General features: G+C 41.1%; 9 protein-coding genes and 2 long non-coding RNA genes across 28 annotated transcripts in view; 5 read left to right on the forward strand and 6 right to left on the reverse strand.

The window, feature by feature from the left end:
* Window positions 1-12,375: 12,375 nt before the first annotated feature.
* LOC143519475 (uncharacterized) lies at window positions 12,376-20,128 on the reverse strand. The gene is made up of 2 exons (XM_077012934.1): window positions 19,682-20,128; window positions 12,376-12,832 (listed from the first exon to the last, which is right to left on the reverse strand). The coding sequence occupies exons 1-2, from the start codon at window positions 20,048-20,050 to the stop codon at window positions 12,680-12,682; spliced, it is 522 nt and encodes a 173-aa protein (XP_076869049.1). The 5' UTR covers window positions 20,051-20,128; the 3' UTR covers window positions 12,376-12,679.
* A 16,893-nt stretch (window positions 20,129-37,021) lies between these two features.
* LOC143519478 (uncharacterized) lies at window positions 37,022-41,590 on the forward strand. The gene is made up of 2 exons (XR_013132440.1): window positions 37,022-37,158; window positions 38,742-41,590. It is a non-coding gene; the product is annotated as an uncharacterized LOC143519478 (long non-coding RNA).
* LOC143519477 (uncharacterized) lies at window positions 41,091-51,627 on the reverse strand. Of its 2 annotated transcripts, XR_013132439.1 has the most exons (9): window positions 51,396-51,627; window positions 43,959-44,008; window positions 43,582-43,617; window positions 43,444-43,467; window positions 43,252-43,326; window positions 43,072-43,108; window positions 42,936-42,970; window positions 41,968-42,019; window positions 41,091-41,740 (listed from the first exon to the last, which is right to left on the reverse strand). It is a non-coding gene; the product is annotated as an uncharacterized LOC143519477 (long non-coding RNA). The 2 variants fall into 2 exon arrangements; XR_013132437.1 differs by lacking the exon at window positions 41,968-42,019 and having other exon boundaries at window positions 51,396-51,610.
* Window positions 51,628-57,689: 6,062 nt separating this feature from the next.
* On the reverse strand, window positions 57,690-61,143 carry LOC143519476 (uncharacterized). Its single transcript, XM_077012935.1, has 6 exons — window positions 60,811-61,143; window positions 60,518-60,672; window positions 59,745-59,917; window positions 59,457-59,601; window positions 59,131-59,253; window positions 57,690-58,880 (listed from the first exon to the last, which is right to left on the reverse strand). The coding sequence occupies exons 2-6, from the start codon at window positions 60,588-60,590 to the stop codon at window positions 58,825-58,827; spliced, it is 570 nt and encodes a 189-aa protein (XP_076869050.1). The 5' UTR covers window positions 60,591-60,672; window positions 60,811-61,143; the 3' UTR covers window positions 57,690-58,824.
* Window positions 61,144-61,524: 381 nt separating this feature from the next.
* Window positions 61,525-81,350, reverse strand: hpn (hepsin). Of its 3 annotated transcripts, XM_077012938.1 has the most exons (14): window positions 81,211-81,336; window positions 80,969-81,075; window positions 80,671-80,786; window positions 69,364-69,465; window positions 68,891-68,932; window positions 68,615-68,744; window positions 68,196-68,312; window positions 68,016-68,056; window positions 67,742-67,907; window positions 67,108-67,304; window positions 65,739-65,834; window positions 65,024-65,166; window positions 64,700-64,864; window positions 61,525-63,442 (listed from the first exon to the last, which is right to left on the reverse strand). In XM_077012938.1, exons 3-14 carry the CDS (start codon window positions 80,687-80,689, stop codon window positions 63,389-63,391), a joined length of 1,272 nt encoding a protein of 423 aa, XP_076869053.1. In that variant the 5' UTR covers window positions 80,690-80,786; window positions 80,969-81,075; window positions 81,211-81,336; the 3' UTR covers window positions 61,525-63,388. The 3 variants fall into 3 exon arrangements, with proteins under 3 accessions (XP_076869053.1, XP_076869052.1, XP_076869054.1); XM_077012937.1 differs by lacking the exon at window positions 80,969-81,075 and having other exon boundaries at window positions 81,211-81,350; XM_077012939.1 differs by lacking the exons at window positions 80,671-80,786; window positions 80,969-81,075; window positions 81,211-81,336 and adding an exon at window positions 71,012-71,036.
* LOC143519483 (V-set and immunoglobulin domain-containing protein 1) lies at window positions 79,314-89,520 on the forward strand. 3 transcript variants are annotated; one of them, XM_077012941.1, is made up of 6 exons: window positions 79,314-79,565; window positions 81,991-82,078; window positions 82,522-82,902; window positions 87,713-87,982; window positions 88,093-88,177; window positions 88,275-89,520. In XM_077012941.1, exons 2-6 carry the CDS (start codon window positions 82,024-82,026, stop codon window positions 88,327-88,329), a joined length of 846 nt encoding a protein of 281 aa, XP_076869056.1. In that variant the 5' UTR covers window positions 79,314-79,565; window positions 81,991-82,023; the 3' UTR covers window positions 88,330-89,520. The 3 variants fall into 3 exon arrangements, with proteins under 3 accessions (XP_076869056.1, XP_076869057.1, XP_076869059.1); XM_077012942.1 differs by having other exon boundaries at window positions 82,015-82,078; XM_077012944.1 differs by lacking the exon at window positions 79,314-79,565 and adding an exon at window positions 81,298-81,432 and having other exon boundaries at window positions 82,015-82,078.
* Window positions 89,521-89,654: 134 nt separating this feature from the next.
* Window positions 89,655-97,632, reverse strand: LOC143519479 (B-cell receptor CD22). Its single transcript, XM_077012936.1, has 12 exons — window positions 97,277-97,632; window positions 97,074-97,138; window positions 96,490-96,846; window positions 95,999-96,256; window positions 95,495-95,764; window positions 93,953-94,222; window positions 93,260-93,529; window positions 92,228-92,309; window positions 92,096-92,144; window positions 91,898-91,987; window positions 90,987-91,120; window positions 89,655-90,759 (listed from the first exon to the last, which is right to left on the reverse strand). The coding sequence occupies exons 2-12, from the start codon at window positions 97,120-97,122 to the stop codon at window positions 90,660-90,662; spliced, it is 1,929 nt and encodes a 642-aa protein (XP_076869051.1). The 5' UTR covers window positions 97,123-97,138; window positions 97,277-97,632; the 3' UTR covers window positions 89,655-90,659.
* A 2,460-nt stretch (window positions 97,633-100,092) lies between these two features.
* Window positions 100,093-105,077, forward strand: dnase2 (deoxyribonuclease II, lysosomal). Its single transcript, XM_077012940.1, has 7 exons — window positions 100,093-100,246; window positions 100,486-100,593; window positions 100,914-101,073; window positions 101,547-101,637; window positions 102,055-102,219; window positions 103,013-103,240; window positions 103,574-105,077. The coding sequence occupies exons 2-7, from the start codon at window positions 100,499-100,501 to the stop codon at window positions 103,957-103,959; spliced, it is 1,125 nt and encodes a 374-aa protein (XP_076869055.1). The 5' UTR covers window positions 100,093-100,246; window positions 100,486-100,498; the 3' UTR covers window positions 103,960-105,077.
* A 1,235-nt stretch (window positions 105,078-106,312) lies between these two features.
* Window positions 106,313-120,729, reverse strand: rgl2 (ral guanine nucleotide dissociation stimulator-like 2). 3 transcript variants are annotated; one of them, XM_077012945.1, is made up of 20 exons: window positions 120,520-120,729; window positions 119,451-119,620; window positions 114,986-115,033; window positions 114,806-114,886; window positions 114,148-114,314; window positions 113,500-113,553; window positions 112,504-112,697; window positions 112,129-112,244; window positions 111,822-112,037; window positions 111,611-111,714; window positions 111,163-111,247; window positions 110,429-110,485; window positions 110,247-110,333; window positions 110,113-110,145; window positions 109,892-110,013; window positions 109,710-109,799; window positions 109,058-109,151; window positions 108,466-108,693; window positions 107,919-108,033; window positions 106,313-107,661 (listed from the first exon to the last, which is right to left on the reverse strand). In XM_077012945.1, the coding sequence occupies exons 2-20, from the start codon at window positions 119,607-119,609 to the stop codon at window positions 107,480-107,482; spliced, it is 2,232 nt and encodes a 743-aa protein (XP_076869060.1). In that variant the 5' UTR covers window positions 119,610-119,620; window positions 120,520-120,729; the 3' UTR covers window positions 106,313-107,479. The 3 variants fall into 3 exon arrangements, with proteins under 3 accessions (XP_076869060.1, XP_076869062.1, XP_076869061.1); XM_077012947.1 differs by lacking the exons at window positions 119,451-119,620; window positions 120,520-120,729 and adding an exon at window positions 117,844-117,960; XM_077012946.1 differs by lacking the exons at window positions 119,451-119,620; window positions 120,520-120,729 and adding an exon at window positions 116,104-116,629.
* Window positions 120,730-122,999: 2,270 nt separating this feature from the next.
* On the forward strand, window positions 123,000-132,933 carry phf1 (PHD finger protein 1). 2 transcript variants are annotated; one of them, XM_077012948.1, is made up of 15 exons: window positions 123,000-123,395; window positions 123,929-124,058; window positions 124,142-124,223; window positions 124,985-125,071; window positions 125,816-125,910; window positions 126,359-126,507; window positions 126,977-127,072; window positions 127,155-127,223; window positions 127,358-127,481; window positions 127,737-127,804; window positions 128,075-128,206; window positions 128,766-128,844; window positions 130,208-130,323; window positions 131,910-131,993; window positions 132,319-132,933. In XM_077012948.1, exons 2-15 carry the CDS (start codon window positions 123,981-123,983, stop codon window positions 132,575-132,577), a joined length of 1,518 nt encoding a protein of 505 aa, XP_076869063.1. In that variant the 5' UTR covers window positions 123,000-123,395; window positions 123,929-123,980; the 3' UTR covers window positions 132,578-132,933. The 2 variants fall into 2 exon arrangements, with proteins under 2 accessions (XP_076869063.1, XP_076869064.1); XM_077012949.1 differs by having other exon boundaries at window positions 123,980-124,058.
* A 5,238-nt stretch (window positions 132,934-138,171) lies between these two features.
* Window positions 138,172-143,020, forward strand: part of syngap1b (synaptic Ras GTPase activating protein 1b) — a 96,163-nt gene continuing 91,314 nt past the window's right edge. For 9 of the 10 annotated variants that reach the window (XM_077012953.1, XM_077012951.1, XM_077012954.1 and 6 more), the window contains exon 1: window positions 138,687-138,979. In XM_077012953.1, coding sequence (XP_076869068.1) covers window positions 138,958-138,979 — 22 coding nt within the window. In that variant the 5' untranslated portion in view covers window positions 138,687-138,957. Of the gene's footprint in view, window positions 138,561-138,686; window positions 138,980-143,020 lie in introns of those variants that run through there. The other variant, XM_077012950.1, reaches the window with a different exon arrangement.

Consider the following 143,020-nt stretch of genomic DNA (forward strand, 5'->3'; position numbering starts at 1 on the left):
CACGGGCCCGCTCAGCCTTGTTGAAGGCCTCCTCCGCCTATAGCCGCAGCGCCAACAAGCACCGTCTCCCTGCGCTGTCCTTCCGTCCTGGTCAGCGTGTGTGGTTGGCGGCTGGAAACTTAGCGGTTCGGGGTGGTACTAAGAAACTGGCTCCTCGCTTCCTGGGTCCATTCAAGATAGACCGTCGCATCAACCCGGTTACCTACCGTCTGGTTCTCCCTCCGTCCATGCGTGTCCACCCGGTGTTTCACGTGTCCCACCTCCGGCCGTACTTGTGTGGTTCTTCTCCCGCCCCGGCTCCTCCTGCGCCGCGTATGGTTGGTGGGGGTCCGGTTTATACTGTGCGGCGTCTTTTGGACGTCCGTCGGGTTAGGGGGCGGGACCAGTTTCTGGTGGATTGGGAGGGTTATGGGCCTGAAGAGCGGTCTTGGGTCCCCAGGGCGTGCATCCTGGATCGTTCCCTGATCACCTCTTTTTATCGCGACAGGGCTGTGGCCCTGGGCCCGCGGGGACTCGGGCCCAGAGGGGGGGGGGTTCTGTCAGGGTTCGACCCAGGCACGTGCCTCCTGCTGCCACTAGGCGGAGCCCGCGAACTGGAACCAGGGGCAATCAAGCCCGATAGGTTGCACCTGTTCAGCAGCCTATTTAAGACAAGCGACTTCAGCAACTCATTGCTGAAGTTGTTTGTTGTTCCGTACACACACAGCCCAAGCCAGTTTTATCTCGTCTCTGGACTTCTCCTCGTTTCTCTAGTTCTCCTGTTTCTACCCTGAGCTTTCTCAGGTTGTTTTTTGTTTCCTTCCGTCTTTTCCCTCTTTTGTTCTTAGTTGGTTTGTTCTCCAGTGTTCTGGTTAACAGACTGACAGGTAACCAGGTAGAAGCTATAGGTCTTGTTACCATAGCTTCCTCTTTTGTTTCTTATTTTTTCCCTTCCCCTCTGACACGTCGAGTTTGTCTCCGTGTACTTTTCGTTTTTTCCCATTTTTCTTTTGTGGACGCGTTGTATTTCTTTCCGCGTGTTTTTTGTTTGTTTTACTTACCTGGTCTTTACACACGTCGAGCTTCTCCGTGTTGTCTTTCTGTTGTTTCCCTCTGGGGTTTTTGTTTTCATTTTTTCCCGCATTCGCGGAGGTTTCATTTGGCTGTTTTTTGCCGTTTGTTTTATCGGGTCGCGTTTGAGTCCTCACCACGTTTAAACCAACGCGTCACCGCCGAGATCGGCGGCGAGGCGTAACAGAAAGTGCCAATATATGTACATTAAAACGCCAACAAGCTTATTATGCAGCACTTATGTTGCTCTTCTGCTGTTACCAAACACGGTACCATCTCTTTTAATGAGATAAAAAGCAAATTCTTTGGAATAATTTCGAGTATATGTGTATTTGTATAAATATGTAAACTAAGCTGAAGGTGCTGGAAAATACTGAAAATGGACCTTCAAAGTGCTGTATAAGTGCATGAATTCCACCTTGTAACTTCGCACGCACAAAAATCGAGAGGTGCACACACTGTTGCCAACTCCTCAGTAAGGAAAGTCGCTATTGGTTGTCCTAAAAGTCGCTAGAAGTCGCTAAATGATGTTATCACCTAATTTGCATAATACATGTTTTTGAAGCTGTAAAGGAATAACGTTAGGAGAGAAGAAAATGAGTAAAAAACACCCTAAATATGTTAACACTACAAATGAACAACATCTGTTGCCTTTGAAATAGGCAGTCACTTCTCAAAAGAACTACATGACTTTAATGCTTTGTATAAATAGTCTTTACGTAAATTACATAAATTGTTTTTTTGCTGTGTTGTTAAATGTTAGTATATGAGTAGCAGTTAGCAGGAACTAGTTGGCATAGAAATCAACCTTACAATTCAGGCAGTATGCCCATGCATTATCTCCAATACATTGCTTCAGCCAGCCTTTAAATTCAGGATTTGATTCCCTCTTTCCTGTATTTTTGAGAATAGAGTTTAGAGTGAGACATGATGAGCAACAGGGGCGAGGCTAGGGTATTTTTAGTGGTGCTAGAGCACCACCGTGAAGTTGCTTAGCACCCCCTGGCTCAACACATTTTTAAAATATTATATTATGCAAAAAACTTGCTCTGCACCCGCGCAATACTTTGGTATTGTACCTCTGTGAGCACTGGGGGCTGGGCACCCCTAAAGACCAGATCCTAAAATCGCCCCTGATGAGCAAGTTAGCTAGATGTTAAGCTTTCACAGAGATGCACTGTGGACGAGTCGAGTGACCGGCTACGTGGTGAATGAGGTGAAGAATGACTGAGACTGTGTGAGTTAAATGCAGTGATTTCTTTTCGTGTCTCACTGAAGACTAAAGCATTTATATTTACATCCCCCGTCAGCGGCAACTTTGGGCATGCGCAGTTCATTTGCAGTGTGGACGTGGAGCGGTGAGGGTCTGATCTGAGTGTGAGACTGCACTGAGTGTTGTGGGGCTCACGGCAGCGCCCACCGGGGCTCACGGCCCACAGGACAGCAATTAAAGAGCGTGTTTGTTCAGAGTCGCCAAAAGTCTCCAATAACACCACAAAAAGTCGCTAGATTTGTCGCTAGTCGCTTTTTACTACAAAAAGTCACTAGAGGGTCTGAAAAGTCGCTAAATATAGTGACAGTAGCCGGGTTTCCATCCAAACCTTTCAAAAAAATAATGCACAATTTCCAAGTTTTGGCAGAGAAAAATGCGAATTAAGCCTTGTTTCCATTCATTACATATGCGAATAAACTTTAGATCACGTGAGAGGACGCCAAACAATAGTGGTTTTACGTCCATCTGGCAGTAAAACGCATTTTTGCACGTTGAGGTATTGAAACATTTTTTTCTTTTTCTTTTCTATACATGGAGAAGTTAAATTCAAATTTTGCTCTCTTTGTATGCATTTGCCATCTTTACATCGCGATCATGTTTGCTCTTCGGCATGATACGTCATCGTTTATGCGAAAAACCCTTTTCCATCCAGTTTTTCCGAATTTTGGCGATGCGATAGTCTAACTTTTCCACCTCCTCCTAGCGTAAAAATCTTTTTGCGATATTTGGGGCTTTTTTCAAATTTTGGACTTTTTCCATCCAGCTTTTTTCATGCGCATTTTCAAAATGCGCAAAAACTCGGTGGATGGAAAACCCTCTAAAGTCGCTAAGTTGGCAACACTGGGTGCACGACCTCGCGACGCGACCGCGCGCGTAGCCAACGTGCATGGGCGGAGCCACCGCGATTCTCGGTGGACTCTTGCGGCAGTCACGACGTGTCAAGTGAACCTAGATTACGAAGCTCAAGTGTTGGGTGAAGGCAGCAGCTGAGTAAACGAGACGCGACCGGAGCATGCGCAGTTTTCTCATAAGACAGCCTGATCGCTTGACCCGGTGACAGCTCCAGCTAACATGTTTATAAATGTAACGAGTAACTATACAGCACGTAAAAAATGTATCGGAGTAAAAGTATTAAACTGATGGAAAATATGTAGTGAAGTAAAAGTGGAAGTAGGAGGAAAAAATTTAACTCCAGTAAAGTACAGATACAGCATTTTAGTACTTAAGTACAGTAGCGAAGTAGTTCTACTTCGTTACTATACAACTCTGCCAGAGACAGCCACTATCAATCTCTCCTCCATTTTGCAATCGGAACAAATAATCAGTAGGAACCAAAGTCAGAGGTGCGGTTTTGGAGGAGGGTGCAAACATACTTTCTGATTGGTAGTCGCCGCCGCGCGTCACTGCTCATTTGCATAAAGTTGAGCCGAGCTCAACTTGTTCGCGTCGCTCGATTCGCTCAATTCGCGTCGCGTCGCTCACGGTCGCGTCCGTCGCTCACTCTCATTGAAAATGAATGACTTCCGGTCGCCGTGTCGCTCTCGTCGCTTTCGGTGTGAACGCACAGGGTTTTCTTCAGCTCGTGAACTGGTTTCGTAATGTACACGGTGCATTTGATAAAATAGAGCTGAAAAAAGCTCTACTCCGTTTTTTTTTACCGTCTGCTTTTGCTTATTTTGTATGATAAAAAGTAAGTTGGAAAATTTTGCTCGCATTGGGCCTCATTTATTAAGCTAAATGCTAACAAATTTGTTCGCAAGTAGTTCGTAAAAGTGTTTACACAAACAATGTGGTATTCATTAAAGTTTTTTAGAGTTTATTTTGCTCGGAAAAAATATTGCATTCTACGACATCCCATGAGCATGTGCATATTTTACGTAAAAGAACATTTTGTTTTTGTTCTGTTTTAAGGCTTTTATACATTGAATTACTACTATTTTAATAAGACAAACAAGGTAAAAATGTAAACAATATCAAATGCACACGATTCATATTTAATATTTAGATTATTATAAAAAATTATTTTTTTCAGATTTTTTTACTTACTACAGCATTAGTCTAACACAAATATCCATGCATTAGGTTAATGCAATTAGAGACATAATTTTAATTAATAATGTGTTTCTATAAAAGGAAGTACCCCATGGAATTTGATCCTTTAATGGCAATGGCTGAACTGTCGCTACAATGAAGTACATTCCCGTATCTGCAGTGTGATAGAGCATACTAATGGTGTACTAAAAGGTCACGGGATGTCGACACAGCCGGAGGCACCCTGCTTTACCATCCCAAGAAAGTCTGCCATATAATACTAGCCTGTTGCATTTAACACAATCTAGCCATGAAGCATGGTGTTCCTCTACCTGAAGCAGTGGTACCCCATGAACGTATGCCATCACTGGTTCTAAACGAAGCCCCCAGTATTTATGCAGTCAACGCACGTCAGCACCTTATCATGCGTCTGTAAATTTGGCATGTATAACTCAAATTCAGTCTTTTTTTGTTTGTTTGTTCCAGTTTTAGTTTATTTTTCCCCACATTTTGCAATGACTGAATTGCTGTAAACTCGAACTTATACTTCATACAACCGTTATGCGGCGCTCGACTGATGATACACTATTAACTAGATCTCTGATTTCTTTCCAAATCCTGGCCTTTTCAGGTGCTGTGACTCCGGTACTTACACTACTAAATAAAAATTTCTGGTTAGTGTGCACTTGAGTTAAGATTACTTCTACCTCGGATAAATTCCTTTTCTTCTGGCGTTTCCCTGTCATTTTGGCATTTCTGGCAGGTGTGTGTTGCCTTTTATGGTCTTTTGGGGGTGTCACTTTATGCAAATCAGATGTTGTGAACGCGCTTGTGAATACGCAGGTGATTGATATTTATCAACGTACGCACATGAATCCGAAGAAAATTGGCGTTTCCGACATGTTTGTAAATTAGGCAAAAATATTTTGTTCGGTTTAATTTACGAAAACATTTAAGCACACCTTTACTAAAACATTGATAAATGAGGCCCATTGAATGTAGTGTTTTTGAGAAGAATATAGTGAACAAGGCTGACATATTATTTCCATTTGCCATCACTGGATGTTTGCATGAATCACCAAGTGCACACAAATCTTACTTTTGTTATCAAAAACATTGAGGCGAACGTGGCGAACGTAAGTTGTCGAAGGGGGGTGGCGATGGGGGGTCCAACTCCTCCCACCGTCGTGTTTTCATTGGTCTGAAGTAATTGCACTACGCAGAGTTGTATCAGATCAGCCATTCAAATCACTGTTGTCGTTCTAAATTGCTATTCTTATTTACTCACATGCCGTTCATTTGTGAACAATCACGAATGTGAAAGTAGGTTAATGATAAACCAATGTTCATCTCGCTAATGCTAGTAACTAGTTTCCTTTGGTGATTATACTAAATCTGACTATTTCTGTTTGCACGAACAACCACTGTTAAGTTTATCTAATCTAGGTGTCTAAGTAAGTGACGGTAAAAACTGATGTTAGAAGACGAGCGGTTAGCTAAACAGAATACAGATGTATTAAAAACTTATGTATGTTGTGTTCTTCATATTGGACATAAACTGTTAAATTAATTCGTGTTTGCTGTAGTTACTTAAAATTTGTAATGGTTGTGCTGTTCGGTACCACATGGAATACGTTGAGGGGGGTTATTCAGTAGTGCGTGCATGTAACGGCCATGATCCTCATTAACCAGTTCACTGAAAAACTTCACAACTAATATAATGATATTTATATTTTTCCATCCATCTATAGATGCATATCACGGTTTTGAAAAAAGGACAGACGCTTTCAGTTGTGCAGTGCTCTACATGTTGTAGTAAATACCACTGTCCATTCTGCACACCTGAAGTGTACCGTCCTAATGAAAAAAGTATTTATTAAAGGTAAAAAAAATATGAAATAGTACATATTTAAGAAATGTACTGTACTTTATTATGTTGGCAATCACAGATTATTATTCCTGTCCACTTTTACGTTTTCTTGTAAACTTAAAAAACGTGTATTGTGTTATTTAAATAACATTCAAAGAACATTTTGATCTTTAAACGGTAAAAGGGTGAATTTATTGGATTTCTATTTCCTGGTCGGAAAACATAAGCGATACGTAGGAAGAGTTGGATTAGATGCAGCTCCGCCCCCTGGACCGACCAAAAGAAACTATGGACGGTGGGAGGAGTTGGATCTAGATCCAGCTCCACCCCCTGGACTTTTGATTCTGCAGCGACAGGTACTTTGAGAGAAATCGGATGTGTGGTGTGAGAGCGTGTGTAAACGGTCAAATGCGTGAGAGTTGGCAACCCTCATTATATCTTCCTGTTTGATTTGTCCCACGAGGGACAAATCAAGAGAGACGCCAGTTGCACACTGACACTACTGAGGGTCTAACTCATCATGTGATCCCTCCGCCACACGGTTCACACTACAGAGGGTCTAACTCATCATGTGATCCCTCCGCCACACGGTTCACACTACTGAGGGTCTAACTCATCATGTGATCCCTCCGCCACACGGTTCACACTACTGAGGGTCTAACTCATCATGTGATCCCTCCGCCACACGGTTGACTTAAAAAAAAAAGTCAGCATTGCCGTAAAGATGGAAAAGTCTAAGCCAGGGTCTAAACAAACTACGAAACGTAAAGGTGGCGCTGAAAAGCTGAGAGAGAAAAAAAGAAAAGCTGCAGAGGTTACTCACTGAGTGAACAATGTAGGTTTCAGTAGCTTTCCAGTTGTTTTTCCTCTTTATTTTGTCAGGATCAAGTTGTTAAGTTTGTTGGTTATTTTGTTATGTCATTTTGTTATGTTATGTATTTATTTTGATACCTTACCCAAATGCTTTTGACTGTTCTTGCTCACCATTAAGGTTAAAAATTTTACTGACATCTGCCTGTAAGATCCTGCAATTATCTGTGAGCAAACTGCAGACACTGCACCCATATGCCCTCCTTCACCCCTCCCTCCCCTGGGTAGATCTGATAACAAACTGACTCATCTTCTACCTGTGTAAGAACCTCTTGTACATAGGGAACCAGCAATCATTTGCACAATTAAGTGTGTGTGTGTATTACACTACTGCACAAAAATTTAGGATCACTTGCAAATTTCACAAACAATTTTGTCTATTTCACAATTAATTGAGTGTATCAAATGATTTTTAAAGAATAAAAATGTTTGTATTAAAGCCTGTTTTTGTATAGAGGCTTATTTAGCATCCAATTATCAGCAATTCTCAGTCCTCTGACTAAATCTCCTGATATGGCCGCCAATCCAAGTTAAGGATAATATTGGGCGAATTGGTTGTTAGGACACCCTTGCTCAATTGTGATTCACAGCTGAAAAACATTATACTAACAAGTGAGCATAAAAGGGAGCACAACATTCTAGGTTAGTTTAGAATCTGAAGCATCAGCAGTTGATGGCTTGCTTACATGCTCAAAATGGCCAGAAAGAAACAACTTTCTTTAGCAGGGATCCCACAGGTCCTTGAAATCCTTGAAAGTTTGTGAATCTGAAAAAATAAGTTCAAGGCCCTGGAAAGATTTTGATGCATAAAATACAGCTGTCTCTTGTTATATTTTAGGGGGTTTGAAATTTCACATGGATGAAGACCGCGGTCAAGGGCACAGTTGGTAGGAAGTCAATATTTACAAAAGATTGCTATGAAAAAAAGATTGTCAAGATGTTTTAAATTTCTCATCCTTTGTTGAAAAATATGATCTGATATGATAGTTGTTATAAATATTTCAAGAAAGTCTGCAAAGTGATTCCTTTAGCATTGATTGAATTAATCAAAAATGTCATTTTATATTCAGAGTTAACTGTTTCGTTAAAAGTGAATGTTAAAAGTGAATGACTGTAACTTGGTTGACTTCAAGTGTAACAAGATTATCACTAATGGTATCAGACAAACGATATAATAGAGATTCTTTCAAGAAACATCCTAATAAAAATTACAAATGGCTTGTCAAATGGCCCATATATTCTAAAGTAAAAGAGACTCATTTCAAAATAATAAATAAGATATATCCTGTAGCCATGTTTCTTGAAAGAAGATTTAAACTTGATGTGGATTCATGTACCTTTTGTACAGAAGATGAATTCCAGGACCATTTGTTTTTTCATGTCAATATTCACAAAGTTTTTGCATGGACACTAGAAACTGCACTAATGTCAAGCTTAACATTCTTTCTTTTGATATTGATAACATTTTATTTTATGAAGAAAACTTAAGTTCGGATTTCTCTGATGCCATAAATGTAGTCGTACTTTTAGCAAAATATCACATTCACTACAGTAAGTGGAGTGCTTAAAAGCCTTCTTTTCTCTTTATGAATGAATTAAATTCACATTATTCTTCATTAAGTAGATAAAAAAAACTTGAAAAATGCTAGAATCATCTCACACCGGATTTCTCTAGAAATCTATAGTTCTAATGTCATTATATGGCTTTGCTGCTCTGTTTTATGTATGTACTGTATGTGTATATGCATATGTGTATTATTGTTATTATTATTTGTCTACTGTCAACGTGTCATTATTTTGCCAGCACAAGTTCATTTAAAATTACATTGATTCTACAGGGCCTATACTGACTTTTACTTTGCAAAAGTTTGGTCATTCTCCTGTAGAGAAATGTTTGTTTGGTCAGCACTGAAAGCTAGTGTTTCCTGTATGTAGTTAACGTATGTGTAGCCACTTTATGTGAATGTCACCTTCTCACAGGTCCACTGCTAAATTGCCAGTCATGTTGAGTGTGAGTGAAGTTTTCATAGAATCAGCGCTTAGTGTCATGCACAGAAAAGTTCAGGATGCATGGCTTGAAATGACATTCAGTCTTTTGAATTTGTATTGTATTAACATCGTTTTTTGATAACATATTCAGGGGTAACAGTGGGTAAATGGTGCCAGGTGCAGTCCTCGAATTTGAGGAAGTTGGTCCTGGAAAGTCATCTAATGGTCTTTGAATTTGATGTTAACCAAGGTGTGGGAACCCTGCTTTAGAGACCCGTCAGTCCATTGTTGTGTTAAGGAAGGAATACTCAAATGACAGCTACACTGAAGGGAACCTGTCAAACACCAGAATCAGCATCAATGGTCAAAAGACGATTTCAGGATGATGAAGTTCATGGCAGAATTGGCAAGAAAAAGCCGTACCTCATACTGGCCAACAAAAAGAAAAGACTGTGATGGGCCAAAGAGAAAAGACATTGAACACTGGAAGACTGGAAGAAGGTGTTGTGGACAGATGAAGTTGAAGTAACCAGAAAGACAGGGCTCCAACTGTGGAAAAGCACCGCATTTATTGACACAAAGCTTGTTTGCAAAATCGAGTGACAACAGGCACGGGTTTGTATGCAGAACAACAATGTGTCCAAGGTCAGGCCGGGAGAGCAGAGTCCAGTAGGTACAAGAGGGCAAGACTGGGGGCGGGAGATCAAACGGGCAGGTAGAACGCTCAGTATGCTGCATGAGTAGGCAATACTTCACAACCAGGAAGTGAAATGTTGGCATATAAATTGCAGAAAGGGAGTGGCAAACGAGAGATGGGTGCAGCTACTTAGTAAGACGGAGGGGCCGGGTGCTTTTCCTGACAGACTGTAATGGAGTGGCCTGCACAGTCTCCGGATCTGAACCCTATTGAGCTGTTGTGGGAGCAGCTTGACCGTAAGGTATGGAGGAAGACCGCATCAGGCCAATCCATGTTGTGAGACATGCTACGGGAAGCATGGGGTGAAATCACATCAGATTACCTCGAAACGTTGACAGCTAGAATACCTACAGTCTGCCAGGCTGTAATTGCTGCTAAAGGTGGCTTCTTTGATGAAGGCAAGATTTCACTGTGATCCTTAACTTTTGAGCTTTGAGTGTTAGCGTGTGTGTGTGTGATATATTCACTGCTCAAAAAAATAAAGGGAACACTCAAATAACACATCCTAGATCTGAATGAATGAAATATTCTCATTGAATACTTTGTTCTGTACAAAGTTGAATGTGCTGACAACAAAATCACACAAAAATCATCAATGGAAATCAGATTTATTAACCAATGGAGGCCTGGATTTGGAGCCACACAAAATTAAAGTGGAAAAAACACACTACAGGCTGATCCAACTTTGATGTAATGTCCTTAAAACAAGTCAAAATGAGGATCAGTATTGTGTGTGTGGCCTCCACGTGCCTGTATGACCTCCCTACAACACCTGGGCATGCTCCTGATGAGGTGGTGGATGGTCTCCTGAGGGATCTGCTCCCAGACCTGGACTAAAGCATCCGCCAACTCCTGGACAGTCTGTGGTGCAACGTGACATTGGTGGATGGAGCGAGACATGATGTCCCAGATGTGCTCAATCGGATTCAGGTCTGGGGAACGGGCGGGCCAGTCCATAGCTTCAATGCCTTCATCTTGCAGGAACTGCTGACACACTCCAGCCACATGAGGTCTAGCATTGTCCTGCATTAGGAGGAACCCAGGGCCAACCGCACCAGCATATGGTCTCACAAGGGGTCTGAGGATCTCATCTCGGTACCTAATGGCAGTCAGGCTACCTCTGGTGAGCACATGGAGGGCTGTGCGGCCCTCCAAAGAAATGCCACCCCACACCATTACTGACCCACTGCCAAACCGGTCATGCTGAAGGATGTTGCAGGCAGCAGATCGCTCTCCACAGTGTCTCCAGACTCTGTCACGTCTGTCACATGTGCTCAGTGTGAACCTGCTTTCATCTGTGAAGAGCACAAGGCGCCAGTGGCGAATTTGCCAATCCTGGAGTTCTCTGGCAAACGCCAAGCGTCCTGCACGGTGTTGGGCTGTGAGCACAACCCCCATCTGTGGACGTCGGGCCCTCATACCATCCTCATGGAGTTGGTTTCTAACCGTTTGTGCAGACACATGCACATTTGTGGCCTGCTGGAGGTCATTTTGCAGGGCTCTGGCAATGCTCCTCCTGTTCCTTCTTGCACAAAGGCGGAGGTAGCGGTCCTGGTGTACTGGTCTGTCTCCTGGTAGTGCCTCCAGCCTCTGGACACTACGCTGACAGACACAGCAAACCTTCTTGCCACAGCTCGTATTGATGTGCCATCCTGGATGAGCTGCACTACGTGAGCCACTTGTGTGGGTTGTAGAGTCCGTCTCATACTACCACGAGTGTGAAAGGACCACCAACATTCAAAAGTGACCAAAACATCAGCCAGAAAGCATAGGTACTGAGAAGTGGTCTGTGGTCCCCACCTGCAGAACCACTCCTTTATAGGGGGGGTCTTGCTAATTGCCTCTCATTTCTACCTGTTTTCTATTCCATGTGCACAACAGCAGGCGAAATTGATTCACAATCAGTGTTGCTTCCTAACTGAACAGGTTGGTTTCACAGAAGTGTGGTTAACTTGGAATTATATTGTGTTGTTTAAGTGTTCCCTTTATTTTTTTGAGCAGTGTGTATATATATATATATATATATATATATATATATATATATATATATATATATATATATATATATATATATATATATATATATATATATATATATATATATATATTCTTTTTTGTCTCGGGTGGCATGGTGGTGTGGTGGTTAGCACTGTCGCCTCACAGCAAGGCAGTCTGGGTTTGATTCTCGGTCTGGGCTGCTTTGTGTGGTTTGCATGTTCTCCCTGTGCTTGTGTGGGTTTTCTTTGTTTCCTCCAACGGTTCAAAAACATGCATGTTAGGTTGATTGATCACTGTAAATTGCCCGTAGGTGTGAGTGTGTGTTGGCCATGTGGTGGACTGGCGACCTGCCCATGGTGTATCCTGCCTTCACCTGAAGACGCTGGGATTGGCACCAGCCCCCCTTTGACCCTGACTAGTGGGACTAAGCGATAAAGATGATAGACAGATGGATGTCTCTTCTGGAGTCATCAAAAACAGATTTGATATCATAAATAGTAAATATCAAACAAAATACAGTCATAATTCTATGGGCCCTAATGTTGTGGGCAGTATGAACAATAAACCAAGATAGAAAGAGTCAAACCAGACAAGGAGTGCCTTTGATTTCACCTGTTTGGTTCGTTTTTTATTATATATGTTTTTATGTTACATGGTAATGCATTTTATCTTGTACAATTCAAACACTGGACAGTAACAGTTTAAATGTCTAAATACTCAGCAAATATAAACAATGTATGGTAGGTGAGTTATGTTTTTATTTCAAAAGGCAGATTATAAAAGTTATGTATATTGTGTGTGCCTAATATAATAACCAAATTCATATAAAAGAATACAGGCATTTTATGTTCTTTGGACAGAGCCGTCTTTAGCGAAGCAGATGGTAATTATGCAGAGTGGCTTAGCGAGCACTGAGGACTGTTGTGGCGACAACCACAACATATATAATGATGATCGCAATTCCAATGCCCAGAGCGGTGTGGTTGAGGATGCGAGCGAGACGGGAGCTCCTCTCTGCCTGACCTCTATTTCCCGACATGTTGGCCTCTCGAGTCTGAAAGGAAAGCCAGACATGCCAAACATCAAACTCACTATCATGTTTTGTGACTTCCTTCATGATTACAGTGATGTTAATGTGATATATTTACTTACATGTTTATAAATATTAAGAATAATTTACTATAAAGTTGTTCTTAATTATGAAGTTATTCAAAAATTTTAACAGTGTTAGTAATAGCACACATAACACTGTTAGGTAAGGCAAAGTTCACCAAATGTCTGAACACATACAGAGACATCAAAATGAGTGCCACAGGGTAGAATTTCTGATACTACATATTTTGCAGGTGTCAAAATGATTCAATGTTGTCCAATAGGCAAATGCTGTGCTTGGAATAAATGTCACGAGCACCACCATTACGATTTAATGTTTTACTATTAATAGTACCTGTTTGGTTTCACTTCAGCATAAACCAAACCAATATAACACAGCTGGTAACAGCATAACACAGCCTGTGCAGCTTCCTGTCATGTAGCATTTAATTTCCTATGAAGTAACATCCCGAATTAATTGGTACATATAAAATACTGAATGAAGTCAGCTAAAATGGGCCATCAGATAAAATTTGTCAGATAAGGTTGGAACGTCATAGCTCTTAAAATGGTAATATAAATATAATATAAAAACGTTACATTGCCAGCTGCATTCTCAGGATGAGAACTGATAAGATATTTTAGTGAGACATTATTGTTAGTAGTGTGGATAAAACTATATTACATGTGCATTTAAACCACATAAAGGCTCACAAAAACCCTGATAGTAAATGATTTAAAAAAAGAGATAGAAGTACTTGTTTACCGTACTGGTTTTAAATTGAAATATGAGGTGAATAAAGAAAGAAAGACAAAGAAAGAAGAAAGTTTGCCAAACCATGACCTAGTTTGATTTATCTAGTGGGAACAGCACAGGTATGCAGAAACTGTGGTCTGACATGATGTAGAGGAACATGCAGATGTGTTTTGTCTGGTGGGAACAGCACAGATAGCATAAACTGTGCTATGATATGATGTGAAGGACCTAGCAGATATTTAGATCTGTTCTGTTTATTGTTTTCCCCAGAAATGTTTTAGTGATACAGATCATAAAATGTATCACAAAAAAAAATACATATATAGGAAAAATCGAATATATGAAATATAAACCCATAAACCTATTTAAATTATACTAAAATCTACCTCTCGTTTGCACCGATGGTTAGCACCTGTGGTTTTGCGACAGGCAGGTTCAAACATGTTCTGGAAAACCACAGTAAAAGTCAAGCAGTTCTCATAAAGTGTTACGATTATTTTTAAACACACTGGTACTTCCTGAGGATTGGTTGACTGTACCAGAGCTAAACCCCAAGAGTTGCCAGGCAACATCATAGCACAGAAATTGATATATATTATCATTACCTGTTTATCATCTTTCATCATCTTTCACTATCTATTATAGTGTGATCTAACGGACACTACTGTCTTTGTGCTCATTGTAAAGCTAGTAAAGGCTGGTCATGGCTATTGGAGTACGAGTTCACACAATTACTTCCAAGAGCTGTAAACAGTAAAATTATTTATATAACAAATATTTAGAATTACAACATGTAAGGCAGCCGGATAGGCAAGTTCCCACTTTACCAGGCACTGGTGCATTCTGATAAATAGCCAATGTTTAGTATATGTATGTATTGTTCTCAGCCCATGTAATTACTGTTGCAAAGCAGTTTCAAACATGTCAGTCACAAAGGTGATTTAGCAAAAATGTAACAGCCAAAGAGGATTATGTAGTACTTACGGGCAAGGAATAAGGCAATAAGTGCCATCAGTGGCTGTAGTTAACACTTACTTTAAGAAAAAGGAAGAGCACAGGGTAACGTATAAGAGTGGGGGAAGATGCACACAGGTTGACTATATCCTCTGTAGGAGATGAAACCTGAAAGAGGTTAGTGATTGCAAGGTGTTACCAGGGGAGAGTGTAGTTTTGGAGGTGAAGAAGAGGAAGAGAGTGAGAGAGGAACCTAAGATCAGGTGGTGGAAGTTAAAGGATGAGGACTGTGGTGTAAAATTCAGGGATGAGGTGAGGCAGGTACTGGGTAATGGTGGTGGTGTTCTGGATACCTGGGATGAAACTTCAAATGCAGTGAGGGATGTGGCTAGGAAGGTACTTGGTGTGACCTCAGGACAGAGGAAGATAGACATGGAGTCGTGGTGGTGGAATGAGGAAGTTCAGGTAAGTTTGAGAGGAAAGCGGTTGGCTAAAAAGAATTGGGATTTTCAGCGAGATGAAGAAAGTAGACAGAGGTACAAGGAGATGTGTGGTAAGGCAAAGAGAGCAGTGGCAGAAGCTAAAGAGAAGGCATATAGCAAGCTGTATGAGAAGTTGGACACTAAGGAAGGGGAAAAGGATCTGTACAGATTGGCCAGACAGAGAAACCGTGATGGGCAGGATGTGCAGCAGGTTAGGATGATAAAGGATAAAGATGGAAATGTGTTGTCTGGTGAGGAGAGTGTCTTGAGAAGGTGGAAGGAGTATTTTGAGGAGCTGATGAATCAAGAGAATGAAAGGGAAAGAAGGTTAGAAGAGGTAGAGGTTGTGAATCAGGAAGTGCCCCAGGTGAGCAAGGAGAAAGTAAGGGCTGCAATTCAGAGAATTCGGGATGATATTCCAGTGGAGGTATGGAAATGTTTGGAGGAGACAGCAGTGGAGTTTTTGACTGGGTTATTTAACAGAATCTAGGAAGGTCAGAAGATGCCTGAGGAGTGGAGACGAAGCATAATGGTGCTGATTTTCAAGAATAAGGGCGACGGTCAGAGCTGTTGTAATTACAGCGGAATAAAGTTGATCAGTCACAGCCTGAAAATCTAGGAAAGAGTAGTGGAAGTTGGGCTTAGAGGAGAAGTAGAGATCTGTGAGCAGCAGTATGGCTTCATGCCAACTAAGTGCACCACAGATGCTATGTTTGCTTTGAGAGTGTTAATGGAGAATTATAGGGAAGGACAGAAGGAGTTACAGTACATTGTGTGTTTGTTGACTTAGGGAAAGCTTATGATAGAGTACCGAGACAAGAGCTGTGGTATTGTATGAGGAAGTCAGGAGTGTGACAGCAGTGAGATGTGCGGTAGGAATGACAGACCGGTTTAAAGTGGGGGTAGGACTACATCAGGGATCAGCCCAGAGTCCCTTCCTGTTCGCAATTGTCATGGACAGACTGACGGACGAAGTTGGGCAGGAGTCCCCTTGGACTATGATGTTTGCTGATGACATTGTGATCTGTAGTGAGAGTAGGGAGCAGGTGGAGGTGAGCTTGGAAAGATGGAGTTGTGCTTTGGAGAGCAGGGGAATGAAAGTGAGCAGGAGTAAAACAGAGTACATGTGTGTGAATGAGAGGGCAGATGGTGGACAGGTCCAGTTACAAGGAGTTGATTTGGTGAAGGTTGACGAGTTTACCTACTTAGGGTCGAGGGTACAGAGTAATGGAGGAAGTGAAAGAGAGGTAAAGAAGAGAGTGCAGGCAGGGTGGTGTGGATGGCATAAAGTGTCTGTGGTGATCTGTGATAGAAGGGTGTCGGCTAGAATGAAAGGAAAGATCTATAGGACAGTAGTGAGACCTGCTATGTTGTATGGACTGGAGACAGTGGCACTGACAAAGAAACAGGTGAGGGAGTTGGAGGTGTCTGAGATGAAGATGTTGAGAATCTCATTTGGAGTGACAAGGATGGATAGGATCAGAAATGAGTTTACTAGAGGATCAGCATATGTAGCATGTTTTGGAGATAAAGTTAGAGAAGTGAGATTGAGATGGTTTGGACATGTATGTTAAAAAGAAGAAAAACCGGGACAGGCACGTGAAAACCGGGACAGGTGGCAACACTAACACACACACACGCGCACACACACACACACACACACACACACACACACACACAAACACAAATGTAAGATATATTTTCCCACATTCATAATTTTCCATTAGCTCTCCATTTGCCTCATGCATTACCAGAAAATCCGATATGTCTAGTAGGCCTCAGTAATCACTGCAACAATCAAATATTGCATTACAGTCACACCAAATATGAGAACACTAGTATTGTTTTCCTGAGAATTCCCCCAATCATTGTACTGTGGGTCCTGTTCCGCTGCGCGAGAATACCATTTCAACAACTCCGCTAAAATGTTCCAGTGATGTCTCCATAGCTTTTGACTGTGAAATAGTTCTAGCCGCAGATGTTCTGTGGGTTGTTTTGAGTGGTTGAGTGGTGGTGATTTCCAGTGCAGCCAGAACGCACATGACTCCCATTAAATGGACACAGGAAAGTTTAATACAGCAAACGTAACAGCTTGACCCTACTGCCCTGAACAGAGTAACACCTGCCAGCCAGACGTGGGTTAATATTAATTTTAGTGTAATTAAATATTTTCATTTCCTAATTTAATGAAGCTAACCAAGCTGATTTTACAAGAACTAAACAAACAAAATATGTCCTGGTAAAATTAAATTACTGATGCCCAGCTGAATGAGTCATTGACTAATAGGCTTGTGTTGACTAGATATGCTGTGGAAACAACATACTCTGTATTTTGCCTATAATTGTCTCATTCCATAATAAATGTTCATTGGGCTGAACAATGGCTTGAATATGTTTAAATGTTCTACTGCAGTTTTCATGTCTTAGACAGAAGTTACCAAATAAGTATATATTAATATATTAATATGTGTCTCAATTGCTAGTGAGTTGTCTACATAGGCAAGCTTTTGAGTCAATATAAGCACATACCTGAAATAAAGGTTTACCATTTCTTAAACACCTTAATATGCTTAAGAAGTCTTAATTTCGCATTTTCACGTAAGTGTACATGTACTGTAATTAAAGATGAGTCCATTTGTGACTTTAGAACATTACGTCTGTCTTGGGAAAACACAAAGTTTCAACACAACATTCTACCTTTTCAATGTGGTTGCTCAAATGTGCGTAACATGGTCTCTTCATCTGATGTAACATCTGTCACTTCCTCAAGTCACACCAAGCTTCAGCTTAGTTTCTCAGGTCCACAAATATTTGCTGAATACCATGTGACTCTATTCATTGTAATGTTCTTTGTGTGGTTTAAACTAAACTTCAAGTATTTTAAATGGGTAGGGTGGAGCTTGGTTAGATGACCAGTCCCTAGAGCAATATTGTATTACAAATGACATCCATTAGTCAACCATATAAATCAGGGGTACTCAACTGGCGGACCGCGGTCCGGATCCGGACCCGAACGCAGTCCTGTCCGGACCCAATCTCATTCCTGATTAACTGGATACGGACCAAAACAAAACCGTAGCATTTATTTCAGGGCTATTGAAAAAACACTCCGTCACGAGTGTTACGTTCGCCACCCCCCCCCCCCCCCCCCCACCCCCCCGCTCAACAACTTACGTTCGCCAACCCCCGCCCGCACCGGACCTCAGGTCACAGGTATCTGCCAAAATTGGACCGGGGACAAATTTAGTTGAGTACGCCTGGTATAAATGCAACTCTGACTCCAACCTTCAGTTATATATGCGTTTTGCCAACAAGGATGATGTCCGCATCATTTATGGTAAATGGGCTGGGAACTGGAAAATTTGTCAGATGAACATGACGTAATAGCATTCATATATTATTTTCATTAAACATGTCATTATCATGGAACTCAAAGTTCATAACAATTGCAAATGAATCAGTACAGAACTAATTACATAATCCCCTATTAAGCCTGCAGCAAAGGTCTGAATACATATGCTGAGAGCATACGTTATAATAAAGATCAAGATTATTGTAATCTTGATTAATAAAGATGAAAGATTATTGGCTTTAGTCAGTATTCCTCAATTCTGTGAAATATGCAAACTGTTCCGAGTTCTCATTTTATAAGAGGAAGGCAATTTTATTTTTGTTTTAAGAGAATGTTTGTAATGTAAATGTAATGTAAATACATTTAAATCGATTTAAAGTTATGATGTCGATGGTCCCTTGCTGTTGCAATTTCAGAATTAAAATGGCTTCTACTATGAGATAAAAGAGCAACAACACAATAATGTACATCCACTTTCTCAAGACAATGTCAACCTTTATAAAGTGCCTTCATAAAATGTAATTTAAACAGATAACGTGATGAGAAATCACTTTAAATTAAGAAAAGTATGTGAAGAAAGTAATTTAAAGAACACAGTGTACACATAGCTTGTCAAACAATCTTTACACAAAATAGCCAGCCACTCAGAAGCAACAGAGTTTGGCCCCTCATTTACAATACAGCCTACACTGCACCGAGTTGATATTCTCATATTTCATGAAGACAAAAACTTGGCCAGATATGGACCGGAATCTACCATAAAGGTCATGAGATTGTACAAAACACCAGTATGACACAAACTAACCCACTATCCTAAACTAACCTAGAGTGTTACATCCTGATTGCAAACTACCATTTTTGGCACTGCCCAAAAGACTGAGGAGCACCTTCTCATCTCCTGCCTCACCCATGAACTTGAGGTTCAGCACCCACCAACATGATACCACTGACAATCGTTATATGTAAAGATATTACACTATTAGACACTATTAGACACTAGGAATTTAGTCATTATGTATATTCATCATACTGGATAAATAATACTGGATTTGATCAAAAGATATGCAAACTTATTTGCAAAACAAATATTTGTGATACTCTGTCCCGGAAAGTCAAGCCTAATAAATGTCACTAATTATATTACAGAATACAGTTATCAGAAGAAATTATCACTACTTAACATTTTACAGCTGAAGGTTTTCAGCTATTTATAATGAAATAATCCTCCAAATCACCACAGCTAACAAATTCATAGTACATACTTACATTTATAGAGTAGATGAGAGCAGCAATGCCAAGTGGTAGGCAGCAGCACAACAGCGTGAAGATCGAATAACCCAGGTAATCAGGCAACGGCTGACCCAGTGGGGCAGGTGTCACATACACAGTAGGCTGGGCAACGACAACAGGCTGGCCGGCATACATCCCCTGATATGGTCCCTGGAGAGGCTGACCATACGGAGCTCCATAAGGCTGACCGGGGGGGTAGCCAGACTGGTTGGGGTAACCTCCTTGAGGTACGGAGAATTCAGCACCATAGTTGTTCTGATATGCAGGAGGTTGATTATCCATGCCTGATTTCTCCTCAGGATTCCATCCAGTAAGAGGGGCGCTTGGTGGACTTTTGGGGTCCATTCTGAAGTTTTAGATTTAGGTAAAATATTGGCTAGTCTGTGGACTGCACTTCTGGGTTTAAATGCTACTTGTCAGCAGCTGTGTACACTTTTGATTCACATGAACCTTCCCACTGATTATATACATGCTCTTCATTGGTCTGATCCCAAGCTGAGGGGTGGAGCCAGAGCTACAGTCTATTATTTCTCAGGTCATTCAATACCTCTTCTCACAAGTATTTACATGGACAGAGAGACAAATAAGATGATCTATGTTTACATTGCAAGATAGGTTTATATGTATTTCTAAACTGTGTGCATAAAATTTTTAAATTTTGTAAAACAAAATTGAAAGGAAAGGAATTTGCTCCAATATGAAAAATGAAAATATTTTGATGTATACCGTTCAAATAAATAAACCATAACATGTTATTTGGTGTGTTTTTTCTTAATAATTAGTACTTGAGTGATATCAAAGTCACATGCATAATTTTTTTCCACCCGTGTTTGAAGATGGTAAAATTTAGAGAGGAAATGAATCAGCAGCGACCTCTAGGGGTCACATTTGTAACTCAAGCCTAAGTAAAATAAGTAAATTTTGGGCATACCAACCAGAGTTAAAGAAAATGTAAATACTATTCTGTTTAAATATAATCTCAATAGAAACAAAATGTCCATGCAAATTATTCAGTACTTTCCTGTGATATATCTAGAAGATCTCAGGTTTGAAGTCACTTCTCTGTTTTGGACTTTTTTTTTCAGCATGATGATTTTAAAGGAGGACACATGGAATGCCAATGGCTGCTCCCCAGCAAGCTGACGTGGAGGGTAACTTAGTTTATGTGTAAGGTCCTGTATACCCACTCAGCCATCTCAAGTCTTAACCCACACCTTTTCTCCAATTTTTTAACACAGGATCCCCCACTCTGTAGTTTCGCTTTGCAGGCAACAGTTTATGAGAGCAAAATGCTACTGGGGCACTAGCTGGGCCACCCAGTGGAGGATTGGTTCCCTTTTGAGTCTTGGTCCTACCGAGGTTTCATCATATTCCACACCTAGAGGGTTTTTCCTTGCTACTGTTGGCCCTGGCTTGCTCATTAGGTACCTGGACCCATGCACTTGTAAAGCTGCAATTGGGTCTGCCCTCTTCTCAAAGATGGAAAGAGGAAGAGGAGCATTATCTGCCATCTTCCCAAACACAGAAAGAGGAAGAGGAGCATTATCTGGCATCTTTCCAATCCCAGAAAGAGGAAGAGGAGCATTATCTGGCATCTTTCCAATCCCAGAAAGAGGAAGAGGAGCATTATCTGGCATCTTTCCAATCCCAGAAAGAGGAAGAGGAGCATTATCTGGCATCTTCCCAAACACAGAAAGAGGAAGAGGAGCATTATCTGGCATCTTCCCAAACACAGAAAGAGGAAGAGGAGCATTATCTGGCATCTTTCCAATCCCAGAAAGAGGAAGAGGAGCATTATCTGGCATCTTCCCAAACACAGAAAGAGGAAGAGGAGCATTATCTGGCATCTTCCCAAATACAGAAAGAGGAAGAGGAGCATTATCTGGCATCTTCCCAAACACAGAAAGAGGAAGAGGAGCATTATCTGGCATCTTCCCAAACACAGAAAGAGGAAGAGGAGCATTATCTGGCATCTTCCCAAACCCAGAAAGAGGAAGAGGAGCATTATCTGGCATCTTCCCAAACAAAGAAAGAGGAAGAGGAGCGCTCTCTGTCCTCTTCTCAATAACTAAAAGGCCAGCCACTGGTGTTGTGGCTGTTATATATTTTTGTCACAATACAAAAGTAGCAGGAGGTGAGGATGGTAATGGCACATCTTTCATATCCATGTTGTCTGACCAAAACCAGAGCACAACTCAAAAGGCTCGATAGCCCTACAGTGAGAAATCGAGGCGTAAAGTGCTCAAAGTAATCATACCCAGATGCAAATAAAGAGGAATACTCAGAGGAGTAAACAGTCCTTAGCTCATCATGGCTCTTTAAGTTCAGCCCTGAGAAATGCATAGCACTGGATGATGGGACCTGCAGGTATTTATAGGGAGGAGTAAATGAGAGACAGGTGTGAGTGCAGATGAGAGGGTGTGTCAGTAGGTGGGGGACTGTCAGCGGGGGTGTGTCCTTGTGCAGGTATGTCTGGGCCTGGGTGTCTCCCCTGAGGACTCCTACTGTGACACTTGTCCTGGTTCTGTTGTCTAGTTCCTGTTTTATTTTGTAATAATCCACTTGTATTGTTTCATGTTTACTTCCTGTCTTTGTCTTTTTATTGCTCGTTTTTGATTGCTCACACCTGTTGTTTTGTGGGGGTGGTGTCAAATTATTATATGTTTATACGTTTCCTCTCTGCTGCACCTAAAGCGATCGATCACCAGTGGGTGGCGCCAGAGCGAACTAGTAACTCATTGAATCATAGATATAGATCGGAGATAAATAAACTAGATTTTTTTCAGTGTGAGAAATCGGATGTATGGCGTGTGAAGACAGTCAAATGCGTGTGTCTCACGCTCATTGCATGAAAGTTGGCAACCCTGCGTCTTTCTTTAGTTGTCACGTATTCCTTCCTAACTATATTACCCCTTTAATAATTAATGTAATCCCTCTTAGTCTCCTATGTTGTAGTGTTGTGTTATTTCCTTTTAAATAAATATTCATCATCTCTGACAATCGTTACAGTAGTAATATAAAAACTATTTTTGTTCATAAAGTTATTTTTGACCCATGTTGTGCATTAGAAGGGGTGTGCATATGTAGTCCATCAAAGTTAAACCTGTGCACATAGAGGGTGGTGCAGCTTATCAGGTGTGTATGCAACTGAATTCACGCAGGAGGAAAGTTCAATAATGGTTTGGGAGGGATACAGTCCCGAGGAGCACAGCTGAGTGCCGGCATCCTAAATCCTGGATCCTGACCTCATCACCTCCTTTCACCACGTCCATCCTAACCTACCGGCACCTCCCAGACGAGGGAGGTCTCGCTCCAGGCAGTTGGTGGGACCCTTGGGGCGGGGGGTTCTGTCACAGTGCTCTGGCCCCACCCACATAGAGGCAGGCCCGCATACACACAACCACTCACTCAGTCCCAATCACATATTTATTGATTATCATGTTCACCTGTTCCCACTCCTCTGTTTACTATTCATGCCTGGAGATCCCTCTCTTCTATGCTACACATTGCCAAGTCAACAAGCACCATGGAGGTGCTTCCTGTGTGCTTAACGCATTGCCTTCAAGAGGGACATTCCTGCATTTAATTTGCACCTATTTGTGAGCCTGCGCATTGCTCTCTATCGAGCTGCTATGACAGCCCTTTCTTTTGCATTTGTCTGTCTTTAATGGATTATAGTGACTATAGCTGAACCGCTTGCCTTCTGTGCCCTTGATGCCAACGTCACACTTATCTTTTGATGAGGATCAGTATTGTGCTGCATAATTTATTTATATGGTGGATCATGAAATTTTTAATGTTGGATTAATGAGTATCGGCATATCTGAAAATAAAAATCTTATGGTTTAAAAATTTATCGGGTAGGACACAATGTGTGCAGATGGAGGGCTATATTGTAGCGACTACTACTCCTCGCAATGAATTCCCTAACAGACAGGCACTTGGCCACTCAGGGAGTTTTAGCCCTTTAAGTGACACTGGGGGAGCGGGATTTCTGGATTAAGCAGTTTCTGCCTCGGTTCCCAAACCCGCTTCAGTGGTGACCCTGACGTGATTCGGATGATTCCGAAGTATTTGCGTCATGTCGGCGAACGCAGTAGCGCTTAAATTACCGGAGTTTTGGGAGCAGCATGCTGCCGTTTGGTTTGCTCAAGCCGAGGCTCAGTTCGCCATCCGGAAAATCACGGAGGACGACACGATGTATTAGGATGTCGTCGCAGCCCTGAACAACGGCACCGCCTCCAGAGTGGTGAGTTTTCTTCAAGACCCTCCGGAGGACGATAAGTATGTAGCCCTTAAGTCGCTGCACCTACAACTCCTCGGAGTCTGAGCGTGCCCACAGGCTTCTTTCGCTGTCTGGTTTGGGCGATTCCAAACCTTCGGAGCTGATCACATGCTGTCCCTACTGGGTGACCACCCGCCGTGTTTTCTGTTCAGGGAGATTTTCCTTCAGCAGTTACCCAGCGAAGTTCGCGCAACCTATCGTGCATTAGCTAGGGAGGCCGACAAGATTTTCTTGGCCAAGCAGTGTTTTGCAACCACGCATGTCTGTACACCTCTGCTCACCTCTGGCGCTGCCGTCTGCTCGTCCATGCCTCCGCCCTCCCCGGCTCTATGTTTTTATCACGCGCGTTTCGGAGCCAAGGCCAGGAGCTGCCGCCCGCCATTCGGTTTCAGGAAGCCGGGAAAAGTGAGGGCCGACACCTGCTAGCGGCTACAGGCGTTCCTGTTCCTGACGGACGCGGTCTCGGGACGTTGTTTCCTCTGCGACACAGGAGCTCAGTTGAGCGTTTTGCCCGCCTCCGAGATGGACATGAAGTCAGGCCACGCTGGCACCACCCTTGAGGCCGCCCACAGGAGCTCTATTCCCATGTATGGGCGACAGTCGGTGCCACTGTGCTTCGGTGGGCAGCTGTTTACATGGCCTTTTGTGCTGGCGAAGGTTTCCACTCCCCTCTTAGGTGCCGATTTCCTGTGTGCCAACAGTCTGCTGGTTGATATTAGGAACAGACGCCTCGTGAATCCAGAGACTTTCAGCTCCCTCCCATGCTCGCTCAGTCGTTTAGGCTCCTCCAACCTGTCGGGTGCGTTCTCTGTCTCGGGCGATTTGTCACGTCTCCTCGCAGAGTTTCCTGGTCTGACGGAACCCACGTTTTCTTCGGACAGCTGCAGGCATGGGGTTGAGCATCACATTGTGACCTCGGGCCCACCTGTTCACGCTCGCGCTAGACGTTTGGACCCCGCCAAGCTCGCAATAGCAAGAGCTGAGTTTGGGACGATGGAGCGCCTGGGTGTTGTGCGTAGATCTGACAGTCCCTGGACCTCGCCGCTGCACATTGTCGAGAAACCAGGCGGCGGCTGGCGCCCTCGCGGTGACTATCGCCGGCTCAACGACGCCACCACTCCTGATCGCTATCCTGTTCCTCATGTGCAAGATTTTTCTACCTGTCTGGCCGGAAAAGTAATATTTTTAAAAGTGGACTAAGTCCGTGGCTACCACCAGGTCCCCGTGCATCCCGCGGACATTCCGAAGACGGCAGTGATCACTCCTTTCGGCCTGTTCGAGTTCCTCCGCATGCCTTTTGGCCTCAAAAATGCTGCCCAGACATTCCAGCGTCTCATGGACAGTGTCCTGCGTGATTTGCCTTTCCTTTTTGTCTACCTGGATGACATTTTGGTGGCCAGCGCCTCAAGGTCGGCGCACCTGCGGCACCTCAGGCTCCTGTTCGAGCGTCTCAGCCAGCACGGCCTGATCATCAACCCGTCGAAGTGCCAGTTTGGACTTCGCCTTATCGATTTTCTTGGCCACCGCATCTTGTTCCACTCCCTACTAAGGTGGAAGCTATCCAGCATTTCGCCCGTCCGCTTACAGTTAAGGCCCTGCAGGAGTTCCTGGGAATGGTGAACTTCTATCACCGTTTCATCCCACGAGCAGCCGGCCTCATGCACCCTCTCTACATAGCCCTCAAAGGCAAGGCCGCCAAGCACATGGTGGATTGGACTAGTGAGCGGCTCCTGGCTTTTGACGCAGCTAAGCCAACGCAGCTGACGTTGGCGGATGCCACTTTGTTGGCGCACCCCTCTCCTGATGCGCCCATCGCCATCACCATAGATGCGTCGGATTACGCTGTGGGTGCGGTGCATGAGCAGTGGGTCGATGGGGCTTGGCAGCCCTTGGCATTCTTCAGTCGCCAGCTCCGCCCCGCCGAGTGCAGGTACAGCACGTTTGACCGTGAGCTACTCGCCCTGTACCTGGCTGTACGGCATTTTCGTTTTCTTCTAGAAGGCCGCCCGTTTACTGCGTTCGTGGACCACAAGCCATTGGCATTCGCGATGGCTAAGGTTTCTGAACCGTGGTCTGCTTGTCAGCAGCGTCAGCTGGCCTTCATCTCAGAGTTCACCACGAACATCCAGCACGTTGCAGGGAAAGACAACTCGGTGGCCAACTGCCTCCCACGTGGGGTCGTCTGCGCCATGCACCTTGGCATCGACTACTCCCGTATGGCAGCAGACCAGGAGTCGGACCCGGAGGTCCAGGCCTACAGGACGGCAATCACCGGCCTGCAGTTGTCGAACGTTCCATTCAGTGATGCAGGTGTGACGCTCCTCTGTGACGTGTCCATGGGCCGGCCTAGGCCTATCGTCCCTGCCCGCTGGCGCAAGCTGGTTTTTGATTCCATACACAGTCTCTCACACCCTGGCAGGAGGGCGTCGCAGAAGCTAGTGGCGGACAAGTTTGTCTGGCATGGCCTCAGGAAGGATGCTCGCGATTGGGTTCGAGCTTGTGTAGCCTGTCAGCGGAGCGGCGTTTTGACCACGTGCATGTGGATTTAGTGGGGCCGCTGCCATCATCCCGTGGTTTCTCTCACCTCCTCACTGTCGTCGACAGAACCATGAGGTGGCCGGAGGCCATACCGTTGTCCTCCACTGGCCCGGACGTTTATTGGCGTGTGGGTGGCACGATTTGGCGTCCCGTCGGATATGTCCCCGGACCGCGGGCCTCAGTTCACTTCTGCCCTCTGGAACGGCATGCTACGGGCCTCGGAGTACACTTGCACCGCACGACAGCCTACTACCCACAGGCCAACGGGCTTTGTGAGCGTTTCCATTGATCTATGAAAGTTGCACTCCGGGCCAGCCTCCGGGATGGCGACTGGGTCGATAGGCTCCCCTGGGTCATGCTGGGCCTCAGGTCGTCCCCCAAAGAGGATCTCCAGGTTTCCTCGGCCGAACTCGTCTATGGCCAGCCCTTGCGGGTCCCCGGAGATTTTCTCCCTTGTCCTACTGCTCCGTGGTCTGCCACCAGCGGCAGGCCCTTTGTGAGTTCCAGGTGCTTTTGTCCCCGTGCCCACCTCTCAGCATGGCCTACAGCGGTCCCGTTTTCCACTTTCTTTGCGTGCTGCTAAGTTTGTGTTCATACGGCATGATCCGCACCGCAGTCCCCTCCGTCCGGTCTACGACGGCCCTTTCCGAGTGCTGGAGCCGGGGGACAAGTTCTTCAAGGTGGACATTGGGGGCGTCCCTGAGAGTGTTTCGGTGGATCGTCTGAAGCCGGCCCACTTGGACTTGGATGGTGCTGTGGTGACGGCATGGCCAGCGAGCCGTGGGCGGGCCCCGGTCGTTGATCCTGCCCGCCCTGCTGGTCAACCGGCCTGTGCAACTGCCCCGCCGGCGGGCGGTGTGAGCCGGTCTGGGCGGATGATTCGTCCCCCTCGCCGGTTGGACATGTCTGTTTTTGTGAATTCTGGGGGGGCGTGTGTAGCGACTACTACTCCTCGCAGCGAATTCCCTAACAGACAGGCACTTGGCCACTCAGGGAGTTTTAGCCCTTTAAGTGACACTGGGGGAGCGGCGCCTGTGCGCGCCAGGGGAGGGGGAGAAAACAGTGCTATTGTTTGAGTTGCGTGGTAAATAAAGTTTTCCCTCCTCTGGATTTCTGGATTAAGCAGTTTCTGCCTCGGTTCCCGAACTCGCTTCAATATATCATCACCATTAGAATTAGTAAAGGGAGTGCCCCAAGGATTAATCCTGGGTCCTGTGGAGGAAATTGTTTACAATTATTGTGGAGGAAATTCTGTGTATGAAATCATGTGCTTGTGTGTATGTGTGTATTATGAACTGTTAGAGGAACTGTTAGAGGAAAGTAGTAAACACTATGTTATCTGCCTTGACCTGCTGACAAATCAGCTGTTTCTATGAGCTGCTGCTTATGCTAAAACAGGAAAACTACTGTCAGGGGAGAATGCACATGTAAAGCAAAGACTGCCTACTGTGCATTCTTCCTTGTTTCTCAGTGTGAGGGGAAACTGCTCTCTCTCTTCAGAGTTTCTGTTCTAGACTGAACTCTCATACTTTATTTGATCTATTATAAAATTTCTCTTTTAACCACGTCTGAGTCCTCATATATTTCAGAAATTTCCACGACAACCCCTATTGTTTACTATTTATGTAATCTATGTGATAAAGTGGAAAATGGGAATTTCATTTTTATGCTGATGATACTGTTATTTATTGTATGGCCTCAAATTCAAATCAGGTTATGGCTTATTTACAACAGACATTTGAAATCATGAATCATGCAACAGAGGCTTATAAATGTAAAATTGGTTTTAAATATAGATAAAACAAAAATAAAAACGTCAGCAGCGGCAGTATTCCATGTTGTCCTGCTGTTGTTTTCATTGTGTCCGTCCCTCAGGTGGGTGTGGCCCATTAGGGAACCCGACATCTGAGGGTCGTTTGTCTGTCTATATATGTTGTGTCTTTGTACCAGTTGGTTATTGTATCCTTCACTTGGATTATGTCATGGATTTTGCATTGGTGCACTATTCGCTAATCCTCCATTTTCCCTGAGACTGACAAGATCACTTCCTTCTTTTTTGCCCTCCCTAGCACATGACATTTATGAAGAAAAAAAAAAGATATTAAATCCTCCATCAGTTACTACATTGGGAGTGTGTGTGGTTGAATTAATACCCTTATACAAATATCTGGGCTTAATATTGAACAGTTCATTAACTTTTAAAATAAATATAACTCAACTTCTATCTCAAGAAGCTAAAGATTAAATTAGGCTTATTAAAAGTATATACATTTATTTAGTATGACACATTTTTTCTTTTTCTGTCTTCTGTACCTCTAAAACACAAGCATACAACAGAACTCTGATACAGTATGAAGAAACAAAGGTCAAAAGTATAAATTGTACCAGGACTAGATATACTTGTCACCTTGCAGCCCCTGACCCCTCCCTTTTGGGCGTGTGTTTACGTTGTCTACGTCTAGTCGCCTGCGTCTGTGGATCTTCGTGGGTGTGGTTGTGTCTGAGTGTTCATCGGTCTCACCTGTGGCTCGTCTCGTGAACACTTGGGGCTTATGTGGTTTGTCTATTTAATCTCCCAACGGAGACTCCTCGCCCCTGAGAGTAGGCTTCATGGAGCTCTGTATAATGGAGAAGACCCCCGAGAGCAAGTTCGAGGGGGAGGAGTTAGAGGAGGAAAAAGAAAGCCCTCCTCCTTCCATGTACTCGTCCCCCACCGAATATTACGGTGAGGGCGAGGAGGAAGAGGAAAGCCCTCCTCCATCCCTGTACTTGGCTCCTACTGAGCTAGATGGAGAGGATGCGACCCCTCCCCATCTGAGTGCTCTGTTCCTGAGTTGAGACCCCAGTAGAACCAATGATCTGGCGCTCGGGCGGCGAAGCAGAGGAGATGGAGGTGGAGACTACCACTCAGGAGGCCAGATCAGGGGAGCGATCACCAGGGGGATGTGGAGTTTCCCGGTGGGGTTCTCGGAGAGGGGAGAGTGAGCGTCAGCAGGCCTATCCTGTGGCACGCCCCTCGGGGGCTGCCAGAGAGACTGGTGGCATGCCCAGCGAGAGGGCTGCAAGGGCGTCCACCAGCCGCGCCGCACCCAGCGGAGGGTTTGCGGTAAGGGCGGGAGGAGGACCGCCTATGACAGCGCCTGCAGCTCCGGGAGGGTTTTCCCCTCTGACAGCCCTCCTACAGGCGTGGAGCCTTGCTCCGTTTGTGTGTGTATCTGTTCCAGTGTTTGTGTCAATCCCTGTGTTTCTCCCGAATCCCCTTTTCCCTTTCATGCCTCTGTTTATTAATGTTCCTGTTTGTGTTTTTGTAAACGTTCCATTGTGTTTGTCTAACGTGTTTTCCCCGATCTTCCCAGGGAGGGTGTTCTAAGCTGTTCGTGGCGGATTCCCCACCGAGGGCGGTCATCTCCCAGTCGCAGGACTGAGGGCTCCGGATCCGCCCATCGGTGTGGGTTCGGGGCATTCAGTTCTGTTGGGACCCCGGGACGGGTAGTGCCCTTGGTGGGGAGGTCTGTCACGTTGCAGCCCCTGACCCCTCTCTTTTTGGCGTGTATTTACGTTGTCTATGTCTAGTCGTCCGCGTCTGTGGATCTCCGTGGATGTGGTTGTGTCTGAGTGTGTTCATCGGTCTCAACTGTGGCTCGTCTCGTCATCACTCAGGGCTTATGCGGTTTGTCTATTTAATGTGTGTTCGCACAGTGTCCCGTGCTCGTCTTTGTCAGAGTCATTTAAGTGTGTTAATGTTGAGGTTTCACATGCGCTGTCCACATGCAGATGAAATGCATTGCTCCTTATGAGTACTCGATCATAGGCCTGAAATGGAAAGGTCTAGGTCAATTTATTTAATAGTGAGCCAAAATGTAGAAAATCTGATCTTTTCGCAAATATGAAAAATGTTTCACAAGTCCAATTGCCCATGAAAAGCATTGCTCCTCGTATGTACTTGATACCTGTGTGTTAATAGGTTCACATGTTCAGTTATACGTGTTTAAAAGTTGTACCCCATTACTTTTATTTTGAAAAGCCGTCTTGGCACTGAAGCGCATCTTCTAAATCTGTCTTTATTGAAAGTCATTGTGTGTGGATAAATTCACAATATAATAGGTATTTATCGAAAACACTATCTTTTTTTAAATAACAAGCCCATTCTTTCGTGAATGTCTGGCGAATATAGAACGTTGAGCCAACTGTTCACACATGCAAGAACAAACCATACAAAGCCAGATAAGAACTAAACCGAAGACCATGTAAAACACAAACCGAAAGATAAGAACAACCTGGATTATGAAACATTCAGGGTACATTTAAACTAAACACTAGCAGAATGAACATGAAATACCAGACTTACAACAACCATTGACATACAAACATATACTGGGAAACAAATAACTAAATACAAAATGTGGAAACAAGAGACAGCTGACCCAATCATCAGGAGAGAGAACAGAAACCATGGAAACAAAAGAAAAGGCGGAGCTAAAAGGAAACAAACTTAAGAATGACAGGTGGGGGAGGAGCCAAGTATGACAGCCAGGTCCTGCCTATACAACATCTGGTATTTCTCATAACTGAAACAGTTTTATTTATGTGCATATTTCAATTAAAATAGAAATGAGTAATCAGTAATCATACCAACGTTAGGTCTATTTTGAATGCTGGGTCATTCCAGGATTTTGGTACATTTCCTGTCCCACCACTTAAATTTAAAATGTACATATCCAAAATATCTAAATGACTATTTTTTTAACAATCTACTTGTTATAAGACAAACTGTAAAATTTGGTGGAAAAATAAGGTCCTTAGATATTATTCAAAAGACTGAATACCTTTGGACCACCTCAAAAAATGGCCGTATTCTCTTGTCCCACACATTGGGTGACCAACTCCTTTGCCAAATTTAATAATTAAAATAAGCTCTAAATAAATTACTTCCTCTTGTATATTGTTGAAATGCATCTCCTTTACTTAGGAAAACAACTTCTTTGGTCTACATTGTATTGCATGTCACAGTTTTTACACTATTAAATTGTGTCCCACAACACGTGCGCAGCCCATGAAAAAAAAACTGCTTCCATATCTGAGATTGACGAATCAAACTTTTTGATAGTTTATAACCTGTAGTTAATAAATATATGACTAAAAATGATCAAATTGAAGATCAAATTTTCAGAAGTGGCCACCCCTGAAATTTACCAAAATCCTGGAATGTCTGTGCTACTATATTTGGTGGAGCGCTATTGCATGTATATAGAGTATGCCATGACATCACCTTCATCACGTGGCTCCTGAAAGACAGTGGCAAAACATTCTGAAACACACTACAATTTTTGGCACTAGCCAAAAGACTGAGGAGCCCCTTCTCATCTCCTGCCTGACCAATCAATTTATTGGTCTAAATTGTTGCGATTTGTACTTGTCGATGTGTGTTGTCACCAATAAATGTTGTTTCTCGTCTTCCCCTCCCTCACTACTGTGACACAAACTAAGTATCACCCCTGTTAATACAGAATATAAATATTACATTGTGATTTAAATTACTGTTTTACATTTGTATTGGCTACAGCTATTTGTAAGTTGATGGAAGCATCAAAAAAGTTAAAGAAACCCCCAAATCACTCTTCTGAAATGTAATTTTTTCTTTTAAAACATTAAATTTTCAGAATTAAACACAATTGATGACAAATACATAGTACATACTTACATTTAAAGAGTAGATGAGAGCAACAATGCCAATTGGTAGGAAACAGGCCAATATTGTGAAGACGGAATAACCCAGATAATCAGGGAATGGTTCATCCAGTGGACCAGATGTCATCATCATAGCAGGCTGTGTAACCATGAAGGGCTGGCCGGAGTTCATCCCCTGATATGGTCCCTGGGGAGACTGACCATACGGGGCTCCATAAGGCTGACCGTGGGGGTAGTGAGACTGGTTGGGGTAAACTCCTTGAGGTAGGGGGCAATCAGCACCATAGTTCTTCTGATATGCAGGAGGTTGATTATCCATGTTTGATTTCTCTTCAGAATTCCATCCAGTAGGAGGGGCACTTTTGGGGTCTATTCTGAAGTTTTGTTCTAGTTTAAATACTGGCTAGTCTGTGGACTTGCTTTAATGTTGCTTTTCAGCGTATGTGTACTCTTCTGATTCATATGAACCTTCCCACTGAATATATACATCCTCTTCATGGGTGTGGCTTCAGGCTGAGGGGTGGAGCCAGAGCTAAAGTCTGTGACTTCTCAGGTAATTCAATATCTCATCTCACAAGAAAGGATTTACAGGGACAGAGAGAAAAATGAAGTTGAACATTTTAATTTTTACAGGCAATTTACCAGACCAAAATCATTTTCTGTTAATACAAGAAAGGAAATAAAACATAACATGCTGTAAATGGTGTAGAGTGTTTCTTTAATGATGAGATGACTTAGCAGTGAACTGTAGGGATAACACATTTGTAACTATAGTAACTGCAATGTAATGCAATACGACAATACGTTTTTGTGTTTGTTTTCCAAAACTTTATTTATATCCTAGATGACTGAAAGATTTGGATCCCAAGCTTCTCCTCAGTTTTTTACTTTTTCTTTCTGCATGATGATTTTAAGTATGTTAAAACACATTTAATACCTAAATGTGGAATGCTTACAGGTTCAGCAGAGCAGACCTCAAGCAGTGTTTGTGGAAAGCAACCAAAATAATTTTGGAATTTTTTTTTTATTTGGGCCTATATACAAATATACAAATATGTTTTATGATCGGTGATATGCAACGTCTTGGATCATTATCATTCTTGAGTGGCTTAAGACTTTCCCATCAGTGCATGTTTGACAAACAACAGTTTGGTTAATGGAACACAGTACAATTAGGATACTACTGAGTTATTCATTATACATAACTGTAAACCCTGAGAAGTCATGATGTACTCAGATATGTTGTACAACAAGCAAGTTATTATCCCCTTATTATTCTTTGTAGCCAGACCCATTTTTTCTGTTTGTGTCTTCTCTACCTGTTGTTTGCCCATCACCTGACCTTCTGTTTGTAATTTGACTCCAAGACTGTCTGTCCATGTAATAAATGTTGCATCTTGTAATTGTATACTGTTTGCAAGTCCATTTCTGAGACACAATTTCACACACACACTCGCAGTCCTTGGGGACAACAAAGACTCACACACAATACCTACATTGTCCACCTTCTTGCCCTCTCTCACCTGAACCATGTGAGATGAGATCTGTTGGGAGCTGTGATAACCAAAGCCTGAAGTACTGGTAATAGAAGCAGCAGGAAATTCAATACCTATTTGTTAAGTAACCTTTATTGGCACAACCACACAGCAACCACCACACTGCATATTACAATTACATTACTTCAATGCCACCACATTTTTTATTCAGATCAGATCTGTCACAACTATAATAATATTACAAACATGTAAAGATCAGAATTATCATCATTAAAAACAATTGAACATCTTATTTGAGTCCAAAAGTATCATTAAAGAAACCTAATCATTATTGCAACCTATAGCATTCTTGCAAGGCTCATTGTCCAGACATGTAACAACCTAGATCTACAAAACCATATGTATTTTCTATGTGTCCCAATAATAGCAAACTTTTAAACATGCACAGATATGGAGTAAGGCAGCAGTAAGCAGTGGAAAAAAACAGTAACATAACTAGTGCTTATTTGTGCCAGATCCTGACTGAACAAGATCTAGTATCTCTCATATCTCCTGTCTCTGATGTCTTCTTTACCTGTTGTTTGCCCATCACCTGAGCCTTAATAGCACTGTGGCAAGAGAAATGACACTGTGGCTTGATTTTCACCTCTGATGGTTGATGGTGGTGGTGATGGTGCACTCGATGCTGGTTTACAGAGGAATCTGTGTTTTATTAAAACCTTTGGAAAACTATTTGCAAAACTAAGCTAGCTAAGCCTACTTTTTCACAGCTAAGTGAACTGAGTAATGTTTTATATACATAGGGAAGACCTCTCCCCACCAACCTCCTTTCATCTCCTTGTATACATTAAACATTGCATGCCATTTTAACTTTTTTGTGTAATTGTGAAAACACTGAACAAAAGTGGGACATTAGCATTGATGAAGTCAAGCCTCTCAAGCTTTTTAATGTCCCCCTATAGATGTTTTTTCTGTAATGTGAAGTGGCTTCAATTGCTTAGATCAGATCAAATCTTAATGGCAGTTTATGCAAAATCCAACTCGTGAGAAAATAAATCACAAACTTTATATTACCACACTTAAACCTTTAAGATGTTTTATCTATTACACAAGAAGATTGATACATTTTCAACAAAAACTGGACACAAAAAAGTTAATTAAATGTTTTAGAGTACATTTTATAAGTCTTTCTTAGCTTTGCCCAATAGCATTTCCATTTTAACACCATTTTTACTTAAGAACATTTTTATCTTAACGATTCATATCTTGCATTAGGATTTTATCAAGAATCCTGGAGTATTGAGCCCAGCTGTAGTAAACAATGACACACAACACAATCAAAGCAATGATGCCAATGACCAATCCTGTGTGGTTTAAGATGCGTGCACACCGAGAGCTCCTCTCCGCCACCTCTCTTTGTCCATACACGTTAGCATCTCGAGCCTGAGAACAGAGAGAGGATGACATACTTGTCAAACAGTAGTAAACTTCAGTGGAGCATTTTTTCCTGAAGATCCTTCAGATTTTATGTAAGGAATGGAAGGAAATCAAACCATTGTAAAACATTCTCTCAAATATGCAGCAATTTGGACATTGATGACTGCGCGCGAAAATGTGACAAATGGCACTTTGGTAAAAAACTATTAGCCAGTTGCAACATTCTGTGGAGATGGGCGGGGCATGAATGGAATGCTGAATGCATTTTATATGATTCTTTTAAATACAATTTTATATAAATTTCTTAGCTGAGAGCAACGCCAAAAGTGTGTCGGTTTAGCAAAATAAAGCAGGAAATAAAACACTGAATAACAGAAAATCCAGGCTAGTACTGAACACCACTGTATAATAAAACTGGGCCAACCATCTTGTTTGAGGTACAAGTTTCAACAGGTTCAGTAGGCCTACAAGAACATCACACCACTCGTGTTTGTAGCTTATTGTGTATTTAAAAGGTACTCAAACGGGGATGTATGTGTAGCCGGGTGGTTGTGTTTTAATAAGAACTAATTTACGATCAATTCCATTGGTGGTAATGTAATTACTACATGTAGTTTATTGGTTCGTTTAATTGCGAGGCTCCTATAAAAAGGGGCTCGATTGAGGCCATCAGAACTGCTCTGGGTTCCCCCTCTACTTCCGGGTCGCTGCTTTGCTCCGAGAGGCTGTCGTTACTGTGCTCTGAGGTATGTGTGTGTGCGTGCGTGCGGTCGGGGCGCAGGTGGTAGTTGGCGTTCAGAATGTTTATTTTATCTTTTTCTATTTAGAAAGTCTGTCGTCACCGCACTATACCGTGTTTGCCACTATCTGAGCCTGGTTGGCTTAGGCGTTGAGGTAAAGACACACTGAGAATACTTCCTTTTACCACTGTTGTGCCTTGTTTTTAATTCATGATTTTCCGTGCGACTTATAGTGGGACTGCCGGCGTTTGGACCAATCGAAAACCTGCCTGCGTTTTGTGCCTCCGCGGAACTAGTTGTCGCTGTGAGCGATTACTATTGGCTGTTTCAGCCCAGCCATATCCAGCCTTGGGGGAATAAGCTGCCGTTTTGCCTCAGAGAAAAGTGTTTTTAACAGCGTGTCTGTCTACAGTTGATCCGAGGCAGATTATCTCTGTAGCGTTATTGTTTGTCTTCTAGATGTTGTATATTTCTTTTTGAATTGGCTGTAAAGAGCAGGAACCTCGAGTACAGCTGCTATCCACGACTGTGAAGCAATTTCGAGTCACGCTAGTGGCGTATATGAATATCTGTGTGGTTGCTATTGACTTATTTTATTTCTTTTTTTTTATTATGAAGGGAGGTGCGGAGGCCGTCAGGAGGTGAGGTCAGCCGTTTGATTCTGGTCACTGTGCTGTGGGGAGTTTGTGATTGTTTTCTTTTTATGTACACGAGTGAGTGGTTGTGATTTTCATTTATTTGATTTAAGCTGCCTCACCGAGTGTGCCCCTCTGCTTTGCTGTTCTCTTTCTTTTTATGATTCTTGTCAATTAGCAGCCAGGAGTTTCTGCTGGAAGTTGAGCCAAGTCGTCTGTGTCTTTTATTTTATTTGTCATTGTCCATTTTATGGTTGAATAAAATTGTTATTTTTAAATCTCTCTCTTTGTCCCGTGGTACCCATGGACCTGTGTTAATTCTCTGGGTGTAATTCCCAGGGTGGCGTAGTTGGTTTTGGTTTATTAAAACTCCAAATATAAAGTATTAGATACTCTACATTCCTCCTCCTTTCCCGTGCGTCACGTCACATATGACAAAACGTGACACAACCCACCCAAGCAGGAGTGGAAATGTAGTGTGAACTTTATGAGGGAATACTTACTGAAATGGAATGGAGCAAGGCAGCAATCCCCAGCGGTAAACAGCAGCACGACATAACGAAGACAGAATACCACAAATAGTCGGGGAAAGGCTGGGTCAGAGGCGTGCAGACGGACGGCTGTACAATAACAGGTACTTGGCCTTGGGGGAAATGCTGACCGTACGGGATCCCGTAAGTCTTGGGTACTGGGTAGCCGTATGCGTCTTGAAGTGGAGGGTAAACAGCATTCGGAAGTTCTGGGTTTGCCTGATAAGGTGGCAGAAGCTGCTCCGATGCTGGTTCCTTAGCTGGGCCAGTAGGTGACTGTTTTTGTTCCATTTTTCTGTTTATTTCGGGTTCTCTCCTATTGGGTTCCTGTTTCAATGTACTGCTCGTTGTCTCTGTACTTCACTTCGAAACAAGTCTATTGACTATTTCTTCAGTTGTGTCTTGCGTTCTTGGCTTTTTCGTCGCATACAACACCCACTATGCTCCGCCTCCCCAGTAGCAGACAAATATGGACCAAGTACGGTCCATTTACAGTACTTACGGCTTGAGAGTGGAAGGCAATTTGTACAGGGGCCTGGGCGTATCCTTTCAGTTCCAGCTGGGCCCTTTCCGTCAGTGTTTATGCAATATTTTTAAACAATATTCTTCTCCAGCAGGCAAAATCTAAGGATTATTATGTTTGTTTTGAGCTTTCTTTACTGTTGGGAGGTAGTTAACTTTCTCCTATCACTGTAACAATGAAACTGTGCTAGAAAGCAAGTCTCTTCAAGTCTCTTTAAAAAAGTTTTTTTTAATTGCATTTTTGGTGTTTATCTTATCCAGAGCAACTTACAAAACTGCTTTGTCAGATACTCAGAATGTAGCCAGTATAGCTTAGTTCAAAATACCATTGAACTAGAATTTTGCTGAAATTCAAGATTTGACAAACAGTGCAAAAACAAACAGTACCAAACAATAGTACCAGTACCAAACACAATTATCCAATACTACACTGAAATATCTTTTGAAATTAAATGTAGTGACAGTCCTACCCTTGCTCCTCCATATCATGGTCATTGTGTATAAAAACTATGGAAATGTTCATAATCTTAATCACCCATAATCAGTTACTGAAGCAATACAACTGTAAATTCAAAATTGTAAAGAAAAGTTGTCAGTGAAGATGGCACAAATTGAGGGCTTGGGTTCTGATACCTGATCTTCAACATTATGTTAAGAAGAGACCGCATAAAATAGAGACTGTAACAAATGGATTTACTACAACACACCCAGCCATTTTCTCTTGTTGTTTAAAACATGTTAAAATTAAATATCCAAACAGTATCACAATTTAAACTGACTGGATTGCTTGCTTACTTGTTTGGTTGTTTGTTTGTTACATTTCTACGAATCTTATTAATGAATACCGAGTGTCACTGTTATGGTGTGGCCTGGGTTTTCGATAGTTTGAATATCCAGACCGTAGCCTCACTTCACTTGAGCTAATTGATGACACATCTTCTGGTGCTCTTTCTTACTCTTTCTTACTCACAAAAAGTGAACAGATAACTGCAAAAATATCTCTCCATAGATAACTGCATTTGTCTGTTGATTATTGCAGGAGTCCTTTACCTTTCAAGACACTGTAGATGTGCTCTAAAGTATTATACCACATTTGTCAAATCATGATACATTGCAAATAAAATGAAACAGACTAAAAGTTCCTTTTTTCTTCTGTTTATCCCAGCCATGCCCGTGGTGCGGGGAGAAGAAAGCATGGTGTTGTAAGTTCTACACATACAAAGGAATTTTCTTCTAAGACATGAAGTTCTACTTGAGAAGTTAGAGGACTGAATCATCAGGTTTGGGGCACGGCCAGTCCAGGCTAGAGACAATTATGATGAGATATGATAAATTAATCCTTTATTAATCCCGCAACAGGGAAATGTGCAATGTTACAGCAGCAGAGAGGAAGGGACAGAGAGTCAGAGAGTGGTGCATGGGGTAAGACAGGTTTTTCAGCATGTGTTTAAGCTTAGTCCTCATGCTCCTGTCTCCCACCACCTCCACTGGGTCAAGAGGACACGCGAGGACAGAGCTGGACTTCCTGATGTTCCTGTTCAGTCTCTTCCTGTCAGCGGTGGAGATGCTGCTACCCCAGCAGACCACTCCATAAAATATGGCTGATGCTACCACAGCATCAAAGAAGGTCCTCCAGGAGTGACCCCTGCACACCAAAGTATCTGAGTCTCCTTAGGAGATACAGTCTGCTCTGACCCTTCCTGTAGAGAGCAGCTGTGTTGTCAGTCCAGTCCAGCTTGTTGTTAAGGTGGACACCAAGCGATTTGTAGGACCTCACAATCTCAATGTATGTGTCAAACAATAGTGTCAGACTGACAGCCCTGTGTCCTCACATACTGCGGTCGGTTAGTGAGGTAGTCCAGAATCCATGTGGTGAAGTGGTGGTCCAGCCCAGTGCGCTCCAGCTTGTTCTTGAGCAGCATGGGTTGGATGGTATTGAAAGCACTGGAGAAATCAAAGAACATGATTCTCACAGTGCACCCAGTGGTCTCCAGGTGGGACAGAGATCTGTGCAGCACGTGAATGATGGCATCCTCCACCTCAAAGTAGGTTAAACTCCATTTGAATGTTTGTCCCTTTGGTTGAGATCTTCCTCTTTCCTCTTTAACCTTTTTACATTTTGCAACAATTAACCACACAGTCTATTTACATACATAAATATAAATATATTTCTTGATAATAATGGTTTGTCCTGTCAAGTTCAGTTACTGTTTCCCAAATATGTTTTTTTGTGTCATAATCATTCTATGGGGGTTTTTTTTTGCATAGAATCGGAAAGCTAATTTAATCTGCATATACAGAAGCAACCACGCAGGTGCAGTGACGTTATGAACAGTAATATTTAACAGCAGATGGCGCACTAAGCGAACACTTTTAGGTCTGCAGTCGGCCTAAGGTCGGCCACAATTCTACAAAATGTTATTTTTATGGATCCTGTGTCGTTTACGTTTCACGATACTGCCATTGAAACTGAGGATGGCACGAAGATTGGGTGGTATTTTAGGATGTTCACAGGACTTAATTCCAGGACGTTTGTTTTTAGAAGTGAATTGTAGTATAGGTCATTCTGTGATTTTGGAGCAAACCTTCCCGACACTGCCAGGAGATAAGGCTGTGTTTGGTCGCAGGGGTATGCCAACAAGCACGACATTAAACACTGAAAATACCAAAGATTTGACCACCTCACGGCCAGTGATTTCGCGATCTGCTATTGTTGCGTGCGACAGCATAATTGGATAATCGCATCGGCTTGGTACCAGAGCAGTGCATGTCATATAATTCAATGTAATGTGCCATTTCCAACGTGTACATACGTATGGATTACGGGAACCCTGCACTATATATTCTAAATATGATCATGTTTCTGTTGCGTAAAGGTCGATTCTTCTCCCAGATTTTATTTGGTGAGCATCGGGCTGTTTATCTAATCAATGTAGCGGTTGTAAACACCATGCACGTAAAACGTGCTTTCAGTAAACTCCGTGTTGAGACTAACCGATAAAAAAGCACCACGCACATGCTAAAACGTTTACTGTATTCGCACATACTGTTACTCATTCTGTTAGCCAATAATAGCTACAAGGCAATTTCGTTACAACCAAGTCAACAGTTAAATAAACTTGTTTAGTACCATTAGAACAAAAAATTAGAGATTGCATGTTTGTTTAATCAGAGGTTTTCAATGTAATTGAATCTTTTTCAGGCCATATGATTCAGGTCTGCCGACGTGAGCCATTCAAATGATGGTTCTTCAAAAATCGACCTGTTGTTTGAGGAAAATGCTAAAAAAAGCGAGCACAAAACCCGTTGCTTCTTAAATACAAGTTACATTTTTTTTATGTTCTTGGTGTTAAAGATCTTAAGTGTCTGCATTGAATATATAGGCCACCAAATACGCCATCATGTTAACTTTTGTTTCTTACAACTGGATTAAATGGTACGTGTTTAGGTAGGCCTATGTCACATACTCTATAGCCGAGAATAAATGATGAAATCAGAAAACACACGGGTATGATTGTGTTTAAGTCTCTGACACAATTTATTATATAACAGAAAATAACGTGAAAATAGTGCACGACCCCATACGAACAGACACCTAAAACAGATGCTTTTTAGAGTGAATAGGTACAATTAGGTGAATATGATTTGTCCCACAGTCCTCTAAGACGCGTAACGTATAGTCTACATTAAGTTAATGTTAAGTTTAAACAGGAAACTGCGGACATAATGCGTCTATTTTTGGTTAAGTTTCGCTCTATCGCTAAAACTGACAATCGGGGCAAAGCTCTTCTAAACATGGCAAACTGGCACCTATTGCCAATACATTTTATCAGACGTGTTGGGAACACAATAACACAATGGCTGTTAATTCCATAAGGTGGTACTGGTAAAAGTCAGTTCAAAGTAATATCTGGACAAAGCCCAAAAGCGCAGGTAGCTTGCTACGTGATATGTCGTATTTCTAAACGGGGAGTAGTGTAGGCAGTAAATGGATGATGGGGGGATACGTGCGTAGTATCTTTTAAAAAGACACTAAACACGTTCAGCCGAAACCTCTGGGGTGTAATAAGGTACTGCAGTATCTCCACTGTCCTCTCCTCCTTCAGTCAGGTAGGCGCAGAGTAGCTCTGCCACAGATTAGGGTTTAACATTCACTGGCCCTTGCTGTTAATGGAAAACAAGCAATTTTGAATAATTAGCTGTCTCATAACAACATAAACAACAACAAAAACAATAACTGCAAGATGTAAAAGAGGCTTAAAATCATTTTAGTTGACCATTAGTCTAATCTATGTTTAAATTACATCTAACTGCATTTAACTCAGATGTATCAACCCATACATATCAGGCAAACTGATATTGATGAATACATTTCTCTTCAATAGCCTGACCTGTAGTGTAGGGGTGTGGCTAAAAGCCATCATGGAATCTTGATGAACCACCCTGTGGGAGGTGGGGATTTAGACAAACTCAGAGGTTCAGGTTGCCTTGTTTATGTGCACACTCAGGGGGAAAGGGAGGGGTTTCCAGGAGGAAGAGTGTTTCAAAAGCCCTGCCTTTTTGTGCTTGGTTTCTAGCCCAGAGTGGCGACAGCTTGCACCGAGAGTCGATTAATTTATCATTCTGGAACGCTAGGCTAAAAGATTGTGGATATATAGCATTTTCTAAATACAGTTAAATAAAATTTTTTGTTACTTAGAATGCAATTTTTAATAAATATGAGCATTTCCCATTAACAAGCATAAATCACCTTTATGTGACATACACAACATATCTTTACTGTATACACCTGATTCTGTTCTGTCACTATAGGACACAGCAGGGAGAGAGTGAGTCATTCTGGAAACTAAGCACCAGGCCCATGGAGACAGGCCATACGGCCCTGGTGCATGTTTACGTCTACATCATTGGACCACTGGCAGAAACAGTACACAGCAGATGGGATCCCATACCCAAGAGACTCTGGCAACCGTCAGAACTGACAACCTTAAGTCAAGTCAAGTCAAAATCAGTTCTCCCGGGGTGATTCACATATGCCTAGTGGCACCTCAGCATATAAAAGGTGAAGCGGCATTTTGAAAAGAGCTTAAATGTGCCGAACTGGTTGGGTCACATAAGTAATGACTGCAGTATCATCTTCCCTTTTCTTAAGAAACTGCATGCAAGACAATAACAGAAAATCAGCAATTTTGTTTTAAAGTAAAAATAAAGATGCTTTAATCATGTTTTAGTTTCCTTAAATGAGTGGAACTAAAAGGTGATTAAAACTACATAATGGGTTGATATCCTGTGTTTAGTGTTTAATGAAGAAAATTATTACAAAGGCAAGTTTGAAGTGGGCCAAAAAGAATGCTCATACCTGGGTCACTGAGCAGTGTTACTTCTTGCCTTGTCCTATATTAGGAAATGAGGATATGAGTGACACACACCATACGCTGGGAAAAGGTGGTTCATTAGAATATGTAGTCTTTAATAAATGGACTTTCATATCATACCTCTATTTCCGGGAGATTTTACATCTGCAGTGGCCACCTGTAAAAGAACAATGTGGTTGTTTAAACTAAGACGAGTGATGGATGAGATCATGGGCACATGTAGTGTTGGTACAGCGCGTGTGTGTGTGTGTGTGTGTGTGTGTGTGTGTGTGTGTGTGTGAGTGTGTGCTAAAAACTCACTAAGAAGTATAGTGACACCAATCAGACACAAGACCGCTGCTAGTATGAGCCCTCCAACACGAAGTTGGTGATAATCTATGGAGAGATAAAGAGAAAGGGAAAGAGAAAGGGAACGATTTGTTCATGAACAAACACACTTACATTTCGTGTCATTTTGCTATTTCTGAAAGTGTTTGAGGATAAAAAACTCACCAAAATTAAATGGATCGTCCACTGCTGTAAATGTAAACCAAAGAACAGCTTGGTTTTAACATGACTAAGGAACAGCAGTAAGCACTAATAATGCAGTAACAAATACCAGAAAAATGGATAGACAAAGTCATGCCTTACTTTTCTGATTGTCCTCTGCCAAAGCAAGGGACACGACTATAAGTGAAAAAATATATATCAGTTAATACCATGTCTTCATTATTATTATTAGTAGTAGTAGTGTGCTCTACTATACAGTTTCTATTCTACTACAAGCTTTTAAGCAGTAATATTCAAGACAATATACACATATCAAGCATGTCATTGTAAACCCTACAATTCCTACATATTGTATATGTGTAGTAAGGTCATGGGACCAGTTTTGTGTCCTTTGGCATTACATTCATCTGATGACAGATGTCACCATGGCAGATGTCACCTACTATCACACACATACAGGCACATCAGCCTGATTAAGATGATTACATGGGTAAAACAAATGTAGGTGAACCACTCACGTGTGATAAAGGCCAATGCTAAAATCCGCATCATGGCTATATGACTTCACCTGAGAAACAAGATAAATGTGTAATGAAACACTGAATGAAACGGCATTTAAAAAGTTCATGTATAATCTTTGTGGTCTGGTATAGCCGAACAGATATTCAAACGAACAGGTTTTCAAATAAGGCCCAGAAATTCTATTATAGCAGGAAGGCATTTCTCATGACCCTTGTACACCTGAAAGCTGATTACTGATGTCTCAAAAGCCACTTGTACTCTAAATATATAACACTGCCCTTGGAAATATCTGAACAATTGGCCCCTCCTGACCCCCCTCAGACTACTTTATCTTTGTTCCACAGATTATCTAAGCATGCTTCAAACCTGAACAACAAACTGCAACTATCACAAAACCAACTGGTATCATTCAAAATGTCAGCTGTAAGTTCTAGCTTGTCTGCAGGATCACACTTCAGGAAACAGGGAAAGCGAGAATGCAGATTTCAGATATAGGTTTACAAAGCATCATCGATCTGCACGCTCATGTTGAACGTTACACTGAACAAGTCTTAGTACAATAGTACAATAGGAAGACTGCACAACATGCTGTAAGAGCAAGTGTAGTAGAAATGTTTTGAAAAAGGAAGATTGTTTTATCTGAAATATATGTTTGAAAGGAGCAAAATGATTTTCCATTTAAATTAATTATGAATTGGTGGAGAAGTGTTGTGTAAAACAATGTAACTTCTAAAGAAAAATACTTAATTCATATTTTAGCTTCTTAAGCCATTCATAGTATAAGAACATAAATAATTAGATAAATATGCATACATTAATATAAATACTCTAACAGAATATATATATATAGTATGGGTACAGGTATAGATTTGAGATACAGTATGTGGGTAATGGGGCACATTGCTAATATTGTGCAACAAAACCCTGGGTTTGAACAACTTCTCCATGGCATCTAAAGACACAAGGGAACACCTGTCACACAATCCACCATGCAGTGATGTATAACTATCCTGTATTACCTACCAAACACACACACACATACACACACCCACATGGAACCATATGGACAGAGCGGGAACAAGATGAAATCTCCAAGGACACAATGGTCTGAAACAAGGTCCAATATTTGGAAATACTTGGCCTGAAACAAGTTCCTAACCCTTGGATCGAAGAAAGGCAATCTGAGTTATCTGTGATAAGAAATTAGGGGGGTTAGTTAATCTTTACTTTCATCAGAAATTAAATTTCTGCTTCATTCTGCCAATAACACCAGGTATGGTCTTTCTCAATGTAAATGAGGGTAAACTAAGCCTTGTGCTCCAAACAGCTAGACGAGTAGAGGAGTGGCCCACTCACAATGGCAACCTGACACCTGTAGCTTTGTTCTGTGGATCAACTACATGAGCCCTCCATACAACACAAAGAATGACTCATGGCCTCTTGGTTCCCTCTGAAGTCATGATTACACCGTCCAGCAGGCCTGCTTTTCACCCAGGCAACACCATGGTGGGAGTGAAAGGGGAATGTGGGCAGTGTGCCAGGACCTTGCTCTGTGCATTTTACAGTGCAATTCTGCCAGAGAAGAACATGATTTTTGTTAATGCTTTAGAACATGTTGTTCCTTCCTTTTCACACCTGCTTTGATGAGAACTTCACTCATTCTGAATGTTTTCTCATATTTAGTTCCATTCTCTGGTCAAAATTTTCTTCAATAAATGAAAACTCTCCATTACTCACATATGGTAAATGTCATCATATGAAAGAAGACATTTCACAAACATGCAAAAGGTTGTGAGGGTGCAAAGGACTGCATGAACTTAGAAGGAACCCTGGAGTGTCCACCACGGCCTTGGAAACATTCTGAATTTTTCCTCAATAGCCTTGGAGAAGAAGCTGGAAGAGTACTGAGAAACAAAGGTCAGAAACACCCTTCATCTTTCAACCTAGTACATGCTTCTGGGTGACACTCAAACAACACCATGTGTCAGAGGTTTTGAAGAGGACACCTGGCCGCCTGCATGGGTCATGTTTCATTCTAAATGCTTAGCGAGGTAGTTACAGGCATAAAGAGAAACAACAGAAAGAGAAGGAGAGAAAACAGAGAGAAAGCGACAGAGACTCTGTATTGTACCCAGCCCTGCATGTCATGCTAGTCCTTACCAGGCAGTGTAACCCAGGATGCGGGGCAGTAATAATGACTGTGTTGTGTTTCTGTGAAGTTAATCGCAGGGAAGAATCACAGGGATTGTGTCTGATGCTCTCACACGTGACTTGTTTGACGTGTATTTCCTCTCCTACAGCTTGAGGTCTTTTGTTTGTGTGGATCAGGCCAGCCGAGAAGTATCTCTTCAGACCAACCTTTAGTGTGCACACCCAGCCTGAATACTCTGTCTTTTTCCATGTGTGTTTTTTCTTATCATTTTTTGAGCTCTTCATGCCTGGGGTGATAAAGCAGAGTCCAACCGAAACATTCTCGTTGGCTGTAGTATAACTACATAAGCAAGCAATTGCCAAGATATTATGGAAAGACAAAGCACTATTACAACTTAAATCACTTGTTAATAATATCCCCTTTCAGGATCCTGAACCATTAATCGATTCTGGATCAGTAATCGTTCACCATACACACACAATTGCATTCTCTGTTCATCCCTCCTCGATCTCTGGAGACATCAAGGTCCCTGTTTGCCACTTTAACTACAATAAAGTAGGTAGGCTTCACATGCTAATTCTTTTCAGATGTGCAGAGCCTGTGTGGAGGGAATAGTGGCATATGGTATGAGAGTCTATAGGTTCACTAAGGGACTTGACAGGCACTTTGTGACCAGGACGCTCTCACAAATAAACTGGGGCACTGGTAGTTCATAGGTGCCATTACGCATTGCCTGAAAAAAACTTTTGAATGCCTATTACAAATATACTCAGACAGTTGTGTGAGTATATACTCAGTTGTGTGGTTATGTGTTTGCCTGCATGGTTTGTTCACTTGCTCAGTTAATTAAAGGCACTTTAATTCTGGATTGTTAGTTTTGAGATGCACAACGGGTATTTTTACAAGTTATGAGGCAAACTGAACCCTGTAAAGGAATCCTGCTTGGGTTGAGTTGATTTTACGGAAGATTGTTTCCTTAGGACCATTACTTATACTGATCACTGCACTGAAAAGCCCCTGCATGGTGCACCAAAGATAAAATGAAATATCGTTTATATTTTCAAAGATATCCTGTAATCATTTCAAGTATTACAGGAGTAATTGGTCGCATTTTCATTTTCACAGAAGTGACTGAGCACCATTACTTAAAAACCACAAACCCCACAATGCTTTGCTATATCCAGATCCACCAAAGGGGAAGTTTACTAGCATCACAGATTCTGTTACTATGATAAGTATTCAAAACAGCAGGTAGACTGCAACCAGACACAGCTTGAGGTGGAGCACTGTAAAAGCAAGACTCTCTTTCCTCATACCATGTTTGAATCCAAGTAAGACCTAGACAATCAGGAAGCTAACTCAAGAAACACAAATGGCTTTCATATGCATATTTGTTTTGTAGTACGGTCATGCTAATGTCTTAGCACCATGGAAAAGAGAACTGTAATGTTCACAACTTCTAAAATAAACCACAAAGTAGGGCTGAACGATTAATTGCATTTGCGATAATCTCGCGATATTTTAAAACGCGATTCTCTAATCGCACAGGCTGCGATTTAAACTGGTCATGTGACTTGGGAGCGAGCCGAGCCGAGGACGAACGGAGCAAACCCGAGCAGGAGGCAGGGAGGTGGAGAAGTGAAGTTAACACAGCGCACTTTAACTTGTTGCACAATGGCTTCAGGCTCGACAGAAGCTGACACAACTGAAAGTCTAATACCAAAGAGGGGCAGCACATCAGTTGTGTGAAATTACACTTTGGCTTTTAAAAAGATGCTGCTCAACGTCAGGTACTGTGTAAAACAAAAAACACCACAAAGCCTTGTATGATATTTGTAAGGCTAAAATCCCAACGACCAGTGCTGCATCTTCAAATACGCAAAAGTGTTTCTCTGCGCTTATACAGCTTTAGTATGCGGTGAGCAGCGAAATACCATAAAATCACGCATATAGGCGCAATAAGATTTAAAGCACGGATGAATTGCAAAAGCGCGGATAGCTTGACCGCGGTCCAGCAGACAGGGTTCACTGACCGAACCGTTTGAAAGTGTAACTCCTTATGGATGTAATTGGAAGCGGCACGCTGAAATAACTCGGGCAGTAACGGAGTTCATAGTGAAAGACATGATGCCCGTTAATATAGTGAACAAGCCCGGCTTCATGGCTTTGTTAAACACACTGGATATGCGCTACGAAATGCCCTCACGCACATATTTTAGCCAAGTTGCTATACCTGCAGGGTCGCCAACTCTCACGCACTGAGCGTCTTAGACTAAAAAGTTACTAGTTCGCTCTGGCGCCAACCACAGGCGATCGATCGATCGCGATATAATAATAATACTTAAATTTTGTCCATTTTACACCGCCCCAATAACAACAAATTACGTTCGCCACCCACTCCAGGTTCAAGTCTCACTCCAAGCGATCTTGAAAAGTTGGCAATATTGTATCTGAGCTGTATAAAAAATGCCGAAACAGAGTTTCCTGAAAACAGTGGGAAAAAATCGCGATTTTAAATCGCAATCGCAATTTATAGATAAAAAATTGCAATTAGATTATTTTCCAAAATCGTTCAGCCTTACCACAAAGGTACAATTCTTTTCTTCCTCAGGCTTCCATATGGCATGAAATGTTCCATATGGCACCCAAAATTGATGTTAGAAAATAGACCATTAATGCAGCAATATCTTCCCAACTTATCTAGGAAGATAGGAAGGCATATAACATATAACACATGGAATCTTATAGCTTGATTTTTTCACTGCTCATTTATATACTGTGTGTAGTAATGGGGCAGTGATCTTCAAGAACTGCAGTATCTTCTAGAATTGCATTGCATATAATATGTATCTCGTATAATTTGAGGCTTGCTGGATATACACAGCACACATTTCACCTTACATCCTCTCTAAATCTTGCTGCTCTCTCTCTTATTTACAGGAACAAATGTAACAGAAACAAGAAACTATTACCATCACACAATCACATGAAGATACATCAGTAAATACATAAAAATCATAATTCACACAATAAGCTGAAGATGTGACAATACGGTCCATTTCTTTAGCAATTCTATGGCCAGTAAAACATTATGGATTCTCCCTGGAGGAACAGGCTGAAGGAGCCTGAAATGATTCCAGGCGAGACTCGGCTCTAGGCTGGGAAACCAACACAGCCATGGACATTATATATAGAGCCTTAGACAGAACACTTAGTATCCAAGATGACATGAGTCGCAAAACTTTAATACTTGTCCAAAAGCTGTTTGTGTATGAATGTTTGGTATTTTTGTAAAATATATGTGAAAAATGTGTCAACGAGTACATCTGTGACCTTGAAACCGTGTCAGATACCCTTCTAGGCCAAACACACACTCTCACACATACACACACATACTCACACACATGCACACCCACCCACCACGATCACAAGGCAGACAAAGGATATGGCACATAGACAGAGGAATTCAGAACGAGGCTAAATTAGGAAGTAAAGTCTGCCACCAAGAATAGCTTATTACACATTTTGAAGTACAAAACAGTAGAAAGTCACATTCCCTCACACAAAGGCAGTTCATCCATTTACTGATTATCATGTGTAGTGTACTTGGGTAAAATGCAATATCACCATATGGCATAATTACAGACATGCAGCTCACAACGCCTTCTTCCTACTATGTCTAGACCACACACACACACACACACACACACACACACACACACACACACACACACACACACACACACACATACTGCTACAGCTAGACATTTTTTCCAGGACAATAAACACAGTATGTGAAAGAACGATCTACAGCAGAACGTCTCGACATGGCGCTGCCATTGCAGTAAATGGCGCACAGACGATGGGTGGGACATGGAAGTCAGCATTCTAGGGGCATGAGTCACACTTCTTCCCCACAATCGCTCCCCTCTCCACTGCTCCCGGGAAGCAGGAACACACAGAACACCCCTGCACGCTGCGACACAGGGCTTTAGAAGCTTCCCACTGGGCCCTGTTGCTTATGGCCTATGTAACTTATGCAAACAGTGCAATAAAAGCACGGAAACATGTAGAGATCTCATCAGAGCAGACCAAAGATGTCGTTTGTGTTTTGCCTGCAGTTTTAGTATGTGCTAGTCTAACATTCAGAGGCAGCGCATGATTAGTAAAATTAGTAAAAGTTAAAATATTGTCTGAAATAACTGCAGCATAACTGCACGTGACCTCAAATGTAGATGAACGTTGAGCTCCAGCTTGCTGGTTTGGAAATGGCATATTAAGCAATGTTTACATTAGGACTACTGAGGAAGAGCTCTACTGACAAACAGAACAGAAACAGCTGGACTTCATTGCCTTTGCAAATATTACACGATTTTACAGGACAATATTAACCATATTCAAAACATTCATGGAACTGAAATAACGGAAAACAATATGCCTCTGAGATGTGGTCGTAAATAATGAAATAATGGAAGGCTCATTCAGACTGAGGTCTCCTCTACAGAATATGAGTAATACATACTGATACATATATATCAATATACACACACACACACACACACACACACACACACACACACACACACACACACACACACACACACACACATATATATAGGCTATATATATATATATATATATATATATATATATATATATATATATATATATATATATATATATATATATATATATAATGTACACACACACACACACACGTATAATAAGAGTTTCATAAGCAGACAGAGAGAAGGAAATAGATGGTCTTGACAAGACACGGATCCACTTATCCGTGGCATTCAAGCGTCCCACGGAATGTTACACAAGCGAACTTTTTGGTTTCCTTGATTCTTACGAAATAAAATCGGTACTGTAATACTGTAAATCCAAGAGTGAAGACTGTATTATGGACATTGCTGTAGTTAATTTGGTTAGTCGTAAAATATTATAAAGAGATCATTCTTTTTCATTCCGTTAGCATTCGTCAACCATGAAAACAATAATGATGTTAAACGTTACTGAGACGAGAGATCTAGTGAGTCACAACAGCTGGAAAGAATGTAGGTTTACGTTAGCGTAACACAACAGGACGGAAACGAGTTTAAAACATTCTGCTTGTATGCTAATTCAGACTATTTGAGCTACCAAAAAACTATTTACGACAGTTTCGAGTGGTGGCGATACGTTTACTAGTAGTATTTGAGTACATACATATAGGAAGAACAAGACTATAGTAGAAAAGTACAACATAAACTAAACTAAAATGAATTCAATAACTCACCTCGAACTCAAGGTACAGATAACAGGGAATGATTTCTCAGCCGCGTCGTGACACGATGCACAAGTTAAAACAATTGAATTAGACCAACACCCTTTCCCCAGTGACACCTCAACAGGTTGTTCGCTTCGTTGAGTTTTGAACGAAACAGGCTGGCGTGCCCGGGTGATGGCCTTAATGTTTGGTTTATCGCGCACGCCGAAGCAGAATTTGATCAGATCTTTGGTCCTACGACGTGAAGTATCTCCGCAGCACACTGAACTGTCGTGGCCCTAACACTGAGCTATTCTCAGTTTGTCACTGTAGAAAATAACTGGTATTATTCTTAGATTAACTGGGCATCGTTTGATGCATTTTGTTAATAACGAAATGACAATTCTCAATGTACTAGACAAGAAAACGTTTTGTAAGGCACAGGAAATAAAAATACGTAAAATTGTTTTGAAAATTGATTTACTTTAAAAAATCGCATTTATCTACATGTAAATACTATATTAGGTAGAACGCGTATGTTTTATTTGTGTTGACATTATAAGGTAGCAAACAATAGCCTGGTTTGTTAAACATAATGATTTTTTAAACTTCCAGTGAGAAAACTTCCATACTTTGATACTCTGCTGAACCAGTTTCAAGAAACTTGGCAAGCAAGCAACTTCACAGCAGAGTATTCAGATGAGTATTAGACAGTGAATGAAGCTGAAATACTATAAACAGTTTTAGCTGTAAAAGTAACATGTTTGTTTTGATAACTTTGCCTACATCAAGAGGAAAAGTAGGGGAAAGTGTTAAGACTACTTACATTATTGTTAAGACATTATCATTGGTTTGTTGTACAACATTGTGACACGATCGCCACAGTAAAAGTCTCAGCTGTCAGATGCATCAAATAAACTGAAAAATAAAGTCATTAAATCACAATGCAACTTTCAAATACCAGTATGTTACACAAACATGTAGCTAACTGACTCCATACTAAGGAGCTCAAATGCATTTCTAAACAAAAATCAAAAGCATTTGAAAATATTTTAGAATTTAATAAATACTAGTGTTAGGGCAAAACCTTGAGTATAGTCTTGAACTCTTTAACCAGACCCAAAGATAATGAAAATAGCAAGAAGGCATAAAGACTAACATTTATTTTATTCTCAGTTGATATTCTGCAGTAGCTACTTTTAACCCTGCGTTTGAATTGTACAGCAAAAGCATTTGAAGAGATGATAATAGTTTAAATGAAGACAAATAACATTAAATAACATTAACAGGGAAATATTGAAGAGGTGTTTTTCTCCCTGGTCACCCAAGAGAATCTGACTACATCAGAATAGATCTATTTTACCAACTTCTTTGTAGGAAGCAGGAAAAAAAACATATAGACAGACATATAAAGCGTCTCATTTAGCCACACAGGACAACATCTCCATGATGTTGTCCTGTGTGGCAAGGATGGATAATAGTTTTTCCTCCATGCAGGGGCGCAGATGGCACTGGGGACGGGGGGGACATGTCCCCTCCAGATTTATATTGACCCCATCCGAAATCTAGCATCTACATACATATATATATATATATATATATATATATATATATATATATATATATATATATATATATATATATATATATTGTACAGCTTGGTCCCCTTCACTTCAGAATTTACATCTGCGCCGATGCCTCCATGAGATTTTCAAATCTGACAGGCCTCTTCATCACCTTTCCTGTGAGAGAGAGTAAGACAGAGGCAGACATTTTATAAATGGAATTGTATCCTAGAAATTACTGTTATGATGAACTCCAAAGCTATGATCAAAGTCGAGCTGTATTAGTTAATGTAATTACATTTTCATACCAAAATGTGACTGCATCAGAAGAGTCTGAAATTGGCAATAGCTTATTCTATAAAATTATATGGTCTAAAGTAAGCACAAACAGAGCTGCTTCCTTATTGAGAAATTATTTGGCAAGTGGAGATTATTGTTCTGTCCAAACAATGGCACTGTAGGTATTTTTAATACACGTGTGTCATTTTGAGCTGTTAACCTTGAAGGTGCCTCCATCAGATCTGTTTTTCATAACTACATTTGTGTGTGGTTGCACGCTAACAGGACAGCTGATGGGAAGAGACTCACTTGTTCTTTTTCCCGCATTTATCGTCTGTGGAAGAGAAACAAAGTGACTCACTTAGTTCACTAAAGTTTAAGGATAAGATGTTCGTAATATCTAAATGATTTGTGAGTGAAGACTTACGGAAAAGAACTACGAGGGCCCCTATTACGAGCAGAATTGTAAAGATGATTCCTCCGATCCGCAGCCTGTCATAGTCTAGGAGAGCAAATTACAAATTACAGCGTGCACACATGGCAGCTGAGATTAATTGTCTAATGAGATTAATACATTTTCAAAGTCATGTTCCTGCCACCATATGACCTCACACGAAGGGTATGTAAATACAGCCAAGACATAAAGGGTCTCAAGTACTTACTGTAAACAAATGGGTCTGTGGACAAAGACGAAAGGAAAGAAATAGAGAACTTAAGTGTTGGTCACTTACAGGGCAGTGGAAATTATTAGAAAGTGCTGAAAACAGTAGTTTCCACTGTCATGTATGGAAAAATCGCATGTTGAACAAGTTTGGCAACAGAAAACTCCAAAACACATTTGCTTACTTGCTTCAGCTTCACCAAGGAATGCACATAAAACTGTGGAAATAAAAGACAGTGAAAAGGGCTTGAAGGACAGAAGAGACGTCTCGGTCTTTCCACTGATATTCTATAAGAACTATTTAGAGTGAACACTTAGGCTGGTCTCAGCAACTGAATAAGAGCACAAACCATCACACACTTCAACTTCTAAACACCTTTGAAATATTTCACACAGTGTATATATATATATATATATATATATATATATATATATATATATATATATATATATAGAGAGAGAGAGAGAGAGAGAGAGAGAGAGAGAGAGAGAGAGAGAGAGAGAGAGAGATACAGACATAAAAATACATTTTTATGTAATTGTTATCTAAGATATTCTGAATAGATATTATTATGTCCAAAATGCCACTTAAATCTGATGCCACTTCACACTGGAACTATACAGTGGAATTTCAGGACACCCTTGTTTCCAGTGTTCATTACCCCCATTTTGAGTCATACTGCATGGTCCATAGAAGGAAAGACTGTTCAGACAATGTTATTGGGGTTTATTTTGGGTGCTTCATGGACTTGCATCAGATGCCCTTCAGGCCTGCGGGTGATGCCCTACAGGCGCACATTCCCCTTTCTGAACGTTAACGTCACACACGGGTAAGCAGGCATGCTTTACCTGTCAGGAGAGTGAGGGCAGTGAAGCAGCTCATCTTTTCCAGCTCCTACCTCCTGACATCAGACAAAAGAAAAAAGACCTAATAATAATAAGCCTTTCTCGCACTCAAGGTTGCTTCACATTAACGCAGGGGAAAAACACTTAAACATTTCAGTTTCACATGTAAAATCGTGATAAAGCTGAGATTGGTTGCCACTGAACCCATGTCAGCTCCAACCTCTGGAGAATATATGTGGTTTGAGATTAATGTTAGATTAAGATTAAGGTTAGTGTCTCCCCATAACTCTTTTTAACTATGCCAGTCCTTGGCAAAATGGGGAACCAGGAATGTCTGCTGAGTAGATACAGCTGTAGAAACAGCTGAGATGAAGCAGGGCTGGTGTTTTGACAGTAAACATTAGAACCCTGGGTCAAAGCGGCTTGAACGCAATGAGCTCCAGGATCCCCTTGGCTTGCCCTTGCTGTCACATATGAGAGTGTCAGGGCTGTTTTGGAAATTTCAGGCCCCCTTCCTTAGGCTGCATATTAACTTAGTGTGCTTTTGAATCAATGGACAGCCACCCCTGGCTTCTATTGCTATCAATTGCATGTGTATCTTGGAGGAGAAGAGTATTGATGTTCTAAAAGTGCTAACCTGTGTGAGAAACGGGCACGCTGCCATCACAGTTACGTTTATGATGCCTGAGATTAAGGAGTTATCCTATGTGTGTGCATATATATTGTACACACCCCCATACATAGTTATATATGCAAGAACCCAGTTAACAGCTACTTTGACCTTGGGGTTGGTTTGCATTTTAGGTCAAAACAATTGAAATAGAAATTTTCCAGCTTTTTCAGATAATCACGATATATTAAATGTAAACACCTAGCTTGAACTATGATGTGTCTTTATGAATAGCAACATATCAGGATATAATAATTACAATAATTATTTTGCATAATGCATAATAACTATGCATAGTAATACTATTAATACACATAATATCAATTATAATAATAACAAGAAGAAAAAGAATTGTCTTACCTTTCTAAAAGATATGAGATGCTTTCAGGTAGTGGATTATAGATGTAGGTGTGAGATGGAGTGAACACACATGAAGACTTCATGTAAGTGTCTTTGCCTTTGCTTTTATTTTCAAAGGTAACTCCTCCTTATTGTATACACACATAACACAATCTTTAAATGTTGTGTGCTTACTTGCATCATCATGTTATGCCCCAAACACAATTTGTGTGTTTATGGCCTGAAAGCTCAAAAGGCATTTAAGAGAGGCTAGCATTAGCATGAGGAAGCAATGCTCTGTATTTATGAGGCAACATGTATTTAAAAAACATGTAACTACACAGGAGGTTTTTGTGGAGTGTGGATAATAAAATTCATCTGAAGTAACCAAAGACCACTGAACATGCAAGTATTTTATCAGAAATTGGGCCAAATGAATGTGAAGTAAAAAACGAATGAGGCACACAACCTCCACCCCACCTGTCAGTCCCCATAAGCCCACTTCCACACCATACATGTCCCACATTTCAACATTAATTCTGGCATATTTACATTTGGCAGATGTCCAATCAAAGGCAATGTTCATATCTTCATGATAGTGTGTGTGCTCCTTGGTTTTCAAACACTTTGACCTTGATGCTGCTAGCACACTGCATTTGTGCACAGTGCTCAGTCTGAAGAAATTTCCTTGGACAATTTTTACAGTGCGCTCACAAGAACCTTGTGTGCTTTTCATTCCTGTAGCTAATTATTATTATTATTATTATTATTCAGGCATATATTCATTACTCAGTTCCAATTCATTTGGGAAGCACATGCCAGATCATACTGGCACCCCTATAACTTCACTCTGAAGTTAACAGTAAACCCACCGGGCTGGGAGCAGGGGTGGAGTTAAAAATCTGAACGGTTCCAAACATATTGTGGTCAATCTCCAACATCAAGGCTGCCATGTGCCCTTGACTTCGAAGTCAAAATCAGTGCTTTTGGGATTCAAGCAAAAGGAGATTGGCGAGATGAAGCTCATCTTACATCTTACTGCTCCTCTGTGGTATGAGCAGCTCTTTCCTGAGCATGGAGAAAGCTCGTGCAGCTACCAGCTGCTACCAGCTTTATGAAGCAAGAAAAGACCAAGTGAATGTCCTTAGTACCATCAGAACTTTCACTTAGCCAGAGCAGAGTACTTTTGATTACTACTGAGTACTAGAGTACTACTTTTGAGCAATAATACCATTGGCTAGAGTAGAAATTGACCATCCAGTTCTACTACTGTAATTATCCACTGTCACTTTTATGAGCCTTTGAAGACAGGTGAGTATATTGCACACACACATTATAGCAGGAATTGTCAAGTGTTGACAAAAAAACTAAAAACTAAATATTATGAGGCTGACCACACAATACTGGCCCCATACAAAACCATTCCAAGACCAAAAGGTATTGTCTCGGCTTATCCTCCCATGCCCAACATGTCAGGTAAATTTAAGAGTAGGCTACTGTTTTACATAGGATAGTACAGTTGCGAATATAACTTTATGCTGTAAGTATAAATCAATCAAAAAGATACGTATAATTCGATTGTAAAAAAAAAATAAAAATTATCAACCCTACCAAGCTCAAGCTTGAGAAAAATATTAGATGTGAAACTGTAGATTTACAGTAGCCTCCTGACATTGAGCAACATAGGCTGTCATGGCTGCTGAAAGAGGTTTGTTTTCCAATCCAGTAATGGATTATGAAATCTACTGAAAGCACCAAGAATAAACTGAAGAAAAAACAAGAAATTGTAAATTATGTAAATGATCCTTTGTCTATCTAACCATTGAGAAATTTTGTTAATGATATTACAATTTCTAAACACATGCAGCTTCTCAACTGGTGGTGAGATGGTGAGTTAACAGAGAAATGCACAGAACAAAAATAATTCTAAATTTCTGCTATTGAAAACTCTAGAAAATATTAGAAAGTATCTGTAGACCTTTAATGGATATTAAAGGAAGGGTTTGAGATATGTTCAGAAATAAATGTTAAAATGTTCCATTCTTTATATCCATTATATCACAAATATTTATCATGACATGTTTATTATGACATGTGGAAATAGTGAGTGTTAGCATTGGCTTTGATTAATACACATGCCACTTCAGCAGAAGAGGAAGATGAGGCATTGTGATGTAATTTAAAGGCAAAACATTTAAAATGACACTTTGTAGTCATTTAGTACTACATCTGGCATTGTGTTTTCATAACAACCTGGACAGAGCTGTTCAGTTGTATAAATATTGATCAGTCTAACATTTATCAGTTGCTTATAGCACATAGAATTCCATTTGTGTTTGATGGTTATTATCATTAAACACCTTAAAGTTTGGAGAATTTAGAAAAGAACTGTCAATTTGAATGGATGACACTAGTGTCTGTCTGGCATACAGTCTTATATGAGTATTGATGTTCACTTCAACTTTGAATATGTTGGTGTTGAACAGTGATGTTTAAAACTAAATATAAATTAGTTCAATAAACTAAAGGATGTATGAGATCACTTGCACTGATGACATTTTGGTGACCCAATGCCATTATAATCAGAAATGTAACACCATAATTGTCTACTCCATGCATACAGTACCTCAACAAAGCTAAAATACACCGGACCCATTTTTTCAGGTGCCTTAGAACATGTATATAAAATGTGTTCTGTTTAAATGTCCAGCAGTGTGACTGTGTGTTAAAAAGTGTGTGCACTGAATGAATAAAATGAGTACATCAAAGCACTCCATGAAAAATAGTTAATTAATTTACATTCACAGGTTAAAGGTTTTACATAACAGTAATATCTGTAGATGAAGTAGTATTATGTAAGGGCAACTGAAAAAACCCCTGCTATACCCCCAGCCTGCACTGACCGCATAGAGGAAATGGTGCCACCTGCTGGATAAGCAGGGGATTGCATTGTGGTACTGAATGCGCCCTATGCATACCTATGAAATAAATGAAAAGCATTCATTTTCTGGTGCAAATCCTTTTCCTTTGCACACATAAGCTTCAGTCAACTGAATGAAACAGGAAATATGTGCAAAAGAGGAAAATAAAATGAATGAATCAGTATTGGTTTGTGTTCTCTGCAACTGTTGGGATATCGTCTTCCTCTTTGCCTTCTGAAAAACAAAGTCAGAAGGTAAATATAGTTCAGAACATTCTTTCCACTGTACCAAATACATTTTACCTTCAGTAGTTCACAGATATCCTCTACATTTACATTTAATGTACATTATATATCTACATGGTAGAGCAGAGTCAAGTAATATTTAGCAATGGGACAAACCATAAAATACATTATTAAATATGTTTCCAACAATAAACAATTGCATTAAAGTATTTTTGTCACGTGAGAAAGCCAGCACTTACTGAAGCAGGTCTGAAATTTCTCTGATTTCTTCAGGGTGATGTATGTCACAGCAAAGACAATTAGGATACCAAAAAAGCCACCCATCACACAGCCAAAAAGCATGGCATAGTACTTGCTGCTTCCTGAGAGAGAGAGAGAGAGAGAGAGAGAGAGAGAGAGAGAGAGAGAGAGAAATAGAGTGTGTGATGGGGTGCTATTTGCTATTTAGCATAACCGTACCTAGTACTAATTTGGTAGCTACACTTGCTAGAGTATGTCAGTAGATTATCATGTCACTAGGGAACTAGTCATTAGGGAATGTTTTTTATTCCAACATCAAACGCACCATCGATAAAAAGGTATGCATGTTTGTCAGTGAGACCATTGGTGTGGCATACAATATGAATTCCATTAGAATCAGATCCCACAGTAGAAAGGTCCCATGTAGCGAGAGCTTCAGTATTATTGACTTGACAATATCCACTCAGTGACTAAAGAAAAACAAACACACAGTTGTCTCATTAGAAAGTTACACACATTTTTTTCCACACATTGACACTATAGCTACATATTCTGTTGTGTTGTTTATCTGTGGGCAACCAGGAAGAGAGAAACAGTAAATGCAGCTACTTACCAGAGTCTGAAAATTGATTGATCGTCCAGGGCAGGTCAGAGTGTAGTTAGCTTCAGGTCGACAGACAGTAAAGTTGAAACTCACCTCCTTTGGACTTGATATGCCACATTGAAAAGAGGCTGATTTTCCAAGAGCTACAGTAACATTCTGAGGGACAACAGTGAAGTTCACCGCTTCAGGTCATCAAGAAGGAACACAGAGAAAAAGAAGGTAAAATTATTGGGCTCTGGGTCATTCTCTTCACTTATTTGACTAAGAAATTACAAGATCTTTGACTATTCTAATAATCACTCCCCTGACCAAAGCTTCTTCTGTTGTTTCAATCAGTACACACCCATTTTAACACCACGTTTGGGGGAAATATCTTTTGTGACTTGAGCCACCACTAAATCATGTGCACTTTGTTCAGAAGCTTCCTGAATTCTTCATATTGCTGTTATTTCCTCTATGTTGGATCTTCAAACTGTTCAAGCTGCTAAAATGTTTTATTACATGACCCTGCATGAGTGTTATTTCACTCATCTTCACGTGTCTAATTTAACCCCTATCCCACAATAGCTCATAGCTCACTTGATAAAGCAAGTAAAGCCATGTTCTAGAAACACCAATGTCATAGGTTTGATTCCCAGGAAGTGTCCATATAAACACAGTGAATAAATATATGTATTACAAATTCTGGAAATTTAAACAGCAGCTTGGTTAAATGATCTGTATTCTATAAAGCATTACAAATATGTATACTACTACTACTCTTATAATAATAATCCACATACCCATTGATGGCCAAAGGAACTGCAGCACTAAAACCAAAAGCCATGATGGATGAAGAGGCATCTCTATGAGCATCGTTGTCTTCCCTTTATACCCAGCATGCAGAGAACAGGACAAGAATATGTCCAAAAGGGCAGTAAAAGCTCTTTCGGGTGACCTGCAGTTCAGGAACACCATACACACGGCACTTTAGTAAAGACCCAGTCTCCCAGAGCAGACGCAGAACACAAGCAAATTAAAACTATACTTCTTAATTTGCAAGCAAGACTTGAAAGAAATCTTCTCAGGTACATACCAGTCTTCAAATAAGTACGTCCCTTTATTTTCTTGCAAACTTCCTTGTGGAGGTGACACAGATTTCTGTTTCCCTCTTCAGAATTGGCATTTGTGTGCAAGGCATTTTACTGCCAAAGCAGTGTAAACAGGCCGATTTACATCGACTGCATCGCATTTTCCATGGCGTTCCTGTGCTGGCTTCATAATGTGGATGCTTTCATGTTAATAGACTGAATTTAGCCAGTCTGACAGCCCCAATTTCCCTGTCTGAAAAGCTTACTTGAACATTCTAAAGTGTAAACTAAGAAGGATTCTTAGTATAGGCATTAAATGTATATACAACCTCTTTGAATGTCAGGGCATCCTGGAGTGTAAGACACCCAGCAGGAAGTGCAGGGAAAGTAGTTGTAGGAAACAGCATTAAGTTACAAGTCATTTCCTGTGAGGACATACTCCCTGCTCCTATCAGTGACTCATTCCAACATGTTTCCAAAGAGCATCTGAACTTGCTATAGTAAAACCTACATGCCATATCTTCTGTTCGCTGATACTTCTTCCTGTTAGGATGCATTATTAACATTATTAAGGTCCTCTGAAGCCTTACTCACCTGGAATCTTCTAGATAGATACATCTTCTAGAAGCTTCTAGAGCAATCTACCACATAAAAAAGTCTGCCATATTATCAATGTTGAAAGTTAATTACATTTCAAATTTTCAAAATTAATTTTATTCAAAATTAAGACTTTATTTCCACACCCAATCTTATGGATGAAATATTCACATTTAATATGACAAACAAACATGTTAATCTCATCCATGTATAAGAGGTAAGCAGTTAAAATTTCCATGATGTACATCATTTACATTGGCAAAAATTACTGTACTTTTATCCACAAAATGAAACAAAAGCATACAAAGAAACAACATCATTGTCTCTGATACATTAATCCTCAGGCAATGTTTTACACTGAACATCTTAAATAAGCCAAGATGAATTTCCTCCTATTGAACACTAACTTTTATTTTGTATTTTGTACTGTATTGTCAGGTAGTAGAAACAGATATTACATTAAGGCAGCTGTGAGATTTATTTAAGAACTTTGACATCAAGCACCTTAAATACGCCAAAGTTATTTCCCTGTATCTGAGCAATCTAATTTTTATTTTGTAGAGTATTGTGTCAGCCTGCTATAAAAAGCTAATATTACTAAATGTCATTAAATATCTACCTTTTTAAGTTGAATGCCCAAATTACAATATAGCAGCTTGTAACACAATCAGAAATAAACTCTTATTAACAATTAAACATGTCATTGCACAGTTTTCATATTTACAACCATGAACACAACATTAAGCAACAATACTGACTGGCACACCAACACTATACTACACACCAACACTATACTACACACCAACACTATACTACAGCTGCTAAATAAAGCAGTCTTTGGTTTGAACTTTTTATGTTAATTTCCACTTTTTCATGTCTATTAACAAAGAAGAAAAGACAAATAAACAAGACAAAAAAAAACCCCTCAAAAGATAAAGTCCCCCTCCAAAAATAAACACTGCAGCCAATTACCTCCAGGCCCAAACAACATGCTCATGCATACTGAATACACGACAAAATGTACATTATGACAGCCTATATGAGAAGCCACAGGTTTCTTCATTATATGTGATTTCTTTGACCTTGTATTGCCTGGTCTATGTTAACATGTTTTATTCCACCAATGTACTTGCTGCTGCTACGTGTGCATGACATGCTTGAAAAGCCTGTACAACAAAAACATCTGTTCACCCAGCCTTGAATTTACTGCTTCATATCTAAATATATCATATCCGTGTCTAACGGAACAAATGCAATAAACTGCATTCGATCATAGATTTATTATAGATAGTAATGTCAATTAACCTGGTCAGCAGTATTCACTGCTGAACAGTTTCTATCATACCAAAGTAAATTCCTGTTTTTGACAAGGACTGATGCATAAAAGTGATTGTGATTGTTTCAGTTAGATTAATTAGTTCACGTCTTCACCCCATCTGTCTATACTTTAAACTATTGATACTTTAAACAAACATTTAAACTTTCTTTCCTACTCTTGTGTTTTCAAAAAGGCACTTTTTGTATGATATATATATGTATGATATATGAAAAATGGGCTTTTTAAATAATTCCAAAATCAACTGCCATTTACAGCAAGTCACTGCCTGTACACCCATATTAAAATGGACGGCACTTTGCCACTGCATAAAAAAAAAAAAGTTTAGATTAATTTTCCTTGTCATATAAAATTAGCTGGTAGTAAACAAGACTGGCATCAGTGTCAATAATAAATTTCTTCCAGAAACTAGGCCACTTCATCTGACTGTTACAGACATTGCCTTCCATAAGGTTTGCTTCACGGTGACAATTTGAAATTCATTTAGTAACATTGGACCGAACTGTACGATTCTGTTATGGCAAGGCAACAGAAGAGGGCTTTGTGCTGTGATCGGTTCTCGGTTGGCCTTTAGGACATCGTGTTGTCCACTGCACGGCACACAGCAGACGGGATCCTCGTTTCCTCGGACAGTTTCATTTCTAAGTGAGCTACACTGTGGCTGCTCGAGCCATTTTATGGACTCCTGGGGAATTCTCATATGTCTAGGAACCAGGAAGAAGAGAAAATATAAAAAATATGAAAAATGGACTCAACTGGCCAAATTCAGAAAACCTGATGATAACTGTATTACATCATGCAAGATGTGTGACATGATACTTAATGCCTATTCAGTTACCCGGGTGATAATTGGCATACTGGTGTCAACTTACAGCCATGCTAAGTTCACCTGTGACCTATGTGAAAGCCAACCAAAACTACCATACATATTAAAGATGCAAGAGCCAAGAGACAGATGGCTGAATAACTCCTGCTTTCATATGATGATGCCAGTGATATGATGATGCCAGTGATATGATGATGCCAGTGATATGATGAAAAAATACACATCTGTAACTTTCAACAAGACATGAATTGTGCTGCGTTGATGACTTCAGTATTTTCTTATTAATCAAGGCAATAGCAGCAAAATCAAATCTCTCCTCAGTCTATCAATGTTTATAGTTTCTTTAACTACTATATGTCCATAATTTCTTATGACAAACATTCATGGCATTCTGAGATCCTGCTCATGCAAGTTACCTTCCTCTGTGTAAATCCACTATCACACATTTTTAAGTCACTTGGGTGCTAAATGGGTGTGTACAACATTTTGTTGTGTATGTGACCAAACACTGTTAGAAAGAACATTTAGTTTCTAAAATGTTCAGATGATATTTTTTGCAAAAGCAGTGTTCGGTGTGTCATATGTAAATTACACAAAATGTGGTAGTAATCAGTGTCAAGCAAAGGGTAAAATACACTAGCAATGCAATTTAATTGTTATGATTAAAGAAATGTGTTACTGTGGCTATATTTGCTATTAACATCATGTTAAATATGGTGGCAGACTTTATTAATTTGGCCTATTGAATATAATGTAATTCAATATAATATTAAATTATATAATTGAATATTATAATATATAATAATATATTGACTATAATATACTTGAATAGCTGACTATAATTATTAATCAGCCCTTAAATTTTCTTTATTTTTTATGTTGGAGTTTCATTGCAGCTTCATTGCTGACTGTCCCAATATGCATGTTATGGCTGCCTTGTCTGGCCTAGTTCTGGCCGGTTCCTGCTCTGGTCAAAGGCCCCCTGGCCCCACCCTGATCCTAGCTGTTTGCTTGCTCAACATGCCAGTTCAGACTGAAAAAGCTTCACATTAATTTATGTTTATGTACAAGATAAACATATCATCATGTCATCTGACTACCTTTAGAAACTACTGTTGTGATCTGTAATGCTCACCCTCATGGCGCTGGATATCCAGGGCAGGAAGCGGGAGACTCTGGTGTAGACGCCCGGTTTCTTGGCCATGGCACAACCTGTGCCCCAGCTCACCACACCGAGCAACCTGTAGCGGCTCGTCTTAGACAGACAGTCCGCTACCACAAACGGACCACCGCTGTCCCCCTGTTGCACACAGACAGAACCAACAAAGAAACAAGTTTATACAGAACTTTCCATGCTATTCAGTGGAAAACTCAGCATTCGACAACGAGTTATTGAATTAATGGCGCCCTCTGGTGTCTGCAGAAGGAAGTTCTCTGGATTAACTTGATGCCGTGTTACCTGGCAGGAGTCTGTTCCTCCCTTTTCATAGCCAGCGCAGAACATTGTAGTGGTGACCTGGTTGTCATAGTAATCGGGGGCGTTGCAGACAGCATCGCTTATGATGGGAATATGGGCTTCCTGCAGAATATTGGCTTGGGTACCTGAGGATGATAGAGTGAAAAAGAAAAGCAAAAACAGGGAGAATGAAAGAAAAGAGATTAAATAAGACAGAAGTGGAGTCATCAACAGGATTAGAAGCTCATCTCATCAATGGACCTGGATCTTTCATTGCCTGCTAGAACTCAGCACTCATTACTGTCACACTGCCCTCTCCTAATATTAATACATCCATTTCTAAATTCATGACAGGCTGGTTAATTAGCTGGTGAGTTGAGTCAGGTGTGTTTAAAGCAGTTCAGGGGAACTCCAGGACGAGGAGTGGCAAACCTGCCCTAGAACAATGATACAGTTTAAACACATGAAAGATTAGCAGAGACACACAGAATGAGAGAGAGAGAGAGAGAGAGAGAGAGAGAGAGAGAGAGAGAGAGAGAGAGAGAGAGAGAGAGACTGAGAGCGATTACTCTAAGTCTAGACATAGTTCAAGAATCAAAGCTCACTGGTGAGTTTTACAAACTGGTGAACACTAGTGAACACTGTTGAACACTGGGGTTGTCCCAAATATTGAGTCACAGAGTGTGTCGTGCATGAGGAATCATTACCAGTAACTCACCATAATACTCCACATTTCCCCAGCCAGTCACTGTGCCCATCTGGCCGTCTACCAGTCTCTGGCCGTACGTAGGCAAACAAACCGGCTGCATGTAGTCTGTCATGCAGCGGGAGCATGAAAGAGAAGAGCAGCAGACAGAGGTGCATGAGACTAACACCAGACTAATACCAGTACTAAAAGACTAAGACTAATCCCAGACTAATACCAGAAACTAAACCCAGCAACACGTGTTGACTGGGGCACTGAAATCTTTGTTTCAGCCATCAGCTTTAGATTACATGCCTTCTTCAGGCCTCATATTTGAGCTAAAATATGATTTTCCAGTATAATGCATGGGCTATATACAGTATGAGATCACATAGGACAGCACAAGGGCGGGTCGTAGCCCAAGAACAGGATCATAGGAGGGCAAGATTGTGCTTGAGTTCTTCCAGCCATGTAGCATCTGATACATCTGATATATATGATACATCTGATAATTAGGCTGCATTCTTTGTTGAAGAGATCTCATTAATGAAAACAATATCTAGCTTTCCGAAACAGCTTCAGACAGATGCGCCGATAAGCTGAGATGACTGATAAAGGAACTTATCGACGCTTCCTTTGCTTTGGGCCTGGTGCTTAGTGGCTGATCGGACCTTGTGTCATTTGACACCCTCTCTCTCAGGCTCGAGACCTGATTGGTGCATCAGTAAAGGGCAGTCGGGTGTGTTTCACGTCAGTAATTGTGACCAAGTGAATCAAATAACTGCACAGCTGGGAGGAGGAAGGGTTTAGGACGGCCAGCCTGTGCACAAGATAAATGCCACCAATGGGTTCAGTTCCATGATGAAGTCAGAGCCAATTCTGAATCCTTTTAAACATACCGCACGCATCAGAAAGGGGACCATAGACAAAGTGCTCTTAAGCCTCCTCTAGGTCGAACTATACTGTTTGCACATGTAGGTAACTGCAGTTCCCTCCAACATCATGTTCCAAAGTGAACACGTTACACGCCAGAGACGTCCTCTTGCTGTTTCTTCTGGAGAGCTCTGATAGCTCTGTCTTTTGTTCAGCCCAGGTTTAGGCAGAAGAAGAGCAGCTTTGTTCTCCAGACTCCTGGGCAACCTGACACTGGAGCGATGTGCAGCAGTGCTCCTGAGTTTACGCTCATGTACATTCCAGCATTCGGCAGTACCACAGAGTTCTGGTGAAATCTGCTGACTGATCTGGGGGTCAGATGTGCCGTGTGGAAGGCGAGTTCCATCCCTTCCTTACTTAAATCCATCTGCATGCCTTTTACACACCTGAGATTTATTTCAGAACACCTAAAATAAATCTATAACACACAAAGGGCACTATATGACAGATGCTGGGTATGAAGGCTCACCAGTGAACTGCAGTGGGTTGGTTAGGGCCAGGACAGCGATGTCTCGGCTGTTGTCATCTATGTTGGCGTCGACGAAAGGCAGGTAGCTGCTGTGGTAGACGACCGTTCTCACCTCACCGATCACCACGTTCTTGTGGATGGGGGTGTTGTAGATAGAGCCCATCAGGACTCTCCACCTCGACACGTGACGGTATCTCCTAAGAACATGGACATGCGGGCATGTGAGATGGCATATGTACATGTGCAGCATGGGTGTCCAACTACAGATATGTGGATCAGACATAATTGACTGTTAGGGCAGGGTGTGGTTTGTTGTGAAATACATGTGCTGTGTGTGTGTGTGTGTGTGTGTGTGTGTGTGTGTGTGTGTGTGTGTGTGTGTGTGTGTGTGTGTGTGTGTGTGTGTGTGTGCGAGCATGCATTGTATGTATTTGTATGTATGCAGTGTGTGTATTTGTGTGCAGTTGTGAAATGTGTGTTTGTGTGTGTGTGTGTGTGTACGAGCATGCGTTGTATATATGTGTGTGTATTTGTGTGCAGTTGTGAAATGTGTGTGTGTGTGTGTGTGTGTGTGTGTGTGTGTGTGTGTGTGTGTGTGTGTGTGTGTGTGTGTGTGTGTGTGTGTGTGACTCACTCAGGGAAGCAGTGTGCGGCACTGATGATCCAGCGGTCTGATATGATGGATCCCCCACACTGGTGAACGCCGTCGTACTGCAGGCTAACCTGCCATGGCCAGGAGCCCTGACGCGCGTCGGCCCCGCCCACAATCCTCTCCTCAGGCTGCATACGCCGCCCACAGTCTGCACGTGGGTGACAATGCACAACTCACTCACTAGGGGCACAAGGTCCGACAGCACAGTACACCTGTTTAACGGTTCATTGGAGGTGCAACACTTCCTGCATCTTACCTTGACAAAGCACTTCAAGGATTTGTCCTTTTTCACATTTACTGAAACATTCAGAATGCCGATTAGCTCAATATCTCCAACATGTGGCTACAGTCTGACATTATTTAGGTCGACACCCTTCACATCGGGGCCAACGTATGAACTGAAGTTCATCCATGCATGTGGTGTGGAGAACCTTACCAAGGATGCAGGGCAGTGCTTATCTTCTTCCCGTACGTTAACTCGCTTTCTTTTACGCAGAAGAACTCGTGACCGCTGCTGCTGTCTGGAGCACAGGTGACGGAGAAATTTATTGCCCTGAGAACGCAAGAGGGGGAAAGCGTGTGAATGGATTATGCAATGTTATGCCAAAAATCTATCTGCCACTTCCTTTGAATGCCTTTCCTTTTCATGTTTTTCCCACACATTTTTTCCCTTCTTTAGATGCACTCTCTCATTCTCTTACTCTTTTGCCCTATTTTTTTTGCCCTCTCCTCTCTCGCTCAATTGCTCACTTCCCAACATCTCTTCTCATGATTGACTTTTTCTGTCTGTCTGTCTCTCTCCCCCATCTCAAGCCCCCCCCCCCCCCCCCCCGCCACGCCTCATCACTGCATTACCTCACAAAGCCCATCTCCTCACAGCTGATGCCAGCGAGTAGCTGATTTGCACCGGAAGAGCAAACATGTCTCCACCTCCTCTGGACAGAGTCAAAAACCCTCAACCTCTGGTCAGCCACGCTAACCTGCACTGTACCAGAGGACGAAGATGGACATTACTGTAGCACAAACACTGAGCATGTCATGACTCACAAAATCAATTTTTCATCTTTTTCATATCATATTTTGGCATAAAACGCTACTGCAATTGGTTCATTTGCCCTCTGAATACCTTACCATCGTATAAACCTGTGTCTTCTGCTGCAGTTAAGTAGATTGCTGAAAAACAAACACATTTTATTACAAAACCAAATGCATAGCACTAAAAGTAGATTAGCACAAGACTTTGATGTTCCTAAAAAAATTCAAATTAAATTCAATTAAAATTCAAGCTGACAATAAATGCCACCTGAATCAGTGCTCAGCTCTGCTCTTAGAGATGAACGTTTCTGCAGAATCTAGTTGGGAGGTTCCCCATCTCAGATCTTCATGATCACATGGTGAAACATTTTGGTGTTTTTCCCTTTGTCACACCTGATTCACCTCATTGAGCGATTATCTCCATACTCAGAGGCAGGTACTAGGGCAGGGAAAACTGAACAATGTGCAGGTCACGCATCTCCAGGTCTTTGGGAGCAGAACTGAGCACCCCAATCCTACAGAATAGCTAAGTGACTACATTTCCCAGAGAACACAGCAGCATGTCTCACCCAGTGCCCAGATGGCAGCTCCCAGTCCACCCAGTATGACCACAGTCAAACCCGCAGCAAAGGCCGCTCTGCATGGGCTACATAGGGCCATCCCTGGTGCTCCTGTCAGAGAGAAACTAGTAGTACATTCTAACAGAGGAGCAAGTCAAAATAAAGGGAAGAAGTCAAAAGTGATTTTCACTGAAAGCCAGATTGGCCTGTAAACAGAGCACAGTGCAGGTACTACTGCAGAGAGAAACAGAAGAATGAGATCAATAGTCCAAAGTCAGCGTTTCCATGGACACAAAGCAAACTGCACATTTAATACCAGTGCCCTACCATCTCTCTCTCTCTCTCTCTCTCTCTCTCTCTCTCTCTCTCTCTCTCTCTCTCTCTCTCTCAATTACACAGACGCACACAAGAGCAGGCTGTGGTGTCAGTCTGTACCAGGACAACATTTGTGGAGCTGGTCACGGCACTGGTCAGTTACATAAAGAGTCACGCGCCCTCATCTGATCTTGGTGAACATCTCTAGGTGCTTAATAAGGTTCTAATGTAACCTTAGGTGATTAGGAAACATCAGTAAATCTCACCAATATTATAATAATTTACTGTCAAAATAAAAGCCATTTTCTGTCCAATTAAGATTTACTGAAGACTTTAAAATGTCTACAAATATCTACAAAAGTTTCCAATATCTCATCTTTTATGCCTAATGAAAAAACTGAACCTGAAAAACTCTGAAATATCCCAAATGCATTTAATTCACCCACATTTCACTTTTACCAGACTTTTTCCACTTCTAGTTGTATAACTGTCCAGGATGCAGGAATACAATCCTCAGGGTTGCCAACTTTTCAAGATCACTTGGAGTGATATTAGATCTTGTAAATTGTTGACGGTGGGGGCATTATGAATTGTTGATGGGGGGGTTAAATTATTAGCGGGGGGATGTAAAATGGACACAAATTGAGTAAAATATCGCAATTAGTAACTCATTGAATCATGGATGTAGATCGGAGATTAAAAAAAAACTAGATTTTTTCAGCGTGAGAAATCGGATGTATGGCGTGTGAGCGTGAGAAGACAGTCAAATGCGTGTGATTTATTACAAATGTCACACACTTGTCCTGACTGGGAAACCGCGTTTTCATCTCACACACATGCGCGTTTGACGAAAATACCGGGGTGAACACAAGCGAACAGCACATTAAAAAACAAACACAAACTTCGATATAAACATAAGGCGTGATATGTTTCAGGACTTTGTCACGTTTGGAGCACACTACGAGCTCTGTTATGTACGCAACTGTTGTTTTCTAAGTAAAAAGTGGATAACCTCCGTTATCAACACTCGTTACAAAGCCACTGACCTGCGCTCACCTTTAGGAAGAAGAGAACAGACAGTGTCAGTAGTTTTGAAGCTCCCTCAGTCGTGTGCGGTGCCTTTGCTGCACCTCATATGTGGTTTATTACAAACGTGTGACAGAAGACCGCGTCTCACCAACGAGACTCAAAGCAGAGTCACTTCATGCCGCTAGTCTCCCGTTTTCCACTACGGTTTTAAAAGTATTAGCGGCTCGCTAGGCTTGTAAACTAACCGCGCAGCACGAAGCAGTAGCAGTGTGTCGCCCTCAGAGCTGATGAGGTAACCGGCCACGACACATACCGTTAGTGCAGGTGAGAGTGGACCGGCTGGGGAGACCCATGAAACCAGGCAAAGAGCTGCAGGTTGGCCACTCCTGTTCTATACCATTAGAAATAGTCCAAGCTGTTTTAAAGCATCATAATTACCCTCATTCATTGTAAATAGCAACTCCAGAATTTTTTAAATTTTTTTATTCATTTCTCAGGGCAAATATTAGATCGTTTGTCAAAGTGGACAGTCTTTTTCACTGCCTGTCAAGCCCCCCTGAAGCCAGAACCAGTGGACACAGGGGGAGGCGTTGAGAAGTGAGTTCGGATCACGTCAATCTTTGTCACTGCCCGCCAAGGCTTCCTGAAGCCAGAACCAGTGGACGCAGGGAGAGGCCTTGACGAGCGAGATCGGCTCAGGTCCTCCAGGTGGTGCAGGTCTTGACCTTCCAGATGCAGCTTATCCCAGCTCTGCTCAACAGCCTTCAGATATCTCTTGTACTGGCTGTACTCCTTCCGAGAGCACGGCACCTTCTCATCATGAGTAATGAGGCCGTGTTGAAGTAGCCTTTTTCTGCTTGGCTGGCTATAGAATGCCTTCAGGTGAGGATCATGCAGACTGCAATAGGTCAAGTCTGTCTGGTTCATGTAGGGATCCCGCAGGTCAAATGTTGGTAATGGTTGTTCAAGTCTCTCTCCCAGCTTGCCCCTGTAGTAGAGCTCAGAAGGTCTGGAAGGCCCTGGAAGACACTCGCCTTTCTTCATGCTTCGAACTGTGCCAATCTTGTTCCAGTTCATTTTCTTCATATCCGTAGTTGTGGTCGTCTCTTTCTCAACAAATATCTTTGTTTCTGGTGTTGACGGCCTTGTCGACGGCCTTATATACACGTCAGGTTATGTTGTGTTATGTTGTTACTATAGAAACGGAATTATCAAGGTCATGTATTCTGACGTCATTTCAAGGTAGCCAACTCTCACGTATTTGACCGTCTTCACACGCCACATATCCGATTTCTCACGCAGAAAAAAAAAATCTAGTTTATTTGCCCTCAAAGCAGTGACCGAGAAGCTCCATGCTGCCAAGGCTAACAAGCTATCATCAGTTTTAATTCTTCTAGATCTTTGTGCAGCCTTTGACACTGTCAAGCACAACATCCTCCTCTCTGTTCTTTCTAGCCTAGGTGTTACTGGCTCTGCTTGGAAATGGTTCCAGTCATATCTTTATTAGGGGTGTATTCAACTAAGCATTTTCATAGTCGAATCTGATTCGTCAGCTTTCCCCTTTAGTCGACTAATAGTCGAATCGGGTTTATTTTTATTTTTTTTATTTAGAGCATCTTAAACGGGATCCTGTTCTCATTCAGGACTTTTTCCTCTTCAAAGTAAAAACCTAAAACACTCAGATAAATGAATAAACACGGTAGGTTGGCTTTATTCAGCTTTGATTTATTTACTTGTTTATTTTTTATGAAACGTTAGAGAACATTAAACGTCAGTGCGCATTGCGCATATCGAACTGTCAGACAGGCACTCTGCAAAATGTCAAAAATATTTTAAATAAAATATGCCTGCCTGAAAATATTAACAAATTGACACACAACAGCAAAAATATATAAGGAAAGGTTCAAGTAACGGGGTTTAAAAGCAAACAACAAAAAATGTCTATAGGCCTACTTGTCGAGACGCACCGCGACGAGACGACACGACACGACCGAAACGACAAACGGCTGAACTGTTTTTTCCACCTTACGCGTTTTAAATGGTATACCATGTTGGTTGTTGTCGTGCGAAATGAAAGACGTTGATGACATAACTTGCACTTTACCTTGTTTGATTCATCTTTATCTTTTTCAAAATACTTTTGAAGTTTTTTAGTAGATGCTGACTATCGTGTAGCGTGTTCAGCTCCGCTCATTTGTTTTGTGCAACAGCAGGGTGTGATTTATTAATGTGTAGTAAGGAATATGCCTATTGTTAATATAACAGACATAATTTTTAAATATTTATTAACAGAAATTAGGATGATTTTATTTGACAAAAGGCTATATATAACGAAAACAAAGACATTTCATGTAACAACTAATGCTTAGCAGCATCCTTGGGAACCCCCATGCAGTTAGAATGGTACATTCGACTATGACGTTCATAGTCGACTAGGGGGTATAGTCGACTATAGTCGAATCAGCGACTATTGCAGGTCACCCCTAATCTTTATCATATGTTTAAAGTCTCATGGAAGACAAAGCTCCAGACTATTCTCCGTCCTGGCTCCAAGATGGTGGAATGATCTTCCATTAGTTGCTAGGACTGCAGAGTCTATTGCTATCTTCAAGCGTAGACTGAAGACTCACCTGTTTGTTGAGTTCTTACCAGAGCACTAACTCAGCTGATACCACTTGCCGTTGTTCTTAATTTGTATGTCTGTCTATGGTTATTTGTGCTTCTTGGCAAATGCCTAACTTGCAAACACTAGGTAATGATACTGACTCCTGTAGTTTAATAGTAGTCTGACTCAATGGTGTCTTGAATTCTGGCCTATCTGTACTATTTCCTAGGATGTATTCTGTGATCAGAAGCAAAGCATTCAATGAGTTACTAGTTCGCTCTGGCACCAACCACCGGCGATCGATCATGATACAGGGTTGCCAACTCTCACGCATTGAGCGTGAGACACACGCATTTGACCGTTTTCACACGCTCTCACGCCACACTTCCGATATCTCACGCCGAAAAAAAATATCCAGTTTATTTACCTCAGATCCACATATATGATTCAATATGTTACTAGTTCGCTAGCTCTGGCGCCATCCACCGGCGATATAACACTGAATCTGTGTCCATTTTACTTTTTACCCCAGACCCGAAGATCAAACAGGAATTTAAAAAATCATAACCAATAATAGGGTATACGCTAATTTATTGCAGATGTTTTTTAACAAATGAACAGTATTCCCTCCAAAAATAAACATTTTGTACTGTAAATAAACAGGGACACATCGTAAAGTGCGGGACATCCAGAGACAACGGCTGTGTTCGAAATAGATTACTACATACTGGATACTGCATACTGGACTCAGTATATACTGGATACTGCATACTGGTCCTCGTAGTAGTATGCAGTACAGTTTCCAGTATGCGACAAAAGCAAAGCATACTACGGGGTCACATGATCGTAGCGTTGCATGATGGGATGCAGTACACCACGAAGATAGCTCTGTTTGCGTACTGGAATATTTTGCGGAAGTAGTAGGTCATCCGGGTATGTTTCGCGTACTGGAAAATTTCATTTTGGTCACATACTGCATACGGCATACTGATTTGGGGCTCGATCAGTACGCCAGTAGTATGTAGTAGGCTATTTCGAACACAGCCAGCCACTATTAATCTCTCCTCCATTTTGCAATCGGAACAAATAATCAGTAGGAACCAAAGTCAGAGGTGCGGTTTCGGAGGAGGGTGCAAACTTACTTTCTGATTGGTAGTCGCCGCCGCGCGTCACTGCTCATTTGCATAAAGTTGAGCCAAGCTCAACTTGTTCGCGTCGCTCGAATCGCTCACTTCGCGTCGCGTCGCGCCGCGTCGCTGGGTGTCACTCACTCTCATTGAAAATGAATGACTTCCGGTCGCCATGTCGCTCTCGTCGCTTTCGGTGTGAACGCACAGTTAGGGGTGTCCCGAGATTTGTGATCCAGCAAGCAGCCAGAATGACGTGTGAAAATACAGGTATTACTATTGAAGATGCCCCCGTCACTTTCAAATCGTTTGTTTGACAGCATTTTGGGAACCCAGTGGAAATGATAAATGGCAAGAGAGTGACTGATAAGACACGGACCATATGCAAACATTGTATGAAAATAATGCCGTACACCGCGACTAATACGAGCAGGATGCAGAGACATTTACAGCAGCACCACAGCTCAGTACTCAAATTAACACATACACAACAGAGGTAGCAGGGACAGAACGGCGCTTTGGCAAGTTGAAACAGCGAAGGATATCGGGAGCAGTGTGGGGATGCTAATATTCTTAAAAATGAACATGGCAGTGTAGTTACAGCAAATTCAGTGACATACTTGGTCAGGCTCTGTTTGCACCATTTGAATTCTGTACTGACAGAGAATAACTTTTTGTTTTGCACATAATACAGTGAGTCCCTGCTTAACGATGGGTCCGGTCCGAGGCTGAAGTTGGTCACTTATTTGCAGTTTGAAATTCGTTTGGTTACTTCTTCGCAGCTCCTTATCTGGCGGCTGAAGTTGTTTCCTTATTCAAAAAGGGTGTGCTCACGATGCGTGTTTGCTGCGCACTTTGTTTAAAAGAGATAGATTAAACAAACGAGCATAGGAGCAAACATTTAAGAGGTCAATGTTTCCCATACTGATTTTGTGATTGTAGAAAAAAATAAAAATTTAATCAATCAATCAATCAATCAATCAAATTTTATTTATATAGCGCTAATGAAAGCATTCCTTTTGTAAAATGGTTTCTATTCAGATACTGTTCTGCTATGTCGCGGGAGCAGATGGAAGAACGATGTTTGTAAGCAACAATAATATATGATAGATGTATGATAATGTCTGAAGGTCATGTTTGTGTTATCATAATGTTTATGTCATGAAGAATGAATCTGGCTAGCGTTAGTGTTTGTTGGTTCTGGCTACCTTTATGGCTGCTTGGCAGCTAGTTTGACTAAATTTGAAACAATTTAAAGAAAGGGAATTAGCACTAACTACGCTAGTAGTAAGCAAGCTAAAGTAGCATTTTTTTTACGGTTCATGATTTAACGTAAATGTCACAACAATTTCATAACATGTATGTTTAACATTGTAGTTATATGAGACATAAATAATTTTATTAAAGCATTTCAATTATTAAAATGATTGGAACAAACCTGTAGAAGCTAAAAATACACCTTTCAAATCAAAAGGTGGGGGGGGGGGGGGGTGAACGGAAGTTGTTGAACAAGATTTTTTTTTCGGCGTGAGAAATCGGATGTGTGGCGTGAGAGCGTGTGAAGACAGTCAAATGCGTGTGTCTCACGCTCAATGGCAACCCTGTAACCTGATCACCATTAGCACATTCTGGTATTTGCTGTTGAGTTTCACGTGTTTACAGGATTCCAGAATATTGCTACAAGTTAGCAATGGTGCTAGTCCATAAAAATCAGTTGGTTAAACACACATCCCAAACCCAAACCTCCTTCTCCAGCACCTAGTACACTTTCACTCTTGCTTAAAGGTTTCAAAAGAAAGAGTTGCCTCCCACTTTTGTCGAAGTGTATAGCTCTCTTACACATGTACACATGGCGTTAGAATATGTGCCGTTATCGACCGGGTCTTAAGGAAGTTTTTTGTATCCTGGCCTAGAGTGTGACATAGTGGACCCAAAGCAAATTCTAACACTGCAAACCTGAATCTGGACCCTGTATGAGCAGACCATGGGAAATGTCTCGATGGAGACCAGTTCTTTCCCTGTCTCCCTCTCTAGTTCTGTTTCACTGAAGGAAACCCAAGCCTCCCGCCTTGTTGTTAAATAGAACGGAACATCAACAACACATACCCTGTGGGACAAGGAGCTAGATTTCCCATTTTCCTTGGCAGAACATCGGGGGTACTATAGTACAATGGCTTTCACAATATTTGAACAGGTGTGTTTTTAGAGGCATCTGTAATATCACTGCCACACACTGTGGTCATAATGGAAAAGGCTGTGAGTGGGGTTGCATTAGCCTCAGGAGAGCTTTAATGTCCAGTTTCCCAAAGGTAGCAAGTGCTAAAAGCTGTTAGGAATACTTTCCAGACCCTGACTTAAGCCTAAGCCCAGACTAAGAATCTTTTCCAATGGTGATTCTCCGCTGGCACTGCCATTTGGAGACTCATTCCATTCCCAAAAACGTTCACTGTTATTTCACAGAGATTTTTAGAAAACCGGCCTCAACTGGCAGCAATGTTCCTGTGATTGCAAACTATTAAAGACCATAGCAGGTGTCTGATGTATAATGTATGCTAAAATATTAGATCCAAGCTGAATTTGTTAATAAAATATGTAAAATGCACTTGTGCACATAATTATGGAAAAGATTCCGTGCCTATTCGAAATGTAATCGCTACTAGGCAAAAATTGAAATGCATTGAAATAAATGTCTCCTTTAAATGTAATGATCACGAGATTGATTTAAACACTGATGTGATGAAAACATGCCACAATGAAAAGTAAAAGCTCCAGTGTGTGTGGATTTGTATTGAAAGAAAGAAACGCTGAATTCGTGCCAGAAGCCACCTTGAAATACAATCGACTGCGCTGCTGTTTGCAGGGTTCATCCACCTTTACAAGGTGAAATTCAAGCACATGTACGACACTTTCAAGGTCCATTTTCAATATTGTCCAGCACCTTCAGCTTAATTAAGTTAAGCACGTAGTCGTCTGTAACTGCACCAGCCTCAATTTGTCCAATTAGACTGTTTATTTCCTCTTTTATTCTGTCGTGAAAAGACATTTCTGCTGCTTTCAAGTCCAACTACGAGCGATTGCTTCTGACTGGAGTCTAAGCCCCGCCCCAAATTCAGGCGAGAGTTCCTATTGGACAGTGATTAGATTTCATTCTGGCACGAACACAGCTTCGCAGAGACACACAGTGGAATACAATGACGTTCAGTCGATTGCATTTCAAGGTGGCTTCTGGCACGAATTCAGCGTTTCTTTCTTTAAATACAAATCCACACACACTGGATGTTTTCATCACATCAGTGTTTAAATCAATCTCGTGATCATTACATTTAAAGGAGACATTTATGTCAGAAATACCGTAAAAAAAAAGAGAAAGCAATACCTCGGTGCCGTGATTACATTTCGAGCTGTATTATATTCAATTCTGGCACAAATTCAGCGTTTTGGTTTTGAATGGTAATTCTTGTGTATTGTTTTTCAATAAAGAGATAAAGTGCATTGAAATGTAATGTAATAGTGCTTTTGCATTTCATTGTGGCACGTATTCTGCATGTTTGTATGGAAAAGCAATGCATTTTGTGGATTGCATTTCAATTTTTGCCTAGTAGCGATTACATTTCGAATAGGCATGGAATCTTCTCCATACATAATAAGGTGGCCAGTGATTGTACATATCACTTAGGCATTTCTACTTGAAAATGAAAAAAATGCAACTTTTGTTTGGAAAAATGTTTTGACAAAACAACATAACACACAGGATAAAAAGACCGGTTATGGTCTTGTTTATAGCAAAGCATTTCCTCTGAAGGTCTTCTGAAGGCCCATCTCTTAACATAAAGGAAAGGTGACAAAAACCAATCAAAATAAATATATACTGGAGGCATGACAAGGGGTTATTGCATCATGGTGCAGATCCAATATCATCATATCTGTCAGCCATCATAAACCATCAATAGCATTGTCTATCGACATAATCATACTGTCCATAGGACTTTTAATTTTTACGTTGTCATGTACCACCCAATTTTTCTTATTGTGATAACTTTTGTCTATCGCATCCAAAAGCACACACTACTATACTAAACAGAATTGTGTGCTATTCAGAGATTCTGCCAACTTCATGCCACTTAACTTCACAAACGTTACACCTCGCGTGTGAACAACTGATCAGTCAGAGCGTCCCAAACATGTCTAAACTGTTTGTTTGTTCAGTAACAGTACATATTCATAAAACAGAAATATAGTACTCTGGAGCATGTAGGATGCAGCATGCAGTTTGGAACACAGAAATGAACATCCTGTGGGCTATTTCTGTCATCTGACACATTCCAGCAGCCAACATGGCCCTTGTGCCCTAAGGGACAGTTAGTTCTTTTGGACAGTGCTGGTTTTGAATGGTGAAATGGCCACACCTGACTGACAGAGATGCAGTAATTACAGGCAAATTGTACACTGTGATCCTCACTTGACCAAGCAGTACCCAAGGGCTTGTTCATTTATGCTAGACATGGTGGCCACAGCCAGTAAAAATTATATTGCTGTGCCAGACATTGCAAAGCTAAATTATACTATAAATTACTACTAATTTACTACTATAAAAGAAGCACATGTTTTGTGAGTAGTATTTTGTCTGCCATTCTGCCATAGAATGTGTGTGTGTGTGTGTGTGTGCGTGTGTGTGTGTGTGTGTGTGTGTAACTGGGAGAGTATCTCTAGTGATTCATAAACATTTGACTCATATGCTCCCCAAGGCCAAATTCCAGTAAATGCACTTTATTATGGTCTAAAGGAGTCCACCACACACATGACTCAGACGTTGTCCAGTGTTAGGAATCAATGAAGCATAAGCACATCCATAACCAACAGGAGACAACGGTCCGTCGTTAGAGCCACTGTTTCATATCCCAAAAGGTCCAGGTATAATTTTGTCAGCTACATCGGGGAAGCCAAAATGAACATGACGCATGACGGGTGTGTGAATTGCCTGCTGTAGTTATCACTAATCAAGACATCGTTGTGTCATCACATAACACTGACACACCCTTTTTAGTCAGGGTTCATTGGAGACCAGGCTAAAATTGTTTAGGGTGCATCTGTTCAGAGGGCACAAATAACTTTATTTTCTCAGAGCATTCCATAAGGTAAGTCCACTATCAACTTGGTAACATACATACATTTAACAAAACATACATAATGACGCTAGTTTGTTTACCCTAGTGATACGGTCTATGTACAGTACAGCAGTAAGTTTGCTCTGCATTTGATATTCGCCAATCACAGATGACCTGGTTAATAAAAGTATCAAAAACAAATCATACGCACTAAAGTCTAGTATAATTTATACTTATTGATGCGTTACTATCAAACAACGACTTTCGGCACTGGTAACAAGATGTGCTAACCTACATCCGCGTTAGTAACGCTCAAAGATATGGGCTTCGGCACAGATATTTTCAAAATAAAAGTCACCCAGAAAGCAATGAATAACATCTGTATTTGCTAATTTAAGAAATTGCATAATGCATAGCTGACAATGCGAAGTATTAAACCTTTGATAATCTAGATTATGTTACAGATGTCTGTTGTTTCATATTGGAAAGGCTACGGAAGCTAGGCCTTCACTATAGCCACCCATTTAATAATTTAATATAGGACCACATTTAATCTTCAGTTGAAAATATGAAACAGTTAATTATTATATTATATATTATTATATATTAAATGTTATATTATTGTGTTAGCTATAATGAACAAATAAGACATATTCCTGTTGCACAAACTATATTGCTCCTTCTGTGTACATCAAAACATGAGTGTTGCGGTGCTGAATTGAGGTCTCTTGAGTTCAACGAAACAGCCTCTATGTCTGAACTGACATTTGAGTGGTAGGCCTACTTAGTAAGTCTTGAATACAAGTGCGCAAACTGCAAGTGGGGTATTTTCACAGATGGATGTAGGCTAATCTTAACTATTAACGTTTTCGTTCGTTAACTACTCTTAAAGTAGTTTCTTTGAAGCGACTTGTAGGAAAACCTTTCCTTGCAAATCCTGTCGACAAACAGTGACATTATTTCGTCTCGTTAAACAACCTCTGACCTTGCTACAGTACTAATAACCAGTTATAACATGGCTCTGTACAAAACAGGTCCAATCCAGGAATGGGTGCTAACTCCATTAATATTTAACAGCAAAGACTCGTCCGATGTCTGCTGTCAAAAAACAGAGACATTTGTGTTCAGAACTCACCTATCTTTTTCTCTGTCATCTTCAAAACGAAAAACAGAAAACTGAAACTAATCAAGAGGATGATGTCCTCCCGAAAGCGTCGTTACTACGACCACTGCCTCTTTTTCTTGAATAGCCTGCAATTATTAGAAAGAAATCGCCCAAATCAAACTCCAGTAATGGAGAAACATGGGTTAAATAAGTTAAATAAACCAAAGGGCAACCAAAGTTACAATTTTAGCGAGTACATACAATAAGCTAGATCTAATATTTTCATTGTTGTGACGTGTTTAGCATTTAAAAACAAAAGCATTCATACATATATAATTTATTTCCAGTTGATGCGTTTTGTGAGTTGTATCGACACATCAGCCCAACGTGGATGAGTATTGGAAGGCCCAGATGCAAAATCCCTTGTGCGATAAACTGTAGACATATTCATACGTTTTTGACTCATTTAGGCTATATGTATGGCGTGGAACACTATATTTTAATTGTTTGTACTTAGTCAAAACAATGTAATGTATGGTTAATAATTAGCCCACGAATATAAACACTTACCTTTTATTCGCAGCAAGTGTCTGCATGAAGTCCTGAACACGAAACAAGCGACCAAGCAAAAAGTCGTAAACGAAGCCTTTTCTCAACAAATCCACGCTGATATTTAGGTTTCCACGGAATGTCCAGTTCTATTTCCATGGAAGTTCTATCGCGACAAATGTCCTTACTCTCGACCAGCTTTTCTTCTAACCGTTTCGCAACCTACTTCTTCCCGAGGGCCAGGTATGTTGGCAGAGTTTGGGCTTTAGGATTACAGGTGTTGTTGGCGGACCCCTGAAAGTGAGCGCATTCCTTTAGTCATGAAAACTCTGATACTGATAGATGTGTGGAGTAACGGCCCTTTCTAACAGACCACGTCACGTTGTGATAAGACAAGATTAAACAAGATTAAATAACTGGTAATACTTTGGAAACACAGAACTGATTAGTACATCAGAAAATTATTGCTTTTCAACATCAATATTAATTCACATTCACAACTATACACATTAGGTTATATATTTACAACTAATGCGAAATACAATATGGCATTTAGTAGGCCTACAGAACGTTTAAACAGCAGTCATCAAGATCAGCAACTAAGATATAAAATGAGTGTAAGTAGCTACAGACTTTCAACATATTCTCCATACAATCTATCTAAGTTCCGAAGAATGATAGAACTAAATGAAAAGGCCTGCAGGCAGCCTTGTCACATATGGTGATTTCCTCAAACATCAGTCTGAAAAAGAGAAGTATGTTGTCACACTCTTGGTTTCTGAAACAAACTGTTCTCCTCAGATTTGAGCAAAATCTATTCAACAGGCAGCTGAAATGGACATGAATCACCTTAAGAGCGGATGGCTGTGGACATCTTTTGTGATTTCAGGTGAGGCTGAACTTTATACACAACTTTAACCTTTTGCTTCCCATATATCAAACACCGACTTAACACTGACTGTGTTTCTGGGAGTCCATCGGATGCAAATTCAACTGAAGATGGCAGTTACATGCTGCTTTGAGGTGCTGCATTTGAGATGCAATTACTTTCAATAAATGTGTAAATGATGTGTGTGTGTGTGTGTGTGTGTGTGTGTGTGTGTGTGTGTGTGTGTGTTTGTGTGTATATATACACATTATATATGTATATATATATATATATATATATATATATATATATATATATATATATATATATATATACATTAAGAAGAAGAAACTGGTGCCCTCTAAAGGGACACAGTTGTATGACAGACAGTTGGTATTGGTTTAATCAGTGGATGTTATTGATAATGCAGCTCTCTATATATTATAATTATATGTTTTGTGCAGGTGTTTTTGCCAGCGACTGGGCTGTGCGTGTGCCGGCTCTGCCCGTCCGCGCCCCAACAGGGTCTTCTGTGACGCTACCCTGCACATACGACTTCCCCGAGGTCTTGGGGGGTCCCCGTCACAAGGTGCTCTCTGAGATGTGGTGTCGGAATCAGAGTTTCTGCATCACGCCCATGTACGTCTACCACAGTGCGGGCATCTTCCCCGAGCCTGCGTACCAGGGCAGGGTGCGGTATCTGGGCACGACCGGTTCCAAGAACTGCACGCTCCAGATAGCTGAGCTGAAGCCCACAGACAGTGGGGTCTATGTGTTTCGTTTTATAACCGATCACCCAGTGAGCAAGCTGCCAGGCCAGAGGGGACTAACCTTAGAAGTGACAGGTGAGAAGGTAACAAGACAGGGTCCTTTTGAAAAGTACTTTTACTTTACTCATTTTTAACGTTCATTTGTACATGCCAAAGCAGTACCGTTATTGCATCGTGAGGACATAAGTCTTTTGACTGAAGGATTTACAATTATGTGAAAAAAGAAAAAGCAGTCAGATCACTAGACCATTGTTGTGGAGTGATTAATGATCTTTCATTGCATGTGCAGTGGCTTGAAGGATTGAACGCTAGAGTATAGCCATCCTTTACAGAAAAATAGCAGAGAAGGTGATATTTTAACTGGAGTGCAGTTGGGTGCTTCTGACCCAGAAAAAAATTATATATTTCGTAAATGAAGTAATTAAAAAAACATAGACCTATTCATATAGACATCTTTATCCTGGTTACACTAGGGTGCATTTCTTATGAAACATGGCTCATTATTATGATCCGCTGCTCTGTATTTGTCAACATGACCCTTCTGGTGATATTTTGAAGGGTTCTGTAATGCAAATGTGTTAGCAAAACGACATTGCGATTGTGGTGTATATAGGTTTCGCTTCAGTAAAAACGTAACAATAATGCATTAAGATTGGCCAACTCCACCTATAAACCACGAGTTTATGATCTCATCGTTCCTATAAAATGTTTGATAGGTGTGTCAGGATAACGCCAGCCTGCATCATATACAACTGTTGAATTATTGTATTCTGAGAACTGCTGAAGTGGATTTTTATTTTTTTATTGGGGGGGGGGGGGGGGGGGGGTGTACAGAACAGCATGAAACACGACTTAAATATAACACAAAATGCGATGTGTGTGTGTGGGTTGCTGTTTCCTTGAGACTTCCCCATTTTGTTCCAGTACACACAGGGGTGTCAAACTCATTTTCACCGCGGGCCACATCAGCATAATCGTTACCCACGGAGGGCCATATGTAACTTATAAATGTACCTACTCCTTAATGTTAAATACCTCTGAATTTATTACTTATTCAAGTTACAAATATCACAGATATATTTGCGTAAATGTAAAAAAATATTTGCTTGTTGCTGTTATAACATAAATCCTTTACATTTGTTAGGTTATGAAACCCACATTACTCCATCAATCAACGATCAATCTATCTAAGTGAATAAAGAAAAAATAATCAACTATATCACATTTACTTTGTTCAAAACTTGAAATATAAAATAACTGAAATTAGCGATTGTGCTTCAAAAACGCCCCCGCATCAAAAAAGCCACAACAAAGCAGCTTTTACTGCCGTTTCGTTTGTGGTTGTGAACACATTCTGTTGTGATCGCAGTTTGCTTTTTAATTCTTTGACAGTTCGTCGTTTTTCTTGATGGCTAATTTTGGCATACTTAGCTCCGTGTTTGGTCGCAAAATGCAGACGTATATTGTACTCTTTGACAACCGCCACCGATTCATACCCGTTTTTCTCCTTGAAGCGCAAACATCGCTTCCCCACCTTTCTTGAAACACCTTCTATCTGCATCAATGTTTCTCTTCCTGGACATTTTGGGATCATTATTTATATTTCCCAATTACACTTATTGGGAAATCGCCTCGATAGGAAACACTGTAGTGTCGAGATGCCGTCACTTCGCGGGTAACATAATTGTGGGAAATGTAGTTTTTGCTCACTTTTACTTTTTTTTTTTTTTTTTTTTTTGACAATTTGGCTTTTTAAGCTCTCGCGGGCCACATAAAATGACGCGGCGGGCCTTGAGTTTGACACCTGTGCAGTACAAGGTAGCAATAGAAAAGACGGCTGAGCCTAAATGTCAGATATTTCCTTAAAGAAGCTTGTGCAACAATTTTTTTTAATCTCTTTGCTCAAATCTGATATGTCTGCTATCTGAGATCAGGATTCTGTTTTAAGTGTAGATACATTGTAGATCTAATGTTGGAGAATATTGCAGGCAGGCATGTGCTCCATCATGTGAAAGACGTAGTTGAGAGAAAACCCATTATGACAGGCCACCCCCACCCCCTACGCCCACCTCCAGTCCCCACCCTCCACCCACCCACCCACCCATTAGCTGCTGCTTGAATGTTTTGGTCTCTGTATACGCCAGCGAGCTTGAGAAGCCATCATGACTGATGAGCAGTAGCAGGACATGCATACATGCGTTGCCATAGCAACAAGCTCTGTACACAATAGCCCATTCACTTTACTCCACCCTTCACAGGTGGGATTCAACTGTTGTGTGGTGGCACTATATGCAAATGTGCACACATGCAAATAGGATCAAGAAGAGTTTTAATTATGGTTACACACACATTTGCTGAATCCAAAAGCATAGGAAGATTCTGGACTGTCTTTGATTGTCTCTGTATTTAAATTAATTATTAAATTTTAAATTAATGTCGTCCAAACCAGCATAAATATGCAGCTACACATAAATGTTGAGAGTGTTTTTAATTTTGCTGCTTCTTTGTACCTTTGCTGCAGTTAAGGAATTAACAGTACTTGGCAAAGAGTAGACAACCACAGTTACAGAGTGTTGATGAAGTTCATTGTGCAACAATAATGTGTTCAGTCAAAGCAGCGGTAATTACTGTCCTGAATGTCTGAAGTAGTCCAACCCTCACTGGTCGGCACTGATAGGTATAAGCCATTCACAAGAGCTTGTTGATCAAGGCTGTATGTTAGTCTTGTTACTCTGCATCATCTGCCTGATAGGAGAAGTGTGCAGAGGTTGTGTGGGGCTTGGGGGTTGTGGCTGTGCATGCTCCATGTTCCATACCATAGTGTCCTATAGCAGCTCCCATACCATAGTGTCCTATAGCAGCTCCCATACCATAGTGTCCTATAGCAGCTCCCATACCATACTGTGACCTATAGCAGCTCCCATACCATAGTGTCCTATAGCAGCTCCCATACCATAGTGTCCTATAGCAGCTCCCATACCATACTGTGTCCTATAGCAGCTCCCATACCATAGTGTCCTATAGCAGCTCCCATACCATAGTGTCCTATAGCAGCTCCCATACCATAGTGTCCTATAGCAGCTCCCATACCATACTGTGTCCTATAGCAGCTCCCATACCATAGTGTCCTATAGCAGCTCCCATACCATAGTGTCCTATAGCAGCTCCCATACCATACTGTGTTCTATAGCAGCTCCCATACCATAGTGTGTCCTATACCAGCTCCCATACTATATTGTGTCCTATAGCAGCTCCCATACCATACTGTCATGGAGCTGCTCTAGAAGAGGCTGAGAAGTTTAGCTGGAATGCCATTTCCGCAGCCTTCCTGGGAAGTACACACACTGAATCCTTTATGATGTGATGTGTTTTGCTGGTCCAACTGAGGTCCTCACCCATGTGAACTCTCTCACACTCTCCATCTTTCTCACCTATCTGTAGTGTTGTGTGCTCCGACAACCCTCTCCTTCCTGGGACAACAATCATCTCCCTGGTCTTATCTGTATTCAGGGATAGGTTGTTTTCTTGACACCATGCCACCAGGTCTGCCACCTCCTTTCTGTGTGTTGTTTCACAATCCACAACTGTTCCATCATCAGTGAAGATGATGATGCTGGTGTTGTACTGGGAGACCACACTGTCATGTGTGAGGAGTGTGTACAGCAGGGGGCTCAGCACACACAGCCCTGAGGGGCTCCCGTCTCCACAGTCCATGTGCTGGAGGTGCTTCTGCGAACTCTCACTGACTGGGGTCTGTCAGGTAGAAAGTTTAGCACCCATTTACATAGGGTGGGTGTAAGTCCTAAAGTGAGTTTGATCAAGATGTCTGTGTTGAATGGCAATCTTTGATAAATAACTATCCTTGCCCTGCAGATGTGTTAGGACTGTGTGGATGGCAGTGCTAACAGCTTCATCACTGGTGGGGATTCAAAGTGCTAGGTATGCTCCCCTGAATGGGAGCCATGACTCAGTATTCTGTCACTACTTCATCGCAATTTTAGTCAGTGCTATGGGGCAATAGGTTACTGCTTTTCTTTTGGGTTGGGTGTACAGTGATGGTGAACTTGAAGCAGGTGGGCAGTAAAGCTTGGATAGTTGTAATATGTCTGCAAACATGTCATCCAGCTCTAATCAGCAAACCTTGAGTGTGTGTCCAACAATATGGCCTGGGCCAACTGCCTTCTGTGGGTTTATCCGCTTCAGAATCTTGCTCACATCTGCCGTTGACACTGTGAGTGTCCTGTGTGTTCCCTGTGGCATAACCGATCTCAGTGGGTCAGTGTTGAGGGCCTCAAAGCAAATATACAACCTGTTCAGGTCATCTGGCAGGGTATTGCGGACGCTTGTGACCCGCCTGCTCCCCTGCGGGTGCTCTATGGTTCTGCAGGCCTTGCCACATGTGCCTGGAGTCTGTGGTGGTGTGGCATCTCTCCAGCTTCAGCCCCAGCTTCAGCCTCTAACCTCTCCTCGCCTCTTTGATGGATCTATGCAAGCCATATTTGGCCTTCCTGTAGTCCTCAGTCTTTAATGAGACAAATGCAATAGATGGAGCAACCGGGTAGCACGGAACCAACTTCACAGTTTATCCTGGGCTATGTGATATGTCCCATCGTGCTTTGTTCTCGGTGCAGGTACGAATGAAGCCTATTACACTCGAAGCACACACAGTATTATGATGTTGCCTAGCAGCAGTTCCAAACGTTTCCCAGATAGTCCTGTAGAAGATGACCGGGTTCCTCAGTTCAGACAGATCTACTTACTGAGGGTTCCGGCTCGAGAGTTGTTTGTGTCTTTTATTCAGAATTGCATTCATTTTATGGTATTCAAGTACAAAAATAAAATTGTTATTATGACACTTTTGCATGCTTGTTCCGCTATATTCCAGATGGACCAGTTAAGACTTTGGTGACTGTCACTAGCACAGGGCACATTGCTGAGGGCAATCCACTGACCCTCACATGCACCAGTTACGCCGCCTCACCTGTGAGGAACTACACGTGGTTCAAGACCAACGGAGCCATAACATTATTAAAAGGCTCGGGCCAAAACTTCAGCATTGAGTGTCTGACTTCTAAAGACAGTGGCTTATATACCTGTACGGCCCAGAACACCTGGGGCTCCCAGAATGCTTCAATTCAGATCACCATCCAGAAAGGTAAAGTGTGCCATGGAGTCATTACAATCTTGGTTTCTCTTCCTTCTTGAGTATCAAACACAGCCTAAAGGTGCATTCATGTGTTATCCGGGTAAATGTCTGTACTGCAGGTAGCCCTGTTGTCCTCGTTGGCATTGTGTGTGGACTTGGCATCACACTGACATTAGTAGCCATTATTGCTGCTTATGCCAGAAGGTGAGGAAATGTGTTTCTTTAAATGCACTTACTTAAGATAAACTCACCTCAGGACACAAACAAAAATGGAAGACTGAAATAAAACTCTTTCTTGCAGGCATTTGGTCTCTAGGTCATGTCAGCTAACGAGTAATGATGAAGGATACCTCTGACTTTACACTATATCCAGCAGACATCTGCACACCAGGGACAAAGACCAGGTGCCCAGATCATCATACTGCACTGAATGAAATTGGAAAGTAACTGGGAACTGGATTATTTTTTTACCTTTGCATTTCATAGCTGGTTGGATGTAAAAGGTTGTAATGGAGTTAACTGCGACTCAATGCGACCTTTAATATGTTGAAAGGAGCTATATAAGTGAAAAGTTCATTCATTCATTCATTTCATCTATTGAACAAATAAGGTTTCTTTAAGTGAAAACATGGCTATTATATAGGTAAAATGTAATCATATTTATAATAACTTATATTTTAGTGCAGTTAACAATTTAGATATAGAATAACATCACAGTACATATCCTGTTATTGGGTTTTATGATGATACAACTTGATACAATAATGATACAAAAAATTATTTTTCAACATGTTTTGTTTTCTAACTTACAACCACATGCAATATACCACATACTGTATGTATAATACTCTGCCAAACAAACCAGATACTTTCAATTAGTCTGCTTCTTTTAGGTATTAATGAATTCTATAGTAGTATCATGCACAACCTTTTGATTGACAGCAGTACCACTGATGATGGTGGTACGGCCTTATGAGTTTGGTCTTCTGTGCCTTCTTTTTCTATTGACCCATGTTGTCTAAGTTATACCAGGCCACAATTATGCAGTCGACACATTTAAACATCACAACTGGACATGCACCTCTGCAGCTGACATTTGGAAATGTATCAAAGCTCGTCTCCAACCAAAGCCAGTCTCCAACCATCACTTTGTGACACACCCAGAACTATATTTTGGATGAAGGGAAATAAACGCATAAATGAATAAATAAACAGACTTCATGCACATTTGTGACAACTACATGTGACTATTGCATGTGGTGATGTGGTGATAGGCAGCCAGATATTATTCTAAGATCAATCTGATAATATATACTGTCACGGTGAGGCGGCCCCCTACTGGCCGCCTCCATCCACAGAGGCTGTTGTTGTTGTTGTCTGGTGACGTCATGTGCGTCCCTCAGGTGGGCGGAGCCTGTGATCCGTCTCAGCTGAGGGTCGTTTGTTTGCCTATATATGTCTTGTCTTTGTACCAGTTGACCGCTGGTCATTATATCCTTAATTTGGATCTATTGCACGGGTTTTAGGTTTGCACACTTTCTATTAAACCACCCTTTTTCCCTGAGACTTGGCGTGATCGCTTCCTTTTTGTTGCTCACCCCCGCCCGTCACATATACTGCATAAAGAGAACAATGCAATATTATATTATGCAACACAATATTGAAACACTCAACAGTAATCTAGCAGGGGATAATGTTTTAATGAAGGAAGATCATAACAAATGTTTCATTCATGAATGGCTGATACTGGCTGTTAGTTACTAGTACATTAAGCAGTCTGAAGGTGATACTTTCACTATATTCTCAAAGTGGATAAACGTTAGCAAAACAATATGATGCAGAGCCGGAGTGGCTAATCGGGAGATTCGGGAGGATTCCCGATGGGCCGGCTCATGTCAATCTCTAGTTTGGGCCGATTGGAAGGGAAAAACAATTTTAGGCCGGATTTGGGCATGAAACTCCCGGACTGAAAAAGTGGCGCACTCTGGCCCTGATATGATGTCAATAACTTCACTTTAATACTGAGATGCATTTGTCTTCTGCTTCAAGGGTGAAAATCATGTAAGGCCAATGACATCATCTTCCCTACATCATGGAGTTTAGACCTGTGCTATACTAGTCTACCTTAAAGTCTACAACTCTTAGACAGTACAATAGTGTTAGATAGTTAGATAGTGTTAGACCAGACCAAAATCTAATGTTTTAGTAAAGCACTTTGTTTTGGAATTACAATAATTCTTATGTACAGAGAATATGACTGATGTGAGCTTCCCAGTACATATAATTTAACTCATATGAAGGAGGCTTGAGAATTAGCTATACAAAGTTGGTCTGAACAGGAAGCTCATTCAACACATAAAACAATAAAAGAGTTGCAATGACATTTTTCAAGTTATCAAATCATGTGCTCACTGTAAAATAATCAAAGATGACCCATTCCATAAACATTTACTAACTTGACTTTCTATACATTGGTTATTACAGGAACTAGGGAATCACCAGGAATAATTGTCTATGGATGGTGCATTTAGATAATCTGAATTACTTTTCCTTCTCAGTGAGCGAATTATGAAGAACTATAGAAACATTCGTATTAAACCCTGCAGTTATCCTGGTAGAATGAGGGTGAACATTTTGATGTGTTAGAAATGATATCAAAAGCGCAGTTCTGTACACCGAATGTACGTTACGAATGTTTAGCCAGTACTGTATAAACAACACTGGCTCCCTCTTTAGGCTCAATTGTGCCATCCAGTGGTAAGTTCGTGACTTGCGCCTGGTCCAGACTAAAAGGGAATCAAAACAAAACTTAAATGCTTTCACCTTAATCGAAAATTCAGCGCAATAAATAGATTGAACATTTGAAATAAAAGTGAAAATAGTATTTGATAGAATATATGCATATATCTCCATTAGCGGTGAATGACCATTATCCAAGGTTATGTCAAATGTATTAGTTAAACTGTGCTGCACATCAATTCATAACTGGAACCATGAAGAATAAAAGCCAAACCTTGGCGTGTGGGAGTAATGCACAGTGACGTATTTGAACTTCCCAACCCTCCCATCTTCTTCAGTGGTCTCGACGGCTTCCTGAAGGGGCACGATTGCAGGGTGAGCATTCTCATATATGTCCTCTGGCTCTTCCTACCCCAAACACAAAGCACAAGTGTGGGGTGCTACAGAATAGTCTGGACCAAAAATACATTGTGAATCACCATGCACGAGTTGGTGTGGACAGATTCAATGGAGACTGCTTTTGTGTGTATTGTGATATAGATACACAGACACTGTGTATATAACACACACACACACACACACACACACACACACACACACACACACACACACACACACACACATTATTATATACACATATTATATATATTGATATATTGTCTGGGTGGGAAGTGGGGTTTTAGGGTGACACTGTGCCAATCCAAGGCAAGACTTCTAACCAATTAAAGAAAACCTGGTAACCCAAGATGTGAAATGCAAATGTTCCCTTGCAAGCCCCCCCAGGGGATTATTCACCACACCAACTCATTGCTCCAGGCAGGCCCCCACACCTGGCACATATTCGGGTCTGCTTGAGAAGACAGCAAACACCCAGATACATCCGATTATCTGGGGAGTGTCCGGGTGTATATAAGAGTATTCCTGTCTGGATACACCTCTTTGCACGCAGTGTCATTGTGAGTGTGCCATAATACTGTTAGCTTAAAAAAAACTTTGCTTAAGAACATTTGGTTGCTAATATGTTACTAGTGAGTTAATATTAGTAGGAAGCCAGTTAGTGTTAAGCAGATAAAAGACACAAATTGGTTTTGGAAGATGCCATTGTAATATGTTATCTTTTGGAGGGTTGTCTGTAGCAACTGAAGTAATGTCGAACGAAATGAAGAAAACGTCATGTCAACGCACGGGAATGTCTGCCATTTTCATGCTCTGGAGTTGAAATGTTTGCTGGGGACAATCAAAGAACAATGAATCCACTTCCTCTGGAGATCCCAGCTGTAGAAGTGTTAAAACACAAAATATACAATTAACATGATAAAGATATCCAACCAAACAGTAATTAATGGCAAATATTCTAAATGTGTATGTACGCAGTGAAAAGACCTGCTTGTCTTCATCTAGTGCTTCGATGTCTACATGGTGCATATTCTTACTGCAGGAGACATGCTGTATGTTAGTTTTATCTGTGAAACAGACATGACTGCTGTGTGTCTGCCGCTGGATGGAGCAGGTCACCTGATCATGATGGCTACTGTCAGCGTGATGAGACCTAGAGACACACCCACTGCAGATGCCAACGCAATCACCTTCAACCGACCTGTAATCAAGCACAGGAACATCATTCTTATTGGTGGGGAATATCAGAACATTGTTCCTATTGGTGGGGCATATCAGAACATTGTTCCTATTGGTGGGGAATATCAGAACATTGTTCCTATTGGTGGGGAATATCAGAACATTGTTCCTATTGGTGGGGAATATCAGAACATTGTTCCTATTGGTGGGGAATATCAGAACATTGTTCCTATTGGTGGGGAATATCAGAGCAGAAACAGAATGACTCAGAATGGCTCATTCAAATGAATAAAGAACATCTCTACAGTTTTTGAGGAGCCGAACTTCAGAGTTTGCTGAGACTGAGGGAGGAAAACAACTGCCAACTGTGAAGTGCTATATAGACGACGGTGAATAGAAGAAGGTAAAAAGGAGAAAAAAAGGAGACAAGTTGGAGGGAGAAAAAGAAAGCATGCATATGAAGCTTCTGATGTCGAAACCAACGTTGGGCTGTAGAAAGTATGTGACAGTTACATCATACAGAGCTTGCACTGCTGACCAGAGATAGGGGAATGCAATCACATGAAATGTCTTGCACAACAAACGTCTACTGATGATCAGCTGAATAACGCATACAAGACTTACTCAGTAGGTCTCTCAGTGGTAGTTTTATCAGAGAGGACTACGCTTGCAACACTCTGTGATGTTGATGGGTAAAGTGTAATAGCTGAACATTGTATTAAACATGAAATCATGAGTCTTTGATCATGAAAGCCTGTGGAAGGTTATACTGATGCAGACTTCAAGAGGCCTCAAGAGCTCAGGGCTACTTTCTTAACTCATAATTTGCAAAAAATATGACGGCTTTTTGTCCTATACATTATCGTTATTCTTAAATTGTGTGCCCTAAAACCACAAAGGACATCTCAAGAAAAAGACATTTAAAGGCAGGTAGGGTTAGGTGGGTGGACGGACACAGTGGAGCCCACTGACCTCGGACGCGGACGGTGAGGATCGGAGAGCTATGGGCGCCAATGCGGTTGCGGGCCTGGCAATAGTACTGGCCGCTGGCGCCGGAGCTGACCTCAGTGATGGTGTAGCTTGGGCCTGATCGGGTTTCCCAGGCATCAGCGGTGTTGAGCCGGTGCCAGGTGTAGTTCTCTACAGCCGGGTTAGCCTGGCTACTGCAGGTTAGGGTCAGCGAGCCACCCGCCTCGATCACACTGGAGGGGCGAGCCAGCACTGAGGTATTCTTGGGAGCATCTGAGAAAACGGAGAATCATACGGGCAGCAGATGAGAAACAGAGGGAGAGAGAGAGAGAGAAAGGGAGGGAGAAAACGAGAGCTAGAGAGACAAGGACGGCTGAGAGTCAGAGATTGATTGATTGGTTTTTCAAGGGCTAATGAAGGCAGTCAGGAGGCGAAGCTTCATTTTGCACTGAGAAATGTGACCAGATAACATAAACTGCTTGGCTCTAGTGCTAAATTCTACAGCATATATGAACAAATGATTTAGAAAGTGCTGTTCTATGGCCAGTTTCCTGGCATTAACAAGATGATTTTCTTTGACAATACATTTTTTTTTATCCACCATGACATGTAATTAAATGTAAAAACCTTGTGCACTAACATTAGAAAATGACATGAAATGAGTCTTGGATCTGCTTAGAACAAGGCAGGACTTACACAGCACAGAGATAGTGACAGTGGGGGACGTTCCCATGCCAAACGGGTTCCAGGCGGTGCAGTAGTATTGCCCTCCATGGTGTGAGTGCACACTGGGGAAGGTGAGGTTCTGGGACGAGCCTCTGGCCCACGGCTGGGCCCCGCCCACCTTGTACCAGGCGTAGTTCTGCACAGGGGGGTTGGCGTTGCTGAGGCAGGTCAGGTTGACTGAGTAGCCTTCCATGATGTCACCTTCAGGGCTTATGAGGGTCCTCGTGTTCTTGGGAGAATCTTGGTTTTGGACGCGGAGACAAAATGAAAAAACTAGTCTGGCTGCTTCAGTTCTTTACTGCAACACTTACTGTAAAAACAGCGGCTCATCTTATATAGCAGTACTCTGCAAACATCTTAGGCTGCCCAGGACATTCTAAAATGATTTTGTCTGGACAGTTAATGCTTATGCAAACATAAAACCACTACATACAAAAGAAAACACTTATTCAACAAAATATTTACGAATTATTTGGCAAGAACCACACAGGTGGATAGAAGAACACAGACACACCTCCCACACCTCTTGGTATTTGACTTACAATGAACTCTTTCAAACTGACAGTACCGGTATATTCCCGTGCACTGAAATGGAGTGAATATCTACAGATGGATCCTTCCTGACTGAGCAGAACAACATGTCTATCATCAGAAGTGAAGCTGTGTGGAACTCATTGCACAGTGCAAAGAACAAAAAGAGGTGAGAATCATGGAGAATCATGTCAAATGTTATTATGGGACCACTTTTTTGTTTCAATAATTCCTTATTACCCTGGTAAATAGCTTCAAACATAATGCTATTGGGGAGCGAGAGAGAGAGTTTGGCACTTTACTGTATGGTATTACTTAGTCTTAAAAGGAATAACATATTGATAAAATTGCTATGGTGACTTAAAAATTAGCTGAGAGTGAACTAATGTGTCACATATACATATTCGTACTATGTTACCTGAAAGCCTTTTCTGTAGCGGGAGAATGCCAGCTCTAATGAGGCCTGCTAGAAATGATGACTTTAACATTGCATTGAGCACTACAGATGCCAGATAGAAAGCACCTGTCTATCAAACAGCTGGAAATGTTGGACATGGCCTCAATAATTTATGTCACTCAGTATGTGCAGTTCTAAATTTGAATGTTTGAACTTTATCCTAGTGAAGTTAGAATGGAAAATTGTACCAGTGTGACATGCCGTCCTGCCAAAAATAAAGTTATTACACAAGAAACAAAGGAAAAGTCATGAGAGACACCATTCGAGCTCAAAGCCAGACAGAAAGCAATCGTACTTCTGACTGTAAAAAAAAGGTTCACATGCCTGAGCCAGACAAATTGCAAAATACTTTAGAAGTGAGAGTGTTGTCATCAAGCCTATTTTTGTAAGCCTTTGAAAATAACGTCCCAACCCAGCCCCTAAAAAGCATCTTCCAAAAAGCAAAACATACAGTTAAAGACAGTAAGAAATAAAGTAAGGCTGCTACGTTTAGCTCTGTATTCATAAGTTTATGGAGCTCTTACACGTAATGTTGAGCAGAACCGGTTGGGACTGATCCATGCCGAGGGAATTGCGGGCCACGCAGAAGTACTCTCCATGGTCCCTGTAGTCCAGGCTCCACAGCTGGAGTTCTGGCTTGAAACTGTCAGGCAAGCTGCTACTCTCACCCTCACGAAACCAGGCGAAGCTCTCCACGGCGGGGGCTCCTTTGCTACTGCAGGTCAGCGTCACCGAGGAGCCTTCTACCATCACCCCTTCTGGATGCACCTGCACCGTGGTATGATGGGGAGCGTCTGAAATCGGGGGAGATGGTGCACTCACTTTATGATCTTGTATGTGTTTCTAAGAAATGAAATAAATACATTTTAAATATATTTTTGTTTGTTTTTATGTGAGAACGATGGTGTTGGTACTAGTTAGCACTATACTAAGGGATTACAATTATCATTTTAGGCAAAGAATTCCTTTAGTAGGTTGCTTTCTACGTAGTGAGATGGAGCATTTGTAGACTGAATTTTTCTACTTACATCCAACAGCAAGGCTGATTCCAGGGGATTGAACATTCTGAGGAGGTATAGGTCTACAGTAGTAGGTACCAGCATACTGGCTCTCAAAGTTATAGATTGTCGACACCTTGTCCACGTAGCCCAAGTTGACCCCGTTCCGATAGAGGGCGAAGTTCTTGCCTGTAGCTGCACATCCTCGTGCTACACAGCCAAGAAACACGGTCTCTCCTGACGCAAACAGGTTCCCAACTCGAGCCGGGCGCACCTGTAGGTGGAGTTCTGTAACCGGCCAACCAAACAAACAAACTAAAACCACTAGCACTGCCAGCAGGTACAGTGTCCTTTATCATTTACATTACATTACCTAGCTTATATGACCTAGATGGTACATTGAAGATTTCTTTAACTGCATCATAGTGAATTTACTTCTTCCAAAGACACAGTTGACAAAATCTTTCAGCAGAATAGGGGAGCACAGCTCAAGGAACTCTAGCCCCCTGTAAAGTCTGTACCTGTTACTGAAAGACTAATGAAGTCAGCTGAGGTCCACCTGCCCTGCTGGTGGTCGGTTTCGAATCTAAAGTGGTACTGTCCGCCATCGCTCGGCTTGACGTTGGTGATCTGCAGACTGCATCTCTTGTAACCCCCCATAAACCTGATCCTGTCCCTGAAGGAGGGGCTCACCACACTGGCCTGTGTGTGGTAGGCGAAATCACGCTTGCCTGAAGCTGTGATGTGAAACCACATCACCTGCTTAGCGCTGTAGGGAGACGGGTAGTCGTAGTGACAGGGCAGCGTTACAGTGGTCCCGGCCCAAACGCAGATGTCTTTCCTAGAGAAAGTAACCACCCATTTGCTACTGCATGTCCCTGAAAATAATGAAAGAAGGAAACCAATGGTGAAGCCGGTATAGGCTATTATTATTGATACCTTTATTACAGATAGAGACGAACAGCAAAACATTTTGATCAGTCCTGTATAAATAACCTGCGCCCTTCAAGGGCAACCAGCGAACTTTACACTTAAGAGCAACACACGGTAACCAGACTAAAACACACATCCTTTGACGTGTGATATGTCAATCCAATACAACTACCTGGTAGGGTAATGTAGATGACGATCAACACCATCGCGGGAGCCAACATTTTCAACTTCAGCCGTCTGTCACACATGTAAGAGAAAAAGCACGTAATCAAAAGCAAGTCTTGGAAGTTCAAAATGTGGAATGACCCAGTCAAATCCCAGCAGGCAGGTTTAAAAAGACGGTGCTGTAAAGACGGTGCTGCTCCCAAACGGTACCTGGCTCGATCCGTAATCAGCCCAGCACACACACAAATCCATACACGGTCACAAATCCTCCTATGATAGACAGTGCTCGGGCCATCAGATGGCTAGACGTGAGGGACGTTAGACACCCATGAGGAGAAAAAGAGAGAGGAAGTGTGAATGAGACAGGCAGGAGAGACCGGACATCCCTCTGACTCCATTGACGCGTGCCTTCAGATTGCGAAGATGCAGTGGACACTCTGTCTTTGGCTGAAACCTGACCCTCACCTCTCCAGGGGTGTGTGCGCGACAGCACAGCCAGGCCACTGACACCTACAGCCCTTCTGTTTACAACCCTGGCAACAACTGACAATGGATTCTTCATTCATCATTTTATAATTTTTCTTTAAATAGGTTTATTCATTGACAACAAAAATATAGATCAAAAAAACTCTCAAGGGACAAACATAATGCAACATTCAATAAAAGCAAATGATTACAATTTTGGAATAGATGTACTACACACATGCACTTCCTTACTGGAGCACCTCCTGGCACAAACTTCTGTAGACTGTGAAGAAAACGCATTTTTGTTCTAACTCTGGAACTGGTTTCTGAGTCTCAAAAAGAAGTAAAACGAGCAGACAGGACCTCTCCAGACAGGACCTGTCCAGACAGGACGTGTCCTTCAGCCACAGAAGAGAGGAGCAGACGTCTGCCCTCAGGCTGCCTGCAGGCCTAGGCCCAGCTACGTTTCTAGTCAAGGCCTTGATCCTTACAGCCAACACACACCTCTGGTACGAAAGAAGACCATCAGCAATAACACTCATATATGTGCAATACACAATCATTCAAACACATAGACATACAGAAACACACAAGCAAGCACGCGCTCACTCACACATACACATGTATTCTCTCTCTCTCTCTCTCTCTCTCTCTCTCTCACACACACACACACACACACACTAGTAAGAATCACTGCAGCAATGTACATGTGTTTGAATGATCAGTAACAATACAATTAGATCCACACCTTCACATGGATCTTAAGTATGTATGGCTAAAATCCACAGAAATACTTTCCCTCTTGAAAGTTTCACATTTATTACAGTTTTCGACAACTGCTAACTCTAAACACAGCAACACATTGACCTCACACAAATAGCCAAATAGTTAATATCGTGTTCAAAAGCGCACTAAATAACAACTCTGCATTTCACAATGCAAACAACTTTGTTAAAACACAGCAAACCAGGTTCAGTATCCAATCATTCTTTCAAACACTAGCACATATTCTCTTTTCGAGATGAACATAGTCAATCACTGCACAACCACTGTAAAAAAACTAACATTTGATGGCAACACAGAAACAGTATTACATGTAATATTTTACCCTCTCCCAGCAAACAACAGACATTTTACAGTAACATCTGTTGTTTCCTTAGTCAGTTCATTTTTACTGTAATCCGCTTCATTTGGACTTTTTTTCAAATGTGTGCATTTTTGGCAACATACTGTCTACACAATGAGTGATATTTACTGTTAGGTACTATATGGAATGTAGATTAGACAAAAAAGGAGTCAGTAACAGTTTTGCAGTAAAGGTTATATTTTACTGTATTAGGGACATTACTGTAAATTGTGGCCTAACCCAAAAAATAATTATCGTAATTGTAAACATAATTAGTCATGGTCCCACACATACAAAAAAATACACATTTACAAAAATATATATATATATATATTATACTATACTTCATTTATCTATATGTGCAAAAAATGTGTACAACAGTAATAACTTTTCAGCTGCCTTTGTTTTTGCAGAACTTGGCATTTTATACGATATTTAAGGTTTTGGTTTTCATTTTTGGCATGCTGTGTACAAGCAATTGTAAATAAGACAAAAACGATCCAGAATTTTGTTATTGGATAACCTTCTATAGAAAATTTAAGCATTATAAAAACATGTAAAATGACTGCATTTTGTGCCATAACAACATGAATTGAACTAACAGTATAGCCACTGAAAACTGATGTTGTGTTCACTGTGTTTGGAGTTTTGAAAATGTGACTACAGATTGGACAAACGCACGTTAGCAGTCGTCAAAAACTGTATTATTATGATTATTAGCATGGACGTAATTTTGATTTCAAAAGTGGGGGGACATGGATTCGTCGCTATTTAAATATTTGGTTTTAACCGTAAAAACTGGGGGGGACCAAAGCCGGCTTTTGAAAAAGTGGGGGGGACATGTCCCCCCCGTCCCCCCCCCCAAATTACGTCCGTGATTATTAGATGTTGACACCAGAATGCATAGGAGCAATTCATCTCTAACACAGCATTAACAAGAAGTGTTCATACGCTGAGTGGGAAAGTATCATGTCAAGATAACAGGTGGTCAAACCCTATACCATTTTTACTTCCTTTTTATTATTTCTGTCATCTTGATGCATTGCTGTGGTGGAGTGCAGTGACAGACTCTGTTTAGTGCCAAACATGTCTGTCTTGGCTCTATAGTGGGTGGGCGCTGTCATGGTAGAACAGAACAGCAGAAATACATTTTGTGGTGTGAAACAAAAAGGATATTTGTTTGTTTTCAATGTATAAATTAAGCAATGAAGTAAGTTTCCTTCTCCTAATCAAGACGTTTAGCTAGTTGTTGACTGTAATCAGTGCACTCCAGTAAATTAGTGTGTAGGCTATGGTATTTGGACAAAAGCAGTTTTAACGCAGTTTTTAAAGCAGTCCATCCGTGTTTATATATAATATATTATGTGTTACATTCCACACACTCAGAAAATAAATGTGATTATAAAATGTAGCGTTGAACCTAAACTTGTGACAGTGACGTAAAATGGGGATGTCACAGGTTGAGTTTCGCTTAAGAATGAAGTTTCGAGTTTAGTTCAAGAAATCCTACGTGCAATTTTGACTAACCTGATCGCAGTGTCATAAATGGGAATTTAAATATAAAGCATTTGACACCTCAGCTCGACAAGGTAAGTATAAAGAAGACGTGATCATAGCCTGCTGAGTATAGTACGTTGGTCTCTATCGACAATCGACAATAGGTTTAACAATAACACTAGCTAAAGTTAGCACTTGCTTAAAGATTCAGTGATACATTTGGCGATTGGTGTGACAATCTGTCGACAGGACATATACAGTAATGTTGCAGGTTTTAACACACTGTTTCGACCCTGTTAAGTTGCACTAAAGTGCAAATACATTTTATTAGTTTCGTTTTCAGAATGTTCCTATTAGTCCTGCTAATTCTGGTTCAGCCAGCAGAGAGCAGCAACTCGTCAATCACCTGCTACGATGACCAAGGACACGCCGTTGACTGGTTAGTTGTCAACTATTTCATCGTTTACAGTCATCCCTTAAGATAAAAGACTTAAGTCCAAATAAATCTTAAGTCATTTATCTGGATTATATCAGACATGAATCCCAAATATTTCTACTACTTCCTCTAAAACATCCACATCTTCACATCAAATGCACATCCACTCACATATGCACTGATTTCCAGTGACACATGAGGCCAGGTCAGAGTTTAAAGCGTGAAGTTAAAGGAGGTTCATGTTTTAAAGTATGTTCCTTAAACAATCACAATAATTTACACAGAACATAAACTGTTTCTTTTATTTCCTCTCATTTCTTCAGGTTCTACCTTTACAAACTCCCTCGTCTACACGAAGAACCCCAAGAGCAGGGTCTGAAGTACCTTCTGCTGGGGGAACAGAATGAGCAGTGGGTGAATGGTAGCACACTGGTGGGAGATATCACAGGGGCTCTGGGGAGGACAATGGCTCCACTTTATGAGGTAGGCGGACCATAGCGCACAGTTTGCAGTCACAGCTGAGGCGACAGAACAGCAGAGAGTAATTAGTTTCAGTCTTGTGTTTTTTTCCCCCACCGTTCTAATTTTGCTGACAAGAATGTGGCTTTTCTTCTTTGCAGAACTGAAATTTAGTCGTTGTTGCTCAAAAGCATTTTTTCTTATTTGTCTGGTTTTTGCAGCTGCACCTGTGAGCTCGAAATGACCTTACTTACACACACAACTGTAACATTGTGACCTTACTTACACACACAAACTGCAACACTGCCTTGTGTGTTAGCTTCTGTTGCTCAGAAAGTGTGGATTCTTTGAATAGATTGAATACATTTGAATAGATTTTATTTTAGAATACAGAAAAAGGTGTTTTTCTTAGACCACTCACATGCTTATCATGAGACTATTAGCATGAAATCGTCAATGCCTGGTGTGTATTGGTATGAATGTGTTTGATTTTGCAGAACCGTGAACTCGGGTATATCTTGTACAATGACCAGCCACCAGAACAGCACCGAACGGACAATACAGGGAGGAGTGGAGGACACACCAAAGGTGTGGGAGGATATGACACACACATCATATGTGTATGCATCAACAAACAAACACACACACACATATATGTAATGATATAATGAATTTTATGAAGTATTTACTGGGTATGCAAATTTATGCAGGCTAGCGATGTATTTGGCTTGTTTTTATCTTATAAAGTAAAATGTCTTATTTTCATATCTTATTTTCTTTTTTTTAAGTAATATTTGAAGCCTCGTCCTAGATTAAGCAGTGTTAGTGTATTTTCTATCTAGGTGCAGACTCGTGGGTTTTGGAAAATGATCCTTAAACTTATTTTTGCACTTGGGTTGTAATACCTGAGCTTTTTGGCACTGCGAGAGTGACTGCAGTCTGTGGGAGTGAAGTGTGTGAAACCTCGGTGCTGTCTTCTGTGCACCTTGCCCTCATCTGTGCCAGGTGTCGTCCTCTTTGACAGCAGCCAGGGCTTCTGGTTGGTCCATAGCACGCCCCACTTTGCACCGCCAAAGGCAGAGGGGGGCTTCTCCTACCCCAGCAGCGGCATCAACAACGGGCAAAACTTTATCTGTGTCACCTACCCTCTCGTGCGCTTCGAGACCATAGGTAAGGATTCAGAGCGTAAACACATTAGGGAGAATTCAGCTGAGCCAGACTGTGTAGCATCTGCAGAGCTCAATCAAACAAGACTGGAGAGCAGGGACGTTCTGTTTGCACGCTTCCGATGCGGATTAGTGCGCTGCAAAATTGATTATGCTTTTAAAAATGCCCGTCGTCCAGCTCAGCCTGTTTGTGTGGAGCATCACGAATGACACGGTGGAACCCTCACCATTGATCACTTCAGCTTAAAGAGCAAGTTGCGCAATAGTGTGCAGTTGCCATAGTTACAGAGAGTGTAATCCATCTAAAATGACACTGTAACCATAGTGACAGTGGCATTCTTTTGGATCCGCAGGTTACAGCTTTGTCGTCAGGTGTGTGTCGTTACGCTGGTGACACTTCAGTATTTCAACCCCCATATGTTGTTGTGATAGTGACTTATAAGGGTTTCGACGTGATTGCAGTTTAAACCGGCAAAATTATATGTACAGATATGTCCACACAGCTTACTGGTTCAACAAGGGATGTTGACAGTTTCCACAGTCCAAAATACATGATATGATATTATTTTCAGCGAATTATAAACTATGTAAGAAGCCAGTCGTCACAGTTGAAGACTGTGAATTTTTTGCAACATACCTGTATATGTCTCCTGCGCAAATGCATTCTGCTCTCTGCTTTGAATATTAAAATCCGTCTCTTTATAAAGAATAATTTGCTTATTAAACAGCAGCTCTTTCTTATAAACCAGTGAACAAATGATTCAAGCACACTGTAAATGGCCCAATATGTTCATCAGGTGAGCAGCTCAAGATCAACCAGCCTCACATTTACGACTGTGATGTCCCCGAGGTGTTGGCCCCCTCCGTGCCCACCATTCATCAGCTCTGCAAAGAGAGCAGATGGGGGCGGGGCAACTCCAGCACCTCACCCACTTCCTACTCTGCAGCCAATCGGAGCGTCTCCCTCCTCTCAATGGCAGGCCGGGAGTTCATCAGCTTTGCTAAAGGAGCTTCTTTCGAGGATGGTAAGGCTTTCCTTTGACTCAGGTGTGCATCATCCAGAAACCACCAAGATGCGGAAAGAACAAGAATCAAAGTGAAAACTATAGTATATTATTCTAATATCTGTGCCAAGTAATTCATAAATTCATTGCAAAGAGGGCTCGTGCAGTTCAAGGGAGTTGCGAAAGCATGAATTTTCTTGCTGTAATATATAATTTGACAGACTTTCTATACTGTGTTAAAAATTTGAGGGAAGACTTTTGGCTTCTAGCCTTTTGATGTCATCCCTGTCATCACTACCATGTAATCCATTTGGCACTGGTACAGTACATGTGTGTGTGTCCTGTCATGCCCAGACCTGTACCACTCCTGGGTGGCTCCAGCACTGCAGTCGGACCTGCTGGTTCAGTTCTGGCGCCGGTCCACAGGCATCCTCTCATCTAACTGCTCCCCCAGCTGGTCGGTGCTGAACGTGCAGCTCATCTCACCTGGAGGGGAGCTCACCTTCAAGGCCACAGAGGACCACTCCAAGTGGGCGGTGAGCGTAGCCGGGGGCGGGACTGGGGGCGGGGCTGGGGGCTGGGTGTGCGTCGGGGACGTCAACCGGAACGAGGCAGAGGAGAAAAGAGGGGGCGGGACAGTGTGCCAGCTGAACGCCGTGGTGTGGAAGGCGTACCGCACAGCAGCGGTGCGGTGTGATTTGTGTACAGGAGAAGTGGGGGAGTGCAACACTGACTCTTAGAGAGAGAGAAAGAGAGAGAGAGGGAGGAGGAAGGGGGCCTAATCCATTTGGAGCTCTCTATCTGCACACTATAGGAGTGTAAAAACCCACAAGGTGAGCAGACACCCAGTTTGCAGTATTTAGAGTTTTGGGATATTACAGATTATTTCACTGGTTATTGTAGTTTACCACTGACTCATGTCTACCTCCTGAATATATAAAGGACAATAATGATACTATACAGAATTTTGACATGCATAATACACAAAACACAAAGACAATTTTTGTTTTGTTTTTTCGTGGCATCAGGATTTTAAAAGCTTTAGTGTGTCTAATGTTTTTGTACTTGTCATTTTAATAAGCAAGTGTAAATATTACAGCAACTCAGCTAATATGGTGACCAGACATTTTTGCATATTAATATCATCTATAAGGGCCTGGACTGCCCTTAATGCACTTTTTAAATCTTGTTTTATGTCTTTAGATTTTAAAGCCGTTTTGAAACCATATAGCTTTTGTTTAACATTTGACCTTTGACCTATGATGATTATGATCCTTATGACTATTCACAGACTTTGTGTTCAACCCCTGTTTGGGTACGTCCTTATAATGTTGAAGATAATGTAGTGTTTTAAGTAGATTTAACTTTGTTTACATATGCAAATGTTGTATTCTAACAAATATGCTTGCTACATTACCATGAGTGTCTGTATTTGTTAAAAACTCCAAGTATGTTAGTAATGGAATAACTTCAAACACACTGTGTATTGTTATTGTCCCATCTGCTCAGAAACATTTGAATTGCACTGAATTTGTCATAGAATGACAAATGGCCAAATGTGTGATGAAATTTTGTTTATTTGAAGATGAATCTGTATTTTACTTCATGATTTAATGTCCCTATATAATAAGGTGTAGTTTAGTGTCTCCCAACCCTAAGTGGAAAGCTACCCAAGGTATTAGAGTTGTGCTCGCCCGATTAGGCCTAGTTCAGACACGCCATAAACAACTGAGCTTGAAGGGGGGTGGGGTATAGTTGTGTGTGTGTGTGTGTGAAGTCCTATCCTGTGCACAAGAAAGTCTTTGTGTTTTTTCCTTCTGATCACCTTTACTTTTAATAAACCTTTTTATGGAGAGGCCTCAGATGTGATTAACTTCCACAAATTCCACGACATTATGTTACATGTAATCAAAGTAAAATAAGATGTATGTAGTTGTGATCAGCAGTCAGATCAGATGCCTTAGTGTGGATTATACTTCTTTATAGTTCTGAATAAATTCATGTGAGTCGAATAGAGATCATGGAAAGGTGTAATCCAGAAAACAAGATGCAGTCAGCTGTGGTGTTCAGAATACACAAAAAGTACTTCTTGACAGAATTACAGCTCTTAAACTTAGTCGTAATTTTGGGACATTACTGCACACTGCACATAAAGAAAAACATTTTTTGTTTGCTGTCACTATTCAAAACTGATGGTGCTGAACTGGTGCTGTACTCAAGCATCTTGGCTAAGACCACTGTGACATTAAAGTGCTGAGTCTCAGCTTTAACGCAAGGGTACACGCCCCCAAGCTGAACTGTGCAGACATTATGGGGCATTTTACTTATAGTCCTGCCATTTAAAATCAAAAGAAATTGACAGTGTTGCTTCTCAACACAACAACCAAAGAAGAAGATATGCACGTAGAGCAGACCATCATGTGGCTGGTCATGAGAGCGGTATACTGTTAAGGCGCAAGAATGCACCACTAATCTGGGTAAATGGCAGAAGACCGCGCTAGTGTCATGATGACACAGAGCAAAGCCAAAGGGTTTCAGGGTGGAATGTTCAAGACCGGCCAAGGCAGTCAGCTGACCTGAACCTGCATTTCTGTGAAGACTGAAGGCCTGGCTCCCAGAACAAAGTGAATACGCCTCACTGCCATGAGTCTACAAGTCTATACAGTGGCTACAATATGAATTGTGATTCCTATGCAAGTCACCTGTGTGTGTATATATATATATATATATATATATATATATATATATATATATATATATATATATATATATATATATATATAAGTAAATATGTCCATTTAAGCTGATATTCTGTACTTTAACCTCATAATTAGTTAATTTTAGATGTTATGTGCTTATTTGTACAAAAGCAAAACCACAAATCAGCCTATTGTCTTGAGTGTCTATGGACTGCAGTAAATATTCTATTATGTGTTCTAAGGTTTAAACAGTTTATATGGTAGAAATTGAACTTACTGGCAGTGGTGATTTCAAGTGAATTACACTGAATGTATTCAGTAAAATAAAATGGATGGTGGAAGTTCAGACACATTCAGAACATTCATTCTATGATGCAATTTTAAGGAAAGCCAATATGTATCAAAATGAAAATTTATTGCATACAAGAATAGGTGGCATATAATGCATCAACGTGTCAGAATCCAGCTTGTGACTATACAGAAAAGAATGTACAACATTAGCTTATCCTGAGCAACACAGCAGCACACGCTTTGTTATATTTGCAAATAAGCAAGAGCACCCAGTAACAAGGCACTTCACCACGAACACCGAGAAACATTCACACGGCACGGCGCTGGCTCCTCTGTCCTGCACTAAGACCTCAAGTGCTTCAGAGCGTAAATGACTTCAAGAGCACCATGAGATCCTGGTGATAGCACAGGCATCATAGGAACTGAAGAGTGAGCTTGTTTTAAAGCCACATAGTCACTGTACAGGTACTACTGCAAAGCTAATGGTGTGACGAGATGTAGTTTAACGCAGAGGGATTGACTTAGTGTTGCTCTCTCAGGAGCGCCCCCTAGTTTGTGCAGTGTCATATTTTAACAGCCGTGCAGCCTAACACCCATTTTATTTACTTAAAGAAAGTAACCTTAATGACTGCCATAATGAAACCATAATAAGCGAAGTGATGTCGGACAGTGTTGGTAGATTATTCCATTTACAATTGTTTCTAAGCAACAGACATTTGACATAGTCACAACCACAGCTCATTCAAAAGGTGTGTTTGCATATTTGGTGAGAAGGTATACTATCGGCAGTGATTTTGTGTTTTGTTTTTTTGTTTTTACATTGCACCTTATAGGAAGTCATTGTGTGGGTGCAGTGTGGTAAACATTATACCATTATTAACAGTTCACTGTAAGGCATGTTTTAACCTGTATGGTAAGTACCCTTAAGTGCCATACATTAATCTGTTCTATCGTGGTTTGCAATCTGTGGTATTCTCATGGATTAGCTGAAGCTAATGGTTTTGCTACTGTAGAGGTAGAAAAGTACCCTGAATGAGTTATGACATCAGTTATATCAGTCTCTATTCTTGAAATTGTCACACTTGAAAAATTTCAATGTTTTTGCTGGATGTAATTTTGTTAGCTGATCGTCAAACATTGTTTCCATACCTATATCTAAAGTAGAAATGATCCAATAGGACTTTAGGATAGGCACTACCATTTAGACTTAACATTTACATTTCTATCTGTTGAACTGAAAATGCTTTCACTAGCACAAATGTTGTGTGTGTTAAAAGAGTGTGCGAACCAGTCTCCGTCCCTTAGCCTTGATGCGTGGGAATGTGGCACTGGTTTCGTTGTTTAGTGATGGAGAGCCAGTTGGTGTGTTACCCCCTCGCCTTCTCAAGAGGAAGTCCACGCTGGCTGAGGTCATAGCGTAGAAGACATTTCCAGTAGCAGGTATTGTCAGCTCTGTCCATTGGAAAAAAAGAGAAAGAATTCCTAACACCAAGAAATGCAGTTATGGAGAAAATACAAGGTTTTGGATTGGAGGCTCGGTGTTCCTTTACAGGTTTGAATGAAACAATTCAGCAAACTCTGGACTGATGGTAAGTCAAAGATAAGAGAACATGAAAGCATTTTTGCCATGTTAGCATTTTTCGCTAGACTGTTGTCTTTGTGAATTAAAGGGATAGGATGTAAAGGAAGAGGAAAAGGTGTGAGCTTACCTTTTCCTTCAGGAAGCAGTTGGATGAGTTCATACTTGGAGGCATCACGGGGGTCTTGGTTGTGCTTTTCTAATGCGGAGCTGATTACAGTGGGGGTTTTGTCATTACTAGTGACCTGAGACAATGAAGCAGGGAGAGAGATGTGAAACAAGGAGATTAACGAGATTAACCTTCATTACAAACTAAACACGGCCAAATCTTTCAGATTAACGAGTAACCTTCATTACAAACTAAACACGGCCAAATCTTTCAGATTAACGAGTAACCTTCATTACAAACTAAACACGGCCAAATCTTTCAGATTAACGAGTAACCTTCATTACAAACTAAACACGGCCAAATCTTTCAGATTAACGAGATTAACCTTCATTACAAACTAAACACGACCAAATCTTTCGGATCTCCTTTCTAGGATGAAGCAGTTAAATTTGCATATTTGCAAGGGCATGTTTGCTTGGGAATACAAATGTCATTGCAAAATGATACATAACACTCTTCAGTGTATAATTCTTCAGTGTACATGCAAGCAAATTCTGTGTGATAGTACCAGAATGCTTCGATATAAATTGCCATCGTGCAAATCCATCCGTATCTTGAGGATCCTCATATCTGGCCCCGCCCCTGGAGTGTTATTGGAGGGAGTGTTGCCACAGGACACGGATCGACGATGTGATTTGATGACATTAGTGGGTGTGGTCAGTGCAGAGGGGGTAGGATCATTGGGCGGTGGGGACGAATCAACATCCAGACAGGAAACGGAGGGGGATTTCATATGCTGAAATAACAGGTTATGGTAATAGAGGGATAATGATAAAGATACTTACTGACATCATAAACAAAAAATTAAGGTGGTTCATGGAGGCAAAAAGAGATAAAGACACAAATGAGCAAAGTTAAAATAAAAATTTGCTCTTTTGTATATTTTAACAACAACCATTAAAATTCCAGGATGAATGATGAGCTGGATCAGAATAAAGGCCTTCAATGGTTTCCCCATCAAAAAGGAGAAAAAAATAATAATAATGAGAAAATCCTAACGGCATGACTCCAAAACGTGCTGATTGTGGAAATAGAGATTAGGTCTTAAATAAACCAGCAAAGCAATGTAATCCAATTGCGACACACTTTCTGGTCTTTACCTTGGCAAGCTTGGAGAGCAAGTGATTGACAGGCGAGGGGAAATCAAATATTCCATCAGCATCAACAACAGCGCTTGTCACAGCGGAGAGAGCACTTAGAGAAAGAGAGAGCCAGAAGCAAAATGGAGAACAGAACAATCCAATTTGTCACAAACTGCACTCAGCTAGGTGTGCTGTTTACAGGATTTATCCTGAACAGACAGAAATCCGTGGAGTTTCCAAACAAAGAGCACTAATAGCAGGAAGACAAACACATGGATTTTTGCATGCACCGCAGATACTTTGCACAGTGTGTGTATATGCTGCTAGTTTCTTTATTCCACTGCAAAAACTATGAAACTTTGTTCAGCACTACCATTCAATCTCACCAACTGAATGAATGTAAGTTGAGACCCTAGGGAGTGATTTTGCCAATGTAACTAATATCACTGCCTACAATTTTACTACTTGAAGTTTGTTGCTTAAATTGTCCTAAAACTGTGTAAATAATATGTCAGATGTATGCCTGGTAACTTTAAAATACTGAAATGACCTCTGAGATGCATTTTTATGATGAAACAGGTGTTGAGTGGGTTTGGAAACCTCCATGACTGTGAGAAGGTGATTCAAATGTGAAGGGAGGTTAAATATGAGAGTGTGAGGTGGGCCTTACTCAGCACACTCTGTGATGACCACCATTGGGTGTGGTACACGGCCAGGGCTTGGCTCACTGTGAGGTTCGATCTGATTGGACAGTCTGTAGCTGTGTCAAATAACATTCACTGGGTAAATTTTTTTGTATACAACTACAGGTTGTTTAATTAATGATACAGCCGACGACACATCAGAACTCACCTTTCCTCTTCGGTGAGCGTAGGCACACTGTGGTACCAGTGCAAAAACGACTCGTCTGTTCGGAACGTGCTGTGTCTGCAGGACGACTGGAGCAGTCGGATTTTGGCGAGGACCTCAAACTCCTTTTGAGTTGAAAGCAAAATCAACCTCCCCATTAGCCACTGGTCTCACGAAAGATACCAGCGACGCATGCCGGGCGAACAAAGAGAAATAAAACGTACCCTTCGCCTTTTGTCAAAGTTGATGTAGCCATTCTGAGGAGAGAAAATGAATGTTTGCTCACAGCTGGACATGCCAGTATTCTTGTAGAGTGCTGCTGAGGACCACAGCTTTCCTGCTACGCGAGACGCCTCACCTCCAGTCTGTCCTTCACAGCGGCATCCAGCATGGTGAGGTCGGTCAGGAAGATACCCAGGTACGGCACGGTGCCCTGAGCACTGGACTGTGGACAGGAACAGGGAGTCACTCTTCACCACACCGTTGTCCAAATTCTGGGTGAAGCAGCTACAATGCAACGTACTCGCTGGGAATACTCACCGTGTGTCTTCTGTTGTTGATTTTAGGGTCTGCGTTAGCTGATTTAGAAGTTCCCTCCTGTAGAAGACTATTATTAAACTATTATCATAGACTAGCAGTTCATATGTGATAAGTATATAATATAATTTTTGCATAATTACTCAATGCTGGTAGTTGCCCTCAGCCTAAAAGCACCGCAGTTACTGCAGTCTGTGCACTGCGGGCTCATGAGAATTAGAATTGCTATTTATTTCCACACAAGGCCAATTCTATTATTACTTTACCAGTATAGTAAATCAATGCATAGATTTACCAACACTTAACAGAATGCAAACATAACCAGAGCAATCCCTGATGTCACCAGAAAGCAAACTCACAAAGCTGTCTGTAACAGGGTGACATAAACGGGCAAAACGAATACCTACTAACACCTACACATGTTTTCAAACTTGCTGACACCTCAGTCTACCAATCGCATCTGCCTCCATGATCTCGCACGACTGGCGGTAAGTGGCCGTTTCTATGTGTCATCTTATTTCTTATCCTTACTGTCCTTTATTATCAGTTCTCCGCTCTTCTGGTACTGTCGACTGTGGTGTGAAGACAGCCCATGACGGGCCGCGCTCGGGGGAAAGCGGCCCGCGCGGTGGCCAGCGCTGCGTTCGGTAGCTCAGCTCTGCGGAGGCGGGAATGTGATGTCGGAGAAGAGTAACAATGTTCCTGAATAGGAACCTTTGTGCTCACTTGCAACTCACTTCTTTCAGGAGCTCACGGCTCTGGGAGTAGTTGTCTTTCTCTGAGAAGATGTAGGCCAGCTCCTCGTATCGCTTCACCGCCTCCCTATCGGAGCACACCGACACAGTTTGTGACCTTTCAGCCAGCCGTCTGCTTAACCCTACACTGACCCAAGACGCCACACCCAGTAAACATGAAACCCGCTCACAATCAGGATGCGTACACAGACATTAATGTTATCACTTATTAATGTTATTGTATTTCTGAGAGCAATAATAATCCAAAAAAATGTAATAAAGAATCGGCATTATTAGAATTATAAAGACACCTATTACGCTATTAGTTTTACGCAATTACAGTTTTCAACGTTTCTTTTCCACCCCACATAACATACTACTGCTTCTTCTCATTCCTTGGCTACCAAAGCTTTCTACGTCGTGATCTCCATTGTGGAGATCAGACACACACCTGTCTGTTTCTTGCCAGGTTTTCCTCAGTCTGTGGATGGGGTTACTCTGCAGGGCTGACACAATGGAATACAGGGACGAGAAGTTCTTCCTAGCTCGACACACCTGTCCAGAAAAATATAACTAGAAGATTAGAGATGTCTGTGGTCGCACGTAGATTCTACAGGTACACTGTGACCCTTAAAGATCTGCGGGGCTGTGAGGGTTTGGACCTCGGCTACGCTGATCCATTTCTCCAGGAGACGTGACCTCTGCTGGGTCTTCAGGTCTGTCTGCCAGAGGCAGGAGGCGGTGACGGCGTTGGCCAGGCGGTTGAACTGACGCACCGTCGCTCGTACTGACCAGCACTGCCCTTCCTTTCCTTTCTTATCACGTTGAGACCACAGCGAGCCCAGGCAGTGGTAGGGAACTAGCTTCAGAAACAGCTCCTGAAGGACAAGACAAGCTGATGAATGCGGTATGTGTGCAAAGTGCAAGACTCAAATGAACATCAGGCCCTAGTGCTGGAGGAAGTCTCACAGTCTCGATCTTGGTCAGCTGCTCTGCTATCACACTAGAAGGAAATCCCAGGATGCTGGTGGCTTCAAACTTCGAAGGGTCAGGAGGAGATGTCTTGGGCGAAGTGGTGGTAGAATCTGCAAGTTGCATATCCTGAATTTAATGAGTTGCCAGAATTGTATTGTATCCTAAAGTTAAATAAGAAAACAAGGCTGTACAGTGTAATGTGGCCTCAGTAATCTCATTTTAACCTGAATTTGATGCTTTGAGTAATATCTGAAGTTCTGTCCTTCTGATCTAATTCAAATATTTTGAGGGAACGTTTGTGAAGACATTTGGCCTGGTAAGCCAGAAAATGCCCTGCATTAAGACACCGTTCTCTGTGTGCAGTCTAACCTGGAAGGTGGTCTTCGATCAGTGACCTCTCGCTCAGCTCCTCGGCCATCCGGAGCAGTCTGCTCCTGATTTCCGCCCCGGGGGCCTCAGAGGGCAGCAGCGGGGCGAGACGGAGCAACCGCGCTGGCTCCCCCAGCGAGCGGAAGTCCTCTGGGTACTCGCTCAGCCACGTGCTGAAGACGGTGCACGCAGCTCTGGACACACACAGACCAGGCCAGGCCCAGTGTAACGTGAGACACGGCTTTACAAATCCACACCACTTTGCATACACGCGCAAGGGTGTTGACGACACACACACAGTCGACGTTAAACATTAACCGGAATCAAAAGGAACCTATTTTGCCTTGTTAGTTTACAGTTTTGGTCATGTGGTTTCATGATGGTAAATACATACTGTTTTAGAAATACATAAATACATCCTCAATTAGAATGTATTGACTTGCTCACCTACAACATCTTCCAATTTTGAGCTACATCACCATGGCAAGAAAAACTAATATCAGCCAATATAAAATAATTATCTGTTTTCATGATCCAATCATGTGGCGGTGTATAAACTGCAGTCCCACCCCAATATCCTGTTTCAGTCCAAAATACGTCACACTAAGGAAGGAAAATGTGCTATGAGTTCCATTTCCATTGTGTCTGAGGAAGAAGGGTCTCACAGTTTGGATTAAGCGTTCTCAGACTCCAGACCACAATGGCGTACATTCTAGGCAGTTCCCTGCAATAAGCACGGCTGATTCATTTAATTAAGGGCTGGTTTAGCACTTATTAGTTGAGGTGTGTTTTTGTAGGGCTTCTGTCCAAATGCATTGTTTGTGGTATTCAGAGGCTGGCGCCAGGGAATGCTGGTTTATACGCTTCAGGATGTGAGGGCAGGTATACTAATTAGTGGACTTAAATACTTCTCTGTCTGTTCTCATGTTCTCATGTACTCATAAGTAATATTGCTCTTTCATTTTAAAGTTTAATTATATAAGCAGATGTGCTTACTTGTTAAAGGCTTGACGGGTTGGACCGCTGCTTTCCCCTGGTGGATTTTCCAGTCTGAGTAAAAACAGAAACATTATATGCTGAAACCTTCCCATTTTTAAATCCAGAACGAAAACATCTCTTGGGCCTTTAATTAAACTAGTAAACTTACTTTAAGTATTATTTTTGTATTATTTTTATCTTTATTTCATTTATTTAAAATACTTCCTTGCATTTGTCTACATAAATGAATTTTCTTACTGTCTGTGTGCTCTTATTGTTTATGTAAAGCACTTTAAATTACCGCTGTGTACAGAACATGCTTTGGCTTTCTATGTGCTATAATTCATGCCAGTACATCTCAACAAAGATGTTGCCAACTGAATGCAAAGCTGTTCTTCAGTACTGTCTAAGTGAGCCTATTGCCATTTCAAGTCTTTTAACCTCCTGTATAACACACAGTCCTCTTTGCATCAAGCTATAATGTTAGGAATTCAAAATCATAAGTATTTTGTGTCCGCAAGACACAAAACCTATGTATGATTATTACGGTTATTACTCATGCAGTTGTTAAGATATTTTTTTCTAACCATAACTTTATTATTTTCTAAAACCTCTGAGTACAGCTTGTAACAGGTCTGTGCTGTCTTCTAGACTCCAGAGTCCTACCTGTCTGTCAGGATGTCCAGCACCCTCTGTGTGGAGGTAAAGGAACGATAGGTGGAGAGGAAGATGGTGATGAAAGAGGAGTCTTCCATGGAGTATGAGTGGAGGAGGTGAAGGACCAGCTTCTCCTCCGTGCCGGCCTTCACGCACTGGGAGCGGAGGCCTGCAGACTGTGGGAGAGAGAGAGGAGAGATGGAGGTGAGGAGGAGTCTTCCATGGAGGAAGGAGGTGAGGAGGAGTCTTCCATGGAGGAAGGAGGTGAGGAGGAGTCTTCCATGGAGGAAGGAGGTGAGGAGGAGTCTTCCATGGAGTTAGGTCATTAGCTGCACCAGCGTAAAGCCACCAGTGTTACTGCAGTGGGCACCATTTCCCAAAATCACTATAGTGTTAAGATCATCTTAAATGAGAGAGAGTGTTCAGTGTAAGGCTCACTCTACCATTTATAGATGGTCTGTGTTTTCGCGATATTTATGGGAAAGAGGGTCATGATTAGTAGCTTTGGTGAACTGCTGGAGGAACGTGGGTGTAGCAGCACTAATGGTACTACTTGGTCCTACTGTTAATGGTACAAATGGTACTTCTAGGTTAGTGAGTTGTTACGTGTGGACTGGTGTTGAGACTGGTGTCGGGAGATGGAATATGCAGTGAATGGGGGGCTTGCCTGAAGGCTGGGGCCTCCTTGCTGGGGCTTGACGATCACCGTGTAAACTATGCCATCCTCCTCCTTCTCAGACACAGTGGACTGAAACAGAGTGAGAGATTAATAAACCAATAATAACACATCGGCTGCAAATTCTGATCTATACACAAGATTCTCTCAAGCAGGAGAGAGCGTGCTCACCAGGTTGAGTGGACAGTACCAGGTAGTCTTCATGGGGGATGCCTCGACCTGCGAATCATAGTGTTGACAGGGTTGAGGATGGCATGGCCCTATGCACTGAGCCATAACGTACCAGCCGTGGGTGCAGTGCAAATCCACCGGTAGCGTCTGCACTTTCAAGGACCACTGATAGCAGAAACTGTTGTTCACAGGTGTCTGTTGACATAAGCATCTGAAAATCATTTTTCCCTGCCAAAGCTGGCAACAGCTGGCCGCCTAATCCCCGACCTTAAACCACTCCATAACTCAGACACAGCTCCAAGTAAAACCCGGAGTACACCACTGTCAAGCTTGCAGGCGAACTGTGACAAAACACCATTTTCACTGAAACAGTCGCTGTATTCAGACTGAGGCAAGACCATAAAGAGCGGAGTGGATTGCATTTGACATTAAGGCCCTCGGAGACTCTGGCAATCCATCATATTTCCACACTGTCAAACAAAAATGGAGCGCTTCAACAGTTTTGCCTTATGTGCAAGTCAAGATCACATGAATTAAGGCTCTGCCCCAGCGATGCCATTATCAGAAGGAAAGAGAATTCGGAGACCTGTGGACCTGCGGCTGTACAGTCATGTATTATTTGATGCCTTGTTCGCAATGGTCTGGCACTGGCCATGATTTTCCATCATGAAGTATTCATGAGACAGAAAACATGACATCACAGCCCACGCACAAACAAATCACAATGTCTCATGCATCAGACACACAAAAGACATGCATCAGTGAAAATTCCAAAAAGTTTAATAATACAATATGGTGGTTTTCTAGTAAAACATAACAGATGACATCATTGTGTCAATTCGGGTCTAATTCATGTCCAAAGTATGGTTACTTTACTTTAATCAGAAACAATCTCCAATGGCTCACAAAGAAAGAGCCGTTAACCAAACCACTGCATAAATGTGTTACCCCCCCGGCTCTGAGCAACAAGCGGTGTGTTGCTTGTTCAAAGCCTCACACATGGACATAACCTGTTAATCCAAAGCCAAGCCATGTGCCCACTTCTCATGTTTACAGGGAAGTTTCACTAAGGTGCACTTCCAATAACTTGGTAATCAAAAAGGGGAATTCTAACTTACTCAACAAGCCTGGACTGGCAAAAACGTGGCAGCTTCCTGTTAACGCACACAGCCCCGAGGAATCACTGTCCCCTTCAGGTGTCTACATGAGATTCAGAAGATCCTTTCGTCCTCTCCATTCGTTCTCAGAGCGGCCGTCTGATTGAGTGGTCTCTTTGTCCTTTGCTTCCCTTTTCTCGCACACACACTCTCTGGCGTGGCGCTGCGAACACACCTGAGCTTGTCACTAAGACGACTCCTACAGAACACGTCACATGGGCACACCCGTAACTCACTCATGCACACTGGCTTGCACAAACGCTGCCTGCAGCCATTGCTCTCTCTCTCTCTTTTGCTCTCTCTCTCTCTCCTTCTCTCTCCTTCTCTCTGTTTATCTCACATGGTCATACTCTCACCCCCTCTTTCTCACTCCACAAAAAGTTGACAAACCTGTTTGACAGCAGTATAAAGGACACAAATGAGACATTATTGAGATTATTGTTTTACAAATAGAGAATCCCCCAAAGTCTGGAGAAATTCCAGACTTGCATCCAATGTACATTATTTTAATAAAAAGATTCATAGCTGTTCATTAATATCACGATTATAAGCAGACCTAAGCCATGTCAGTTTCTGTTTATATGAACCAGACTAGTTAAACAGAACATATTGGCACAGTGGGGAGAGGACTGTTAACTCAGGCAACAGCAGTCCACTGGATCTCAGGTCTGTAATAGCGTTGTTAATAACAGTCAATAACATTTCTCAAGAATGTTCTTGCTAATGCAAACCTGTAAGAATTTTTTACATGCATGTGAACAGTTATAACAGATCAAGAAAAGGAATAGGGCACGGTTTGGTTACAGCAGCACCTTTAACACTCAGGAAATTCAACCAAATCCCTGTCTGATCTTTTAGAGATCAAATTGGTTTATTGGATTTACATTACACATGGAAATCTCCAGAATTTATATAATCTACAGTTCAGAAACTGTGGTGTTCATTTAGGTCCAATTGGAAATAAAGAAACACTGTATGAGTTAAATCCACAGTGGGAATTTGCTGTGTAAGTTGACTCAGGGGTTGAAGATTGAAAGACTGCACCCTTGTGTCTAAAGATATGTTCCCCTTGGAAGAAATACGAAAGGCGTCAGAGATCACTCATGGCCTGTATCTTCTGAATGTTTCATTACTGACTTTGCGTAGTTTGTTATTGTGATGTATGTTAAAAATAGAATCTAATAAGAAGTCAGGCTTCTGCATTAATATTTAAATTATTTAAATTCTTCAACACATTTTGCTTTTCAAACAGTGCTTTGATGGGTTCCCATTGCTCAAAAACAGCCTTGTCTCTCTGTTTCCATCTCCTCTCTCTGGCTACAGGAAGTGCAAAATAAGTGTGGACAAACACAGGAAACAGGACATACTGTTGTGTCACGGTGCCCATTTTCCCTCGATACTCTCTCTCACTCCCTCACTCTCTCTCTTTTCCCTTACCCTCCCAAATTAACTGCAACCTTGGGACAAAAACAACAGGAAAAAGGTTTTGAACCTTAAAAGACTTTCTCAGCATAATAATTGAGTTTCTGCCCACCTAGGTTTTCGTTTTAGACTTGATACTTTTCTACTGTGAATTTGCAGCAAAACTACAGTAACTTCAGTACAAAGGGCTTATCTTTACAGCAGCGCTCTGATCATAAATACATTACACGGGACTATTTACAGCTCCCATGTTTCTGCTCTCGTTCCCTCCATGAATACCTCGTCTTCCTCTTCCCTCCTGTCTGTTCAAGCTTCTCTCCACTCTTCTCACACTCTTCTCTCCACTCTTCTCACACTCTTCTCACACTCTTCTCTCCACTCTTCTCACACTCTTCTCACACTCTTCTCTCCACTCTTCTCACACTCTTCTCCCCCTCTCCAGATTCAATATCTGAGTCAGAATAAGGGTGTTGATTCAGGATTAACTTATCTTCTTATCTTCTCTGTGTGATCGTGTTTATTCGGAAGAAAGACCTAGATCACTTATGCCAGTACTGGGTGCTCATAATGATTAACATTCATATAATGTTTTAACAGCATCACTGCTGAAGTCCAGCTAATTACAGTGTCTCTGCCTTAACACTTTTCTGTTGTAATACTGGATGAGACTTTCAGAGCAGACTTCCAGACACAAATGGAGACACACACCCGAGGGCAATCTAAGAACCCTACAGCTAAACTGGGTTAACAGAGTTTGTTTTACCTAAACAGCTCCAGCTCAGAACTACAGAACTCCACACACACATATATGTATATGTGTACTATGGTGAGTCAGAGATAGATATTCAGCTAGATATTCACTCTGCCAGTTTTATTAATGACTGGGGGGGAGGGGGGTTGCTAGCGTCTAGTTGCAGCCTGTTGAATGCTCTATGGCCTCCACCATGTCATCTGAGCACCCTCCGCACAAAAGAACCACTGTCTTCTACCATGGACCCCACTGCATTATTTACCCGAGGCCCACAAGTAGCTTGGGTCATGTGATAGGAGCGGAGGAACTTGGGGGGGGGGGGGGGGGGGGGGGGGTTGTGATCTACGTTCTTGAGTTAGTGTGACTTCTTTTTTTAGGTAGTATGATCAAAGTGTTACAGTTGCTCAGGGTACACAGCCTTTTGACACAGCAGTGGATTCAGCCCCCATGATGTTACAGCGCGATTAAAGGAACCTCACAGACTGCATTGGAAACTGGTAATCTGAGAAATCCCATTTAAATCATTTGTTAAGCTTAATGGCACTGTATGGAGCGTACATAAATATGTAGATGATGTAGCCGATGGATACACAGCAGGGGGCATAACAGTTGACAGTGAGCAGCAACACGCCTCATTGTTAGTATGAGTGGAAGAGACAACAATCGACGTGAAAAATATGTCAGATGACACATTGGTGTGCACTCACTACAACCTAAAAATAAACTTCCTCTACATTTCTTAACACATAGAAGCAAAATTCGAGCATGTCATTGTGTAAAACTTGAGGTTACAAGCTGATCTCTGTAGCGGACTTCCCTTTAATTTTGGCCAGCTGCAGCAAATATTTACCCACAAAAATCAGAAGGAAATCGTTTCTTAAATGTATTTATAAACTGTCATTGTACATTGTGAACAATATGTGGTAACTTTTGATCTGAAACTTTTCCAGTTTGTTGAATAAATTTGTTCACAACCTATAGCTAAAACCTGATGTGACAAATAGCGGAGCTAACAGTGCCTTTTGATGGCGGTAAGCTGTAATTGCACCTTTCTGACTATCTGATGAAAAAAAAACTGAAAAATGCAGAAAAAACAAACAAGCAATACAATCTGTAATATCACCAATGATATCACCTGTGAGGAGGCGTATTCTCTGGTGTCCAACTCCTTATCTGACTGGTCAGTATGACTGTCCGTCTCTGTCTGTAAAGGCCGGTAGCTGATGAGAGGCACGTCTTTGGACCCTACACCCGGTAGGTCGACCCCAGCCGTCCGCATACTTCGGGGGAGCATGGTGGTGCCAACTAAGGGGAGAGAACACGCACATACTAGTTAAGAAAGCCGAAACGGGGCGCTATACAGCCCAGCTGTGGTCCACTACGCCATAACGTTGTCATCGGCTCTGGCGGCTCATTTGTTTACACAATTTACATTTCCCCATGGCGAGCAGTGACTTCAAATTTGAATTTCGACCACTCCTCTTTCCTCTTTCCTCCTCTGGTATTTTGATTAAACTAAGATAAAGATCTCTTTCAGGAACACGAAGGGACACATTGGCCTCACTAGTGATGTATATTGGAAGGAAAAAACTTTTTACAAAACTGTATTGGTTTCTTTTGAAACATTGTTTGCTCTGATGATGTGTTTATATGAACAGCAATAATATAACAGCAGACCACTCGACTCACATTTAACTACTCTATAATTTTTTTTCTATAGATATCTTTGTTAGTTATTCATTGAGGACAGACTTTCCAAATTACTGGTTCAACTGTCACTCTAAATACCTCTTAGGCTATTTATGTACATATGTTTGCGACTGTCTGAAAATATTTGTGCATGAGTTTGCAGGCAGAACCTGGCACTAGGTCACACCCCGCTTGAAAATAATGTTCTCTTTCAACAAATGCGAGCGAATATCCCAGTGTCCGGTGTCCACCCTTACGGTCGCCTTAACGCACACTTCATATGCAGGCCGGAAGCAATAAAAGCCCGTAAACTGTATGATTTTATAAAACGCCGGCTGGTATTCCGAGGACGTAGAAGGAAAACAGGACGCGACCTGCGTTATAATGACCGTTTCCTAAAAACACAAGTGAACCCAGCCTTTAGCACACGACCACCCCTCGTTCCGAGAACCCATTACGGCCGATACACTCTGCGATACCGGTCAAAGAATGAAGACTGAGCGCGGCCGAAATACCTGCTAGTGGACCAGTACTGCGTCCATCCGCTCCAGTAAGCAGTTTTCTCTGAAGTCAGGGTCTCTCTGGTTCCATATCTCGGCCCTTCTGTTCGCCTGTCAGCCCTTATCGCCAGATTACAGCGGTGAATGGGACGCGTCCCTGCGAGCGGCACCCTCCCTCCGGGCTGCGCAGTTCCTGTCAGTTTGTGCGCTCGGCGAGCTTAGCGCAACGTTTGGTGCATCACCTCACGACTGACTAGCAGCCATTCGGCGCTGGGCTTGTTGGAGGGGGAGGTTTCTGTGTTGCTTTGGTCTTTCCTTAAATCTAAAGGTTATTCCGCATTAATAAAACTAAAGTTTTTTTTTAATGTGGCTTGTGGTTTTAAACCGGCATGCAGTTCTTAAGGTGGTTATGGACTGAGAAGAATCTGCACTTGCTGCTGACTTTGCAACTATAGAAAGCACTTTAGAGCTCATACATTTTCAACAAAGAGAAAAAATATGTAAACACCTACATAGAAAGCACTAAGGGTTCGTGGACGGTTTAGGATACACAGGGAAAGCAATGTAAATACTGCAATGATCCCTACAACAATGAAAACGTTTTGGAAGCTACTATACGACGAAGGGTGATGTGCTTCGTGTTCATGAACAAAAATATCTCCTAATGATTCTTCGGTGAAACCGGATTACACTGAGACCTACAGGTCTTATTACTCCAACATTTCACTCTGTTATTGTATCCATCATTAAGTATATCAGTATAATTCCATGTTAACCTTAATGTGAGCTACGACAAAGCCCTTAGGATTTAAAGAATGTCTGGAAAGGTATTATAGAGACGCGCTAAACATCAGTATCATTCTTTTCAGTAATTCCAATAAGGTGAATGAATAGAAGTTCATTAATCTGAGTTCTGTTCACAACCCCAACAAAACATGTAACTACAGTCATACAAGTATTGTATGGCAATTGTGAATGTGTATTTTACACTATATAGATAACAAACCTGTTTGGTAACAGAACATATATCTTGGTGTTATTCTCTTACTATTTATTTTGATGGGACCTGTATCAGTCAACATATTAGAATTATATGTTAATAATATTTAATGTTATTGTCAAGAAAGTAAACGGACGAATTGCAGACTGTTTTCCCCAAAACTAAGTAGAATAGTTCTATGTTAATACTGAAACATATATTAATCATCTTTAAGGATCAAAAGATATATATCCCATAGGCCAGATTTTTTAAACTTCACTTATTAGGCCAATTGATTGTAGCTTTTGTAATGTCTTTCTGTGTTGAAATAAATGAACATATTTGAAATGTACTTAAATTACTTAGAAGATTATCTAAATAAAGCGTTTAAGTGAGCCGTTGGTTAAATGAAACTTAGTTCACGGAGTTGAGACCAAGGTTCTGGTAGTGGTTCATAGAAAGTAATGGAAATGTTTATGAAAGTTCAAAGTAATTGATCAAAAAGCTACATATTACACGTGATTTAATATGGTAAATAATGTGAGATTCTTTTGTTGCTCTCATTTTGCATAAGCGTACTGTGCTTGCCCTCTGGTGTGCTATTAAGGAATTGACACTTTGCTTTCTCAAGACCTGCTAGAGGCCATTTTGAACACAACAAGAATAGATATCTGCAAAACAATTGCGTTTTACCGCATATTAAGACTTTCAAAATATGATCATGCTTGATCTACTAGTAACTTCTTTAATTCTAAAAATACATTTAAATCTGTAAAACGCCAGAAATGTGTCCAACGGCACGACGCTGACATACTGTTGTCCTTTAGTGTCAGTATTAGCCTATGTAGATCCACGAATTTCCATGAATGAACATTATAGCCAGCCAGAGCTAAGCGGCATAATAAGTGAGCCGATGGATTATTTGTTAATAAAGTCAGATACCAGCAAATCTATAAAAATAAAATATGTACTTAATATAATAATAATAGTAATAATAATAATAATAATAATCATAATCATCATCATCATCATCATCATCATCATCATCATCATCATCATCATTCAACTACTTGTAAAAATACAGATTCACAATGAGAAGTCAGGCTGATATATGTCATACACTTGTTTGTATGACCAGTTTACACATGTTAATTTGAAAGGAAATCTGTAGGTCGCATATCACATGTAACAGTTTGGTTTGCCAGACAGCCATTGCAGTAAATAACTCGTTACACAATAATAACCACTTAGCGGGCATGTGGGGCGTTTGCAAACTTTCTCCAGTAGTCCAAGGCGCTCTTCTGCTGGACCAATTAGGACAGTCCAAAACTTCACTTAATTAGCCGCACACTTGTAAGTGGCCGGCGCCTGTATGGGGCTGTTGAGACACCGAGAGAGACTGGATCTCTAAAACCACAATACACTGGCGCATCCACATAGGTTGTCGGTCATTGTACAGATGAGAAGGTGTTCTCACTCCGTGCTGTCGGTCCCCCCCCCCCCCCGTCTCCCTCCCACTCCATCCCTCTGTGTTTTATGTCTGCGTCACAACAAGTCGGTTGAGAGAGGCAGAGATGATGGCGTCTCCAGCGCGCTGATTCTCACGCCTCTCCGACAAACACGTTTAATCACATCAATAGAGAAACGGAGGTGAAAGGGATGAGAACATGACGAAACGGCGTCGCAGAAGACAGACAGCGCGAGAGACGGACAGACAGACGCGTTCACGCTGACGACTTGACTGACACGTCCGTGTTTGGCACCGAAACGCACGCACACCGCCGTTCGTGCCCACACGCACATTTATTCTGGACAGTAATCGAGGCGCGGAAAACACCGGAGATCAGACGTTTCATGTCAAGCTCGCGCAGCAATCCCCGTGACCCCGGCAGAGCACAGTACGACTTTACAGGTAGCTATGGGCTTTTCTTCCCATCTCGCAATCATCTTTGCCATGCTTAATTGATTTATGGATTCCATCATGTGTCGAGCGCTTCAAGAGTTCTGTGCACTGATAAGAGAAAATCTATGCATGCATTCTACACGTTTTCAATTATTAATTTTTTAGTAATAGTTTTTATTATCGCATCCGAATACAATATGATGTGTTGTTCTGGGCCAGTGAGCAGAATTTACTACAAAAGGCTGTTGCGTAAGGAAATAGGATGTATTTGATCATGTGTGGCACTGCAAACAGAATGCTTCAGTGCTAATGCGCGCCGTCTCTCATCATTCAAAGCGCTGTACAGTATACTGTCGCTATGCACTGAGTATGAATTTAACCCTTTACTTTGCCCATGTTTCTGATCAAAAGGCCCTAAGGGCTTCTAATGTACTGTTAACTAATTGTGTGTGCGTGTGTTTGTCCGTGTGTGTGTGTGTGTGTGTGTGTGTGTGTGTGTGTGTGTGTGTGTGTGTGCGCGAGCGTGTGTTCTGCATTTGTAGTTTTTTTTTCTTCTTTCAACCTTCTCTAAGTCTGTCTCCCACTGTGCTCAGGATGGGGGTCGTCAGTGAAGGAGAGGATGTTTTAGCACGGTGGAGTGATGGACTGTTATATCTAGGCAATGTCAAAAGAGTGAGTTTGCTAATCTTTGGGAGAGTGTTGATTATAGCATGTGGTATTAAATACCAACAACTCTTGTAACTTGCATTCCTCAGGTAGACGTTGTCAAGCAGTGTTGTTTGGTCAGATTTGAGGATAATTCCGAGTTTTGGGTCCTAAGGAAAGACATTCATTCATGTAAGTCATCCCATTTTTACCAAATACCATTTTTACCCTCTCTAGTTAATTTTTACACTCTGAAAAGTAGTAATGCATTCTGCAAAACATTCTAAAAAAAAATCTGAATTTGTAGTTTAGTTCATATGTCAAGCAAATATTTTCAGTTTAAACATCACATTCCATGCAAAGAAAACTTTTTTCTGGGAGAAACTCCTTTAGGACAAAGAGAAAGTAATATAACATGATTTGCATCTGTATTTGCCACTAAATCAAGAGTAAATCATCATTAAGGTGTGTCATTAAGAGTGATGGTGTAAGTTTTAATATATATTATAATTTTAAGTTGAGCAAATAAAGTATTGTTAGTTTATGATGCAATGTTGCAGTTTTAAACAGTTTTTGTGGCATGGACATATTCCTTAACCATATTTTCTATTTGTGAGTAATATGTGTATTATTGCAAAGTGACAAAGTAGGACTGTTAAAACTCCTGGGTGTGTTAGGCAATAAATATGAGTTTAGTACTTAAACTTAATCTAGCACCTAGAAAATGAGCATAAACTTGAAACAAAATATTGCTTATGGTAATGTTCTCCTTGCTTCCATTCTTCTATCTGTGAAGGTCACTTAGTAGACCTGCTGTAATTTCAAAAAGTTTTCAGCTACTAAATGACTGCACAGCAGCAGGTGTCATCAGTTTAGATTAGCAGAGAGTTTAATTTTGTTGCATTTCTGTTCTCATTTCTGCAAAACTCTCTTTCTCCACTGCTCCCCCCCAGTCTCAGCCAGTGGGGAGGAGATTTGTTGTGTCTGTGACGGTCCCCCTCTTAAAGAGCCCCTCATAAATTGTCTGAAATGCCGCCATGGTAAGCATGCTAAACAACCAAATATAATATTGTCTGTTAAAGAACAATTAAAGTTAAATTTACATGTAAATGTATCATGTGTGTATGTATATATGTATGTAAAAACATATTTGATAGATTGTTCCTACCCATGAAGATTGAACGATTGAAAGAGAAGGTCCCATGGAGTGCTCCCAGTTGTGGAACTTATTGTTTGAAAAGTCTCTCAAATTTTACAGTCAACCTTTGCACCCTTGATTTTACTACTTGTAGCCATACACTACCTACTGCTGCCAGTTTATTTTGCTATGTAGCAGAATTATTTCAGTATGCTAGGTGAATTCCTCCCTGTTAACATTTTTAAATCCTGATTTAGGTGATTAGTTAAAGGTGAATTCTTTTGCAGAATGTTTTCAGTTTATACATTTAATCAGAAATAGTTTAATAGCCTTTCAACTAACATACACATTTTATTTCTCCAGAGGATTTGTATTTTTATCAGTGAATTTTAAAAAGTGGTTGAGGCTGCCTAAGCATTCACAAGCCAGTTCTTTCACTTGCTTCGTCAACAATTGTAATTCACTATGGAAGATCATCCCTTCGATGTCCACTTTTCTGGGACATCATGCTGGTCCTTTTAGGCTTATAGGCTTGACAGTGTAACTTGAGTATTTAAGAAGAATTTGAATATGTTAGAATTTTAAAAGAGTGTAAATTGAGCATTTAAGTATTTAAGTCTTTCTGAGCCTCTGCGTGATATTTCAGGTTATCATCCACAGTGCCACACTCCCGTCATCGAACCCGAGATGGAGAGCAACTCTTGGGTCTGTCGCCAGTGCGTCTTTGCCGTTGCAACCAAGGTCAGAGCCTGGATTTCTCCCGCGCTTATCGGGCAGTGATCCTGGAGAGCAAGCTTGTTTTCTGCGGATACGATCCTTTCGATTTATGCCCAACACATTCCCAATGCTAGGCTCTACTTTTTGTGCCATGTTTGCAGGGCCCCCTGGGTCGCCCGTGCCCAGGTGGGATGCGTGTTGGGTAGCACTACTCTGCCTGCTATGAAGTCCCCGTCTCGGTTCTTTAATATGTCCAACGGCACTTATGCTTTGCACCCTTCTGGCTGACACCCTAATCCGATGATCGAATCGTCATTCATCCCACCATTTTGAAGTATAATGACTTTCTCTTTCAGCCCTTCCAGGTTTTATTTTGTTGCTAGGACCAATTTTCAAATAAGTTGAAAATGTTCCTGCAAGCTGCGGTACGGACTAAATGATGTGGCTGACATGCTGTTTCTTTTCATTCCAGAGAGGAGGAGCCTTAAAACGCGGGCGTTTTGCCCGTCTCATGCAGTTAATGAAAGTGAGGCTGCCCTATCAACTGTCGTCTTTGGACTGGGACCCCCAGCATCTGACCAATCAGCAACAGTGTTACTGCTACTGCGCTGGACCAGGAGAGTGAGTCAAGCTTGTGCTTCTTGTTGCAGTTTCACACTCTTTGAGGACAGTTACGCAGCGGTTTTTGACTGAAAACACCCACCATAAATGAAGGAATTGTCAGATAATGTGGTGGTGAACTCTTGTAGTTTTACAGTGGAATTTTGACATAGTTATGCTCCTCCCATACTGTGATGCCAGCATTGCTGTGTTAAGCTGGGGTAAATTGTGAATGAATGTATCCCTTTCAGTTCAGGAGAATCAGACTAGGATAGAAACATTTGTGAGTGTCAGACTAAATTTCATGCAACCAACTGTTTGTGAGTTTGTGTCCAATGTATACACATTATTCATTCAGGCTCTGTTTATTTATAATGTCCAAGTGAGAAAACAATATCTACACATGATTTACAAACAGTAACGTAATTTTCGGGCTCATTTACATTTACTTCCCCCATCCTGCTGCAAACAGTTTATGTTCTCTTATTAGATGGAACCTGAAGATGTTGCAGTGTAGCAGTTGTGGCCAGTGGTTTCATGAAGCTTGCACCCAGTGCCTGACCAAACCTTTGCTCTATGGAGACAGGTGAGGATCTCAGTGGCACTAAATCACCCAGGCATCACATTGCTGATCTCATGTATGATCCTCTTTTCAATCTCCCTTGAAGGTTTTATGAGTTCCACTGTTCCGTTTGTACAAATGGCCCAGAGACCATTCAGAGACTCCCTATGACCTGGTAAGAATGTCTTTGTGCTTCTTGTTATCAACCAGCAAATAAGCAAAAATAATGAAGGACATCGGGGGGGGGGGGGGGGGGGGGGATGGCTTTCATAAGGTTTTTTTTGGTGTGATTGTATTCCTTCCATCCAGGGTAGATTTGGCCCATTTGGTGCTGTATCATCTCTCCCTGTGCTGCAAGAGGAAATACTTTGATTTTGATCATGAAATAATGGCCTTCACGAACGAGAACTGGGAGTCGTTGCTTTTGGGCACGGTACGATGAAAAACATACACATATGCTAATCAATCTGGCCCCGTGGCAGAAGGCACGATTAAATATGACATAATCTCTGAGTTCTATGAGGTTGAACGGTCGCATTTTTAATGATATGATCGTCTTCTCTCACTTTTTATGCTGAAGTGTTACTGAATATAACTGTGTCCAACTGAAATGTGTTTTCCATGCGGCATACATTTTTTGGCTGATAGTTATTTATATGCATGTGACAGTTTTCTTGTGTTCTTTTAGTTGTCAGATACACCCAAGCAGGATCGCTGCCACAATCTGCTCAATGCTTTAAATTCCCACAAAGACAGGTAAGACAATGGTTATATAACTACAGACTACTGCTATAATTCTGCTGGCTCTACAGTTAACTCTTCAAATGTGTGGGTTACAAAACAATCAGTGTTTTATAACTGCCTGTATCAGTCTTGTTTTATGCCTTGTTGCCAAATGGGTACAGCCATAGTCTTCAGGTGAAAGTTGTAATCGAACGCCATTTTATCGCACTGATTATAGAGAGCAGTAATAGACGTTTGCTGTTGTTCCGGTGCTTTTCAGCAACACTTTCATATGCCTCAAAGGTTTGTCTCAGGCAAGGAGATCAAGAAGAAGAAGTGTCTTTTTGGCCTTCAGGTCCGAGCTCCTCCCCCACTGTCGTCTGACTCCTCCCCCCTCACTGCTGACCAGCCTGTCAGCATCACACATCGCAGAAGGTCAGCACAAAGGGCTGTGTGCCCAACTGCCAGCCAAACCTACTCATACATAGCAAGGATATGACATTGTATTAAACATGTGTCCTATGGTTTGCACATTGCTAGGGTCAGTGTTAGGGGTTAGTGTTAGTATTAGGGGTTAGGGTTAGTGTAAAGGTGAGCACCTCCACAAATCTGCTGAAAATTTGCTGTTATTTTTTGTTCTACAAAAAAAAGCTGGAAAGATATTTTTATGTTTAGAAAGTGCTGTATCAGAAAGGATTAGAGAGCATGACAGAAGCAACAGATAATATACAGGTGTATCAGTAAGAAGAGGATGGTGCTTCTGTTTAAAGGAGCTTCAGTGTGGTATGCTCTAAAACACTTCCTAAATATCTAGTGGTCATTTTTCTAGGACATACCTATTTCCATGTTGAAATGTTCAGAAGCAGGCAGTGTGGTTTCCGTTGCCTTTCTGAAAAGAAAATCCATCCTGGTGGGATTATCTTGCTTTGTGTACTGAGTATGCAGTAGCAGTGCATGGAGGCTTCTGATTGGTTGTCTGTGGTCTGGTTCACAGCCCCATGTCACTGCCGTGCCAGAGACGAGCAGCGCTACCCGAGTCGCGCAAATCGAAGCGACGCCTGGTCGAGACGCAGGTCAGCGTACCCCCCCCACACACACACACACACACACACACCATGACAGTGACCTGCCAATCGCAGACGTAAGTGGTAAGATGCCAGTTAGCTCCCGCTGCCTCCGAAAACACCAGCTTTTGTTCTTTGTTTTTCACGGAGTGCGTAGAGGTGATAGAGCCACTTCACTTATGCATCGTTTAATTAATTTGTTTGTGCTTTAGGAGCAGTATGGCTCCATTCTTTGTGTGTGTGTGTCAGGGTTTATGGTGATATCAGTGCAGGGAGATGAAGGTAGCTGTAGTTGAGCAGCACAGTCTGGGAGCTCATCCAGATGCACTTTGCAGTCAATTACAGTTTGGCCAGGTGGCACTGGCACACTGACAGTGCAGTGTCGCCCGGCGTGGGGACTTAAAGGGGAGGAGCTTCAGCACTACGTGTGCAATAAGATCTTTAACCACCACGTCCTGTAGACTCATCTACACGTCCTGTAGACTCATCTGCATGGCAGGTGTAAGCACAGTGTGAGGACTATACACAAACGCCAGTCTCCAGCCTGTGCTGCAGCCTGAGAAATAAGCAAAAAAACCCCTCCTCACCGAATAATAGGATGCTCGGTGCAGCTCCCACTTTGATGCGTTCTTATCTGTCCATGTCTCAATGAGATTACGGGTGGGTTGAGATGCCGTGTCATGCTGCTACTGTCAAATGACTTTGGCAGAAGGCAAATGCACGCCAGCGTAATGCCACCATTTGGATTCCGTGCGAGTCACGGAAAACCTGACGCCACGCGCCGGCACGCTGGTGGTGTGCACAGAACACACACGCCCACAATAAGCTCTCACTCAGCCCTGTTTATCAAGGAAGTCAGAATTGGAATACTGATGTGGGATTTGGCCTCTTTTGTCTATATCACAGGATTTATTAGCATGCAACAGGCAAACACCATCACTGTTATTCGTAGATGTGATAAATATGAATGACTGTTTTACATTTCGTGTGTCTTCGGGTATTGTATTATGTGAGCAGAAATTATTTTTACATTCGAAATTTGATCCAACACAGAAATGTGTACATTTTAGATGCATTTTATTGTTCTTTAAGGTTGTACATTCAGCTCAGCTAAAAGCTGCTAAATGAACAATATCAACAAAAAAATTATTAATAAAAAAACATTAAAAAATGACGTTAGTAGCGTATTAGCTTTCAGTCATTAACAGTTTACAGCATCAACAAAAAAAATAATTAATTTAAAAAACATTAAAAAGTGACATGTTAGTAGCGTATTAGCTTTCAGTCATTAACAGTTTTAGTGTAGACATTTGTGTTTTGGGTGCATATCTTTAAGGAGTTTTGGTCAAACTGTGTCTTCTGCCTTCTCCAGCCCTGTCCACCTGGAGTTCCTGCTAACCAGATAGATATGGTGCCATGTTGCCATGGTTATGTAGGTGGGGCAAGTATCTATGACTCCCGAAAATCTGAGGAGGAACTGGGCTTGGGGTTAGTACTGTGAATGCCCGTCACTCATACTGACTGCATACTCCCATGATAAAGTAGCAGAGGTGGTAGAGGTACATCCTCAAGTCTCATCTTCATGTAGAAATAGACCAGTAAACCAATGTTCAAGTATAATGTTTTTTTAAGAAAAGTATATAAATAAAGATTGGTTTTAAGTGTTATTTAGACATACGCTGGTGTAAAGACTTGATAATTAGTTCATTTTATTGTAAAGCAAAGACTTGATAGGCAATCACAGCAACAATTGAATTAGTTGATATAGATGAGAGAACAACAAAATATATAAATACATTTTTTAAACCCTGTTTGCTGTTTTCATGATCAGTCATGAAAAACATAAGTACCAAAAACATAATTTTTAATAAATGCTGCTAAATATCTTGTAACTAATTGCATAAGTGAGATAACACTCAACAAGGCGTCTAAAGCATGAAATCACTTTGGCAGAAGAAACGTTCCTCTGCTCCCTGTGATGGTGTCCTTTCCTCTACCAACTCTGTTTCCAAACAGCTGGGAACTCTGTTGACTGTTATCTTTTACATATTGCTAAGGCCAAGACGTTTACTCAGTTTCAAAAGGCTTAAGTATAACCAACACTAGAGATGGGTAAGAAAGAGTTGATCAGAATTAACTCACAGATCAGCTGATGTGGAGCTGAAGTTGACATTAAAGGCAGTATTCATGTGTCTGAGTAGAGTAAACACATGCGTGTGCATTAAAAAATACCTAAAAACTGGTCTGATTCAAAATCGCTGTCAGTTTTGAATGGAAGGAAAGATTAGTGCTACAAAACAACATAGATTAAAGAGATGTTCAGCATGAAATTGACAAATATTCTCAAAAAAACTGGTTGTGGTTTTGAAAAGATATAATAAGCAATCAGTGCTTATCTTTAGTAGTTAGTGCTGAAAAAATAGATGTACATCTCCAAGTAAAACTATACAATTTTAATAAGAAATGTATTAAGACTTACATACTACCATCCCATTCTAACAAGAGCTCCAGAATGTTTTGTTAAAATTTTTTATTTAAATTATTCAGTAAGCCTTTTTCAGTCTGAAAATCAGCTCCACTAAAAAGTCTCACCTGCTCCTGTGGCAAGGCCTGTAAGCTGTGAAAGTAGCCAGTCACAGGTGACCTGTAGAAATGTGCAGATATATGTCAAAGGATCTTAGCCACCCCCACTCCCAGGTCTGGTTTCACATCCAGTTGAATTTCGATTGGGGAACAACTTTGAGAGGTGCCTGAATAGAAGATGACAGATTTATTATTTTTTTAATCTTAATGCTAAATAGAAATGTACAGTAATGATTCTGGTTTTGAAATGAAACAAGTGAAAAAAACAGGTTTTTCTTATGAAATGTGAGTAGAAATAAAAAGTATGAAGTAATAGAAAAAAGTATTGACATTTAAAAAATTTACTTACACATATATTTATTCACCTACCATCTCTGATTATCAGTATGCTAGAACTTGTTCAGTTATTCAGATTTACTCGCACCACTTAATCTCTCACAGGTTATACTTAAACAGTCTTAAAAACTGAATTCATTTGTTTTTGGTTTCAGGTCACCCCCCAAGAGAATGTTTGCCCTGTATCACCCAACATACAATGGAGCTCAGGGTCTGTCTCGAACTTTGCATCACTACAGGTAGGTGAACACAGAGTGCATTAGCACAACAAATCAGAAATATCCTTATTACCTTTAAAATTGAAAGGGAAACAGTAGGCATAGAAAGAAAACTTTAAAACAAATATTTTTTAGCATCTTTAATACTCAGATAAGGCATACATAATGGGTTAGGGGTTCCAAAAGTTCACATCTCATATTACATAAAATATTACATTACATAAAAATTAGACCCTCAGCTTTGGTGTTGCTTCTAGTTTGCTACTTACCAAATTATGGTATTTTAAGTTACTGAAATATTTAAATGGAAGTAATTTCCCTTATCTTGCGAATTCTGTCTGGGTAGTGCGGAGGACCCCTGTCGAATCCCAGCATCCTGCCACGCCTTCTCTCCGTCACCCCCTCATCCACCTGGGCAGAGGTTTGAGCAATGCCCCTCACTGTTCCTGCGCGATGTCGCCCCCTATCCCAATGGAGTGGGAATGGAGGGGCCGGGGGCAAGAGGCTGGGGTGGCGGGGAGGCTGTGCGGATTCTGGCTAGACGCGTCACGCCGGATGGCAAAGTCCAGTATCTAGTGGAGTGGGGGAATGTTACGGTTTACTAACAAGAAAACAGGGAGAGAAGCGGGTGAATCGAAGTGGCAGGAAGACGAAGGGCCTGAGAGAGAGAGAGAGATAAAAAGAGAGAATGAGAAAACAGATAATGCTCAGCCGCAGGGAAAGACAAAAAGAAAAGCTGGCTGTTATAAAAAAAAAGCACGATTAGGGGATTCGTGTCTACAGCAGAAGAGACAGAACGCTGAACTCGAGCGGAGCAGCAGAGACAAACTACACACAACAAATCCAGGTTGAGCTCAGCAGAAGCTTCTCTCTGTGGGATTATCCAGTTAGATCTCTTTCCCCCCCACAATGGCTCCTATATTTTGAATACTGTTAGAAAACACCTTTAGAATGCCTTGAACTTTCCTCTCATTATTTGTTATATATATATATATATATATATATATATATATATATATATATATATATATATATATATATATATATATATATTATTTTTTTTTTTTTCATTGTAATTATATATTGTTTCTGCACTTATTACAGTTAAAATTTTTCAATTTTTTGATTGGTTTTACCCTGAGGTTATAAAGTCAACCTGTAATTGTAATATCACCTTGCCAGGGCCCTAAAGAAATTCCGGTAATCTGGAATCATAATTAGATATTCCTCTTAATATGCAAGTGTTTTTTATGACTGATGATCCACTAAGACAGTCTGGATGTATTTAGACTATAGAAAAAAGTCATCTGGAGTCTGGAGATGGTCTGGTGTGGAGATGTGTGGCAGCACCTTCTCTACTCACCTCACTTAAGTACAGTTTGTAAGAGTGCCATGCGTTCAAAGTAGCTACATTTAAATACAAAAAAAAAAAAACATATTGCTGTAGTTCAAAAACTGACATTTCTTGACTCCATGCCAAACCTTATTTAAGAGTCACAGATAATGCTAAATGAAGCAAAATTGATAATAAGTCATTCTAAGTTGCTGATATCTTATTTGTGCTTAGTTTTGTTAATTAGTAGAATAAACGTGAAAGCTGCATTATTTAAGTTCCCAAACACACGTCTGACCCCATGGAAAGTCTGCAGTGAAAGATGTAAAAGTTAAAGGGGTCAAGACAGAAAATGTTTTTGTAGATTTTAAATGATCTCAGCGAATGTCACTTTAAATTTACTTTAAAGTGATTCAGTTACAGTGAGCTAATTTAAAGGTTTTAGATATGATAAGATGGATATGGCGCATACTTTTGTGTGTGTGTAGATACTGTACTCAAATGATTTAAATAGACTACTGTAAATCCTGTAACACCAGTGGTTTGGCAAATCCACTTTTATGGATATTCCAGCAGTTTTCCAAAATGTTCTACACAGTAACCACACTGAAGACTATATATATATGAATATATCCATTGCTTATGAGATTATATATTATCAGTATGTTTATCAGCACTGTCTCAGAGAAAAACTATGACAAGTACTCAACTTATTTAAATGATCTGAGTATATCTGAGACAATTAAATTGTTAATTATTTAGTTGTGCATGTTGAAGTAATGAATATTGTCTTTAATAAATGTACTTATATTTATATAAAAAATTACACGTTTCCATAAAGATGACACACATCAAGACATTTTAAGCCCTCTGATTAATCTGAAAAAATACCTTGAGATACTGTAGATCAGCAGTAAGGTGACCAAACAATGATTCAGGGATCACATGATTCGGGGATCACATTCAGATAAGTTTCTGTGAAAGGCAATTGCGTTACAGGATTTTATGGTTTCATAGTATTTAAATCATTTGAACAATTTATTGCTGGGTTTTCTATTATGTCACATCCCGGTTGTGAGATTTATATCACTTACCTGACACCTAAAGCCTCTGGATGCAACTGTGTACGTGCTTATGAATGCGAGAACGTATCTGCATGGTATTTTTAGCAACTTACACGGTCCATTTACAGGTTAGAGATTATTTCCTCTGAACAGAAATTTGAACACTTTTAGCAGCAATTCTTCATATGTAAGAGCTTAATTTCATCAGTGGATGAAATGAATGTATAATTTTTTTTTATCATAGTAAATTATGTACAATGCACCTATGAAATGTTTTTAGGTCATAAATAGACTTTTAAAAACCAATTCAGGGTTCACTTTAAAGTCAAGGGACAAAAACTATCAGACTGTAGTCTTTTTCTTTCTGTTTCTCTTTCTTTCTTTTTGGTTGAAATGTTGTTACGTCAATGTTTGGTTTGATGTTATCTAAAACTTTTGGTCAAATTAGGTTTATACAGTGTGTACAGTGTGTACAGGTCAGCACCTAAAAAAACATTAACAACAAATAAAAATGTTACCCATCACATTGTAGCAGAAACTACAAGTTGCCTGTCTACTTCGTCCATATAGCACTTGCATTCTTCCCGAGATTATATTGAGAGCTTTGTGAAATCACAAATGAACAAACAAAAACATGCTTGAGACTGCTGCAGTTAAGTCAGGTTCCATCTTTTCCATTTTGTTAAAGTTCAGATTTTAGCCCAAAGGCAACAAAGCAACAACAAGCATAAGAAAGAAAATGTATATGTGCTGAATTCAGAGATTTAAAAAACATCACACTTGGGCAAACTGATAACACCAGAAACAATTTTTAGACCAGTTTTAGGTTATAGTAGTCTAATATTATAGCTCTGTTCTCACAATTTGGATCATATATTAATATGGTATGATAATAAATACCAAAATAATAAGTTGCATTTTCCTTTAAGCATAAAATTAAGCATTAATGTTTCATTAACAATGTTTTGGTTTTTCTGAAGTCCATTTGGAATGAACGAGCTCCTGCTAAAAGGTTTTCACATTATCACTGGACAATAAAAAGGCAATATAGACTTCATACTGAAATGAGCAACGATGAATGAGCTTACAACAAATGACATTCAACTGTCTAAGGAAGTTTTCTGTGTGCTGGATACCACTGGATACTGGATTGTAATGGATTTAATAACTATTTCTGGTCTGCAACTATATTAGGAACATGAAGTCCCACTTATTTTTGCAGATGTGGTCATGTATGGTGATCAATCTGTTGCAAAACTTGAGAGCATGAAGGACCTGATTTGAGAACTTGTAAAACAAATTCTGTACGTGTATTTTTAATTTGAGAACTTGTAAACTAAAAGTTGCACTTGTATTTTTGATGCGAGAACTTGCAAACTAAAAGTTGCACTTGTATTTTTTATTTTAATTATCCGCAATTGTTCTGCCTCCAATTCTTTTCTTTTTGCCATGAAAAATAAGCTGAGTCATGATTTTTGTCCCATCCCTCACTGCCCTACTTCCCCGTACAAGTGCACAAATCTGTTTTGCAACACGTACACTGAGATATGTGTTGCAAAAGTCGAGGTGAGCAGATTTGAAGTTGTGCGGAATTCGTGTACATTTTCTGCCAGTGATTTTTTTACATTCACGCTCAGATTTTTATTCTACAAGTTCTGAAATCAAAACTTCAAGTGCAACTTTTAGTTTACAGGTTCTCAAATTAAAAGTACAAGTGCAAATTTTAGTTTACAAGTTCTCAAAAAAAAATACATGTACAGATTTTGTTTTACAAGTTCTCAAATCAGGTCCTTCACGCTCTCCAGTTTTGCAACAGATTTATCTCCATAGTCATGTGAAACGCTTGTATCACTCATGACAATCAAGTAATCTGTATCTACAGTGATCTATTTGAGCCCCACACGCTACCACCTCATTTCCTTAATGAGTTTCCCACTTCCTCTCTGCTCCTTAACAACAAATGGAGCAAAATTAGTGAAATCTGTTCTGTGACACAGGGCTTGAAATAAGACTACAGCACTGACTCATCATGCATTCTGAATATATTTGTGTTTGAATGGATCCTGCACCTTCACTTACAGGCAATGTGGTTACATTTAAAGGTCTGATATGGCCTCTGATTCAAACTTCTAACTGGTTACCTAAGGTACGATGGTGTATTAAGTTTCAGAAGAAAGCGTGGTCTAATGTTCTTACAACTACAGGTTCCTGTACCCTTCCACTTACCACTGCATCTTTCAAAAGACTTTCCTCAAGCACTGAGCTAATGTTCCCAAGCTTCTTTTGTATGATGGCGCAGAGCTGGAGTTCAAAGGTCATAGAGTTTTCTGGTAATCTGAGGCGCATGTTGACCACTTGCATATGTCTATTTTATAGACTGTTGTTTATCTGTACACATCTAACTACACCTTTCTGTTTATCTGTACACATCTAACTACTCCTTTCTGTTTATCTGTATGTGTGTGTGTAGATTATGCCAACACTGTATTCGACTTGCTCATCTGTGATAAAGAGTCTGAGGTCAGGCCATGAAATGTCCCAGAGATGACAGTAGATAAATACGTTACAATATTCCTTCACCCATTCCATCTAGTCCAGTAGATTCTGAAACAGCTCACCCACTATAGACCTACTGGTGTAACTTAGACTCTCACACACTCACTGAACTGGCTACATGGACTATATGTAATGTTTTATATCGTTGACTGTTTATTACAAGGTTGCCTAAGGATGGTGGTTCCCTGTTGAGTCTTGATCCTCCCAAGGTTTCTTCCTTAATCCACCTATGAAGGCTTTTTCCTTGCCACTGTTGCCCCTGGTTTACTCATTAGGGATCTGGACCCAGATATGTGTAAGGCTGCTTTGTGACAACACATTCTAAAAGCGTTATATTAAAAAAATTACTTTGACTTCAAATCAAAGACGTTGCACCACATCAATAGACTCAGCCCTTTAGTTTGAGGAAGGGAAGAGTGTTTCCAATACAAAGTCATTTCTTGACTTTGTCATATGGATTGGAATTGCACTCAATCCAGACTTGATGAGTTTAGATATATAAAAAAAACCACTGCCAGGTAGAGTCATTGCTTGTAGGTTCTGTCTAGTGTCACTCTGGAAGTCTACCTGAAATAGATGAAGGAGTCAAGCTAAAGGCTTCTGAATTGGTATTACCTGTAAATCTTACCTGGAAAATATCTATAATTATAATATTTGTTTTGCCTAACTTGCTTAATGGTTAAAACATAGAGAACCAATCAAATCAGTTAAAAATAAATTTGGCAATACGTATTATATTTTGGCTGTAGGGTTTTTATAGAGCCACCAGATGGCAGCCATGTTCGAACATTGCAACGTACACTCTGTACTAAAAATTCAAGAAAACTCAGGAATATTAGAAGGGTGAGAACTCTCTGTGTTAAAAAATATATAAATTGTAAAAATATAGACTGGAGAGTGGTCAATTAGAATTTATTAGGTTTAATGCACCTAGCCTACAAACTATACTCTTGGCTGCAGTAAACGCCATCTTGGCTCTGGTTACCATAGCACTCAGTTTCAGTTTCCTGGTCTATAATGGAGCATCAGGAGTTGGCGCTACTGTTTCAAGTACATTGGAAGCTACAGCGATTGTGTGTGTACGAGAGAGAGAGAGAGAGAGAGAGAGAGAGAGAGAGAGAGAGAGAGAGAGAGAGAGAGAGAGAGAGATGTACAATTCTATGGGGTATATAGAATATCAAGATTTATGAAACACGTTATACTACTTTTATGAGGTTAAAACTGATCGAGCTGTAAAACCACTCTCAAACATTTTGGAAACGGAGGTAACGTCGCGGCGTATATTGAATTATAAAGGCCACATTATGACATATGGACGCTATGATAATCGCTGAAGCATCACTAAAACGTTTTTCGGAGAATGTAATTCATGTTGTGGTCTCACCAGTTGAACAGTCGACTGTTAGCTGAAACTTTGGTACAGGCACTTTAAAAGGCCTAGTAACCCACACTCATAAATTAGACATATTTGGAGCGTGCGAGAAATATGGCACCACGTAAGTGGCATGTGAGCGTCTCTCCGCCCGTATCTATAGGGCGTGTGTGAGTGTGATGCTTGCGGCTGCGTGTGTGTGGGGCAGCGCTAGAAAGCTTCACAACGGCCGTTTGGACGCGTTTATCCGGCGCACTTTAACGGTGAGCGGGCAAGGGACACGTAACGCATGTAGATTTAACTACACTGGAAAACAGATACAGGCTACACGCACACTGCCGCCCCCCCCCCCTCTCTCTCCCTCCCTCTCTCTCTCTCTCTCTCTCTCTCTCTCTCTCTCTCTCTCCGTTTCCCCTTCACCACTATCGGCGCGTGTCATTTGTGAATATAATTTTAAGAGCCGAGTTTCAAATTTCGATTGGATCCTTAAGATCGTGGATTCTAATTTCTGTTTTTTTCCCCCTTAATTTCAAACACCGGAATATTGCTCTGCGTCGACGCGGTCCATGACCAGCGTGTTTTTTTTCTGGCTGGTGAGGAATATTTTAGCATGCCGAGAACCTGACGAGACACGGGGATCACGTCCAGTGCCGTTAGAACATGTCCTATGTACCCTATCAAGGTAAGAGAACTGATGTATTTCAACACTGCATCGCTCTCCCTCCCTCCCTCTCCTTTACTCTCTCTCTCTCTCTCTCACCTGCCTGTCTTGCGCTAATGCCACTACTAGCTACTCATATTTTCTTACCATAGAGAATTGGTATCATTTTTTGTGTGACTCGAATACATATAAGAGAATAAAATGTTTCCAGATTCACTAAGTCATCTGTGTTCTTTTATTCCGACGTTGCCTGAAGCGTAGGTACATGCCCATATCAGTAGACTACCATTGGGAACTACTCCAACGCTGTAAAGCTGGCAAAAATTTAAATACTTAACTTGACTCTCTTCTGGTTCATGGAGTTCAGACATCGCTGTGGTATGACACCTTTAGGAACAGATCTTCATACTTGTTCTAATGGTTTCTCTGGTAAATACCCACTGAGCTGGCACAGCTGGCGAGAGTGCACTCAAATCTGTCGTTGACCAGTTGTAATGGTCCGGCCGTGACCGACGCACTTGGATAGCAACATCAGCACTTTCCGCCAATTATTCAAATAGGTTTGTTTGTAACTCCATTGTTACCTTTGGTGAAGAACTCAAGATGTCAGAAGGTAAAAACCCTACCTATATATAGTTTGTGTGATTTTGTTGGCAAATACAAAGAAACGTATAGACACTGATTTCTGGTGCTTCAGTCCTAATTACAGTCTTGTGCTATTTCAGTCAGTTGTATAACACGAATTCTAATTCAAGGATTTGTGATTCATTGTGAATAACTCTTTAACAGGCACAGTAAAGAATACCACACTGACATGTATAGATTAAAGTTTAAAGCATTATTGCCTCAGGTTTTCTGTAACAGGAACGCCAGTGCACATAGTTTTGGTCTGAAGATAGTAATGGGTTATATAATATTTCTGAGACCAGTTACATGGTATAAGCTAGTATGTATGTAGTCTATACTTTTGCTCCTTGTAATTATTAGGAAATGTTAATGAATAAAATGTCAAAGACAATTCTGGATTTAAAAAACATGATAAAATAGCACTTAAAAAAAGTTGTTTTAGAGTAAAAATCTCATTCAGTTTGTCTAATGTGAAGTTATGGAATGTGCTACAATAATAACAAAGGTGCATAAAATGGTACATTGTAATTTCTCACTGATGTTATGCAGTTTAGACCTCAACTTTTCACTGACATTTCCATTCCTATGAGTTCTGTGTGAAATTTGACATTCTAGTGAATTAAAAATAATACTGCCACAAACTCACTGCTCCCTGTTTAGTCATAATAGTTTTACCAACATAATTAAAATGGAATATTAAACAACATGCATAATGATGCAGTTTCATAAAATCAGAATTTGATGTTTTCCTTAGTCATCAGCCAACTGGAGCTTAAAGGGGAACGCTATCTTTCAACTTTAAGCAGTTCACTTTAAAAAACCTACCTTTCTGCATTTCACAGGACATCAGTAGAAGATACATCGTCTTTTCCATAGCCAGAAATGAGAACAGAAGCAATTTGGTGTCACATGACAATGTGGTCACTGTTGAGGCCACTTAGTCACAAATTGAAGTGAAAACACATGCTGACCACTGAGCAGAATCAGGGAGAATACTTAAGGCCAGTGCAGTGTGGAGTGAAGAGATATTTGGTCTGAGCCCTTTTCAAGCCAAATACACCACAACAGGATATTGTGGAAGCATGTCTGTCCTTGACTGACCACAAACAACCAATGGCAACTTTATAGAGTGTGGCTTCTTGATTAACTGTCTAAATCATAATCAGGCCTTAAGGAAATCACAGTACTATACTAATCTGCAAAGTAGACACTATTATCTGATCCTCAGTTAATAGCTTTCATGGGCTATGGAGCACCTTACAGACTTATGATGAGTTTGGAAAGGCCCTACAGTCAGCATTCCAGGTTTGACTAGCATTGCGGCTTAATTCTGTGTTTAAACACACGTTCCAGAGAGCTGTATAAAACTGAGAATGTGCTGTCTTTCTGCGGAGTAATCTAGCAGCATTGAACCTTCCCAGTGCTGTGTGTAAAGCCTTTTCTTTGAGTTTTTGAAATGTTCAGAGCACAGGCATATTGAGAAGCATGCACATTCACACATGTAGCTGAGATGTAATCCCCAGAACACACACAACATGGTGTAGAACTAGCAGTGTGTTTTAAACACACAACATGGTGCGAAATCTGGGCAATATGTTTCAAACACACAACATGGTGTGAAATATGGGCAATATGTTTCAAACACACAACATTGTGTGGAATCTTGCAGTGCTTTTCAAACTCACAACATGGTGTGGAATCTTACAGTGTGTTTCAAACACACAACATGGTGTGGAATCTTACAGTGTGTTACAAACACAACATGGTGTGTAATCTACACATTATGTTTCAAAAACAAAACATGGTGTGAAATCTGTGCAGCGTGTATCTAATACACATTATGTGGAATCTGAACACTGCATTTCAAACATGTCGATCCCCTTTTCTATAAAATCATTATACATCCACAGTGCAGTCTTTCTTAGCCAAGTACAAGAACAGGACATTGGAACAGGAAGTAACCAGCCTATTCAACCTTCTCTCTGGAGAAAAGAAAGACATTTCTCTAAACTGAGAAACATTTTCAATATCTGCTCCTCATCACCATATCACACTGCTTATCCACTTCTTTATATTATTGTTTTATATTTTTGTTAACAATTTGCAATTTCATAAAAAAAAATCTATTTCTCATGCTGTTAAAAAGGGTGTGTAAAATTTTACAAGGATTATTCGGAGATTGTTTTTGCAATGTTATATTTAAAAAGCCTCTTTGCATATCTCTTTGCATATTGCATATCTTAGCCCTGATTCATAAACTAGGCCTTGTGAAATTCAGAATATAGGTGTCTAGGTTACGAGGACTGTTTGTGTACAGCGCCTAGTTTTTGAGAGGGAGAGGTGGTGAGAGGGAGTGCACAGAGAGGCTTTGCACAGAAAAAGTTCAATGCTTCTTTCACAGTCTATAATGGAACTTTCACAGTCTATAATGGAACATAAATGCTTAAAATTGAACATCATTAAACTTTTAACTTTCCTGTGCAGTAAAACTTTTGAACTATTCATAGGACAAGAGTATTTTATGCAACTGGTGACAAACTGGAGGTGCTGTAAATGACAAATCATGATTGGATAAGAAACAGGAAGCTCAGCAACCAATCTCAGCCTGCCTAAGTGAAGTCAGTCAAAGTTCAGCTGCCCTTTATTTGTGTATATTTGCATGCTTATTACCATATTCATGAACCCAGGTGGAGGCCTTAAGAATAAGCAGAAGGATGTGTAACGGTATGGTACAGAGCTAAATGCACAACCTTCAGCACAGGCTTCTAGACCTTTGATCTCTTCTTCGGTTTGGCTGAATGCTACAGTTATGCACACTTTGCAAAAATCTATGATTTTTTGCTGCACACGCTAGCCAAGACCTGGACACTCTCACACACTTTCAAATGACGCTCAACTTCTCTTGAAGAGAGCATTAAATTATTTCAGGTCCTTTAAATATGCACGCTTTTCCAAATTTTGCTAGTACATTAGTCCTTCCAGTGTGCTGTTAGACTCATGGCTGTACATAACTTGCAATGACACAGGTATAATAGAATAACTATAGGAATACCAATGTATTTTGTTCACTTAATACATCTGAATGTAGGAAAGTCAATCTACTGTATTTTTTCTTAAGTTTTCACGTATTCCTAAAATACAACATTGCTGGGCCATCTAATAATTACAGCTTTTTCTTGTTTCTCAAAGTTTCACTGGAAGAGTCTGCCTGGTGTATCTAAGGAAATGAAGGAGAGCTTTTTTAAAGTTAAAATGTTCCTCTTCTGACCAAATGGCTCACAGCACCTTTGCTGCAAGAGACAGAATTACTCTCATAAGCTCGTAAAGTCAGATATCAGAAGTGTGACATTAGAAGTCAAAACCAAGCAGAGAGCAGAGTTGCTGTAACGCATCACATTTGGGGCCTAATTCACATTTGCACATAAGAGCGTTTAA

The sequence above is a fragment of the Brachyhypopomus gauderio genome, chromosome 7, assembly GCF_052324685.1.
Source record: "Brachyhypopomus gauderio isolate BG-103 chromosome 7, BGAUD_0.2, whole genome shotgun sequence".
NCBI lineage: Eukaryota > Metazoa > Chordata > Actinopteri > Gymnotiformes > Hypopomidae > Brachyhypopomus > Brachyhypopomus gauderio.

Coding starts and splice junctions, on each gene's coding strand:
- LOC143519475 (XM_077012934.1), bottom strand. CDS start 20,050: ATGGACCCCAAAAGTCCACCAAGCGCCCCTCTTACTGGATGGAATCCT. Junction 12,833..19,681: donor CTCTCATCTACTCTATAAAT/GTAAGTATGTAC, acceptor CTTTCCTTTCAG/ACTCGAGAGGCCAACATGTC.
- LOC143519476 (XM_077012935.1), bottom strand. CDS start 60,590: ATGCTCATAGAGATGCCTCTTCATCCATCATGGCTTTTGGTTTTAGTG. Junction 59,602..59,744: donor CAATCAATTTTCAGACTCTG/GTAAGTAGCTGC, acceptor GTTTTTCTTTAG/TCACTGAGTGGATATTGTCA. Junction 59,254..59,456: donor TGCATACCTTTTTATCGATG/GTGCGTTTGATG, acceptor TCTCTCTCTCAG/GAAGCAGCAAGTACTATGCC.
- hpn (XM_077012937.1), bottom strand. Junction 65,167..65,738: donor GGGAAATGTGGAGTATTATG/GTGAGTTACTGG, acceptor TATCATCCTCAG/GTACCCAAGCCAATATTCTG. Junction 64,865..65,023: donor GAGGAACAGACTCCTGCCAG/GTAACACGGCAT, acceptor TGTGTGCAACAG/GGGGACAGCGGTGGTCCGTT.
- LOC143519483 (XM_077012941.1), top strand. CDS start 82,024: ATGGACATGAATCACCTTAAGAGCGGATGGCTGTGGACATCTTTTGTG. Junction 82,079..82,521: donor GACATCTTTTGTGATTTCAG/GTGAGGCTGAAC, acceptor TGTTTTGTGCAG/GTGTTTTTGCCAGCGACTGG. Junction 87,983..88,092: donor TCAGATCACCATCCAGAAAG/GTAAAGTGTGCC, acceptor TCTGTACTGCAG/GTAGCCCTGTTGTCCTCGTT.
- LOC143519479 (XM_077012936.1), bottom strand. CDS start 97,122: ATGTTGGCTCCCGCGATGGTGTTGATCGTCATCTACATTACCCTACCA. Junction 95,765..95,998: donor AATCAGCCTTGCTGTTGGAT/GTAAGTAGAAAA, acceptor CCCCGATTTCAG/ACGCTCCCCATCATACCACG. Junction 92,310..93,259: donor CCTCACCGTCCGCGTCCGAG/GTCAGTGGGCTC, acceptor GCTTGATTACAG/GTCGGTTGAAGGTGATTGCG.
- dnase2 (XM_077012940.1), top strand. CDS start 100,499: ATGTTCCTATTAGTCCTGCTAATTCTGGTTCAGCCAGCAGAGAGCAGC. Junction 102,220..103,012: donor CGTGCGCTTCGAGACCATAG/GTAAGGATTCAG, acceptor TATGTTCATCAG/GTGAGCAGCTCAAGATCAAC. Junction 103,241..103,573: donor AGGAGCTTCTTTCGAGGATG/GTAAGGCTTTCC, acceptor TGTCATGCCCAG/ACCTGTACCACTCCTGGGTG.
- rgl2 (XM_077012945.1), bottom strand. CDS start 119,609: ATGCTCCCCCGAAGTATGCGGACGGCTGGGGTCGACCTACCGGGTGTA. Junction 112,038..112,128: donor AGCTGACCAAGATCGAGACT/GTGAGACTTCCT, acceptor CTTGTCCTTCAG/GAGCTGTTTCTGAAGCTAGT. Junction 108,034..108,465: donor ATTTATATCGAAGCATTCTG/GTACTATCACAC, acceptor TCATTGTCTCAG/GTCACTAGTAATGACAAAAC.
- phf1 (XM_077012948.1), top strand. CDS start 123,981: ATGGGGGTCGTCAGTGAAGGAGAGGATGTTTTAGCACGGTGGAGTGAT. Junction 127,073..127,154: donor CCTTTGCTCTATGGAGACAG/GTGAGGATCTCA, acceptor TCTCCCTTGAAG/GTTTTATGAGTTCCACTGTT. Junction 128,845..130,207: donor GACGCCTGGTCGAGACGCAG/GTCAGCGTACCC, acceptor TGCCTTCTCCAG/CCCTGTCCACCTGGAGTTCC.